General features: G+C 41.7%; 1 protein-coding gene and 1 non-coding gene across 5 annotated transcripts; both read left to right on the top strand.

Moving 5' to 3' along the window:
* The first annotated feature begins 20,638 nt into the window (after nt 1-20,638).
* On the top strand, nt 20,639-88,697 carry LOC113933958 (serine/threonine-protein kinase MRCK alpha-like). 4 transcript variants are annotated; one of them, XM_027614329.2, is made up of 16 exons: nt 20,639-20,821; nt 23,549-23,678; nt 25,129-25,193; nt 27,586-27,662; nt 42,695-42,805; nt 56,035-56,118; nt 58,413-58,518; nt 60,082-60,218; nt 60,869-61,008; nt 71,559-71,640; nt 73,493-73,709; nt 74,753-74,815; nt 77,468-78,064; nt 83,293-83,390; nt 84,477-84,561; nt 86,249-88,697. In XM_027614329.2, the coding sequence occupies exons 1-16, from the start codon at nt 20,809-20,811 to the stop codon at nt 86,377-86,379; spliced, it is 2,136 nt and encodes a 711-aa protein (XP_027470130.1). In that variant the 5' UTR covers nt 20,639-20,808; the 3' UTR covers nt 86,380-88,697. The 4 variants fall into 4 exon arrangements, with proteins under 4 accessions (XP_027470130.1, XP_027470129.1, XP_027470132.1 ...); XM_027614328.2 differs by having other exon boundaries at nt 23,451-23,678; XM_027614331.2 differs by lacking the exon at nt 74,753-74,815 and having other exon boundaries at nt 23,451-23,678.
* LOC113935212 lies at nt 50,745-50,952 on the top strand. The gene has a single exon (XR_003523962.1). It is a non-coding gene; the product is annotated as a small nucleolar RNA U3 (small nucleolar RNA).
* Nucleotides 88,698-103,299: the final 14,602 nt, after the last annotated feature.

Below are 103,299 nucleotides of genomic sequence, written 5' to 3'. Positions count from 1 at the left end.
CACACTTAACTTGGATCGGAGGTCTTAAATCCAACAGGGACCCTAGGGACAGTATTGATCTACAGCTTGATTTTTTTCTTGTAGTGTTTTTCCCATTTGTCCATAAATCTTGTGTTTGTAATCTTAATGAAGACTGTGTCTTGGAATAATGTGTTATATATACATATTTCTTGTTCCATTTTACTTAAATATTTTCCTGACGGTGAACACTGAGGTTGTTTTCCACTTCTTCCTCTGTTACCAACAATGCTGCAGCAAACGTTTATGTGCATATATCTTCTTGTTCATGTGGGAATATTCCTGAAGAGCTTTCTCAAAGTGGAACTTTAGTCACAGAGTAGGCACAGCATTAACTTTGGTAAATACCGCCAGCGTGTTCTCCAGAATGGCCCAACCACTTTAAAATGTTTGAAAGTGTGGCCACACTCTAGCTCATTGATGGATATAATCAATCTTTTTAAAACTTTTGCCATTTTAATAGAGATTAAGTAACAAAGTTAACACCTCACTGAATTTTCTTTTTTATGCCTCTGGTTATTCGTGAGGTTGAGCAACTTTTCTTGGCATTTTCTTAGCACTTCTGTGAATCACCAATTCATATTCTTTGCCCATTTTTCTTTTGGTGATTTTTCATTTTCTTATGGATTCACAGGAGCTCTTTCTGTGAATTCTGAGTATCTTATATCTTTCCTCTTTTATAGGTGACATTTTTGCCCAGTTTCTTTCTAGCCGTTTATGTTGTCTTCTGTCACACCTACAATTTAGATTTTTATTTTATTTTGTTTTATTTTTTTAAGATTTTATTTATTTATTTGACAGAGAGAGACACAGCGAGAGAGGGAACACAAGCAGGGGGAGTGGGGGAGGGAGAGGCAGGCTTCCCAAGGAGCGGGGAGCCCGATGTGGGGCTCGATCCCAGGACCCTGGGATCATGACCTGAGCCGAAGGCAGACGCTTAACGACTGAGCCACCCAGGCGCCCTACAATTTAGATTTTATGTAGTGTGTCAGACTGTTCCCAGATTGCCTCTGGATTCAGATCTTGCTCAGAAAGGGCATCTCTTCCAGACCTAGGCTATCTTCCCATGCTTGCACCAGTTTGTTTTTGTTTACACCTGGTTCTTTAATTACATTGGAAACTATATTTTTATAGGATGAGACGTATGGGCTATGACAAATGATCACAAACTGGGTGGCTTAAAACAGAAATTTATTATCTAACAATTCTGGAGGCCAGAAGTCCGAAATCAAGGTGTTGGTAGGGCTGCATTCCCTCCAAAGGCTCCGGGGAAGAATCCTTCCTTGTCTCGTCCAGCTTCTGTGTCTCTTCTTTAGCTGCGGCTGCATAACCACCATCTCTGCCTCTGCCCTTGCACGGCCTTCCCTTCTCTGCTGCGCTCCATGTGCCTTTTAACAGACATTTGTCATTGGATTAAGGGCCCACCATAATAATCCAGGATGATCTCATCTCAAGGGCCTTAACTTAGTTACATCTACAAAGAAACTTTTTCTAAATAAGGCCATATTCACAGGTCCCAGGGTTTAGGATGTAGACATGTAGACATGGAAGGAATAAAGGGGTCATCCGTCCCACCACTCAACCCACTAGAGTCCAACCTCTGGCCACCCAGTTCCCATCTGTCCCACATGCAAAATACATTCACCCCATCCAACCAAAATCTTAACCCACATTTACACATCAGTAGCTCAAAAAGTCCCAAATCGCATCATCGAAGTCATCAGAATCAGATTAGGGATGTGGGTGAGTCCCGGTATCATCCACCCGGGGACAAAGTTCTTCTCCGTCTATTGACCTGTGACACTGGAAGATCACATACAAAATGCAATGGTGAGACAGGTACAGGATAGACATTCCCAGTCCAAAAGGGAGAAAACGGACGGAATAAAGGGGTCATCCGTCCCAAACAAGTTAAGAAGGCAGGAGAACAGGTTTCATTTGGTTTGAAGGTCTGAGAATTATCCTCTATGGCTTGGAGCTGCATTTTCTGTGCCCACAGCTCCACAGGCCCCTGTACCCACAGCTCCAGCTTCTACCTCTGTGTTCGTGCCTCTGCCCCCAGAATCATTCTTCCTTTTTCTTGAAAGGCAGCATATTCTTAAAACTGAGTAGCTCTATCAGCCCATTTTCTGGCTATAGAATTCTGGAAATCTCACAGCCCTCTTTTACTTTGTCTTGTCTCTGTCCCTCAGGCCAACCTGGCAGCGTCCTGCTGATACAACATTCTCAAAAACTCTGTGGGTCTCCCATGTCTGTCATGAGGTTTCATGCAAATGCAGGAAGGATGTGTGAGGGACCCTCTTGTCTGATGGCATGAAACCTCATGACAGACAGACAGTCCATATTTTTACCAATAGTCTCTTCAGGAAGTCCAGGCTTTATCTCTCACGCAGCTCAAAATTCTTCTAACTTCTATCCAATCACCCAGTTCCAAAGCCACGTCCACAGTGTGAGGCATTTTGTATGGCAGCACCTTGGCTTCCCAGGACCAAAATCTGTAGGAGTTTCCTAGGGTGGCCGTAACAAATTATCATAAACTGGGTTGCTTAAAACAAGAGAGATTTATTCTCTTAGAGTTCTAGAAGTCAGAAGTTCAAAATCCAGGCGTCCGCAGGGCTGCATTCCCTCTGCAGGCTCTAGGGGAGACTCTTCCTTTGCTCCATCTAGTTCTGGGGGCTGCGTGTGTCCCTTGGCTTGTGGCCACACTGCTCCCATCTCTGCCTCCCCCTTCACGGGGCCTTCTCCTCTTGCTCTATGTGTCTCTCCTCCATGTTTCTTATGAGGACACTTGTCATCGGATTTAGGGCCCATGCGGATAGTCCAGGATGATCTCATCTTGGGATCCTTAATTACACAACAACCTCCTTCTCTTCCTGATTTGACCACTCAACCAATATTGTGTAATGTTATATCATTATTGTAGAATATTATATAGAATGTTGTATATCATATAACCAACATTATATAACTATATATATATATATATAATATAGGATGTACCTATGTACATACTATCACATGAGTGCCTAACATTCAGCTTTTGATTGCGGAGGCATCCATTTCAAAAGACATCCGTCCTGAATAAACATACTTGCAGCTGCATCACACAGCTATCAGCCAAATAGCCAGAGAAGGAATTAGGCTGTCCCCACTGATTAGGGTTAGGGTTTCTCTCTCCCAAAGCCCTGGGTTTCACTTGAGTGACCCCGCTTCTCCCTTCCCACACCCTGATTCCCTAATATTTGCAAACTATATATCTGATGAGAGCTTAATATCCGGAATACATGAAGAACTGCGATTCAATAACAAAAACCCAAACAACCCAAGTAAAAAATGGGCAAAGGATTTGAACATTTTTTCCAAAGCAAATATACAAATAATCACTAAGCACATGAATGGGTGATTAATGCCACTGAATCATACACTTAAAAGTGGTTAAAATCGATTTTGTTATGTATGTGTTTTACTACAGTAAAGAAAAAAACAACCCTACTTTTTCTTTATATGTATATATTTATCTTTTATATAAAGTAACTTTTTTTTTCCCAAAATTTCCAACTTCGTCCTTTCATGCTTCATCGTGGTAAAATTTCTGATGTCAGTATTCCAGTCCATTAAGTTTATCTTGTGCCTATGCAGCCTGTCAGATCAGTGGTTTCAGCTTGAGTTTCAGTGATCATTTCTAGGAATGTTAATTCAAATTCGCTTCGTTCATTCCTCAGCAGGTATTTCCTGCGCACTCCCTCTAGCACTGGAGTCACAGGACCACAGACAGGTGACGTCCCGACGCTCCTGGAGCGCGCACTGTCATGGGAAGACAGACCATAAACGTACACAACTAAAGATGTGGTTTAAGGTCATGACATGCTATGTAGAAAAGGAAAAGTATGAATGGAGATAAAGAATTACAGAGAGTGGACAGGGCAGGGCTCTCTGAAGACACATCATTTGGACAGAACTCAATAAATCGAGGGAAGGAGACCCACGAGTGTTTTGCGAGGGAGTGATGCAGGCAGAGGGAAATGATAGGGAAATGCTCAGGGGATTCACGAAGCCCTGGAGTGTGGCTGGTGTGGGATGAGTGCGGCTCCTGCTCGGGCGCCGGAGGCAGGGGTGGCCGACGTGGGAGGTCCTCATGCCTGACACGCTGTTTGAAGGTGGAGCTGATAGGATTCCCTGCTGTGGGTGGGACAGCAAGGGGATCAGGGATGCCCCAAGATCTTCCGCCTGAACCACACTGTGTGAATGGTGTCACCGTTTCTAAGATGGGGAAGATGGAAGGAGAGCAAGTCTGGGAATAGGCATCGGACCTCCGGGTGGAGACGTGCCAGGGGCAGGTGGGTGTTCGAGTCTGCAGCTAGACGAGCGGTCAGGAATAGAAGTGTACAGCTGAGAGTCTAGTGGCTGGAAGGGATTCTGAAGCCCTGGGGAATGAGTGTAGACACAGGAGAGAGGAGGTGAGGGCCTCTGCCTTGGAGCACCCCTGATCTACTGAGGTAGGCTTTCTCAAGAAGCCCCTGGGTGATATGCAGCTCCCAAATGAGGGAGCAGACAAGAAAGAAGCCGGCATGAGCTAGCTCATTCAGAAAAGAAAGGGAGGCGATCCCGGATGGCAGCCAGGGGGCAGGCCTCCCTACCGTGTGACCAGGTCATGCTGGATGAGGGGGAATGGACCTGGGTGGGTCACCACCCAGCAAATTAAGAAAAAGAGGCAATTACGCCCAGAAGAAAAACGTTACAGAAATAAATCTTTGTTTGGTTTAGCAGTGAACCACATTTAAAGTCATACAGTCATGAAAACATGCAGAATGAACTTTAAATAATAGGTCCAAACGACGCTGAAAAGATGGGAGCTGGTGGAATGTGTGTGAGGGGGGAGGTGAGACCCTGGGATCCTCGCTGTCTGCAGTAAGCGGTCGGTGAATGGTAGCAAAATGAAAGCATCGGAGATGGTGGGTAGCGTGCCATTTAAACACAGGAGGTTTTCACAAGAAGTAGCTAAAAGAAATGGTTGTCTTTTGGAAGTGGGAATCTGGGGGCGGGGAAGGGGGGCAGGACTGATGTTTTTTGTTATAAACCTTGTGCTTTTATTTGAGTTCTTAAGCTGTAACGTGTGTACTACTTGGGGAAAATCAAAATTAAACCAAAGTGTATCTTTATAATTCTTTACCTTTACAATTCTTTACCTAACATAGTTAGTGCTATGTGTGGGTCCCTGTCATTAGTGATTTATGTGTAGGAACCAGTGAAGTAATGTGGAGAGATTTCTGTTTAGATCTAAAATTGAAAAGATTTGTTGGTATAGTAAAATTAACTGAAAATCCCTTAATTCTCCCAAAACCCAACAGCAGGTCAGACATGTAGTTTTGTATACAGTCTTTTTTTTTTAAAGTTTTTATTTATTTATTTGAGAGAGAGTGAAAGTGAGAGAGATAACAGGGGCAGAGGGAGACACAGACTCGCCGCTGAGCAGGGAGCCCGACGCGGGACTCGATCCCAGGACCCTGGGATCATGACCTGAGCTGAAGGCAGACGCTTAACCAACTGAGCCACCCAGGTGCCCCTGTATACACACTCTTGAATCCATTCCTGCAACTCTTCCTTAGTTTCCTAAGGGCTTTCAACTCATTACTGTTGTATCGTGGTATATAAGTCGCGTCATCCAGATGGCGAAGTTTATAGAGCACTTGTAATCCATCCCTCTGTTAATTTCTCCCTTTTTGTCCCAGGTCCCCGCTTCCACTCCCATCCCTTGTCCTTCTGGACACCTGCTCTCACATCTTCAAGTATACTTGTAGCCTTGCAGATTTTATGCAGTGACATTCTCCACTCAAATCATTTGTGAAAAATGTAAAAAGTGAGATTCAGGTCGTCCCTGGAGAGCTCTAGTTCTGTGGACCAACAAAACCACTGGAGATTGGTTCTTCTGAGATCTTTGCTCCACTGCCCAGAGTATTAACTTCTTTTTAAGACCAATAGCAAGATCATTTGAAGACCAATACTCTATTCCTTACTGGCCATAAGACCTCAGTCGATGGTAATCAGTTCTGAATGATCCCATGTTCATGTCCAGGTGAAGAGAGAGATGGGTTTCCTGACATTTCTTCTTAAGAGCAAGGAACCAACTTTCTTGGGGACCCTGAGAGCTCGGCCCAAGCCTCCCTGGCTCAGTGGCTTGGGTCTGCCCATTCCTGATTCAGTCAGTGTAGAGGAGAGAAGCGATGACTCGTGGCTACACAACAGAGGGACAGAATGGATATTGGGAGCTAATCACAATCTTCTAAGGCCAGCTTGCTGGTCTCTCCATTTTACCTGTATCTGGTGTTTCCTCCAATCCATTCAATACAGCAATCATCTGACTATGCCACCCATCACTTAAAATGCTTTGATGGTTGGTAGCTCATCTTCAAAGAGGGCCATTGCACTGAATTACACCTCCTGGTAGTCTCACCTTGAATTTGGCTTTGCTCTGTGATTTGCTTTTGACCAATGATGCTGTGTGACTTCTGAAAGTGGCTCATAAAAAACTGTTTATGCCTGGGCCTCTAGGAATGCTCTTTTTTGGAATACTCACTCTAGGAAACCAGCCACAATACTGTGAGATACTGAAGCCACATAAGAGGCCAAGTGTGGGCACGATGGTTGACAGCCGCAGCTCAGATCCCAGCCAGCAGCCATGTCAGTGAGCCACCTTAGGCATCCAGCCCAGGTGAGCCTCCAGGGGACTGCAGCCCCAGCTTCCCTATGACTGCAACATCCTGCAAGACCCCAACTGGGCAGTAACCCACAGAACCATGAGAGATAACAGCACACGGGTGTTAATGTCATTCACCTCTGGGGTGCGTTGTGACTTAACAGCACATCACTGAGATGAATGCCTTCCCGTGTAAATCAGTTTAAGGTGCATTCGGTTGTGAGTAAGAGGGTACCTGGCCGGCAATGACTTCCACAAAGGCACTCAATGACCCCACAATCCCAGGAAGCCTGGGGGAGGCAGTTCCAGGATTTGATCAGTGGCTCAGCCATGTCAAAGACTCAGACCCTTTATAGTTTCCATTGCGTCATCCTCAGCAAGGTGGCTTTGTTTCATTAGGATCGTCACCAATTCCAGATAACCACGGTGCCACGCAATCACAAGTAGTCAGGACGAGACAGTCAGGGCAAAAGTCCTTTTCACTCGAGTGCTGAGGTTTTATCTGGAAACCTGATTTTTCCCGGGAATTCTCCAGCATTCTTCCCTTTATACTTTATTGGGGTTAGAATTGGCCAACCACTTATGATTCATATTCTGGGTCTATGGTCTGTCCTCACTGTGATCAAGGGGTCTCTGCCCACTGCCTGAATTAACTGGGGTTCTGTTTTCTGGAAAGGGGAGTGGGACTGGATGTGCTGTAGTATCTGCCACACCATTAGATCCAGCCCAATCCTGAGCCATGCCTGTGTTCTGAGCCCCATCTCCACTAGCCATTCCCTTCTTCACCTCTGTGCGTCTTGGCACATGTACCTGGGAGGTATGCTCTGTCCCTAGAATGCTCTCTTCTCCTCCCAGCCAACATTTGGGATTTGCATGCTTCAGATAGCAGCTCAAACAACACTTTCTCAGGGAGCTGCCTGCTGAGTTGCATGCTGTCTTCGAATTCTGCATTCCTCGGTTTCACGTAATAAAACTGAAGTATGGAAGTGTGCATGTATTGATGAATGTCTGCCTTCTCCACCAAACATGTGAGCTGTGGCAATATCTTTGTCACTATGTTCACAAGTATCTAAATACTCAATAAATAACTAGTAAATAGCTGAACAATGGGGTTTCCTCCCTCACCTTCTCCCACATCCCCTTATGCTGGTGCCGGGTCAATACTGAAGGCATTTTTAGTTATTTTGGATCCTAAATCCTAAAAAACTTCAACAGGGTGATCTTAAATTGTCCATATGTTAAGTTCCATTTTGCTTAAACAGGAGTTTATTTTATGCTTGATGAACTTTTTAAGTTTCAGTTCAGGATACTACAAATAAGCAATTTATAAGGATACAGAATCCTATTAATCTTTCGAGTTTTGGGTAACTATGTTACCCATTAAGAAAAAGGCCAGATTGACATGATAACGTGAGTCCCCTTAAAGAAGGACAACGTGGATAGTTCTAGAAATTAATGCATTTTATTAATAACCCCACCCTGCAGTGCTCAGTGTTCATGCTTCATTATAAAGAAGGGGACACGGGGTTCTAAGTTATGGCTTGCGCTTATGGATGTCCCTCCTACACGTGCTGGCTGTGTGACCTTGGGCGAGTTGCTTAACATCTCTGTGCTCCAGTTTCCTGAGGTGTTAAAGGGGGATGCGCCGTTGTGAGAATTAGGCCAGCTGGTGCACGCAGAGCACTGACAAGAGTGGCCGGGTCCTGGCAGGTGCTGCCCCACCGTGGCTGGTACGCTCCAGCGTCTAGCACAGCCGCTGGCTCTCAGCGCAGAGTCGCCAAGAGCGTGGGCTTCAAGGCTGGAGCCACGCTCCACCACTTCCCTGGCTCTAGGCCCCTTGGTAACTTATTTAACGCCTCCATACCTCTGTATTCTCATCTGTGTAATGGGGGTATTAATATCTACCTCGGGAAATGGGGTTACATGAAATCAAGGGCGGCTGTAAGCACTCAACATACGGCACTGTCCTCGCCTGACACCTGGGCCACCGGCAGGCCAGAGTGCCTGAGACAGCAGGGCACCAAGGGCGTTTGAGTTCAAGTTCAGTCATTTTTCTGATGAAACTCCTCAGCACCAGAAGGAGAGGGATAAAGGGACTTGTTGAACGTCTCCCAGCTAGTTAGGAGAACAGGATAACCCGGGTTGTGAAAGAAGAGACTCTGGGTTTTATGAGGAGGTATTTTGTTTCGTCCTGTTTACCTTGTGCTCTGGTGCAACAGGCCTTTCTTCTAGGACTAGCAGGTCCTTCCCAGGTCCTGCTGTGACCCAGTGAGGCAGAAGAAGCAGGGAGAAATTAGTCCCATGAGCCAGGACCCCTAGCCCGTAACTGGCCTCTGGGTGCCCTGTCTTGGACGATGAGTTTTCTCTGGTCCTCTGTGGAGGAGGTGCGGATGGACAGAGCAGCTCTGGGGGCCCCGGGGCAGAGACCACCGTGGCTCTGAGGCCCCCGTGCGGCCCCAGGGCCAGAAGTCCCGGATCCTTAACAAATCTCTCTCTCTGTTCCTTATACTGGGCAGAACATAAAGGTTCCTTCAAATGGCTGCACTGGTGTTTAGTTGAGAGTCTTCTTTTAATCAGTGACCTTTGATATTGCTATTGTGCACCTATGGTGAGTTATCTACAAAGGGCTCCAGGGCCATATCAGATAAGTATCTGGAATGTGGAAAATACTCCGAGCGCCTACCGGCTCTTGAAGGCTCCCCGAGCCACATGGAGTCCAGGTGAGCCCTGCGTGGCCAAGGTCGGGGGCGGGGGTGTGTTTGTGCGCGGGTGGTAGCACAAACTGTGGGGCAGTGCTGGGCCGATGGGCGGCTCCCCGAGGCGGCAGGCCTGGATTTTCCTCCTCTCCGTGAAGTGCTGCCCAGAGAGTGGCCGAACCGGGCCAGCCACGGGCCTGGCACCCACCCCAATTTCCCTCCACCTCCTGTGGAGAGAACTGTACCTGCTTCTCTGGGGTGGACCCTGCTCTGTTCTTCCAAAGGGAAGAAAATGTAATCAAGATAGAATTTCCGAAACAAAACAATACAGAATCTGACTGCCTAAGAAAGTTAAATATGAGACGAGTTGACCTGGGGTCAGAGGAGTCAAACCGAACAATGAACTGGAACTGCTAAAAAGAGTAAACACAAGTGGTTACGTTTGCGTGTCGCCGGCGGGGCTGTGTCCTTGCACTGGGCTGTGGGGGTGAGCTGTTCTAGAGAGGAGCCCCAGGAACGCTTCGGGCACACAGACAGGACGGTGAGCTGAACATCGCCACGGGCCTTGGACCTAGAGCGGGGGCAGTGCTGTTTAGATGGGGTCCCCCCCGACCCTCCAAGATGTGTGCATCGTGTCAGGGAGAACAGGGGGTGCGGAGTGGCTAACGTGGATGGGGTCCAGCCCCATATCCCCCTTCCTGCTGTGTGAACTCGGGCTAGTTGCCAAAACCCCCGTGCCTGGTTTGGCAGGGATGATGTCAGCAGTCTCCTCCTCGTGTGACCGGGGGAATAAAGGAGCTGACACACACCAGGTGTTCAGAACTGTGCCCTGCATGAGGCCAGCGCTCACTGGACATTTTACTGTGCTCGTGTCTGGAAAAAACCTGGTGTTTTAAAATGAAAAATGTCTACCAAAAACCTTACATTTTCCCTTTTATTTTGCTTCATGTTCTATGTTATTTTCAAAACTAGTCCTGCTAGTCTTCATTTCTGAGCACCCAGCATGTTTTAGATTCGGTGCTGGGAGCTTTCAGGGAGCTTATTCTCGCAGCAACTCAGAACCACCTCAGTGATCACGGTGGAGGGTCTGTGGAAGGTCCTGCAGGACTTCAGACGAGGAGAGTAGAACTGGGAGCTTGCGCTGCTGAGAGAACTTCCTAGAAGAGGTGGGAGCTGGGCCGCTAGGGAGGCAGCGGAGGAAGCAAGAGGGGAGAGCAGGTCTGGAGTGAGGCTCTCAGGGGAGGGAACAGCGTGGGCACGGGCAGGACGACAGGGACGAGGGACGGGCGCTGTCCTTCTGGCACACGCGGTCACCTTCCCTGGTGACAGGGAAGGAGAGAAGGCAGAGCTGCTCCCATCCCGCCAGGCGGTCACCGGGTGCCCACGTGGCACCAGGCCCGAGCCGCTGGCCGAGATGGGTGCTGGGCATGTTTCCGCTCAGGAAGCAGCTTTTGAAACTGAGCACTGCCATCCATCTCAAAATGGCTCACGACCCAGGAGTGCGCCTGTTGTCAGCGGCGCGGGATGTTGTGCAGAAGTGCTGAGTCACTAGATCGTACCCTGAAACTAACATCACACTGTGTCAGCTAACTGGAATGCAAACTGGCCTGATCTGTCAGGGGTGCTCGGGGAGGAGACCAGAGAAGTGGTGGTGGAGCCCGGGAAATGCTGCAGGCAGCCTGAGGGGGCTCCGAGCTCCTGCGAGTCCCTATCACTACCCCTCCCCATGCCCCACATTTTTTTCATTTGGAAAGTCAGTCCGTTCTCCATCTGGTGCAAAGTGCCTTACAAAGGCAAGGCCCAGCCCCTCCCAGATGGAGCCTTGAAGTCAATCCTTCATCCCACATCTGGACTGAGTTAGGTTCAATTAGCTTTTTTTTTTTTTAATTTTTTTTAAAGATTTTATTTATTTAATTGAGAGAGAGAGAGAGACAGAGAGAGAGGGAACACAAGCAGGGGGAGTGGGAGAGGGAGAAGCAGGCTTCCCGCTGAGCAGGGAGCCCAATGCGGGGCTCGATCCCAGGACCCTGGGATCATGACCTGAGCCGAAGGCAGTCGCTTAACCAACTGAGCCACCCAGGCGCCCCGGTTCAATTAGCTTTTTAATGTGAAACTCGACTGTGTTTTTTTCCTGCAACCTCAAGCTCTCAGAGTTAATTTTTTTGAATGTCACAGACTGAGGGAAATTAATAACCACTCTTTCTTCATTCTGCACATGTGTGTGGCAATGGCATCTTGAACCCAGAGTGCCTCTTGTTTGGGTGGGAAAGGGTGAAGGAGCCAAGGAAGACGGGAGTGTCCTGTGTCTTCCCGGATATCTTGATGAGAATTAAGGGCGGGGTTTCTGGAGTCAGACATCCAGGACCCACAGGAGCAGAGCAAGTTTGACAGCGTCATGTTGTCCTTTGCTAGATTCCTTTGAGTTGGATTTCGCAATAGCATGTTTGCACACTAGCATTTGAGACGCCTACACAGCTATACCTGTTTTAACACTGGGTTCCCTGTTTATTCCTCTGATTAAATGTGGATTTAAATCCTGGAACTGCATTTTTAGGGAGGGTAGGAGGATTTCCCAGTCGAAACTATGGTTGTTGACGCACGAGTTCTAACACCTTTTAGAATTCCTGAGGAAACTGGAAGGTGGTTAGGAATTGACTGACTAACCTACCTGAAATACTCCCTCTTCCCTCCCTATAGGGAAAATCAGCAATGAAATCACCACAGAAATGATTGCAGAACAATGCTGCTCATGTCTTTGTTACTCATGGTTATGTTTTCTTTAAATTAATAAACTATTTTTGGGGAGCAGTTTTAGGTTCACGGCGGAAACTGAGAAGAATGTACAGATATTTCCCAGAAACCCCTGTGTTCCCCCACTATGAACATCCCCACCAGAATGGTACCTTCGTCACATTTGGCGAACCTACACTGACACATCATAATCACCCAAAGTCCATAGTTTACCTCTGGGTTTAGACAAACGGATGATGACACGTTTCTACCCCTGTAGTAGTACTATGCAGAATAGCTTCACTGCCCTAAAAATTCTCTGGGCTCTGCCTATTCATGCCCCCGTCCCCTTCTGGCAACCACTGATCTGTTTCTTGTCTCCATAGTTCTGCCTTTTCCAGAATGTCATAGAGTTGGAATCATACCGTATGTCACCTTCTCAGACTGGCTTCTTTCACTTAGTGGTACACTTGTAAGTTTCCTGCATGCCTTTTCATGGCTTGACAGCTCACTCCTTTTTAGCGCTGAATAACATTCCATCGTGTGGATGCAACATAGCTTATCTATCCATTCACCGAGGTGGTTGATTCCAAGTTTTGGTAATTATGAATAAAGCTGCTATAAACATCCATATGTAGGTTTTGGTGTGGTCATAAGTCTTCAAATCATTTGAGTAAATATCAAGGAGCATGATTCTTGGGTTGTATGGTAAGAGTATCTCTACTATATGCCCATCCGTAAACATCCATAAATATACATATCAAATACACAGTGGCTGTTATTATTTTGAACAAACTGCTATCAGAATAAGAAAAATAAAAGTTTTTATTTTACCTTCACTTATTCCTTCCTGGATGCTCTTCCTTTCTTTATGTAGATCTGAGTTTCTGACCTATTTCATGTTCCCTCTTCCTGAAACACTTCTTTAACGTTTTTTTACGAGGCAGGGCTGCTTGCAACAAATTCCCTCAATTTTTGTTTGTTTGAGAAAGTCTTTATTTCTTCCTCATTTTTATATGCATAAGTGTAGTTTTCTGTGTTTTGTTTTGTTTTGTTTTGTTTTTGGACATTTATCCTACTTGTTGCTTTCTGAGCTTCCTGGATCTGTGGTTTGGAGCCTGATGTTAATTTGGGGAGTATTTCAGTCACGATTGCCTCAAATTTTGCTGCTCTTCCTTTGTCTCTTTCTTCTCCTTCTGATGTTCCTATTACACGTATGTTACAACTTTGCAGTTGTCCCACAGTACTTGGATATTCTTTTAGATTTTTTTTCCAGTCTTTTCTATCTTTGATTTTCTGTTTTGGAATTGCCATGGTCACATCCCCAACTCGGAGAGAGATTCTTTCCTCAGCCGTGTCCAGTCTACTTAATGAGCCCATCAAAAGCGTGCCTCAGTTCTGTTAAAATGTTTTTGATCTCTGGCTTTTCTTTTTAACCTTTTTTAGAATTTCCATCTCTCTGCTTACAGTGCCCGTATGTTCTTGCACATTGTCTACTTTTTCTATTCAAGTCCTTAGCATATTAATCAGAGTTGTTTTAAATTCCCCAGTCTGATAATTCCAGCAGGCCCACCATATTTGAGTCTGGTTCTGATGCCTGCTCTCTCTTCAAACCGTGTGTTTTGCCTTTTGGTATGGCTTGTGATTTTTTCTAGATGGCCAAGCATGATGCACTGGACAGAAGGAACTCCCAGGAACAGCTTTTAGTAATGTGGTCGTGAGGTGTGGGGGGAGGGGAGGTGTTCTCTGGCCCCGTGAGGAGGTCCCCGTCTTTTGGTGAGCCTGTGTACCGGGACAATGAACTTCACCAGCTTTTATAATTGTCCATATATTTATCTTTATTGACATCTTTATTTCTCTATGTGCCTTTGAGTTACTCTTTGACCTTTCATTGCACCTTGCAGGACTCCCTTGACCTTTTTTCTTTTTTTTTTTTGCAGGGCAGGTCTAGTCACAGCTCCCCCAGCTGTTGTTTCTTTCAGAATGTCTTGATTTCTCCCTCACTTACAAAGAACACTTTAACTAGATACGGGATTTCTTAGTGACAGTTTTCCTGTTTTCACATTGAATATATCAACCCACTGTCTTCTGGCCTTCCAAGTTTCTGATGAGAAATCTGCTTGCAGCCTTACTGGGGACCCCTTGCCCTGTGTTGACTCACGTTTTGTCTTTAGCTCTTGAAAGTTTGATTATAATGTCTCATTGTGGGTCTCTCTGAATTCATCTTACTTGGAGGTCACTGAGCTTCTTTGATGTTTATGTTCATGTATTTCTTCAAATTTAGAATTTTTCAGCCCTATTTCTTCAAGTATTCTCTCTGCCCCTTTCTCTGTCTCTTCTGTTTCTGGGATTCCCACGACATGTATGTCGGTCATTTTGAAGGTGCCAAAGTTCTTCTGGGTTCTGCTTGCTTTTCTTCAATCTTTTCTCCTTTGTTTCTCAGCCTTCATAATGGGTCAAGTGTCATCTTCAAGCTCAAGGATTATTTTCCTGCCTGCCTAGCACTGTCTTCCAATGCTTCTCCCACGTTTTCCATTTCAGTTACTGTACTTTTCAGCTCTGCTGTTTCTTTTTGGTTTCTTTGTATGTTTTCTATCTCTTCATCGATGCTTCCATTTCATTCACACAGTTTCCTTGACTTCTCCAAGTCTTCTTTTAGTTCTTTGAGCAACCTTAAGAGCATTATTTTGAAGGCTTTGTCTAATAGATACTCTGTTAAATGTTTTCAGGGACAGATTCTGTTGAATTACCTTTTCCCTTAGAATGGGCCATACTTTCCTGTTTCTTTGTATGCCTGGGATTTTTTTTTTGCGGAACACTAGACATTTGAATTTAATAATGTGGTAACTCTGGAAATCACAGTTTCCTGTTTCCCCAGGGTTTGCTATTTTTAATTAAAAAAAATTTTTTTTAATTGTAGCCTCTCTGGGCCAAGGATCAGCTTGCAGGATAAACGTAACGTCTTCTTAGGTCTTTTCTAAGCCTTTCCTTGGGCATACACAGTCATTTTCTACCTTTTCCTGTATATGCAGTTGTTTTTGAATGTCCTAGTCTTTAATGTCTGGCTCCTGAAGGGGAAAAGCAAAAAAATGAAGGGGGAATAAAATGGAACTGGCCTCTGAAATCTCCTGGATGTCTCTTGAGCCCGAGAGGATGGGTTTGCAACACTGGGGGAAGAACAACAACCGTTGTCTGTCTGCACCTCTGTGATCAGAAGCAGCAATTGGTGATCACGGCACAGATCCCCAGTATCTGGAGGACAGAGTCCTTTTTGCCTGCTCTATGTCCTGCAAACTGTGTGTGAGCTGCTTCAGGAATACATGCACAGCTGCCTGCCACATGGCTGGGGGTGGGGAAGGGGTAGCTGCTACTGTGTTAAGAGCCAAAATTGCTCAAAATTGAACGCAATTTACCACCCAAGTCTTCTCCTGGAAGTTGCAACCCTTCAATAGACACCAGATTTCCAAAATAGTTACATCAGACAGATTCTGCCAGTGCAACTGTCATCTGGGTGGGGACACAGACTCCTGGTGCCTCGTACCCCCTCGTCTTCCCAGAGACCTCTCCTGCCAGGCCCTTTTCTACAGCGACTGCTGCCAGGTGCATTCCCACCAGCAGTGCAGAAGTGTCCCAGTTTCTCCACGTCCTCGCCAACACTTGTTATTCTCTCTCTCAATAAATGCTCTTTCATTGACGAACAGGTGAGTAGCAGGGACCAGAGGAACAGAAAAGAACTGTTCAGAAGAGAAAGGACTGATGGAAAACTCTGTGAAAAGGGAGCAGGGGGGATGGGGAGGAGTGGCAGGGACCAGAAGGCCAGGGTGAGGAAAGGCTGCAGAACACTAGGGTGAAGAGGGGCAAACAAAATGGAAGGGGACAGACAAAGGCACATGGGTGGGCTGGGACAAGGCTACAGGAGGAGGAAAGACTGGACGGATATGAGCATCAGGGCCTGTGGGGGTGCTGGGGACTGGAGGCCAGAGGCCAGGGCTGTAGTAGAATGCGGCAGATGCTCCAATGACATTGGTTTGGGATTCTGTTACAGAAACGCAAGCCTGCCTGGTATGTAGCAGACCCATGGAAAACACCACTTTGCAGGACAGAACTTTTGGCCATTTGTGCTGTAACAATCCTTCCTTCATCACAGAAAAGGTAGATTTGATAAGCTGTCACTTGGGGAGACCACAAGGCTGGACTATTCTCTTCCCAGGAGACAAATTATATGAATTACAAGGGAGGGAATGAAAGTCTGGTGAAGTCTGTGTGTCTGCTTTTTGATGCTTCCTACTTGGTGATGTTTCTCTTAGACGTGGCTCCCCTCTCTGAGTCCCAGATGAGAAAGAAGGAGTTAGGATCAGATGCCATTACTCTCAGTCATCTCAGACATGAATGAGGGAGGCAGGTGCTCAGCCTCCAGGTCAGGTGTGTGGACACACACTTGCCTCTTTGTCTGCTTGTCTCAGGAGGGGTGGGTGGTGGCTCTTTCCGTGAAATCATTCAGGGAAAGAAATCTCACCAGCAGAATATCTGATTATTACTCAAAGTGAGCGGAAAACTGAATGAGCGTGGCTGAAAAATTCTTCTGACAGGGCCTGTCCCTTGCTGTTCTACCTCCTTCATTCCCTGCCCGCCCAGGAGAAGCAAGCCCCCCCTTGGATAGAGTGCAATCACCTCAGACCTTCTGGCACAGGTGCAGTAGAAGGCCCTGAGGGAATGGAGCACCTTTGCCATGGGGCTGGCCCTTCTGTAGATTTGATGATAGTTGCTTAAAATATGGTGGGCTAGTGTGTTTCCCCTTTCTCCTTTCCTTTCTTGTATTTGGTGATCTCTCAGAACAGTCAAAATGGAGGATACTTGGACAAGGCTAAAGGAAACCCCCAAACAAGAATTTTTTCTCCTTTAGTGGCCAAAAAGGAGATCAGTTCATTGAGCCAGAAATGAATCAAATGGAGAATGATTCCAAGGTTACCCACAACTGCAGGGAAAAAGAAGTTTTAAGAATACAGAGAAGCACCAGAACAAGACACACATCAAATGAAGGGTCTTTGAAGAATTCTTGGGTTTCTTGGGTACAGCTTAAGTTGCAGTGTTAATTTTTATTATTTAAAAATTTTACAGACAAGGGGTGCCTGGGTGGCTCAGTCAGTTAAGTGTCCGACTCGATTTCAGCTCAGATCATGATCTCAGGTTCGTGAAATCCAGCCCTGCATCGGGCTCCATGCTTAGCAGGGAGCCTGCTTCTCCATCTCTCTCTCTTTCTCTCTCTGTCTCTCTCTGCCCCTCCCCCCTGCTTGTGCACACTCTCTCTAAAATAAATAAATATATCTTAAAAAAATAAAAATCTTACCAACAATAAGTCAATATTCTTTTGGGTATACAGTTGTGTGAGTCCTAACACATGCACAGATTACTGTCAAATGGAATCATACAGAGGTGCCTGGGTGGCTCAGTCAGTTAAGCATCCGACTCTTGGGATTTCAGCTCAGGTCATGATCTCAGGGTCATGGGATCGAGCCCTGTGTCAGTCTCCATGCTCAGCATGGAATCTGTTTGAGAGTCTCTCTCTCCCTCTCCCTCTGCCCCCCACCCCACTCTCTCTCTCTCTCTCTCTCTGTAATAAATAGCTAAAATCTAAAAAGTGGAATCATATACTATGTAACATTTTGAGAATGCACTCAGTGTAATGTCCTCAAGCTTTATCAAATATGTGATTAATGATCACAATGTGATTACAATGATTTATCAAAAGAGAGCTGCTATAAACATTTGTGTACAGGTTTTGTGTCACGGCTTTCACTGGCCCAGACTGAATACACAGAATTGGGAATCGATGGGTCAAATAGTGTGTGTATGTACTTAACTTCTTGAACGTGCCAAGCTATTTTCCAGAGCGGCTGTGTTATTTTACATTCCCACCAACAGTGTGTGAGATTTTCAGTTACCCTGTATGCTGGCCAGACATTTACAAAGATTTAAGCCGCTCTACTAGATGGGGACTTGTATCTCATTGTAATTTAATTTGCATTTCCCAAATATCTCAGAGATTTGCCCATGAGTAGTCACATTTTCTCTTTTTCTTTGCTGTTGTTTCTCATTTGAATGTATCATACTTATAAAAATGTTTCCTACTTTTGATGGATGTCCGATTGCTTCTAGTTTTTGCCTATTATGAAAGAATTTGCTGTGAACATTTGCGTCCAGGTTTTGTCTCCATACCTAGATATTTATATTGTGTTCCAAGAGACGGCACTGCTGCGTCACAAGCTATGCATATGTTTGGCTTCAGAAGATTCTGCTAAAGAGTGTGCCTAAGTAGTTTTATTTACACTCCCACTAGCAATCTGTGAAACTTCCCGTTCTTCCATATCTTTGCCAACTCTTGGCACGTTTTGTCTTTTTAATTTTAGCCATTTTGGTGGTTTTCTAGTAGTATCACACTGGTTTTAATTTGCCTTTCTCTGAGTATAAAGTTGGTGTTGTGTTGTGTTGCCTACATTTTTCCATTGACTCTACACACACACACGCATGCATAATTTGTATTATATATAAAATGCATATAACTGACATAGGTGCATATAAATCATAGAGCGTATTACACACATCAGGTATGCAAACTTCAACAGATACATCAGTTACTAATCTCTCCTACTCTGAGGCTTCCCTCTTCGCTCTCTTGCTGGTGTCTTAGGATGAACGGCAATTCTTAATTTTAACATGGCCATTTTTTCCTTTATAATTGGTACTTTTTGTGTCTTAATTCGGGAAACGCTGCCTACCTTGTTTGTCATAATAATTTCATGATTTTTCTTTTAAATGTTTCGTTGTTTTACATTTCACATTTGGATTCATAATCTGTATGAATTTTAGAATTTACTAACAGTGTGAGGACCTTGACACCCTAATTCCATTTAGCCCCTTTCTGCCTCTCCTGGACTGTCATTTATTTTACTTCCACATGTATTTTAAAGCCATATTAGTTTTCCCATTTAAATAGTCGGTGTTTACATAGATTTATCCACGTATTAACCTTTCTGCTTTTCTTCTTTCCTGCATTAAATTACCATATTCCCATCTGTAATTCTTTCCCTTATGACTCAAAACTTCCCTTTAGCATTTCTTTCAGTGTGGATCTGTGGAAATACATTCTTTGATTTTTTGTTTGTGTGTGTGAAACATTTGAACCACCTTTGATTGGTTCCCTGTTTTACTGAGAAACAACTGCCCGAGAGCACTGTCGAAACCTCAGGTATAGAGCACGAGGAGCTGACTTACAGGTGGGGTGAAATGATGAATGATGGCCACAGTCAGTCTAGTTAACACCCATCACCTCAGACGGGTGGGAGATGTTTCTTCCTTGTGATGACAGGTCTTGGGATCTGCTCTCTTCACAACTTTCACATTACCATCCAGCAGTGCTGGCCACAGTCATCACACTCTACACTGACCCCCAGTAGAACCACCTCCATATTGGAAGTCTATCCCATACTGGGTGTACAATTATCAACTGGCAGTTATTTTTCACTAAGCACTTCAAAGATACTGTTCCATTATTTATTTTCTCAATTTCATAATTTTAGTGAAAAATCTTACTGTTATTCCTTTGAAAGTAAAATGTCATTTCCCCCTCTTTGTCAGTAATTTAATCAATGGTGTGTCAATGCTGAACTCCTGGGTTTTTATCCTGGTATTGTGGTTACGCAGGAGGTATCCTGACTTTTTTTTTTTTTTAAGATTATTAATTTTAGAGACAGAGAGGGAGTACATGAGTGAGCAGAGGGGCAGAGAGAGAAGGAGAGAGAATCTTGAAGCAGACTCCCCATGAGCACAAAGCCCAGCATGGGGCTTGATCCCATGACCCTGAGATCATGACCTGAACCTAAACCAGGAGTTGGCCACTTAACTGATAGCCACCCAGGCACCCCAGAGGTGTCCTTATTCTTAAGTATTTAGTGTCTGCACCTTATTTTCAAATGGTTCAGAAAAAACATGTACATATTACATATACAGAGAGAGAGATATAAAGCAAATGGGGCAAAATGTTTAAAATGGTCAATTTGATAAAGAATTTATAGGAGCTCTTTGTCTATTCTTATACTTTTCTGGAAGTTTGAAACTATGTCAAAATTAAAGTTTACCAAAAGAAAATCTCACAGGAAAACAAAACACTTATAAGAAACTTACGATTCCTATTATCCTGTCTATACACACATATTCAAATACATACATCTTCATACATATGGACCTCTATCTGGATATACATCTTCATATACATATGTATCTGAACATTTATAATTCAAAGGCTGTGTCGAACAGTATCCGGTATCACTGTGTCATCTCCCGAGTGCCCTCCTGCTTTCTCCCACCCTACCACCCAGGGAAGGATGAGCTCCTTCCCCCCAGGCTGGACCGTAACACATGGGTGCCCCTCCAGTCTGCACGGCCGAGCCGTCACCGGTAACTGCTGCTTGGGCAGGAGGCGGCCTCGGAACCCCCAGGGAGCATCAGTTGGCCAGTAGCCAGTGCCTCCTTTGGGCTGTTGGAGGGCCAGCAATTAGGCTTTCCTGGTCCGGCAAGAGCTCCAGCAGGGAAACCCTGGGAGTGTTCACATCACTATGAGCAAAGAGAGAACTCCCTCCTCCTGCAAGATGAGAGGTTAGAGGCCCCTGCGGAATGCCTCAGAAAGGTACGTGGGCCCACGGCTGTAGTTCTTTCCCTGTTAATTCACCAACTGTAACCTAAGCACACTTTCTTATATATCTAATTAATAGTGTCTGTTCTCAGTTGAGAATCAGGGCTTCTGTTTTAAAATGTGTATTTCTCTTTTTAAGATCGTTTCTTTCTTTTTTTTTTTTAAGATTTTACTTATTTATTTGACAGAGAGAGACACAGCGAGAGAGGGAACACAAGCAGGGGGAATGGGAGAGGGAGAAGCAGGCTTCCTGCAAAGCAGGGAGCCTGATGCGGGGCTCGATCCCAGGACCCTGGAATCATGACCTGAGTCGAAGGCAGATGCTTAACGACTGAGCCACCCAGGCGCCCCTAAGATAAATTTCTATTTGTTTCTCTTACAAATTGCAACAGGAAATGGTGCTCGGCAATGCTGGTAAGCCTAGGTTTAAAATACGTCATGAAATTAATGAATTTGGAAATTTACCGAATTTATAATTCCTAAACATTCTTCAGTTCACTTTCCTGAGTCACCAAGTCTAAGGTTTTGAATGAGGATTAAAATTAATTACAATTTCTGTCTAACTGTTTTCCGGGCTGTATTTAACAATACACAGTAAAAGGTGTGTGCCCAAAATGTTCAGGCATCAGAAGATCAGAAGATATACATATATATTCTATATCTTGGATGCTTCTAATAGTAATGCCCATCATATGTGCACCAATACCCCATTTCATGGTTTCAGTTCAGAGATGTTTTGTACTACATCTAGGCTCTAACTCCTTGGAGCTAGACCCACTGGGTGCTCAGGACCACGTGGCCTAATGCCTTACGATTTTCGCTGCTATGTTTCTTCCCTGCACAGATCTTGGTTTGTGTCTGAATTGTCTAACCTCTTTTAATTGTGATTTGTTCATGGGCACTTATTTCCTTTTATTTCCCATAAGAATTTGGTCATGTGTTGTGCCTGGTTTGCTTCTCTGATTATTAACGCACAGGAAAGAAATATTTTTTTTTCCTAAAAGCCTTTCATATCATGTATCCCGTGTTAAGTATATCTGAGATGCAGCCTTGTTTTAACAAGTTCCAATATAGTTACATGTAATATAAAAGCATCGTCGTTGAGCCCAACAAAGTCTCTCTAGATCAGATTTGAAGAAATAAATTCTCCAAGCACATCAAGTTCAGTGATATGAGAATCTGTGACATTTCCTCTGTGGTAAGGATACAAGATGCTCTTGTTCTCATTAGCAATAAAAATATTCAGAATTGTGTAGCTGGTTTCTATAGGGCACATCTTCTCCAAGGGCCTCGAGGAAGGCGCCTATTTCCCGGTGGGTGTTGGCTGGGATCCAGAAGCAGTGATCTGTGGGGATTGCCAGCTTCCCGGAAATCACAGGGTGTGGGAGATGCTGAGAGCGGCCTGCACTCCGCCTGTCTGCTCCACTCCAGTCCCAGCGCTGGAATGACCCGGGGCATCAGAGGCAGATAATTACTCACTGACAGTATTTTAGACTTAACTGCAAGTGACTAGTTAGGCTGCCACTCTTCTTTGGTCCTTTGTCTCCTTTCCTGAAGTCAGATTTTGTTTTGCACCAGCAAGCATCCTGGAGGAATTTCAGAAAAGTGTGTGTGTGGTAAACCTTCTCTCTCTGCATGTGCAAACGTGTCTTTCGTTTCTTTCACACCTGGATTGTCATGTGCCAGCCTCACTACTTGCTGTGGGGGTGATGGGATGATCTTTCTGGGAACAGAGGCCTAATACTGTGATATTATTCAGTGGTGGGTGCACCGTACATACTGCTCTGTGGTCGCCTGGTCTACAGATGGGTGGACTGTAGAATTTCAATGCCTCATGCCAATATTTAAGTTAATCTCTAAGAATAAAATGTTTGGAATCATGCCCTTTCTTAATCAGGTCTGTAAAACTGTCTTTGCCTTGAAAGAAGGAATGGTTTCTCCAACCAGGTGCACGATCTGAGTCCAGGAAGTAGGCTGCTCCGGCCCAGTGTGCCTTAAGTTAATGCGGCCACTGCACTTCCTAGGAGCCTTGTCAAAACCCAGGGCTCTACATTTGCATTGGTATCATCTCTAGGTTTTTACTGTTTTTCGCTGGTAGTAAAAAAAATTCTTTAGGACTCCTTCAGTAGTCTTATGTTATGATTTACTGTCATGTGTCTTGGCTTCCACCCTTATTTACGTTGATTTTCTTTTTCCACATTAGCATTTCATATCTTTTACTTCCTACATTCTAGCATCAGGGATGAAAAGGATACTCAGGGCTTGACCTTAGAGATAACCAAAGAAGTGGAGTCTTGAAGAAATTCCCACTCGGTTACAGGAGCAAGGGTGGGTGTCATTCACAGACCAGCAAGGCTCACGGGGTGAAAAAGACAGAAGCTGGAAACCATGATGATGAAGTTGCTGAACTATGTCAATATATATAGGTCTCAACTCACAAAAAGCCTTTTCCTAAGAAATCTGCCCGGCTCTTTGTCAGCAGCAGCGGGGGGTGGGGGTGGGGGGACAGCTATCATGGTGTAAGTATGAAAATGAGACTCTTCATATGACTCTTTAATACTATGTCCAAACTTAATAAAAAGTAATGGATTTTAACAAGCAATTTTCCTGTTTACTATTCAAGAAAAATAAAAGTCCTAAGCACCTCCTAAATTTTTCTGGATGTGATTTAAAACATCGTAAATAGAAGACAAATGAAAACCTACTTAACTGATTTTGTAGAAGACGCCAGGGCGATGGAGCGATTTGATACACTGGGAGTGTCGGCCATGCTTCAGCTGGAGTCGGCTCTGGACAGAGAGCGAGCTTTTGGACAGGTGCTCCCAGAGGCTGCTGCCTGCACTGCAGACTGGTAAGCCTGACTGCGCCATTCTCAGAACGACAGAGAGTCTGGTTGCAAAGTATTCACAGTGCGGTGACATTTTCAGTCTCTTCCTATGACACGAAGTTCAGTTTTCCAAAAAAAAAAAAAAAAAAAGATTTCTTCTATGAGATGGGAAGTTATGAAACATCTGAAAACAATTAGGTACATTTAACATATGTACTTTTAACAGGCTTTCATTGATTCCAGCATCTCCATAAAATGCTATGAATGCTTCTGAAAACTGATACATTTGTGAATGAGGTTTCTGTTGTTTTTTCCTTCTTATTTGTAAAAGTTCCTGATTCACAAGCACCCAAATCCTCTTGTAAGCAATACCCTGTATGGGTAGAAGAACACCTGTTAATGAAAATAGAATGAGGGAAACTAAAAATTGTTGCCTCTTTCCCATAGATCTTTAATTTCTGAAGGGTCCACTGATGTTGGTTTCCACATATTTTAAATTATAGCTTATAATTTATCTTGTCTACTGCAATATGTGTATGTTTTAAAAGGTACCTCTCCCCTTTCTGGTTAGTGGAGAATTTTGTTCCCTTCTGCTGGTTACTAGAGAATTTTGTTCCCTTCTTAACGCAAACATAGGGCAAATAAAACCCCAACAAGGTGAATGACAATACAATAATTATACAAATAGACAATAATCGTAGCTAATGATACATCAGTGTAGATGAGATGGTGTTAACAGTGCAGAGTAAAAGGAAAAAAAAATCCCAAATTCAACCCAGGTAAAAATATAAATATGACATCTGCTTCCTACATAAACATGTTCTAAAAGAATCACTGAATGAGATGGGAAGAAAGACAAGCCTCTGAGGGCCACGTTTGTGCCTAAAGCCTTATGCACTTGACTATAGTCCTCAACGTCTGGATCAACTTCAGTGCAAGAAGGTGAATTACTGAAAGCCACAAGCTTCATATGTTACAAATGATTCAGTTATAATAAGACCAGTATCCTTTATTTAAAGGTGAAAAGGAAAAGGCATTTCTCAGTATGAGAATGAGACAGTATACAGAACTATCAATAACATCTCTTATTGGTATTTATTTATTTATTTCAGAATAAATGTGGTATTTCAACTTAGGCCCAAGGCATCTCAATTCATACCTTTGCTCAAAAGCAGGCATGTGAATCAGATGGAAAATGGTGTGTGTGTATATATAGAGAGATATTCATTTTTTTGTTCCATTGTATATATACATTCATTATTCATTATTTGCTCCATTATTTTGGTTCCCTATTAAACAACCCCGATGCAATTGTCAAATCTCTTTTATTTGTAATGTTTTTAAACACAAAATTGGACTGACTGAGGGTCCTTACTGAATTATCCCCACACTCCAGTTATATAGGCGCCAATTGTAGGTCAGTCTCCAGCACTTAGCGCTTAATGACATCTTCCCTTCTTTCTGCCTCTTTTAGTAAAATGAAAGCCAAAGAGAAGTACCAATCCGACGTGTGGTTAGAAATTGAACACCTGAATGAGGGTGAGGAGCTCAGATCTAAAAGGGTATGGGGCTAGTTGTTGCCTAGGTCAGGACCTATTGCCCTCCCCTCCCATGGGTCCCTGTGGCCATGTGAGAGCCAGCTCACTGCTCAGGTGGGAGAACGGCAGCCTGAAATACCAGGTTAGTGTGTGTGTGTGTGTGTGTGTGTCTACTCTTGATAAAATGTTGAGAGAGCCATTTTGTTTGGTCCAATTTAATACAATGTAGAGATTTTTCTATCACAGTAAAAGCTTTAAGTGGAACTACCTTTTTCAGTACCATGAAATAGTTCATAAAAATGTTTTTGTCATCGATACATTTTTGTTTTGCACCAGACACTTCCCACAACCTGAGGCGAGGCCACTCTGGCCGTCTGCCAGTCCGCTATGGGTCAGGCTGGGTAGGGCTGGGGCAACGCGTGTCCGCGTGTTCCAAGCTGTGTGAGGCCGCGTGGGGAGGCAATGTGCGTCTGGGGAGACACCAGGGAGACTCACTCAGACTCGCATCAGGATACTAGTCATCTTCCTCCACTTTTTGGTTCTTGGAGTACCTGCTTTAGGCCATTTTCAGCAATTTATTACCCCCCCCCTTTTTTTCCCCATTAAGATTTCCTGGACATTTTCCCATGAATCAGGAAGCGAAGAATTGTCACACTCTTTAATACATGAATTCGTTAAATTTTCTTCCCCTGTGACAGTATTACTGATATGAGAATTCAATAAAAGTAAGCAGTGAATGTTACCTTTAAATGAAGGGCTATTCTGTGTTCTGAACAGAGGCCATTTCTTACACAAATCAGTTAGAGGACCTTCCATGTGTCCGAGCTCTCCTTTCTGTTCTCTGCATGGTTCTGTGGCTCACTAGGGGGGCTTGCACAAGCTGACGAATATTCTGGAGGGCAGGGAGCAGGCTAAGAAGGAACCTGAGATAGACAAACTCTGGAAAGCAGTGACTGTTCAATAAATATCTGTGGCTTGGCTTTTTTGTGGACAGTAGATGAAATAGTTGAAGAGAACTCGAGGGCCCTTGTGAGGATGAGAACCAGGATAGGTTCTAATTCAAGAGCGATTTAAGGAGGCACTGAACATGGGATAAAAGATGCGGAGCATTCGGGTGGTGGTGGCCCAGGGGCGGCTGCTCCAGCGAAGTCAAGGCCACGGTCTTGCCCTCTGCAGAACACCACTGGATGGGGTATGTTGGGTGCCAAAACATCAATTGCTGGGAGTCCTGATGGGCTTGACATTTTTAAGAAGGAACCTAAAAAAGAAAGGCCATATATCATCATCATGCTTTGTGAAGTTAACATTTTAAGCTCGAGTTTTATTTTTTACCATTATTTTGTGTCTGAATGCTGCAGAGCAATAAAATCTTTGTTCAGTGTTCTGTGACACTTCTGAACACATTTCCTTACTATTGACTATTGACTATTAAGCGATCATGTTAAGGACTTATAGCTGAAAAACTTCTAGCAATGTCACTTGCTAAAGGTATGCTTCCTAGAGTCTCAATCTGTGCTTTTCCATCTCTGATATTTAAATGGAATTATAATCATACTTCAAGACTTCACTTTGAATACAGTATATTTAAAATTAGTACAACTGGTAGATGATAAAGTATAGAATTTCTTTAAAATTTCTTTGGGGAGGGGCACCTGGCTGGCTCAGTCGGTAGACCATGTGACTCTTGATCTCAGGGTTGTGAGTTCAACCCCCACGTTGGGTATAGAGCCTACTTAAAAAAAGAAGAAGAAAAAAAAAAAACCTTTGAGGAAAAAAACCCATAGTTGGATAGTGTATTCTGTCTAAATAAATCATATCTTGATACTTTGATAGAAGTTTTAAGTATAACTAATATTTGTTCTAGACCTGCCTATGTTCTTACTACAGATAATGTAGGTTAAGACATGCACACTGCGTATGGGGCGGGGGGGGAGGGTGGTGATGTGAAATGGATTCCTGGCGGGGGGAGCTGGTACTGAAAAAGCAGCCATCATTCGCCTGACCATGTTTCTGAAATCCCCTCGGGTCATCCCAAAATGTGTTAAGTTTCATTTAAATGTAATACTTTTACATTTAAAAGAAAAAGAAAGCAAAGATGTGACACACAGGAATTAAATTCGTGAAAACTTAATTTATTTCTGTACTTTCCTCATAATTTTACCATGGATTTGCTAAAAATTGTTTCATTTGAGATGCAGAGTTCTAAGATATAGTAAATTTGTTTAATTTATATGAATAAATAGAAACATTTTGATTTAAATATGTATACATGAGAACTCAGATCATCTCTGAAGAATATAGGCTGAGAAAAATTTTAAATAGATTAAGACCAAAAAAGCATGAACATTAGTTTTAGTTTTCTGGCTTAAAGCAAGTTTGCCCTTGTCTTCCAGGGATAGTGCCAGAAGACCCAAGGTCATCCTCTGTGGCTCTCTGTGACACCGCCACCGGTGCTACAGCTCAGTGTGAGGTAAGTGCGAAGCTCCTGGAGTATGTTTTGCAGGCTCCTCAGAAGTTACTGATGTTCTCAAAATCGTACTTTCCTCTTGCACTAAAACCATTGTGACACCCTTCCAGGTGAGAGGCGCAAAGGCTTGACGCAAGCACAGGGGAAAGACACGGGTGTGGTGTGAAATTAGGCTACAAGTTTACGTAAGATGTAAAGTCATTTTAGTCATTTGATTAAAATAACGGACAAAACATTTTACATGGTGAACTATGACACACAAACCGAGAAGTGCCTCAAACAGCTGTGTGACCGGCACTCAGGTGCGCACGGAAGCTTGGCTGACACTCCGGGGACGCTCGCCGCTGGGTAGCAAGTTCTCCCTCTCTGTGGGGGCTGCTGCTCAGGGTATCGGCCCCCTCACCCTTTGTTATGTGTTCACACTCCACAGAGGATTCTACTTTAAAATGCACATAGTGGAACCATGCTGTTATACAACAGTGTTGCGTTTGTGAGTGTCATTCACATGGGGCATAGTATATTCAGCTCGCTCTGTGTAGTGGTCCATTATATGAACATGGTGGAGTTTGCTTCCCCATTCTATTGTTGAGAAACTCTGGATATGTGTCTGGCTGCAGTCAGGAAAACAGGAGCTGTAGCAGTTATTTTATTGTATTTTCTTTTATTTTAAGATTTATTTATTTGAGAGAGAAAGAGAGAGGTAGAGCATACGTGCACAGGCAGTGGGGAGGGGCAGAGGCAGAGAGAGAGAGAATCTTAAGCAGACTCCACCCAGCGCGGAGCCCAACTCAGGGCTCAATCTCATGACCCTGAGATCATGACCTGAGCCGAAATCAAGAGGTGGAGGTTTAACCCACTGAGCCAGCCAGGCGCCCCATGTATCAGTTATTTTAATAGAGACATTTTATTTTATTAATTTTAAACAGCTTTATTTAGGTGCAACTGATATACAATCGATGTACATATTTCATGTATACAATCTGACACACACAACTGTGAAACCACAATCAAGGTAACAGACGTACCCATTACCTCCAGAAGCTTTCTTATGCCTCTTTTTCATTGTTGTGGTAAGAACAGTAAACACGAGATAAACCCTCTTCACAATTTTTAGGTGCACAATACAATATTGTTAGGTATAGGCACAGTGTTGGGCAGCAAATCTCTAAAACTTATTCATCTTGCATAACTGAAACTTTATGCCGTTGACTGACATCTCCCCGTTTCCCCTGGCAACCACATCCTACTCTCTGCTTCTGTGTGTGACTATTTTAGATGCCTCATGTAAGTGGAATCATTCTGTGATGGGCTTATTATATTTCACATGTCCTCCGGGTTCGTCCATGTAGTAAAGACATTTTAAAACAGGCATCAGAGGACTAACAAGGCAAAAAGCAAACACTGAGGCAGGAACTACAAGAAGCAGCTACCACCTCTGGGGCTTGTGAGACATACGGATGGGGCTGGGGTTTCAGAACCTGGAAGCCTGGAAGACAGGCAGGTTCACAGAGTATGGAAGGGAACTGCAGACTGGGCCAGTGACCTCTGGGAGGCAGGGCTCTGCAGATGATTATAGAATCGTTGTGCCCTGGGCAAGAGGAGACACCCAAAATCAGAGATTGTCGACGCTAATTCCTGAGAACCACTCTGGTTCCCCCACCAGGGTCCACCAGTCAGCACGGAGCTATGGCACACTGGGTGGCAAATGACATTTTGGCCCGGGACGGTCTCTCAGTGGGCCCAGTGGTCCATGCCTCTAACTTGGGGTGAGTTCCATAGTCATTGAGTATATGATGGGAATAAACATACTCAAGAACTGGGATGACCCATGCACGATCTCCATGGCCTGGGGCCATTCTTTGTAGGATAGTCTCGTAGGCAGGACCCTTAAGTGATCCCTAAGTTCCATGCCACCTGCTGTACAAATGCTCTAATATCCCCTCCCCTGAGTCTGGGCAGGATGAGTGACAAGATAGACTATCGACTCCCATGGTTAAGGTACGAATGAGCTGAGCTTGAATGAGAAGGGAGATTACCCTTGTTGGACCTGCCCTAATCATAATATAATTACTCGTTACAAGAAGTTTGTGTCTGAGGGACGTTCTCCCGTTGACCCTGAAGATGCAGCCCCCATGAGTTTGATAGCTGCAAGGAAAGGAATTCTACCAGCAACCTGAGAGCTACAAAGGGGACCCCAAGCCTCAGATGAGACCCCAGCCCTTTCCAACACCTTGATTTCAGCCTTAGGAGACCCTCGGGGGACTAGGAGCTACACCCAGACTCCTGACGTGCAAAACTGTGAGATGACGGACCGGTGGAGGGTGCCGACTTAGGGTAATTTGTGAGTCAGCAAGAGGAAGCTAAGACAGATAGTAACGCAAAAGCAATGCCATGTCCAGGGCCAGTTGCAGAGCGCAGTGCGAAGCCCTGAAAAACGCTGGGCTACTTGTCTTTATCGGTCCTCCTCCGCTGCCTGTTTGTTCTGTGCAGAAGCACACAGATCTTGGACAATGCAATATTTTATTGAAACTTAATCACATGGTGACTCCAACTGCAACTCCTATTCCCCATCTGCTTTCTTTACTGGAGAAAAAGTAACACCTGCTTTATAGTTATCTATCTTACAGATGCTTTTTTTCCTTTTATACCAATTTCTAACTTCAATTTTGTACGCATATTAATGATCTCTATAACTGCTTTTTGGCTGATAGTAATTATAAGTCATTAGTTTCCATACATATATCTATTTCAGAGATGTGAAAATGTTAAAAAAAAAAAGTGTGTCTTATAGTTTGTAAAATATGGCCAATGACAAACCTTGAAAATAACTGCAGGGAAAAGGCAATAAAATGTGTCATGCCATATTCAGAAAATAATCGAACAGATCTTCTGGAAATGAAAATTATATGGACATAATTGGCAGGAAAAATGAACAGAACAGAAGGAAGAATTAGTGAATTGTAAGACAAATCAGAACGGGACGGAGAGAGAAAATTCTAGAAAATACAGCAGAGAGGATAAACATAGCCCGAGCAAAGTGAGAAGTCTAACCAGCATTTGGCCCAAGCTCTGAAGGGTGAGCAGAGAGAACAGAGCAATAGTTGAAAATATAACAGTGAGACTTTTTCAGACTCAGGAGTAGATCCATAGACTCAAGAAGCTTAGCAAATCCCAGGCGTGATCAGTGAGAATAGATTCACATCTAGGTACATAGCGAAGCTGCAGACCTACATCTTACATCATCCAGAGTAAAAAAAGATAGATTGCCTAAACATGAGAGCAGATGGAATGATTTGTGACTTCTTAACGGTATCACCAGAAGCTTGAAGAAGAAAGACATATTCATGTGAGGTAAGGACATCACTGTCGACCTAGAAATACATGCACAGTAGAAGTATCTTTCAAGAATGAGGGTGAATTTCTTTCATTTACAGACGAATGAGAACTAAGAGGAGAGAATCTGTGGGCAAAACAATCTCACTGAAGGAAATTCTCAAAAAGGTACGCTAGGCAGAAAGAAACGGGTCTCAAAGGATAGGTCTAACATAAGAGAATATAGAACAAAGAAAGTGGTAAACACATAAGCTAATGTAAACTAACGCCGACTGAATAAAACAGTGGACACAATGTCTAGAGGACTGAAAAACAAAACAAGATGGACTTAAACTGGAGACAATAACATTTAATTCAGGAGAGAGGTAAGCGAATCTACAATAGTCTGAGATCTGGGTGTTGCCCAGGAAGGACGGGAAAGATTTGATCACATTCAGATTTGTGAAGTTAGCTGGGCACGCTTTAATTTCCAGGGAAACTACAAATAGAATAGAAACAGTATGAAGACATTCAAAGGCAGAAACAGCGATCACAAACAGTCAGCTACTCTAACGAGACAAGAAAGGAGAGGCAAAGAAATAGTGAGCAGACGGGACAAATGCTGAGCACAAACCAAGATGGTGGAAAGAAATCTCAGTAAACACTAACCAAACTGATTGCAAGAGATGAAAACACTCCAGGGGCAAAATAAATACTGTCAGAATAGATAAAATAAAATCTAACATATACTACATTCTGTTCATGAGGGAAACCTCTAAAACCTCCAAACTTAAACTATAGAAAGCTTTAATGTCAGTTAGACATTAACTGAAGGGAGGCTGAGATCACTAAATAAATAATCAGATAAAACCTAACACACAAAATGCTATTGGCAGTAAAGAAAGTCATGTAATTATATAATGAGAGGCTACTTTTACCTAGAAGTCATACTAGTTTTAAATATATAGGGACCAAATAGTGAGCCTTAAATATATGTAGTATGGGACAGACGTACAAGAAGAAATAGAAAAATCCTCAATGATAGGCAATTATTCAGTAATTTATAGGATGTATTTGAATAAAATGATAACAAAATTGACCTAATGGACAAATACAGAACAGGGCACACAACAAATGCTGAAAGCACTTTCTTCTTAAAAATCATAGAAACGTTTTTTAAAAAAATGAGCAGACGGACCACAAACTAAGTCTCAACAAACATCAATGGGTTGGACTCATGGAGAGTATGTTGTCTGACCATGAAAGAACTAAGTTAGAAGTATTTTAAAAATACATGTTAAATTCCTATACATGTAAATTAAGAAATACATTTTTAAGTAAACCATAAGTCAAAGGAGAAATTCTAATGGAAATTAGAGAATAGTTTGGACTGACTAATAACAAAAACACTACACATCATTATTTGTGGAATGCAGTGAAAGCAGTAATTAAAACTTATGTACATAAAATATAAAAGAAGAAAGCCTGAAAGATTAATGAGCTAAGCATCCATTTTTAGACGTTACAGTAAAATAGCAATTTAAACTTGAAGAGGGTAGAAGGCAAAAAAAATAATAACCTAGAAGCAAAAATTCATGATATAGCAAAAGTAATAAAATAGAAAGGAACAGTAAAGCCGATAGTTTCAACTTTGATAAAAACCAATAAAAGTGACAAAAGTATGTGATGGTTCATTGAGAAACAAAAATGGGAAGAAAAGGCACATAAGGCCAATATAAAAAAATGGTAAAAAGGACATCATATCTGAGGCAGATAGTTTTTTTTTAAGGATTTTATTTATTTATTTGAGAGAGCGAGAATGAGAGAGAGAGAGAGAGAGAGAGCACATGAGAGGGGGGAGGGTCAGAGGGAGAAGCCGACTCCCCACTGAGCAGCAGGGAGCCCGATGCGGGACTCGATCCCGGGACTCCAGGATCATGACCTGAGCCAAAGGCAGTCGCTTAACCAACTGAGCCACCCAGGCACCCCTGAGGCAGATAGTTAAAGATAATGTAATACATAATAACTTTGGACCATTTCAAAATATGAAAAAAATTTCACATCAGTATGCAAGAAAAATTTCGACAAATTATTAGAAAATATCAATTATTCAAATCAACTCAAGAAAAAAATGTGAAAAACCTGAATATTCCTATAATTATTAAAGATATTCAATCTGTTGTTAAATATCTTCCCCCAATAAAACTCTAGGCCCAGATAGCTTCTATCAAATCAAGAAATAATTCCAATCTTACTGAAATCTTCCAGAGAATAGAAAAGGAAGAAATACTTCCTGTGATGGTTAATTTTGTGTGGCAACTTTACAGGGCCATAGGATGCCCAGACATTTAATCAAAACCTTCTGTCCGTGAGGGTGTTTTTGGATAACATTTGAACAGACTGAGTAGAGCAGACTGCACTTCCCAGTGTGGGTGGGCCTTATCCAATCAGTTGAAGGCCTGAAAAGATCACATACGCTGACCCTCCAATGAGTAAGAGGGAACTCCTTCTGCTTGACCGAATGGGCTGGACATTTGTCTTTTCTTGGACTTGAATTGAAACATTGTCTTTTCTTTCGTCTTAAGCCTGCTGGCTTTTGGACCGGGACTTGTACCATTACAACTCTTCCAGCTTGCAGACTTCAGACCTTGGGACTTTGCAGCCTCCATAATCATGTGAGCTAATTCCTTTTAATAAACCTTTATATGTCTACAAAGTTAAAGTAACACATATAAAAAATATAAAGATATATAAACAAATAAGTAAATATATATATATATATATTTATTACAAGGAATTGGCTCACATGAATATGGTAAAGAACCAACAAGAGATAGATGGATCTAGATAGATGTACTTCTCCTGATGGATCTGTTCCTCTGGAGAGTCCTGACCAAAAAGGATTTTGGTGCCCAGAAGTAAAGTGCTGCTCCAGTAAATACCTAAAAATGCAGAAGTGGTTTTGGAACTGGGTGATGCGCAAGGCTGGGAGAGGCCTGAAGCACAGCTAGAAAAAGCCCCGATTACCATGAAGGGGATGTGGGTAGATTACAGGCGTTCTGGGTGATTCTGGTGGGAGCCGGGAGGGAAAAGTGGGGAGCTGGGGAGAAGGCCTCCATCCTCTTAGAGAACACATAAATAATCACAACAGAGCGCTGGTGGAATACAGATAGACAGTTCTCAGACGGAAATGAGGAAGAGCTTACTGGAAAGCCAAGGGCAGGGAAACTTTGTTGTAAAGGGGCAAAGAACTTGGCTGAACTGTGTTCTAGGGTTTTGTGGAGGGTAGGACTTGCTCTATTTAGTAGAGGAGATTTCTGGGCCAGGTACTGAAGGTCTGGCTTGGGTCCTTGTTACTGCAAGAGGAGAGAAGTGAGTTGAAAGAAGGAATCGTCAAGCAGGGCTGAGCTAGAGGGGAGAATACCGTGTGGAGGCGCAGGGACTCAAAAGGAGGAAGAAGCCCGGGAAGATGGACACAGATGTTGGAGCTATGCTGCGGGGAGCCCAGGCTGCTTGGGGCCACGGTAGCTGGGGTGGCAAGGAAGGATCCGCCCCAGAAAGCCTCAGAGGGAGCCGGGCCCTGCCTGTGGGCTTCTAACCTGTAGAACCTCTATCTTCATCAGCAGGTTGCTTCCACTTTCCCTGTAGGTTTGTCCGAGGCCCTGCTACACACTACAGACACGCTGAGTCTTCAACAGTGAAGGACGGGGTCAAGGCCTCGTGGAAACAAAGCCTGTATCAGCTGAGAGACAGAGGACTCACCAGAGCAGCCTGCTCTCTGCCCAGGGTCCAGCTAAACGAGAATTAATTAAGAAGTGAATGAAGCGCTGAAGGAAATCTAGTTATGGTCACTTCTTATGGAAAGTAGGATGGTGTTGTTGCTACACGTTCACTGTTCTGTTTTGATGAGTAGATAAAAAAGCCTTTTCTTCTTGATCCGTTTCTAACCCTGGATTTAATAGACTATGCTTTTGCAAGCTGAAATAGAACATTTTCTAAATTAAAAAAAAAAAGGAATCAGAAATTAGAAGTTTAGAAAATTTTGAAGCCTGTCCATATCGCAAAAAAGGAGAAAGCTCTTCCTGAGAACACCAAGGGCATGGCTGAATCACCATTTGGTAAAGACATCGTGGCTGTGACTCACGAATTTAAGCAGCCCTGTCAGCAGAGGCCAGGAACAGAGATGGCATTAAACCAGCAGAGACACGGACAGTTTGAAGGGAAGGGGACAGACAAGGCTGACGGAATGAAGGACTGGATTTTACAGGGCTGGACCACGGAGCTACTAGGCTGTGAGCGTGCACTATTCCCTGTATGGGCCGGGGCCCCTGGGTGGCTCCGTTGGTTAAGCGTCTGCCTTCGGCTCAGGTCATGATCTCCAGGTCCTGGGATCGAGCCCCGCATCGGGCTCCCTGCTCGGCGGGGAGCCTGCTTCTCCCTCTTCTCCCTTTCCTCCCCAGCTCAAGCTCTCTGTTGCTGTCTCGGCCTCTCAAATAAATTAAAAAAAACAAAAAACAAACGAACAACCAAACAGAGCCCATAAAGGCTCTCACCACAAGCTCAGGGGGGCAAAACTATGTCTGTCCTCCTTGGTTTCAGAGGGCAGAGCAGCTGCAGAGTACCACGTGGGCCACGGGAGGGGATACTGTCACCTCAGTGGGCCTGGATGGGAGGACATGGAGCCAAACTGGATTATTCTCCAGCCTCAAGATCTGCTGGAATTTGCCTGTTTGGACTTGCCTGGGACCTGCCACTCCTCACTTCTTTCCTGTTTCTCCCCTTTTGGAGTTGCAAGGTCTCTCTCCCTCCCCCGGGCCTGTATTTTAGAAGCACATAACTGGTGTAGTTGCACAGATTGACAACTGGAGAGGAATTTGCCTTGGGACGAATCTACTTCTAGTCCCTCCCAGACCTGATTTCCGTGATACCAAGAGCGGACCTTGGGCTTCTGACTTAGAGGTGGTGCTGGAATGAGTAAAGGCTTTTGGGGATGTTGGGGTGAAATGCAAGAATTCTGTATGTGAGAAGGACATGAATTTGGGGGGACAGGGACTGTAACTATAAAATGAATTGTGTCTCCCCCCCCCCCGCCATTCTTATGTCGAAACCCTGATCCTCAATGTGACTGCATTTGGAGATAGGGTTTTTTATAAGATTATTAAGGTTAAATGAGATAATAAGGTTGGGGGCTCTACTCTGATGGGATTGGAGGGCTTCTCTCCCTCCTTCCCTCCCCTCTGCTTACCCCTGCCCCCCAAGTGAGAATGCAGCCATCTGCAAACCAGGAAGAGGCTCTCACCAGAACCCCACTGTGTTGGCACCTGGTCTTGTTGGCACCTGGTCTTGAGCAATAAATTCCTGCTGCAGAAGCCCCCCACTCAACGGTACTTTGTTTTGGCAGCCCTAGTTAACTAAAACATTCCCCAGATCATTTTAAGTGGCTAATGTAACTCGATAAGGACACTATTAGAAGGAAAGATTACAGTCTAATCTTACAATGGACAAAAAGAATTCTTCTTAAAAAAAATTTGTGTTTTATTGGTTTTACATCTGCTGTGAAAAATACAAGTTTTTGTCTTAACTGAGAACATAGCCTTAAGTTTTAGCCACAGATTTAAAAGGTTGTTGAGGGTAAGCCTATAATAATGATGCTCCTATGGTTATTAAAGAAAATTGTATACAACCCAGAATTTTGGCTGAAAATACAGAAGCATCTTTGAGCTGTAGTTCTGAATTTTAACAAGGACATGCATGGTTTCACTCGTGCTGATAGCAATGGTATTCCTTGGAGCAATTCAAAGATAATATACATTGTTTTCAACATATTTCATTGTTATTGCCCAAAGGTGGAACATCTTTGTGAAACACCAAATCTGACCTTTTGAATGATCTTAGCTATACAATGGGAATTCCCATGAAATGCTGAACATGAAGAATTATTTTTAAAAAATTGCTGAACTGAATCCAGTTATATACATAAAAAAATAACACAGCCTGACTGATTTGGTACTATCCCAGTAAGGCAAAGTATGATACTAGAAAATGAATCAGCATAACATATTAACAGTTTAAAAAAACTAAACTGTATAATTTCAATAAAAATCATAAAAATATCTAATAAAATTCACAATCTTTTTAACAAAATCCCTCAACACAAGCTGGAAACAGAAAAGAACCTCTTTATCTCATAGAAGGTATCAGCAAGAGCCACACAATTTTTTTTTCAAAGATTTTATTTATTTATTTGACAGAGAGAGCACAAGCAGGGGGAGCAGGCAGAGGGAGAGGGAGAAGCAGGCTCCTTGCTGAGTAGGGAGCCAGACGTGGGATCCCAGGACCCTGGGATCATGACCTGAGCCGAAGGCAGACACTTAACCAACTGAGCCACCCAGGTGCCCCCAGCCACACAGTTTTTAGCAGCATTTTTAATGGTGAAATATTGAAACATTTCAATGTTTACATTTAAGAACAAGATAAAGATGCCTGCTAAGACTATTTCTATTTGATATAATATGGAGGGCCTTTTCAACATATTATTAGAACTAATAAAAAAAGTGTAGCAAGATGGTTGATTTGCTAATATATATACATATACAGAAATATTTACAGAAATCAATATACAAAAATCAATATATGAAACAAATTGTATGTATAGAATATATTGTGTATACAGAATATATTGAGACTAGCATGTTGATATACAGAAATCAAATGGATTTCTATATGCAGCTGAGAAATATTATGTAATTACCTTTTTTTTAAACAGACATCATTAACAATAGCATAAGAAATCGAGTTTTTAGAAAGAAATATAATAGTAGCTAAAAGACCTCCAGGAAGAAATATTATAAAATTGTAAAGAGGGACATTTGAAAAGGCCTAAGTAAAATAGAGAGTAACACTATATTCCTGGACTGGAAGACTTAATATTATAAAGATCTCAATTCCCCCTTAACTGATCATATATCAGTTCAACCAACATTCTATCAAGATTGAAGATTCAATAGACTATATCAAGATTCAATATAATCAAGATTCAATATAATCATGATAAAAATCCCAATTTCTTCTCCACGGAACTTGAAATGTATATGGAAATGCAAAAGAGCAAGAAAGTAAGAATGTTTCTGAAGATGCAATTGGATGAGCTTGCTCTACAAAATGTCAAGACATTAAAGAACTATAGTAATTAGGGGCACCTGCGTGGCTCAGTGGGTTAAGCGTCTGCCTTTGGCTCAAGTCATGATCTCGGGGTCCTGGGATCGGGTCCTGCATCGGGCTCCCTGCTCAGCGGGGAGTCTGCTTCTCCTCTCCCTCTGCCCCTTCCCACAGCTCCTTCTCTCTCTCTCTCTCAAATAAGATCTTAAAAAAAGAACGACATTAATTAAAACAGTACGGTATTGGCAAACGTATAGACACATAGACCAACGGAACAGAACAATATCCAGAAAAAAAGGTATCTGTGGATACTTATTATAAAGCTAGGACTGCAGAGCAGTGGGGCCAAGACTATGAAAACACAAGCCTCAGAGTGGAGAAAGATACTTGCTCCGTAACAACTAGCAAAGGCTTATATTCAGAGTATACGAAGAACCCTGTCTCCAGCTCAGCAGGAAAGGGGCAAAAAGCTTCACAGGCAATTCATAAAAGAGGAAATCCAAATAGACAATAAACATATTAAAAGTTCTAGACCTCGGGGACAGCACGACACAGTGACTGCAGTGCTTAAAATATAAGCACGTCCAGCAAGCACTGGGAGTATCTGGCGTAATGAGGACCGCATGTACTGGACTATACGCTGTAGCAATCTTGCACATGTATGCCAGGAAATACATCTAAGAATGTTCTTAACAGCTAAAACAGGAACAAACCCAAATGTTCATCAACTGGGGAGTGAATAAGGGAACTGTAGTGTATTCATATAATGAAATGCCGCATAGCAATAAAGATGAATAAGCCACAACTATACACAACCCCATGGATGAATCTCATCAACACAGTGTTGAGGGACGGGGTCACTGGGGGATGGGCATTAAGGAGGGCACAGGATGGAATGAGCACTGGGTGTTATATACGACTGATGAATCGCTGGACTCTACCTCGGAAACTAATGATACACTATATGTTAATTAATTGAATTTAAATAAAATAAAATTAAATTTTAAAAAAACCCCACAGCGTTGAGTGAAAAAAGCCAGGCACACAGGAGAACACACTGGGAACAAAATGAAACTCTAGCTGTGTCGGGGTCAGCCTATGAGCAGGGAGGCTTTCTGCTAGCTGGCCTGGGGCATTCAGCTGGGCCTGTATCACTAGCAGAGAGCCCCGCAGACATTTCCCACAGCCACTGCTGTGGTTGGACTGGGCTCGGGGTTCGTATTATGACTGCAGGACTCATTTCAACAACAACCTCCAGGGAACTCTGAGGAACTGAGATTTATCACGGACAGTCCTGGAGAATACACAGCATGCCCAGGGCCACTCTTTATCGGCGAATTTAAAGCATAAGCCTAGGAACCAGGGTGTGGGAAGGGAGAAGCGGGGTCACTCAAGTGAAACCCAGGGCTTTCTGAGCGAGAAACCCTAACCCTAACCGGTGGGGCCAGCCTAATTCCCTCTCTGGCTGTTTGGCTGGTAGCTGTGTGAGGCAGCGGCAAGTATGTTTATTCAGGACGGATGTCTTTTGAAATGGATGCCTCCGCAATCAAAAGCTGAATGTCAAGCATTTAAATTACCATCAGACCTTTCGTGGCAGGCGTTTACACCATAGTAGTGTTTAGGGATGCATACTTAAGGTGGTAAACTTCCAAACAAACGCGAAGAGGCGATTATTGTGCCCAAGATGGTCTCCTTTGGGGAGGAAGGAGGCTGTGACTGTGGGACACAGGAAGGGCTCCCGGGTGCCACGAGTGTCCCCGTTTCGGATGTAGGTGCTACATCCCAGGTTGTGCGCATCACAATAACTAACATTATACGGTGTAGGCCCTTTTCCCTGTATTTGCTACATCTCACGCGGAAAAACAAAGTCTACTGAACAAAGAGGGAGAGAACCACTGTCGACGGGCGAGCGGGCGAGGCAGGAGTGTGAACCCCCGAGGCTGTGATCAGAGGCCGGGAGGGCGGGGCGTAGGGACCGCAGCCAGCGAGGCGGGAGGACTTGCGCTTCCGGTGTGTGCCGAGCGCCGTGAGGACCGCTGGGGGGGCGCCAGCCGCCGGGCCCGACCCGGGAGCACGTTTATCCGCAGCAAGTGACCGGCAGGCCTTGCTGGGTTTTGAGTTCCAACCTCTAGCATTGGGTTTAAGGACTTTGTTGGGAACCTTGCTGATTTCTTCAATATTAGCCACAGAGAACATGGAATTAATGAACAGGAGTCAGTCCAAAAGCGGGCTTTTAAACTCCCCACACCAAAAAAGCACCAATCAAATATTATGTGAACAGTGTGTCCTATTTCACAAAAAGGGTCACATGAATTAATGGTCAAAGGTGCTGTCTCCAACTTGAGAGGAAAAAAAACAAAAACAGGGCATTTGGGGATTTAAGCCATGTATTGGATGCTGCCTTGAACTGATAACAAGTCCAGGAAGTAATTTACTAAGCAGAGATTTTTGCTTTGCACATCATCTATTATTTCTGCTTCTAATTATCTGGCCTGACTCTCTGAAGAGTTTGTTCTGTTGGCCCAAGAACGTGCTCAAAGCCTTAGGTTTTGTTTTTTTTTTTCCATCAGTGAAGGCTCCAAGACTAAGGGCTGCTCAGGCCGTGCAAGCCTTTCTATAATGTTTCCCAGCTCCCCCAGAACCTCTAAATCCCGAGTTACAGTTGCCATCACCACCACAACCACCACGAGCATAATTTTATATGTATTATTAAACAACAGAAATTCAACTGAGTAAATTTAAAGATCTAATTGGCTTCGTTCAACAACTTACGAATCGGGCTGCATCTGATCTAACAAACAGAAGGGAGCTCTGATGAGTAATACAAACGGAAGGCGTTCACAGGCAGAAACAGGTGGGAAAAAGATGTTATTAGCAAAAGAAAGAAAGGATGGTCTCAGGGAGGTCACCTTCCCTTAGGAGGAAGGGCATCAACAGTGTGATGAGGAAATTCCAGACTGATTGGCTCACAGTTCCAGTGCTGGGAGAGGCTGAAACAGCACTTAGATTAGGTGTGAAGTCTTGGTGGAGCTTAACGTAAGTGACTCCATTTTGAGTATATTGTTTCTTTTTAACATTAAATATTAAGTGTATGAAAATAGCAAAACACACTGTTTTTCTTCTCCAGTATCATACAAAACACCGTGTGCATGCAACCCCAAGAAGGCTCCCCCTTGTCTTTGCACCGATCCCCTCCTATATAGAAATCCTGGAGCTGCCTCTGCGTTTTAAGATATTTTATAACTTTGGAAATCACTACGTATTATGTATTATATGTATTATGTATGTATTACATGTATGTATTATGTATTATATGATCTTCCAAACTCAATTTTAAAAATTTCTTAACATGAAGGGTGTTGGCCTTGAGTGCCTGTGTTTCTGTGTTGCCAAATAAGCAGGGGTTTGTATTGCACTTAATGCGTAACGCAGTGTAGGGGAGGAACAATTCTCCCCTCCTCTCTCTGGGTCTCTGTCTGGGCCTGAGAATTAAACTGACAAGAGAGATTAACAAAACAAAAACATACAAGTTTTAACTGAATGTTCACTTGTATGCGAGAGTCTCCACAAGACAAGAAGTGACCAGAGCAGGAAGCTCTTACACCTTTTAGACAAAGAAACAAATTGTTTGTGGAGACTTGACACAATACAGGGGTTGGGGCTACGGGCAGTGAGTGCTGAAGAAGTAACTAGGAAGATATGGGCGAGTTGAGACGAGGTTTGTTTATACAGCCTTCCTGGCCCCAAATATCCCATCTCTGGTGATAAGAATGTCTTCCCTCCTCCTGGTACAGGGAGGGCACCTTTCACAGGGGAGATTTATCACCTGTTTTCAGGAAGACAAAAGAGGGTCAGAGTGTCCTTCTTGCACCGGACTGTTTCTCAAGTAACTTTAATTCAAAATAATCAATATACCAAATGGGCATACCTTCATTAAGTGCTCCCACAGACAGATTTCTCTTTAGTTTCTAGTTCATTTCTCTATTACCCACTCTGAATGGAATCCACTTTTCGTTTGACATCTTAGCACTTTCCTTCCTTCCTTCCTTCCTTCCTTCCTTCCTTCCTTCCTTCCTTCCTTCCTTCCTTCCTTCCTTCCTTCTTTCCTTCCTTCCTTCCTTCCTCCCTCCCTCCCTCCCTCCCTCCTTCCCTCCCTCCCTTCCTAGGTTTTACTCACTTATTTGAGAGAGAGAGAGAGAGAGAGAACAAGCATGAGCAGGGCAGGGGCTGAGGGAGAGGGAGAGACAAACTCCCCGCGGAGCAGGGAGCCCAACGCGGGGCTCGATCCCAGGACCCCGGGATCATGACCTGAGTGCCCCCGGCGCCCCGTGCCAGCACGTGGCCGCAGAACGGAAGGGCCATGTGTGCGTGTGGAGCAGTGCTCAGTGCTGTGGTGGAGCAGGCTGCTCACTACGGCAGCACTGCAGCGGCAGCCTCGTATGTTGAAATACTTCTAACAAAAATACTAAAATGATAGCTTGTTACTGAGAAATACTGTGATGTTCATGACTGACATTAAGAACTGTGAATTCTAAACAATGAGCTTCTGATTTTTCTTTTCCTAGACAGATCCAGTTGAGAACATATTTGAACAGAATCTCAAGATCAAGTTTTACATCAGTTCTGGGTCCACATCTCCGTCCTCACACAGCGGAGACGAAGCTGACCCAGTTAAGGTGCCTCCCTGGGGTAGCTTGGCTCCCGAACTCTCCACGTGCAACAAAACAAAGGGGGAACGAACCCCAATCAGAAAGAGAGCGGCATTTCTCTCCTAATCAAATATACTGCGTGGCTGGCACGGTCCCTTAGAGGGTATTAAGGTTAACTGGTACACTGGGAGACTTGAAACTCAGATGAGAACACTATTCCCGAAAGTCAGTAACAAATGACAAAGCTTCTACTGGGTCTTGAAGAACAGGCTTCATGACTGTGTCCACTCTGAAGTTTTCAGGAGTCAGGATAGAGCAGGGACATATCATATTGTAACACCAAGTCTGGGGTTATGTATAATTAGTAAGCTATAAAAATACATTTGTGACGATGCTTATTAAGGTTTGAGATAGTTTCTTTTTTTTTAAATTTTTTATTGTTATGTTAATCACCATATATTACATCATTAGTTTTTGGTGCAGTGTTCCATGATTCATTGTTGGTGCATAACACCCAGTGCTCCACGCAGAACGTGCCCTCCTCAATACCCATCACCAGGCTAACCCATCCCCCCACCCCCTCCCCTCTAGAACCCTCAGTGTGTTTTTCAGAGTCCATCGTCTCTCATGGTTCGTCTCCCCCTCTGACATACTCCCCTTTTTTGAGATAGTTTCTTATCTTCTGAACAATGGTACGTAAAACAATGCTTCATTGGCCTTTCCTTCATGTTACTTAGAGACTGTGAGTCGCTGCAAAAGAAAATATTTCCTCCAGAAGTCGATGGGTTTGGTGCCTCTCAGCTCACACGCTCCCTGTGCAGAAATGCCGCTCCCCTCCTGCTCTGCATCTCCTTCACCCCAATTAATCCATTAATCCAGGCAGGGATTCCTTCCTGCCCGCTTTGGAATCTGGGGGCTGGGCCACAAGTTGTGAGGGGGGTGTATAGTTGGGAAAGCTTCGGTGTGCCTTGTAGCCAGGCCAGACGTTATCTGCAAATTCTGCTCAGATTCTCTGAAATTTTGATAACAGTTTTATCTCACTGTTTTAAAAGTTTAATGATGACGTATTTCCGTCATAGAGGAATAATCTATCATAAATCCATACACCTATTGATATACCTACTGCTCACAAATTTAGCAAAACAGGGCTAAATTTCTGTTGTACACAATTTTTGTGTCAGATAAGAGAAATTAGATGAACTGGAAAGCACTGGATGCATGACCTGCACTCTCCTCCCTCCTGGGAGGTTAGCGGACATCACCAGCAGATGTGTGCATTCTTCCGGCCACCTTCTTGTACATGGGCACGTGTCCTTCAAGTGTGGGGACTGCTTTGCTGGCTTAAAACACTCACACACAGAGTCTCCCTATTGTTGTACAACTAGCCGTGCTGAGACACTTCATTCATCCTGACTGCTGGGTGGTATTCCAGTGTATCAGAACACTTAGACTTACAGGACAGTGCTCCTTTTGATGCACATTTGGGTTGATTCCATTTCTCACTACCGCAATTTCTCCGTTATAACGAGCCTGTTGGTACCTGCTGCTTCAGTGGTAGTTCCCTCCCCCCAATCCATGATTTCAGTCATCTGCAGTCAACCAGGGTCCAGAAGCAGATGACCCTCCACCTGATACCCGCTCAGAAGGTCAACAGTCCCCTAACACCAGGTTCCAGTGTCCACAGCATTCAGCTCGCTTCATCTCATCACGGAGGCATTTTATCATCTCGCATCATCACAAGAAGAAGGGTGAGGACAGGTCAAGATGTTTTGGGGGAAGAGAGAGAGAGAGAGAGAGAGAGAGAGAGATCGACCACATTCACATAACTTTTATTACAGTATATTGTTAAAATTGTTCAATTTTATTATTATCGTTGTAATCGCTTACTGTTCCTAATTTATAAAGTAAACTTTTTCATAGGTATGTATGAATAGGAAAAATACAGTTTATATATACAGGATTTGTTACTATCTGTGGTTTCAGGCATTCACTGGGGGTCTATATACATATGGGAGAGTTTGTTATTATCACATATATGCATATTTTCAATATAAAATTTTGGCAACAGAGTGCCTTAATTTCTGGGGAATAGTTATAGATTTTATGGGAACTTTGCAGGTACAGTATGAATTTATTTTTCCTAGACTACTGAAGGCAGCCATCTGATTTTCTATCACCTCGAATACGTCAGCGTGTATTTCTTACAATTAAGAATATTCTCCTACACGTACCGTAATAGACTCTTAATCATAGGAAACAAACTGCGGGTTGCCGGAGGGGAGGGGGGTGGGGGGATGGGGTCACTGGGGGATGGGCATGAAGGAGGGCACAGGATGGAATGAGCCCTGGGTGTTATATAAGACTGATGAATCACTGAACTCTACCTCTAAAAATAATAATACACTATATGTTGATTAATTGAATTCAAATTAAAAAAATAAAGAAGGTAAAAAAAAGAATGTTCTCCTCCATATATATATATATACCCCCACAGTGCAACCATTGTGCCTGACGGTGGCGCATTCCTACCGTCTGACCCTAAGGCCCCATTCAGGTGTCACCAGTTGGCCCCGTGGCGCCCCTCACAACAAAAGGATCCTGGTCAAAATCCTGCTGTGCGTGTGCTTGTCATCTCTCTTCGGTCTCTTCCCAACTGCAACAATTTCTTAGTCTTTGTTTGATTTTGTGACCTTGAGACTCTCAAAAGCCACAGGCCAGTGTCGAGTAGAATGCTCCTCATTTAAAAAAAAAAAAAAAAAAAGTTTCGTCACGGCTTTACGCAGGTTACGCATTGCCGGCCAGAATACCCCAGAAGCGGTGTGGTTTTCTCATCTTTCTATCCCACCAGGAGGGATGTTTGCTTTGACCACTGCACTAAGGTGGGATTTTCCAGGCCTCTCTTTTCCTTGGTAAACGATAAGTATTATGTAGAGAGGTACTTTGAAACCATTTAAGTACCCTATTGCTCACCAAACTTTCCATTTATTTATACCTCTATGGACTCATGGTTTCTTATTTTATTCAATGGCTTACAATCCATTCGTGTCATTATTTATTCTGATGTCCATACAGTCGCAGATGTGGTCTGTGTAAGCCCTTTGGTATTGTGTCCTTCTGACGTGCCTTCATCATTCACTGAGCACCTTCTTTGTATCTGGCAGAACAAGACGCATCAACTCATCCATACGGTATTGCCCCAGCCCTGCATTCTGCCGTTTCTCCAAGGAACACTGATTGCTTTTAGTGGAGAATGGTATTCAGAAGTCTCGTTCTGAGCGTTAGGTGTGCCCACTGCTACTAGAGTATCACTATTCCAGGCCCTTTTACTACAGAAAACTTGTACATCAGTCTAAATGTAGAAAAAAATTTTTTAAGATTTATTTATTTTAAAGAGAGAGACAGTGTGCACGTGCCTGAGTGAGCATGAGCGCGGGGAGGGGCAGAGGGAGAGAAAGAATCCCACGCAGACTCCCCGCAGAGCACAGAGCCCTACGAGGGGCTCAGTCTCATTACCCTGAGATCATGACCGGAGCTGAAATCAAGAGTTGGCCGTTTAACTGGCTGAGTCACCCAGGTGCCCCCAAATCCATCAATCCATCAATCTATCTATCTTATCTATCTATCTATGTATCTATCTATCTACCTATCTATCTATGAAAACTGAGTTCGTGCACACATAAATGACTAATTCCAATCCAACATTATAGGGTTCATTCTAGTTCTGTCTCTTTCCACATTTCTAAGTCACTCCTGTGACCAGTCTCCCATCTCTGCAGATAGCCCATCCTCACCCCACGTGGGCTCTGCATCCACACTCCAGGGTACCCTGCATGTGCACACTCCTCTGCCTGGAGCAGAGAGTTTTTGAGAATCAACTTCTACTCTTAACTTAGCTGCATGTAAAAATGCTCCTTTCCTTATGTCCATGTCAACACTGCCACCAGACACTTGAAATTTTGTAATTCTGATGGGTATAAAGTGGTATCTAATCATGGCTCTCATTCTGTCACACAGAGGTTTTTAAGTTATGGTTTTAACACTGTAAAATTCATCAGTCCTTTCTTTTATTGCTTGCACTTTTTCAGCGTTTTCTGAGAAATCCATTTCTATCCTATATCCTTCTATCCCAAAAGTTCCAAAAAGATTTTGAGGTTTTGCTTTTCACATTTGGGAAATTAGATCTTCGCTTGCTAGGAGATACAAATCAACTATTGCCAGCATGATAGCTGTCCAAGCCCCTGGACTGACTTGTCTATTATTTCCCTGATAATTTGTACAGGCAAATTCCACTTCACTGTGCTTTGCTGTATTGCACTTCACAGACACTGTGTTTTTTACAAACTGAAGGTTTTTGTGGCAACCCCGTGTCAAACAGGCTCTTGGTGCCATTTTTCCAAGAGCATTTGCTCACTTCTTGTCTCCGTGTCACATGCTGATAATTCTTGCAATATTTCAACTTTTTCACTATTACTGTATTTGTTATGTGATCTGTGATCAGTGACCATGACTCGCTGAAAGCTCAGATGATGGCACTTTTTAGAGATAAAGTATTTTCAAATTAAGATATGTACATTGTTTTTTCTTTTTTTATTATTGTAGTACAGTTGGCATATAATGTTATATTAGTTTCAGGTGTACAACATAGTGATTCAACAATTCGATACATTACTCAACACTCACCACCATAAATGTAGTCGCCATACATTATGACATAATTACTGACTATATTCCCTATGCCGTACTTTTTCCTCTCCATGAGTTATTTATAAGTGGAAGTTTTATTTTTTATTATTTTTTTTAAATTTAAATTCAATTAGCCAACACACAGTACATCATTAATTTTTGATGTAGTGTTCAATTAGTGGCGTATAACTGGAAGTTTGTATTTCTTGATCCCCTCTGGTGACCACCAGTTTGTTCTCTGTATTTATTAGTCCATATCTGATTTTTTGTTTGTTCGTTTTGTTTTTTGGATTCCATATATAAGTGAAGTCATATGGTATTTATCCTTCTCTGTCTTACTTCATTTAACATAAAACTCTCTAGGTCTAACCATGTTGCTGCAAGTGACAAGATCACATATTCACATCTTCTTTATCCATTCATTTATTGATGGATACTTGTGTTGCTTCCATATTTTGGCTGTCATAAATAATGCTGCAATAAACATAGGAGTGCATATGCCTTTTCAAATCAGTGTTTTCATTTTCTTTGGGTGAATACCCAGCAGTGGTATTACTGGATCATATGGTATTTCTATTTTTAAATTTTGGAGAAAACTCCATATTGTTGTCCGCAGTGGCTGCACCAGTGTGCATTCCCACCAACAGTGGATCAGGGTTCACTTCTCTCCACATCCTTGTCCACACTTATTTCTTGTATTTTTGATAATAGCCATTCTGACAGGTGTGAGGTGGTATCTCCTTGTGTTTTTGACTTGCATTTCCCTGACAATGCGTGATGCTGAGCATCTTTTCATGTGTCTGTTGGCCATCTGTATGCCTTCTTTGGAAAAAAAAATGTCTATTCAGGTCCTCTGCCCATTTTAAAATCAGATTATTTGGCTTTTTGGTGTTGAGTTGCATGAGTTGTTTATATATTTTGGATATTAAAATATCCTTACTGGATATAGCATTTGCAAAAATCTTCTCCCATTCAGGAGGCTGCCTTTTCATTTTGTTGATAGTTACCTCTGTTGTGCAAGTTTTCTAAAATTTTGGTGTAGTCCCAATAGTTTATGCTTGCTTTGTTTCTCTTCCCTGAGGAGACATGTCCATAAATATGTTGCAAAGGGTGATGTCCAAGAGATTACTGCCTACATTTTCTTTTAGGATTTTTATGGTTTCAGGTGTCCCATTTAGGTCTTTAATCCATCTTGAATTTATTTTTGCGTATGGCGTAAGAAAGTCGTCCTCATTCTTTTGCATGCAGCTGTCCTGTTTTCCCAACCCCATCTGTACCTTCCTTTTCCTCCTGAGTGGTCTTGGCACCCTTGTTGAAAATCAGCTGATCATATAAGTGAGGGTTCATTTCTGGGCATTCCATTGGTGTATATGACTGTCTCATGTCAGAACCACACTTAGCTTTCTAAGTGTGAGACCCCCAACTCTGTTCGTCTTTTCAATACTGTTTGGGCTCTTTGGATCCCTTGAGAGTCTATATGCATTTTGGGATAAATTTTCCTTTTTCTGCAAAAAAACGTCTCTGAGATTTTGATAAGAATTGCACTGACTCTGTGGATCATTTTGGGTAATATGGACATCTTAACAATATTAATTCTTCTAATACGTGAATATGGGATGTTATTCCATTTATTAGTGTCCTCTGGATTTCCTTCACCAATGTCTTGTAGTTTACAGTGAACAAGTTGTTTGCCTCCATGGTTAAGTTTATTCCTAAGCATTTTTTTTTTCTTTTCCATGCTATTACAAATGGAGCTTTTCTTTCTTCAGATATGATCATGTCATCTGTGAATAAATATCCATATATCCTCTTCCCACATAAATTTTAGAATAATATTGTTTATATCTGTAACAAAGCCTTACAGTACTAGTATTTTGAGAGAAGCCGCATTAAACCTGTATTTAATCTAGAGAGAATTGGCATCTTTCCTATGCTGAGTCTTCCAATTCATGAACTCAGTATGCCTCGCCACTTATTCAGATATTCTTGGACTCTTCTCAACAGCATTTTGTGGTTTTGAGCACACAAGTCTTGGATGTGTTTTGTGAGATTTATAGCTAAGTATTTTTTTTTTTAGCAATTGTAGATGGTACTATACTTTTAGCTTCAATTTACATGTATTTGTTGCTAGTATTGTTGAAGTACAATTGATTTTTGTATGCTGATCTTGTAACTTGAGAACTTGCTAAGCTCATTAATTTCTAGGACGCTTGTGTGTGTGTGTGTGTGTGTGTGTGTGCACGCGCGCACGCAGATTCCTTGGAATATTCTATGATCGTGTCATCTGAAAATAGCTTCCTTCCTAATCTGTATGACTTTTCTTTCCTTTTCTTGCCCTACTGCCCTGGCAAGAACTTCTACTGCTATCTGATAAGAATGGACATCTCTTGTACTCATATTAAGGGAAAACAATTCAATCTTTCACCATTAATTATGATGGTAGTTAGCTGTAGGATTTTTGTAGATGCTCTTTATCAATTTGAGGAAGTGTCTCCCTTCCTAGGTTGTGGAGAGTTTTTATCACAAATGGATGTTAAGTTCTGTCAAATGCTTCTTCTGCATTAATGTATTATCTCATGAGCTTTCTGTTAGCCTGTTAATATGATAGATAACACTGATTGATTTTCAAATATTGGATCATGTTTACTTTCTTGAAATAAACACAACACTCATAATGTATATGCTTTGTATATACTGTGGAATTCTATTTGCTAATATGCTCTTAGACTTTTGTATCCACATTAATCCAGAATGTTGGTCAGTAGTATTTTCATGTGTGTACTGTGCTTGTCTGATTTTGCCATCATAGTAATACTGGCTTTATAGAATGTGTTGGGAAGTATTCTCTTTTATTTTGTAAAAAAAAATTATGGAGAATTATTGATAATTATTTTTTAAACATTTGCTATAAGTTTTCAATAAAGCTATTCTGGAGATTTCTTTCTGGGAGTTTTTAAATTATAAATTTGATTTCTTTAATAGTTATCAGGCTATTCAAATTACTTATCTCATATTGTCTGAGTTGTGGTAGTTTGTACTTTTGGAGAAATTGGGCCATTTCATTTAAGAGATTTCATTATGGATACATAATTTACTACTATATCGTGTCAACAACATTTTATCTGATCAAATCAAGTGTGTCAACTTCACCTCCCTGCACATCATTTTACTCTTCCCCATTTGTAATATAATTGTGTTACATATTTCTCTCTATGCACAGAGGGATATTAGACAGTGTTATAGTGTTTGCTTCAACCATCTAACATAATTTAGAAAATTTATCAAGACTATACTTTCAGGGATCATTTCTATAGTTTCATTTCTATAGTTTGTTACTAGAGAGTTTCTCCGAATGTGTGGAGTACTCGAAACCACAAGGAGGAGACAGTGTCCCTTCCTGAGCGTGAAGCTTCTCCAGCTGCCCTTTGCCATTGATGATCGTTTTTCTCCTCCTTTGGGGGAGTAAGAGGGAGGGACACCGGTTGAATGGTTTCTAAAACACACACACACACACACACACACACTATCCTATGTACCCACATTTTCACTCTTCCCATTTGATTCCTTCATTTCCTTTCTTGTAGAGGACTTACTGTAGCTATCCTAAGTATACTGCAGACAAGTTCTCTTAGAGATTTTGTGACTGTTTTGATTTACAAATCACTTAAAAAAATTAGTGGGCTTTAGGGGCACCTGGCTGGCTCAGTCAGTAGAGCATGCAACTCTTGATCTCAGGGTTGTAGGTTTGAGCTGCACACTGGGTGTAGAGATTATTTAAAAATAAAATCTTTTTTTTTAAGATTTTATTTATTTATTTGACAGAGAGAGAGAGAGAGAGAGAGATAGCGAGAGAGAGAGAGCATAGGCAGGGGGAGGGGCAGAGGGAGAGAGAGAGAGAAGCAGGCTCCCTGCTGAGCAAGGAGCCCAGTGTGGCCAGGACCCTGGGGTCATGACCTGAGCCAAAGGCAGATGCTTAACTGACTGAGCCACCCAGGTGCCTCTTAAAAATAAAATCTTTAGAAAAAATTAATGGACTTTATTTGGGGGTAGTTTTACATTCACAGAAAAATTTAGTGGCAAATACAAAGTTCTTACTTACCTGTCTCACCACCACCCACCCCAACCCCGCCCCTGTCCCAGTGTCTTCCATTATTAACAACTTCCATTGTTAACAATTTATGTACCAACACCAAAAGTGTGGTACATTTTGTTACAGTTATGAGCCATTATTATTAACTAAAGCCTATCGTTCAGGTTCACATTTTGGATTATACATTTTACAGATGTACAACGGGATAAATGACAAATGGACAATGACATGTATCTATCACGACAGTATCATATAAGTGCACTTTCACTGTCTTAACAATTCCTGTGCTCCACCGATTCTTCCCTTCCTCCCTCCGCCTGAAATCCTGGAAACCACCGATCTTTCTCCTATCTTCGTAGCTTTGCTTTTTCCACTGTCAGATAGTTGGAATCATACAGCTTTTTTCAGATTGGCTTCTTTCATTTAGCAGCGTGCATTTAATATGTTGTTGCTCTCTGGCTGTTTTCATTATTATTTTTTTTAATTCAATTTTTTGCCTTTAGTTTCCAGAAGTTTTACTACATTGTGTCTTCCATGTATTTCTTTGGGTTTATCCTATTTGGAATTCCGTCAGCTTCTTGAATCTACTATGTCTTTAGGCAAACTCAGGAAATTTTCAGACATTATTTCTCTGAGTACTTTCTCAGCCTCATTCTTTATATTCTCCTTCTGGGATTCTGATGTTAGATCTTTGGTAATAGTCCTATTTTTCCTGTCTGTTTTCTCTCTGATGTTCATATAGGATAACTGATATTGTTCTATCAAGTTGACAAATTCTTCCCTCTGTCCTCTTCATTTTTTTATTGGGCCATCCATTGATATTTTAATAATGATTATTGTATTTTTTTAATTTCTCAAATTCCACGGGTTCTTCTTTATATCTTCCATTTCTTTTATATTTTATATATATATTTTAAATACTTAAAAAATATCTTTATATATATATTTTAATATATTTTACAAGTTTTTAAAAAATGCTTCAGTTATTCTAGTTTCTTTGAGTCCATATAAAAATTAGAATCTACTCGTCCGTATCTACAAACACTCTTTCTGGGATTTTGATTGGTATTGCATTAAATGAATAGATTAATGAGAATTAATATACTAACTACATGGCATCTTCCAACTCATGAACACGATCTGTCATTCCACGTATTTAGGGCTTCTTTAATTTCTTTCATCAGTGCTTGGTAGTTGTCAGTCAACAGACCCTGTGCATGTTTTGTTAGGCTTATTTACATATATATGTAAATATATATTTACTTATTTAGTTATATATATATATTTAAATTTTAGAGGTACTGTAAATAGTATTTAAATAGTACTTAAAAAGCACTTTCCTATAGATTCAGTGCAATCCCAGTCAAAATTCTGGCAAGTTATTTTGTGGATATTGACAAATTGATTTTATAGTTTATACAGAGAGACAAAAGACCAAGAATAACCAACATAATATTGAAGGGGAAGAACAAAGTTGGGGGACGGATGCTACCCAATGTCAATATTTACTATAAAAGCTACAGTAATCAAGACAGTGTGGTATTGGTAAAAGAATAGACAAATAGATCAATGAGACAGAAAAGAAAGCCCAGAAATAGACCCACATAAATATAATCAACTGATCCTTGACAAAAGAACAAAAGCAAAACAATGGAGCAGAGATAGTCTTTCAACAAACGGTGCTGGAACAACAGGACATCCACATGCAAAAGAATGAATCTAGACACAAACCTTACACTCTTCACAAAAGTTAACTCAAAATGGATCACAGATCTAAATGTAAAATGCAAAACTATAAAACTCACTGAAGATATCATAGGAGAAAATCTGGATGACCTTGAGTTTGGCAATGACTTTTTAGATACAATATCAAAAGATAAGCTGGACTCCATTAAAATTAAAAACTCCTGTGTAAAAGACAATGTCAAGAGAAGGCAAAGACAAGCGACAGATTGGGAGAAAATATTTGCAAAAGACAAATTTAAACTATTATCCAAAATATACAAAGAACTCTTAAAACTCAACAATAAAAAAACAACTCAATTAAAAATGAGCCAAAGACCTAAATAGGTACTTCAACAAAGAAGATAGGTGGATTACAAATATGCATATGAGAATATGCTTCCAATCATACGTCATCAGAGAAGTACATATTAAAACAACAAGATACCACTACACACCTATCAGAATGGCCAAAATCTGGAACGCTGACAACACCAAATGCCAGTGCAGCAATAGCAACTCTCATCATTGCTGCTGAGTGGTACAGCCACTTTGGAAAACAGTCTGGCAGTTTCTTACAAATCTAAACATACTCTTACCATGTACTACCCTGCACCTATACTCCTTGATATTTACTTAAAAAAAAAAACTGAAAACTGATCTCCATATCGAATTATATACATGGGTGTTTATAGCAGCTTTATTCATAAATTCCACAACTTGGAAGCAACCAAGACATCCTTCAGCAGGTGAATGGATAAATGGTACCTCCAGACAAGGGAACATTATTCACTACTAAAAAGAAATGAATTATTAAGCCATGAAAAGACATGAGGAGACCTTAAATTATTAATAAGTAAAAGAGCTAATCTGAAAAGGCTTCATACTGTACGATTCCAACCATATGACATTTGAAAAAGGCAAAACCATGGGTATAGTGAAAAGATCAGTGGTTGCCATAGTTTGAGGGAGAAGGGATGAATAGGTGAAGCACAGAGGATTTTCAAGGCTGTGAAAATACTCTGTACGATACCATAATGGTGGATACATGCCTATACATTTGTCCAAAACCACAGAATGTACAACACCAAGAGTGAACCCTAATGCAAACTATGGACTTTGAGTGATTATGATGAGTCAGTATTTCATTGATTCTAATTCTGGTGGGGGTTGTTGATAACTGGGGAGGTTATGCATGTGTGGGAGCAGGGAATACTTGGGAAATTTCTGTACTTTCCCCTCGATTTCTGTGAACCTTAAACGGTTCTGAAAAATTGTCTTAGTAAAAAAAAAAAAAAACAGTTTCCAATTATTTATTGGTGTTACAGAGAAATACACTTTGTGTCATAGGATCTTACCAAACTTAGTAGTTCAAGATTTTTTTTCCTTTGACATTCCCTGGAATTTTCTGTGCATACAATCATGTCCTCTGCAAATAGGACAGTTTGCTTTCTTCCTAACGTGTATACCTATCTTTTCTAATTCTGCCTGGCACACTGGCTAGGGTTTTCAGCTTGATGTTGAATAAGTGTGGTGGTAGTGGTCATTCTTGCCTTGTTTTCATTCTTCAGTGAAAGCATTTGATTTTTAATCCTGAGTGGTAATGCCTGCCTTTGTTTTTTTGTAGCTTTTTCATCCTGAGTGGTAATGCTTGCCTTTGTTTTTTTGTAGAGGCCTTTTATCAGACTAAGGAAGTGCTTCCTACTCCTAGTCTGTTGAGAGTTTTATCATGAATAGATGTTGAATTTGTCAAATGCTTTTGTATCAACTGGTATGATGTGGCATCTCTTCTTTAGACTGAAGATAGTCTCTTTTTAAACAAAAGAAAGCTAAAGCAAGGGTAATTCATCAATACATGTATCTAAGATTTTTAAGAGGGAATCTTTATCATATTCATTTTTATAAATTCATATGAAAAAGTCTATTTAATGGGATATATAGTAAAAGGAGTGAAACACCATCAACTTTTTAAAGTATTTTTGTAAATTTGGCAAATGTCCTGGGTCTCCTGCATTTACTACCAAACTTGTATGTTTTCTCCATGGTATCTGCCACCCTGAAAGGAGGGGCGTTCATCAAATCTGTATACTTACATCTTCTGCTCAACCACTTAACATCTTCCTTACAACTGGGCTGTACTTCCCAGTAACACCCACAAGCATCCAATTCTTCCCATTTCAAGAATTATTTTCTATGAGTTCCCAGGAAAGAAATGTTTTATATCATATAAACAGCAAAATTTTATATAGTTGTTGAAGTCTAACTACATAAAGGTGATCTAGATTACCTAAGAATATCTTTAGATAGTTAGTACTCACAAAATCTTGCTGAACCCTCTGTAATTGATTTTAATATATTTCTATATGTGTACAGCCATAAAACCCCCATTTACACTTATAAAACAGGTATTTCAAAGAGTCTTTTGAGGATTCTGATCATATATCTACTTAGTAAAAGTCCCTTTCAAATATACTTATGATTAGCATTCTTTTAATGTAGTACACATGCTATGCTATAATATTTTAAAATAGCCAACCTGCAATAAATTGTATAAAATATACATATATTTTGTTTGTAAAAAGTGAAGCATATATCTAAATTACTTAAAATATCTTTTCACCACTGTAAGAATTTTAATTTTACTATGTTTTTGTCTATTAACAAGTATAATTCTTTTGCCTCACTTGAGGAATTATTTAATTTTTATAATTTTGGAGATAGATGTAACTTGCCCTTGTTTACTTTCATTTCCTTGATTCAGATTGTAGATTCTGCTCATCTACCGGTTCACACACCAACAATAAAGAGAAAGGAATGTCATAGTAGTATCCTCTTTCCAACCAAGGTACGTGATTTAATTATAAGCTTAGCGAGTTCCTTTCAAAATGAGAATAAGTTGGTTTTGCTGTTACTGTCTTGGCATTTATCAAAATTTTTTTGCAGTCACATTCATCAAACCTCCGATCAGATTTAAAAATTTACACAACAGAAAATTCCACTGTAAAAATCTTCTTAAGGTTTGAATACAGCCAATACAAGGGTAAAACATTTAGTGACAATTTCAGGGGAACGTCTTTTCTATTAAATGGGCTTTGTTGTGTCTGTCAAGTGTCATTCAGAAATTATAGATGATGGTAAACTAATTAATCGAGTTTTGCCTTGAAATCTGCTCAAGGGATTCATATGCTGTATCTCATAACTTACTCCCAGGTAAATTCTAAATTCAGCCGTAATTCAAATGTAAAACTGAAACCACGTAAGCACTAGAAATGTACTAGAAAGTCTTATAATTTTGGAGGAGAGAAAGCCTTTGGTTTTTGAATCGATATACTGCCTATTTAACAAATAATTAAAAATGACCAAAATATTCAAAGCATTCCTCTTTATTAGCAATAAGTAACCAGAGGCTGTAACAAATAGCAATAAGAAGAAAATTCATAAATACAATAAACCTGTTTTCCCAAACCTGATGGCAGATATTATCATAAATGATGAAACACTAAATCTTTTCAATTAAAACCAGGAACGGTATAGAATTACCCCATATCACCATTAGTATTCAGTAGTTTCTAAGCAATGCAATAAAAATGAAAATAAAATGACGGGAATAAACATTGGAACATAAAAGTCTTTCATAAGAGTGATATGATTGTTTGCCCACAACACCTAAGAGACTCTGGTTTAAAAAAAACAACCAAAAACCTACTAAAATTAATAAGGTAATTTGAACATAAGGTAAATATATAAAATAATACGGGTTATCTCTGTTATATAATGAATATCTAGAAAAGAAATAGAAGATATTTATATGCCGAGATCAACAAAAATGTATATTAAAACTAAGAAAAAAATACACATGATGAGGATTTTGTCGAAATTAATGTATTATAAGGCAGTATCAATTAGAGTATCAAAAGTATTTTATTTTCTTCTCTCCTGTTTTCCTTCCCTTTTTCCCCTGGGGACTTGTGGTTAATCACAGTATATTAAAAAAGGCATACATCTCTGCTTTCTAATGAAAGCCAATAAAGGGAGAAAAAAGAACAGGCAAATAAGTCGGCACAAGGTTGGAAGATGAAAGCCTGGGTGAGGTTAGCAGAGCTGAGAAATCTGCATGCCAAGTGATGGGGAGGGCCTACCGAAGAGTCACAAGACAGTCGGTCCCCCGGTCCCCTGGAAGCCTAGAAAGACTCAGGGATTGGAGGCACCAGGTGCCCCAGGAGGGGAGGGTGACGTGCCGCTCTGCAAATGAGGGCAAGCTGAAGACCTGAAGAGGGTGCAGGGAGCCCAGTCCACACACACTGCCCACGGCAGGGCCTGCAGACGCTGCCCTTTTGTCCACTTTACGACGAGGAAAAAGATATACAAAGGAGAGCAAACTTGCAAACTAGTGTTTGGAGAAGCCAGAGTTTGTTAGGATTTACTTATTGCTAATTTATGATAACAAAGAGGCATGATCAAGAAATGGATAGTCCTCGGTGGGTGACTGATTTGTTGCTAATTCTGTGACGGCATTTGCAGGTTTCCTCGTTGGGGTTTCAGTTAGAAATTTCCAGATGCCCTCTGTCTCAGAGAGGAGGGCATAGCCTGCGTCACTGGACCTTCCAATTCATGATTATTTTTTTATTGACAGTAGAAAATGAAACACATGATTTGCTAGAGAGAGAAAATTTTGAAATTATCCTTTCCTTCCAAAGAAGGTATAAAAACCATGTTATTTTTTGCTTACCCTTCCTCATTAAAGTATATACACAAAGGCAATTCTCACTCCACCCACTGATAAGGAAACAATTGAAGAATCTGTCAGGTGAGAAAGCATCTTTGCAACGTTCAGGATATATTGGCCCAAATAAAAGCCAGGCTTGATGTATTTGTTTCCAAACAGTATTAATGAATACGTGATCACCAATGAAGTAATTCTCCTCCTCTTCTTCCTCTTCTTGGTAATGTTTTTTGGATCTCTTGCTCAACATTTCCTAATTATGAAGTAATAAGGGGACAAAAATCTTCCATTCTGGTGAGAAAGTGGGGGAGCTGCTTTTCTTTGTGCATAAAATGATATTTGGGGCAAGGATTTGTGACCAGAATCACCTCTTCCATGTTATTTCACCCTCAGTGCTTGGTTGGTCTGTCTTGTAGAGTAAGAGCCACCGGTTTTTCCTCACATCCTTCACTGCCCCCACCAAGTGTCACCAGTGCACGTCTCTGATGGTGGGTTTGATAAGACAAGGCTGTGCCTGTGACGGTAAGAGCCGGGGAAGAGAGGTGTGGGGGGCCAGGGCCGGCATCTCTATACTCACGTGCCCTCGGCCGCCGGGGCTGCCGGCAAAGCACACACCCTGGGTGGCGCGTTAACACACAAATGAATGGCTCACAGGCCAGAAGTCTGAGATGAGGGGGCCAGCATGGTCCGGTTCTGGTGAGAGCTCCCTTCAGGGGGGCAGACAGCTGGCTGCTGATTGTACCCTCACAGGGCAAAGGGGCCTGGGAACTTTCTGGGGCCTCTTTCGTGAGAGCATCCCTCCCGTTCATGAGGGTTCCACCCTCAGTTCCTGAGCGCCTCGCACAGGTCCCACCTCCGAAAACCACCACACGGGGGGATATGATGTCAACACACGAGATTTGCAATACGTTGTTAAGCGAAAATTTTGTTCTCTGAATTACAGAGGCATGGCAGTAAAGCGATCCCTTTGCTAAAAATCTCTCTGAATCTGTTTCATATTGGAAAGACTGGACCCATGGCCACTGGGAATGTCTGGGGGGACCTTGGCACTGTGTGACTCCAGGCTTTTCAGCCTGTGAACGCTGTCCTCGGAGGTCCTGTTGTGTAGCCTGCAGGCAGGGCCATATCTACTAAGAACATGCATTCCGCTATATTTTGTTCTCTGTAGCACTGGTAGAGCACGAGGACCAAATTCACTAGTTTATGTGGCAGGGAAATGGAACACTTTTATCGGTGAGTTGTAATTGCTTTATTCAACTCATTTAATTTATTGTGGTAAACATTATTGTAAGGGAGCAGTGTGCTTTTGGAGATACCGAACAGTGGATCACTGTGCCCTTGGACAAGGAATGAGGGAAACTTCTAGGGAGCAGACCCTGTGCCGTGGCTTCCCTTAGCCGGTCCTGTCCAGCGCTCAGTCCAGGACACGGCACTAAGGGGGACAACTTTCCCGCCCTCAGCACTGCCGCGGTTGGAGGCGCCCTAACCGTAATCGCAACCTAGTGCGTGAAACAAAACAGGGTTTAAAGTGGGGGATTATATATGATATATATTATAAGTAAAATATCCTTCCAGGGCTGAGAGGGCAGGCTCTGAGCTGAGTGCTCAGGAGCGTCTCCTGCCTCCAGCGTGGCTAGGTCTCTGCCTAGCCCGGGACAGCTGCTACTAGGGTCAGAAAAAGATGACAAAATCAGGAAGCAGCCACCACGGGGGCAGCTCCCAGAACCTGCTACTTCTGCCGGGATCAGGAAAGGCCCTGCAACTTGCAGTGTGCCGAATCAGGACATCACCCACAGGATAAGGCCACCACGGCAGCTGGGACCTCACACCCCTCCGGGCTGGATCCATTTAGTAAAGTGGGTGGTCTGCATCCTGCACCTCTCCCCGCCTGGCTCAGCTCAGTCTCACAGAAAGTCCTCTTACTAGTGGAACTTCAATCAGGGCCAAAACTCAGCTGCAAGGAGTCTGGAAAATGTAGTTTTTAGCATTTTGACCTCTCTAAGAGCAGACAGAACTGCAGTGGGGGGTGAGGGAGTAAAACCATTGTGTTTCCTGCTATCATGTCTCTTTATTCCCTTCAAAAAGCATGTGGATTCTCATGTCACACAACCTGTGTAGAAAAAGCTCCAAGAGCTTGTCCCGTGCCTTCTCAACAGAAGAAAGGTGCCCTCTGTCTAGATGCACAGGAAGGCATAGGAACAGCCTATGAGGGCCATGTCTGGGTAAGTGTCAATATTTGGGGTTTAGATGAACTCTAGATAACTTTATTAATCACCTTACACTCTGTGAGCACATTTGTAAAAATGAGTTATATAATATTTGTAACAGGTTACACAATACAAATCATATGCAAATCAACATATTTGTTCCACCCTGAGAAGCTAGTTTGAGAACAAAATTTAGCTGTCCCCAATAGGATATTTTTAAATGTTAAAAGCTTTCTGTTCAAACCTCACCCTGTGATGAACAAATGTTGAAAACTAATAATGGAACTTTGAATTCCAGTCAGCAATGACAAATTTTGAGACTAAAAGTAAAATAACCTTTCTGAGAAATATTTAAAATCTGAGTTGAATTTGAGGCATGGTGTTACCAAATTTGAATTTAATGTTACCAGAGACAAAGAGACAAGTGTCAATTTTATTTTCATAAGAGATATTCAGTCTTAAAGGAATTCCCTTGTTTTTAAAAATTTCAATTATGTTATAGACAGTTCTGTTCCACATCTTTAACAAGAAAAGTGACAGATTGATAACACATTTATTATTTTAATTTTATATGTAATAGTTGGATAGTATTTGATGTTTCAGCTCGGATTGTTTTTATTTGTTGTTGTTGTTGTTGTTGTTGTTTTTTAAAATCAAAACTAAAGATCCCAAAGAAAGCAGGGCTGAAGAAAGGATGGCAGAGAGCACTAGCTATAGTTTGTGACTTCAAGCTCTTCCTGTATAATATGGATGAAGAAAAAGACTCAAAACCCAACGTTGTCGTGAGTCAAGTGATTGACATGAGGTAAGCTTTGAAAGAGAGATTTTTTTTAATTAAAAAAAATGGGAATAAAAATGGTTTCTGATATTTTCTTTAAATACTGTTGTCATTAAAATTTAACTTTATGTTAAACTTCCTAATTTTCTCCATTGCCATGTAAACTTCAGAATAGAAGATTTTTGTCTAAAGTTTGCATCACCACCCTTAAGGTATGGATTATAATTCAGGGCGATATTTCTAAGAGTTTTTTACTCAAAAGTTATCTTCTTTGTGTGTGTGTGTGTGAGTGTGTGTGTGTGTGTGTGTGTGTGTCTGCGGCAAGAGAAAAAATAGCATCTCAAAACCAGACACTTCATAGTGAGATGTAATTCACACACCATAAATGTCACCATTTTAAAGTGTGCAATTCACCAGTTTTTAGTATGTTCACAAGGTTATACAACCATCACCACAATCTAATTTTAGAACATTTTCATTATGCCAAAAAGAAACCATGTATGCATTAGCAGTCATTCTACATTCTCCCTTGCCCCAAGCCCCTGGCAACCACGAATCTATTTCTGTCTCTACGGATTTGCCCACTCTGGTTATTTCACATAAATGGAATCATATGTGAAGTTTGCCTTTGGCTTCCTTCACTGAGCATACTGTTTTCAAGTTTCCTCCATGTCGCCTGTATCCATATTTCATTACTTTTTACGGCTTATGCCCTTTTTTAGGTTGAGGAAATTCCCATCTATTCTTAGTTTGTTAAGTGTTTTTATCGGGAAAGGGTGTTGGATTTTGACAAATGCTTTTGCTGTGTCTATCGAGGGAGTCATATGGTTTTTTTCCCTTTTATTATGGTGTATTACACGATTGATTTCTTAAATATAGAACCTACCTTACATTCCTGGGATAAATCCCACTTGGTTATGTTGTGAGAAAAATAGGAATATCCTTTTTACATGCTGCTGGATTGGATTAGCTGCAAATTTATTGAGGACTTTTCCATCTGTATTAATACAGAATATTGGTCTATAGTTTTCTTTTATTAGATATTTTTGCCTGGTTTTGGTGTTAGAGTAATAATGGCCTCAGAATGCATTGGAAAGTACTCTTTCCCCTCTTATTTTTTTGGAAGAATTTGTGAAGGATTTGTATTAAATATGTTTGATAGAATTCACTAATGAAACCATCTGGTCTTGAACTTTTATTTATGGGAAGTTTTCTGATGACTATCTCAATCTCTACTTGTTATAAATCCATTCAGATTTCTATAGCCTCCTGAGTTAGCTTTAATACTTTTGTTTCCTAGGAATTTTTCTATTCTTTTATATTTTCTAATTTTTTTGGCATGTCATTGTTCATAGTATTCCCTTATACTTCTTTTAATTTCTGAAAGGTCGGTTAGGTATGTTCCCTCTCTCATTTCTGATTTTAGTAATTTGAATCTTCTCTCATTTTTTTCTTGGTTTAGCTAAAAGCTTGCCAATTTTATTAATCTTTTTAAAGAACCAAATTTTGCTTTTCTTGATTTTCTCTTGTTTTTCTATGTTCTGTTTTATTAATTTCCACTCTTTCTTTGTTACTTCCTTCCTTCTGTTTATTCTGGGTTTAGTTTGCTCTTTTTTCTAGGTAACTAAGGTGGAAAGTTAGGTTATTGAGTTAAGATCCTCATCTAATTACTCCTTCTGCCCCCCTTCGTCTCGTCTCTAACTTTGGGATTCCCATGATGTGTATCTTAGTATTATTTATGATGTCCTGCAGGTCTCTGAGGCTCTGTTCGTTTTTCTTCATTCGTTTTTCTTTCTTTTTCTTAGATTGGATAATATTAACTGACCTATCTTCAGGTTCAGTGATTTTTGTCTTCTGCTTACTCAAATCTGTTTTTGACCCCCACTAGTGAATTTTTCATTTCAGTTATTTTACTCTTCAACTTCAGAATTTCTATTTGGTTCTTTTTTTTACAATTTTGGATTCCTTATTGATATTTTCTATTTGGCAAGACATCATTCTTATAATTTTCTTTAGTTCTTTAGCCGTGGCTTCCTTTAGGTCTTCAAACATATTTAAAATAGCTGATTTAAATCTTTGTCTAATAAATTCAACATATGGGTTTCCTGGGGAACAGTTTCTGCTGGCTGCATTTTTCCTGTGTATTGGTCAAACTTTTGTGTTTCTTTGCATGTCTTATAAATTTTTCTTAAAAAGTGGATATTTTAATTAATGAAATTGGCAACTCTGGTAATCAAATTCCACCTCCTCTCCAGGATTTGTTGTTGTTGTTACTTGTAATTGTTGTTTGTTTCTTTGGTGACTTTTCTGAACTAATCTGTAAAGTCTTTATTCTTTGTCATGTGTGGTCACTGAAGTCGCTACTTTGTTAGCTTCATCGTCAGCTAATGACTGTGCAGAGATTTTTTTTAAGCATCTGGATCCATTATATCTCCCAGTCTTTGCTGAAGGGCTTTGTGTGCAAATTGGGGCACTCCTTCAGTACTCAGCCAGGCAGTTGACAACATTGTCCTAGCTTTTACTTTCTACTTACTCAAGTCCTTAAGAATAATGAAAGAAATAATGGCTGAAAACTTCCCAAATTTGATGTAAAACATTAATCTACACATCCAAGTCAGCAAGAAGTGAGAACTTATGGCCTTCTCAGGTCTTTCCTGAGTATGGTACAGCCCGAGGAATGTTCATAGCCCTATACATGTGCATCGACATCTAGATTCTTAGCAACATGCCCGAGCTTTTCAAAGACCCTACGGACATCTCACGTCCTATCTTATCTTTTCAAGATTTTTGATTAATCTCTTTTTTTCCCCCCATTGTTAAACACTGCCTGGGCAGCTGTGTAGTTGAGATGCTTCCTGGTAGTTGTTTTCTATAAATGCCCCTTGGGGATAGATTTTTTAAACTTGGAGAGCTTTGAGTTAAGTCAAATACACCAGTTTCTTTCTAATACCTCCTCCTCTTTTTTGCTCCCCCCAGTATCCATGGGCTTCTAGGATGCACTGTAAATAGGCTGCCATTTTTCAAGGCTACTGAGGAGCTGGAAAACGGAGCATGCAACTAGGGCAAGTTAAATCACCACAAAGCTCATGATTCCCACCAAGATTTAGCTGTTTTTCTTGAATAAATCCTCCTCAGATTGCCACAAACTCTGGTTATAGAGTTCTGAAAAATTTGATTTTGATTAATATTACCAGTTTTTTCCCTCTTTTTTTTTTATGAAGGAGAGAATCTTCAGAGATCTTTACTCTGCCATTTTTGCAGATGTTTAAGTGTTTATTATTAAGTAATTATGGAATTATTGAATCATTGAATCAGTGAACTTGTAGCAAGTGTATCTTATTGAAAGAGATGAAATAATATGTTCTCCTCCCCCCCCATTCTGAATCTCTTAAGTCCCTTTGCACATTCCTCTTAGTGTATCAGGGTATCTCTCCTTGGCCTTTTACTCTTCCCCCTCTGCACACATCCAAGGTGATCCCATCATTTCCTGTGGCTCCAGGCATCACCTGCACCATGATGATATGCTCTGCCTGAATGTTCTATCACAGATTATTTGGGTCTCCATATTTGTCCTGTCTTATTTTGATTCCTTACTCAAAAACTCTGTTCTATATTCTTCACACTAGTTAATGTCACCCTTGTCAGAAATTTGATAGTACCTTGAATAACTGGCACAGGAAACCAGATTATCTTGAAGGTGACTTTGAAAGATTAGTCTGGCAGTAGATTTATTTTTTATGTGAGAGAGAGAGAGTGTTTGGTGTTGGGGATGGGAAATGAAAGCAATGCTGGAGTCAAGTCCAGCTTGCAATCGTCCTTTCTTCAGATTGAATGAGTGTCTGCGCTAATGTGATGGCTCCAGGAATTACAAAAGAAGAGATGGGTACAAGAAATACTACTAAAGTGATCTCACAGAGAAAGGAAAATGAAGAAAAGAGTAACAATAATAGATGGTACCGAGGTTTTAAGTCATGAAGAATAAGAAAGGGTAACAGCAGTAAAGTTATAATGGAGAATGATCATATTGGGGGAAAGATATAAGTTAGTTTTAGGTGTTGAAGCAGCAGAAAATCATCAAGTGAGCCAGATCAAACAGACTTCTACTTTCAACCAAAGTGGAGTAACAGGGGCTCAGGGTGCGGGACTGGCCCAGTCAGAAAAGCATGTGACTCGATCTCGGGGTTGTGAGTTTGAGCCCCATATTGGGTGCAGAGATTACTAAAAAGAATTTTTTTTTTTTTTTTAAATGGAGTCCCCTGTTACAGGGACCATATTTAACCTTCCCTCTGAAACAACCAAGAAACTGATTTAAGGTGCTGGACATCAGATAATAAAAGGCAGTGACTCCTAAAAAGTGTAAACATATGACGTGATCTCTATATTTGCCTCAAGTTACTGCCCTGTGAGAGTTTTTAGGACATAACACAGGAAGTGGAATTCCAGGCAGAGCCAGGTAGACTCCTAGAGTTGAAGACATGGAGCTGACAGGGAGAGACAGAGAAATCTCCAGGGATCTACAGAAGATCTCATTCAAGGAGTCAGCAAATTACTGATCAGCACATGCATGTGAGGAAACTACCAGATGCCAGTGAAAGAACCACCTGAAAGATTAGAGAGAAGAGTGCCTGTTCCAACCAGCCAGACTGGAAACCTCGAGATAACTGAGTAACTCTGTATCTATTAAGTAATTCAATTTTAATTAAACATTATAGAAAATTCCAAGTCCAAATAGTTTCACTGAGGTATTTTTTTTTTAAGTGAATGTCTAAGGAACACACAATACCAATTCTACATAAAATTTTCCAGGAAATTGAGGAGCAGGTTCCTAACTCATTTTATGGAACTGCATTACCTTGATACCAAACCCAGACAAAGACATTACAAGAAAACTACAAACCTTTCTTCTCAAACTATTCCAAAAAATACAAGAGGAAGGAAAACTTCCAAATGCCTTCTATGAGGCCAGTATCACTGTGATAACAAAACCAGATAAAGATACCACAAAAAAAGAGAATTACAGGCCAGTATCTCTCATGAATATAGATGCAAATTTCTTCAACAAAATATTAGCAAATCTAATCCAATAATACATTAAAAAAGTCATACAGTACACGTCAAGTAGGATTTATTTTGGGGACACAATGGTGGTTCACTATTCACAAAACAATCAACATGATACGTCATATCACTAACAGAAAGGGTGAAACTCATGTGATCATTTCAATAGATACAGAAAAAGCATTTGACGAAGTACAATTTCCATTCATGATAAAAAACGCTCTGCAAAATAGGTCTAGAGGGAATATAGCTCAACATAATAAAGGCCTTATTTGGAAAAACCACAACCAACATCAGACTCAATGGTGAAAAACTGAGAGCTTCTGCCCTAAGGTCAGGAAGCAATCAGGCAACATAGAGAAATAAAACCCAAATTGGTAAAGAAGAAGTAAAACTCTCGCTATTTGCGTAAGACATGATGTTATGTATAGAAAGCCCTAAAGACTCCACCAAAAAACTGGTAGAGTTGATAAATGAATTTGGTAAAGTCACAGGATACAAAATCAATGTACAGAAATCTGTTGCATTCCTATATACTAATAATGAAGCAGTAGAAAGTGAAATTAAAAAAAATAATCCCATTAACAACTGCACCAAAGACAAGATAATATCTGGGAATGAACTTATCCAAAGAAGTAAAAGACCTGTACCCTTAGAAAATGCTGATGAAAGAAATTCAAGACAATGCAAAGAAATGGAAGGATATTCCATGCTTTTGGATTGAAGAACAAATATTGTTAAAATGCCTATACTACCCGAAAGCAATCTACGGACTTAATGCAATCCCTATCAAAATGTCAATAGCATTTTTCACAGAACTAGAACAAACAGTCCTACAATTTGTATGGAACCACAAAAGACCTCGAACAGCCAAAGCAATCTTGAAAAAGAAAAAATTGGAAATATCACAATTCTAGATTTCAAGTTCTATTAGAAAACAGTACTAATTAAAACAGTATGGTACTGGCATACAAATAGGCACATAGATCAACTGAATAGAACAGAAAACCCAGAAATAAACCCATAATTATATGGCCAATTAAACTTTGACAAGGGAGGAAGGAATATACAACAGGAAAAAGACCGTGTCTTCAACAAACGGTGTTGGGAAAACTGGACAGCCGCGTGCAAAAGAATGAAACTGGGCCACTATCTTTCACTATCTGCAAAAATAGACTCAAAAGGGATTAAAGACCTCAGTGTGAGACCTGAAGCCATAAAACTCCTTGAAGAGAGCTTAGGCAATACTTTCTCTGACATTAGCTGAAGTAACTCTTTTTTAGGTATGTCTCCTGAGGCAAGGTAAAGAAAAGCAAAAATAAACTGTTGGGACTACATAAAAAAAAAAAAAAAGTTTCTGCATGGCAAAAGCAACTATCAACAAAACTAAAAGGCAATCTACTGAATAGAAGATATTTGCAAATGGCACATCTGATAAAGGGTTAGTATCCAAAATATATAAAAAACTGATACAATTCAATACCCCAAAATCAAATAATCCAATTTAGAAATGGGCAGAAGACATGAATAGACATTTCTCCAAAGAGGACATCCAGGTGGCCAACAGACACATGAAAAGATGCTCAACATCACTCATCATCAGGGAAATGCAAATCAAAACTACAATGATATACCACCTCACACCTGTCAGAATGGCTAAAATAAAAAACACAAGAAACCACAAGTGTTGGCAAGGATGTGGAGAAAAATGTATTTTTCTCCACAAAAAATGTATTTTCTCCACAAAAAAATGTGGAGAAAAATGAATACAATGTATTCATCATCCATTGGTGGTAGGAATGCAAACTGGTACAGTCACTGTGGAAAAGAGTAGGAAGGTTTCTCAAAAAGTTAAAAATAGAACTACCTTACAATCCAGTAATTGCACTACTGGGTATTTACCCAAAAACACTTATTCAAAGGGATATATGCACCCCTATGTTTATTGCCACATTATTTACAATAGCCCAACTATGAAAGCGGCCCAAGGATCTATCGACAGATGAATGGATAAAGAAGATGTGGAACACACACACACACACACACACACACACACACACACACACACACACAGGAATATTATTCAGCTATAAAAAAGAATGAAATCTTGCCATTTGCAACCACGTGGATAGAGCTAGAGAGTATAATGTGAAGTAAAATAAGTCAGTCAGAGAAAGACAAATCCATATGATCTCACTTATATGTGGAATTTAAGAAATAAAACAAATGAGCAAAGGAAAAGAGAGAGGGAGAGAAATCAAGAAAAAGACACTAACTATAGAGAACAAACTGATGGTTACCAGAGGGGAGGTGGGTGGGAGAATGGGGGAAATAGGGGATGGGGAACCAAGAGTACACTTACCATGATAAAACAAGATAAAATAAGATATTTTAAAAAGCACAAACCAATATTCTTTGTGAACTTAGTTGCAAAAAGTCTTTACAAAATGTTAGTAACTTGAATCCAATATTATATAAAAATTATATTGCATCATGAACAAGTATGATATATCTGAGGAAGGTTGGATTAACATTCCAAAATCAATTTACTACATTAACATATGAAAAAAGATCATGTCAAAAGATACAGTAAATGCATTTGACGAAATCACATTTATTCTTGATGAACTCTTAGAAGGGAGCTCCCTCATCCTGATAAGGGCATCTATGAAAATCTTGTTAACACCATAAATTAGTGGCAAAAGACTCAATGTTTTCTAAGATCAAAAGCAAGACAAGGATGTTTACTCTTTCCACCCTGATTTATTTAACATTGTACTGGAATCCTAGCCGGGAAGAAAAAGAAATAAAATACATCCAGGTTGGAAAAAAGGAAGCAAAGTTATTCATAGACAAAATGAACATCCATGAAGAAAATCCAAAGCCGTCTATAAAAAAGCTATTAGAACTAATACATGAATTTAGCCAGTTTGCAAGATACATGATCAACATATAAAAATGGACTGCACTTCTTTATACTAACAAGTAATCAGAAATTGAAATTAAATAAGCAATACCATTTGCAATGGCATCAAAACATATTAGAAGTTAGGAATCAATCTGACAAAAGATGTGCAAGACTTGTACACTGAAACTATAAAATATTGATTAAAAAACTAAGACCTAAATAAATGGAGAGTGACTGTTCATGCTTTGGAAAAGTCAGTATTTTAAAAATATGAGTGTTCCCAAAATTGATCTATACTTTCAACACAATCTTAATCAAAATCCCAGCAGCCTTTTTCACTTTTTGTAGAAATTGACAAATTAATTTTAAAATTCATAGGGAAATGCAAAGAGGTAGAAGAGACAAAACAGCTTTGAAAAAAAGAACAAATCCAGAAATACATAAACAAATACATACATATATAAAACATTTATAATATACATACAAAACATATTTGCAAATATACAAAATATATTTATATACATAACAGATTTGTGTATATATTTCTGGATTTTCTATTCTACTAGTTAGACAGTTGGCCTGGAACAACACAGGTTTGAACTGCACAGTCCAGTTACATGCAAATGTTTTTTTGATAAACACAGGGCATACTGTAGTGTAAATGTATTTGCTTTTCCTTATGATTTTAAGAACATTTTCTTTTCTCTAGCTTATTTTAAGAATATAGTATATAACATACATAAAATACAGAATGTGTGTTAATCTACTTGTTTATGTCATCAGTAAGACTTCCAATCAACAGCAGGCAACTAGCAATAAAGTTTTTGGGGAGTTAAAAGTCATACATGGATTTCTAACTGCACGGGGATGGTCAATGCCCCTAACCCCCACATTGTTCAAGGGTCAACTGTATACAATATTTTCTACAAGTTGTAAAGGTTACCAACAAATGATACTGGAATTTTAGATATTTGTATGCAAAAAAAAATAAACTCTGATCAATACTTTTTACCATATACAAAAATTAACTCAAAATAGATCATAGAACCAAATGTAAAACCTAAAACTATAAAGTATCGAGAAGTAGACAAAGGAGAAAACCTTTCTGACCATGGATAAGACAAAGAATTTTTAGATATAACACCAAAGCACAACACGTACAAGAAAAAAAAATTGATAAATTGGACTGCAGAGTGGGGGAAATTGAACTCCTGACAAGGACTTATATCCAAAATGTAGAAAGAATTGTTAAAACTCAATAATAAGAGAATAAATAGCCCAATTTTCAAAAAATGGGCAAAAATTTGAAAAGATACTTCAACAAAGAAGATACGCATATGGGCAGTAAGCACATGAACAGATGCTCAACATCATTAATTATTAGGTAACTTCAAATAGAACTACCATGTGATGGCACTACACGTCCATAATAAAGGCTAAAATTGAAAAGACTGACCATTTCCAGTGTTGGGAGGATGTGAGGACCTAGAACATTCTTACGCTGCTTTGTAAATCGAGGAACCACTTTGGAAAAGAGTTTGGAAGTTCCTTGAAAAGTTAAATGCACATCTACTATATCATCCCAACTCTCTGGAGAGACTGGAATACCTGGAAATACTCCCAGGTATTTCCTCAAGAGAAATCATATGTCCATGAAAGGTACACATGAATAGTCATAGCAGCTTTATTTAAAATAGCTCCAAACTTGAAATAACCCAAATATCCATTGTTGGGTGAAGGGATACGTTGTGGCATATCCATACAATGGAATATTGCAAACCTATAAGAAGAAATTAAATATTCGTCTGTGCAACAACATGAATGAATCTCAAGATAATTATGCTGCAAAAAAAGCAGCCAGACAGAAAAAATACATATTGTATGTCGTCATTTATATAAGATGCTAGAAAATTCAAACTAAAGTGGCAGGAAGCAGATCAGTGGTTGATTGGGGAAGGGGAGGGATTACAAAGCAGTCCCAGGAAACTTTTTTGGGTGAAGGACATGTTCATCATGTACATTTTGTGGTGATGGCTTCACGGGTGTATACATAAATCAGAACTTTTCTAATCGTCCACTTTATAAATATGTGCAGTTGTATGTCAGGTATACCTTGGTAATATTTAAAAAATCTATCAAAGCAGCTGATCTGAGGGCACAAGGCAGTGGCTTTGGAGTCAGTCAGGTGCTCCTGTTCCAGTCCATGAGGACTGTCTGAATTGGGGTCAGCCTAGAGTTTACTGGGGTTTCTTTCTTTCTTTTTTTTTTTTTTAAGATTTATTTATTTGAGAGAGAGAGAGAGTGCGTGAGTGGGAGAAAGAGGGAGAAAGTGGGAGCCTGCTGTGGGGCTTGATCCCACAACCCTGAGATCACAAGCTAAACCAAACCAAAAGTCGGCACTCAACCATCTGAGCCACCCAGGTGCCCATACTTGGGTTTTCTAATATGCTGCTGGCCAAGCACGGCTGATACAATATTTGGATTAATATCAGTTACTACAGAAAAGAATGTAAAAAAATCAATGAAATTAAAATTGATGATTATGTTTATATATTGTTTTACTCACTTTCAGGTGATTCTACTCACTTTCAGTGTCTTGCTTTTCCTCCAGGGATGGAGCATTTTCTGTCAGTTCTGTCTGGCCCTCCGATTTTATTCCTGCAAGGAGAAAGGAAATGCCCCGTATGTTTAAAGTAAGCATGCATGCTGCCACTGGATCTCTGGATGGTACATTTTGTTTCATCCCCTTCTTGGCTGTCTTTAGAGGGTCAAAGCACTTTGTGCTGCTGAAGGTCATTGAAGGTTGAGATTTCAGAAGTGCTGGGGGATCATGTCCCCCCTTCCTACCTCCCACTTGTGACAATAAATCTATACCCCTATTTCTAGTTGGGGATAATGTAAAGAGCTTTTTACATGAGCCACAGTCTTTTCATCCTACAGTTAAATCTAAGCCTTTAAAATGCAGATGTTCCTGAGGAGGTCCATTCATTCTACACTATAAGTTAACAGGACAGATGTCAGTCTATAGCTGAAAACAGAAGCTTACAAAGCAGAGTGGTATTGGTAGTATGAACGAAGAAGGGAAAAACAGTGATGGAGAAAGAGAGATGACCTCCTTCAAGGTCATCATGACCAATGGTTCATCGTGGACCTGTGGTAGCATGAGTGTGTGGCTTCTGAAACTAGAAGCACTTTGTAAAATTGTTTCCTTTGAGGCAAACTTTTGAAGTCAATTCAAATTCAAACCAAGATTACGAAATAAAAAATCAAGGAAGAATGTACTTTTGCAATCTTTTTTTAAAAAGATTTATTTATTTTAGAGGGAGAGAGAGAAAGTGCACGTGGCGGGGGTTGGGGGGCAGAGGGAGACGCAGAGAGAAACACAAACAGACTCTGTGCTGAGCATGGAGCCTGACCTGGGGCTTGATCTCACAACCCTGAGATCATGACCTGAGCCGAAACCAAGTCAGATGCTCAACCAATTGTGCCACCCAGGCATCTCTGCATTCTCTTAAAGAATAAACACTCCGCTCTTTAAAATTCATATAAAAAATTAAAGTGATTTTGGAAGTGATTCTCTATCTATAAAGTGACAGAGAAAGCAAAGGACTGCAGTCCCCTTGTGACCCAGGTGGTTACAGTCAACCCATGACTCTTGTGTTTAATACAGGCTGCACAAAGGTACTTCTAGTTCCTTAGTCCAGGGATAGAAATCTATGTAGACCCTGCCCAACCAGCAAGAAACCCTACAAAGTCCTGGCCATTGACACTGACTTAGGAAGCAGGAATTTATTATGCTACTGCTGCTTAATTGATGTTTACAAAAAAAGTTTTACATAAAATTTAGGGTGCTGCTAGGCTAAGAATCTATTTTTAAATTTAAATTTTATTTGCCATTCACTAGTAATGATGTAAGTTATAGGCACGTAGCAGCCAGGAAAGCATAATTACTTCTAAGTATTTGTGACTTAATAACAAAGGACCCCTGAATGTTGCATAATATCAAAATTGATTATGATGACTGCAATTAAGACACATTGCCTGATTGCAATTAAGACACTTATCAAAAGGTATAAAGCTGTGTCTAGAATTGAAGACACAGAGAGGCTCAGAGTGGGGGTTCTGGCATCATACTGCTAGCAATTTTCCCCACTGTGCCTGTCTTCTCACCTGTAAAATGGACAGAATAGTGGTATCTACCTGCTGAGTTTTCCAGGGGATTAAATCAATTCACATATGTACATTTCTTAGAGCAGTTCCTGGTACAGAGTCCTCAATAAATGGTAACTATTTTCATCAATGAAGTTCAATATGCTTTAGACAGAGTACCCAGTATTTTTATAAGGATCAAAATAGAAGTGATTCTGACATTTTGCTTTTGGCCTGGCTTCTGACGCTCTCACATCATTTATTCTACTAACCAAGGAGAGGGTAATAGTATTAGAAGTGTCATCTACCAATGGTGATTTTGATGAAAAATGCTAAATAGGTTGGCATAAAGAGTTCTGCTTTCTTATAACCGAGATATTCCTTAAATCATTGCAGGTCACGGCTTCTCAGCTCTCGGCGCCTAGCAATCAGTACTCAGTGCCAATCCTAGCAGACAGTGAGAATGACAAGTGTGAGTGGGTGGGGGTGCTGAGTGACTTGCACAAGATGCTGAGAAAAAGTCACTCCAGAGACCGCTCAGTCTATGTGCTGAAAGAGGCTTATGATAGCAGTCTGCCCCTGATCAAAACCACCCAGACAGCTGCAATCATAGGTATGGATTTACAACATTTATGCCCTCGGTTCGAATGCCTCACCCCAATCTCCAGATTAAGATCTGAAAACCATAACTTTATTCACAACTCATGTGTCAGCCAAACCTGACTGACTGAGGGGTCTTCCCCACAGCCCACCTGCCCATTACTACTCAGCAAAAATATTAATATACTTGATTCTATGATGGTTCCCTAGGCCCTGTGCAAAATGATGTCTCTTTAATATACAGTAATACCTTTGTTGAGTCTGAGTAATTCTAAGTTCCCAAACGCATCTGGCGCCAACGCACCAGTGCTGTGACCCTGTGTAGTAATTGTGAACTACCTACCTTGGCAGCAGAGACTACCTTTCGTATCTTTATTCCCAATGCCCCGAGCTCAATAAATAATTGAAAAATAATGAGCAAATGAATGATTGCCGAGATCAATATTCAATAAACAAGAATATTTTTATTTCCTAAACATCATTTCTTTTGCCTTAGAGCCACTTTGCTATTTACTGCTGTGTAATGTGGAACCCGTTAAGTGCTTATGCATTGAGTGCAGATTCCAGTTATGAAGAGGGTTAAGTGAGCTCATATAGGGAAGGTTCTGTGCTTTGTATTCAAGGCATTCACTCAATAAATGCTCTCCTTGCACTCTGAGTTTTAGTTCGGTGTTCTTACACACACCCAATGCTGTTACAGTTCAGGCCAGGAGCACTGACAAATTAAATGATACAATTTTTTTCAGTCACGAGACAGTTACTTACTGATAGCAAATTAAAAAGTATACCATTACTTAAATGTTATCTTCTTTTCAAGTATTCATAAAGATAATGACCTTTTTGTTGAGAAAAGTCATGTTTTATTTTTATTTCTATAATCTGAAAGAAAAATAATGCTAATTGTTTTATTTTTATATATGCTAAATATGTATCTAATTTGACTTTTAAACTTTTTCCATATTGATAAATTTGTCCAGTTTCCAGTTTAATAGCTCTACTTAATGTTCACCCCCCCAAAAAAAATCCTTGACGTTTACATTTATGTGTCAAATATAGATCACAAAAGAATTGCTCTGGGAAATGAAGAAGGGTTATTTGTTGTGCACGTTACCATAGATGGTAAGGAGAGTCTACTGTTCTGCTATAACGCTAAAAATAACAATAACAGATTTGTTCTCTTTTATTCTGTAAATCTTCCAGATCTGGTTTGATATGTTTTCAAGTCAAATGATGACTTTTCTAATATCTGGAGATCCATAATCCCCCAGAGTCTAAATATCTTCACAGGTGATTTTATATAAGTCTACTGTAAGAACTCAGTTTACTATCTTCAAATTGGCACCTGAAAAAAAAAACACAGTTCTGCTTGTTACCCCCTACCCTGCCATTACATCAGTACCACAGTGAGTAATAACATATAATTGGGTATTTCTTGGAGAAGATAGCGGAGTTCTTTGTTTTTGTCTGGGTGCTCATGGTTGTTTGAAGGAGAAGTGGAGGACTAGATGAAGTCAAACAGAGCCATTCTACACCGCTGTCCTCTTGAATGTCTGGCACCTGTACGATGGGTTAGGTAAAGGAGAACCCACATTTGAAGGACATTAACTATGTTCTGCATCGAAGGACTCCTTGTGTTGTGTGGGTGACTCAGTCCTGCTGAGGAGGCCCATGAAAGGTCCAGCAGGTGTCCAGCAGGAGAACAGGAAGTGGTCTCTTTTTGTTTGCACTGCACTCCATGCACTTAAACAGTGCCTGGCACATAGGGGCCACTCAACACATACTTGTGTAATAAAGGATTCAATGTAGTGCCAGAAAAAAAGGACAGTTTTTTTTCCCCTAATAAAGTAGTATGTGGGCACCTGGGTGGCTCAGTCCATTAAGCGTCTGCCTTCAGCTCAGGTCATGATCTCAGGGTCCTGGGATCGAGCCCCGCATCAGGTTCCCTGCTCCGCGGGGAGTCTGCTTCTCCCTCTGCCCCTCCCCCTGCTTGTGTTCCCTCTCTCGCTGTGTCTCTCTCTGTCAAATAAATAAATAAAGTCTTAAAAAAGTGGTATGTTTCCATTTGTTGGACACTGAATGGTGTTTGGTCTGCTGCCCAGAATCTCGGGGCTTAAGTTTATTAAGCTAATTTATTGACTAAGATAAGTAAATAAATAACCATTTTTTATTATGCTTTATTATGTTAATGTTAAGGCAATTATATTATTTCTGGAATAATTACTTTTTTTGAACCTATGTGATTTTTGATCTCTTATCCTTTCCTTCCTCTCCTTTTCTATCCCTCTCAAATCTACCCTGAGATTATGTCTGTGATTTTATTAGAACCTGACTTAGAGTCACTGGAGTAATAACTGGGAGAGAATTTAAAAATAAGAAAACATTCTTCTTACAGTAAAGGAAACCATTTTTCAAATGGCTTCATTTTCAAGAAAATGAAAAGGCAATTTACTGAATGTGAGAAAATATTTGCAAAATTGTATCTGATAAGGGTATATATCTAAAATATATAAAGAAATCATACAACTCACTAGCAAAAAATTCTCCAATCTGATTTAAAAATGGTCAGAGGATTTGAATAGACATTTCCTCCCCCCCCAAAAAAGACATACAGATGGCCAACAGGGGCATGAAAATGTGCTTAACATCCCGAATCTTGAGGAAAATGCAAATCAAAACTACAATCAGAAAGATAAGGAATAACAAGTGTTGGCAAGGATGTGGAAAAAAGAGAACTCATATACAATTGCTGGGGATGTAATTTGGTTCAGCTGCTGTGGAAAACAGTATGGAAGTTCCTCAAATAATTAAAAATAGAATTACTGTATGACTTAGCAATTCTAGTTCTGGTGATTTGTCCAAAGAAAACAAAAACACTCACTAGAAAAGTTATCTGCAACCCCATGTTCACTGCAGAATTATTTGTAATAATCAAGATGTGAAACCTATGTGTCCATCAATGGATGGATGGATAAAAAACTATGGTATTCTATACAATGGAATATTATTCAGCCATAAAAAGAACATCTTTCCATCTGTGACAACATGAATGGACCTTAGGGTATTATGCTAAGTGAATAAATAAATCAGACAAAGACAAATATTGTATGATGGCTCTTTTATGTGGAATCTAAACAAACAAGCAAAACACACACACACACACACACACACACACACACACACACACACACACACACACACACCCACCAACGGGCTTATAGATAACAACACATTGGTGGTTGCTAGAGGTGGGGAAGGGAGGGTGCAAAATGGATGAATGGAGTCAAAAGGTACAAGTTGCCAGTTATAAAATAAATAAGTTGTGGAGGTATGATGTATAACATGGTGACTATAGTTAATATTGTATTGTATATTTGAAAATTGCTCAGAGAGTAGATCTTAGAAATTATCATCATAAGAACAAAAATTTTGTTAACTATGTATGGTGCTGGATGTTAATTAGCTTATTGTGGTGATCATTTCGCAGTATATACAAATATTGAATCATTCTGCTGTATACCTGAAATTAATATAATGGTATACCTCAATTATACCTCATTAAAATTTTTTAAAAAAAATAAGAAGACATTGCTAATTTGAATGTGACTTGCCATTTTATTTGCAAAGAATTTATTCACATTAAAAACATTAAGATTTATGAGATCATTTTTACTGACCCTTTTCAATTGCTTTTGCATAAAATTGAAGAGAACATTCAAGATAAATAGAGATTTTGAATTTGAAAATGACTTATAACTATGTTTATTTGTGTAGAAATTATTCGGGTTGGTGACATGAAGAAGATTCATCAGATTGAGCTCATTCCCCATGGCCAGATGGTTGCAGTGATCTCTGGGAGAAGTCACCATGTGCAACTGTTCCCCATGTCAGCTTTGGATGGACGGAAGACTGATATTCACAAGCTGGCAGAAACAAAAGGGTGTCAGACAATGACTTCTGGAACAGTGTGCCAAGGGGCCCATACATGCCTCTGTGTAGCTAGGAAAAGCCAAGTCTTTTGTTATGAGCTGTTTCAGAGCAAGAAAATTTCTCACAGAAAATTTAAAAAGCTCCAAATCCCAACCAATGTCCAGTGCATGGCTATCTTCAGTGAAGAGCTTTGTGTAGGATTCCAGTCAGGATTCCTGAGATATCCCTTGAGAAGAGAAGGAATTCCATACAGGATGCTCCACTCACATGATCCTACACTATCGTTTATTGCACATCAACCAATGGATGCTCTCTGTGCAATTGAGATCTCCAGTATTGAATATCTGTTATGTTTTAAGAGCATTGGAATTTACACTGACAGCAGGGGCCTCCGATCTAGGCCAATTGAACTGATGTGGCTTGCAACTCCAACTTATTGCTGTAAGGCTGTCTTAAAATTTGTTCCCTTGTCTTTCTGTATCTTTCTTGCCTTTTTTATTGTATTTCTATTTCTGCTATTGTTAGTGATAGGTTTTATTTCTGAAAACATCACTGAAGACATTTCCTGATTTTTCTAAGGCTTTTTAAGTAGAACAGCTCCAGTGAAGTTATATCTAAGTCATGCATGTGATAACTTAGCCTTTATCTTTTACTATATTCACAGGAAAATTTACCTTGAATATATCCTTAATCCAAATTGTTGCTTTTTGTAAGCTCCTAAATAGGTTATCTTCATGGTCACTGAAAATCACATACACATTAAGAAACCATAAGAAATAGTTACTATTTTTTACCTTTTGGTTTAGTTTATGTGAAGTACACATGTAATATTCCTAAATAATTTTAGCTTATTTCATATTTTATTGGTGCAGGCCATCATTTTATAAATTAAATACAGCCTTTTTTATTCACTTAGAGAATAGTATTGAACACTTAAGATGAGCAACTTACTCTGCCAAGGGTTAAGGGCACAATATTAAAGATAAGATAAATTAGTCTGTGTCCGTATGTAGATTATAATCATGAGATGAGACCAATAATTAAGAAAGTGCTGTGATAGGGGAGCAGAGTATTCTACAAGAGCACACAGGAGGGATGCTTAATCTAAACCAGTCGGTCAGGGAAGGCCAGTTAAAGAAATGTGAAGTGTTTTTGTCTTTCAACACTTCAAAAACATTCCACTGTTTTCTGACTTCCATTGTTTCTGATGAGAAATCAACCATTTTAATCATTGTTCTCTCCATGTCTTTTCTATTCAGCTGCTTTTAAGATTTTCTCACTATCTTTGGTTTTCAGCAATTTGACTATGATGGGCTTACATGTTTTTGTTTTTGTTTTTGTATATATTCTGCTTGGGGTTTTCAGAACTTTTTGGATCTGAAGATTGATATCTTTCATTAATTTTGGAAAATTTTTAGGCATTGTATTCCCACAAATTTTTCTAACCTATTTTCTCTTTTCTGGGGATCAAATTATCTGGCTGGATCCCAGAACCCCAAGATCATGACCTGAGCCAAAAACAGATGCTTAACTGACCGAGCCACTTAGGTGCCCCCAGATCTCTTGATTTTGGTCACTGAGGCTTTTTTTTTTTTTTTAATCCTTTTTTCTCTCCTTCAGTTTGGATAATTTCTATTGACCCCATTTTCAACTTCACTGTTTTTTCCCTGGTTATCCAGGAATTAAGCATTTGAGATATTGTATTCTTCTGTTTATAATTTCAATTTTTTTGAAATTTCCAGTTAGTGAAATTGTCCTATCTTCTAATATGTTTATATTTTTCACAAAGTCCTGAGACACTTACAATAATTATTTATAATTATTCCAACATATGGCTCATCTGTTGGTCTGTTTCTATTGACTTTTTTTTCTTCTTGCTCCAGGATGATATTTTCCTGCCTTTTTTCATCTTATTTTTTTTACCCTTCACTGGATGTTATGGATGCTAGGACATAGGGACTCGACTACATTATGCATTTCTCTAGAGAGTGCTGTGTTTTGTTCTGATAGGCAATCTACTGATGGACTAGTCACCTTGGTCTTGCTGAGGCTTGGCCTTATGCTTTGTTAGGATGGGCCTATTTTGGCTTTTCTTTTAGTCCTTACTCCTAAAGAATGGCCTTTTTGGGGTCTCAACTGAATGACCAGGGTTTTTGCCAATGTCTCTCCACTGTCTAGGTCAGAAATCTAATGTTTTTCCAACACTGTACTACCTATGAAATTTCTGTTCATCCCTCAATGCTTGGAGCAGTTCTCATGGAGTTTTGCTCTGCCCATGAGCAGCTTTGGATTTGGCCTAGGGACTTTGAGGGATCTGGTGTGCAGATGTCTGGGACTTTTTTGTGGCTCTTTCCTCTAGGTACTCTACCTTGCAAATTCCAGACACATTAGAATCTGTTTCCTCTGCCCAGCAAAACTTCCACTCTCTCCTTGGGCTCCATTTTTTCTGCACAGCAGTTCGGAAATTTTCCCTAGCAGAAAGCTAGGGGAATGTAGGATCTACCTCACGTCTTTCTCCTTTTTTAGGGATGGCAGTCCTGTGCTTTTATACTAATACCTAAAAAGTTACTTTATATATATTTTTTTCCAGCTTTATAATTACTGATGGTGGCAGGGTATGTCCAATATCAGCTGCTTCATCACAACTGGAATAGGCCATCCAAACTGCACTTTGTGAGGAACTATAAGTTCGGTGTTTCAGGCATCGAGTTCAAGATGACAGTCCAAGAGATGGGGCTGGAGGGGTTGTCATGAGCCAGACCACAGAAGATGTTTTGTAGGCACATGATTAGATTTACATTTCAGAAAAATCCCCAGGTTCCATTGGTTAGATTAAAGATGATGCAACGTAAGACTGGAGGCCAAGAGACCAACTTGGGAGGTCACTGTAGAAATTGTGGATTAAAATTGTGTAAAGTAGAGGCAGTTAGGGTGGAGAGGAGAGAATTTGAGGGATATTGAAGAGATATAACGGACAAAACTTTACACTTGATTGGCAGTGGAAGCTGAGGTACAAGACAATCAGTAATGATTCTCAAATGGAACTTGAGCAGATGGGTGGATGTCACTGATACTTACTAATAAAACACAAGAAAGGGCAGACTCAGACAGGGGATGAAGGTTGTGATAATTCAACTTCTTTTTTGTTGTACTGAAATATTTTAAATCAAATCCCAGAAGTCCTTATCATTCCACCTCTATACACTATATTACACCTCTAAAAATACGGACATTTTCTCATAAAACCACATTGCTCTTATCACCCCTGAAGAAGTTACAAATGGTTCTTATTTTCATCAAACATAGTCCATATTCAAATATTCCTGATTATCACAAAGATGTCTCTTTTGACAATGTATTTCTTGGAATCAAAGTTTGAAGAAGGTCCACATATTCCTTATTATTATTATATCTTAAATATTGTCTAATCTTGAGTGGTCTTCCATGCTGCTGATTTTTTTTGTCCTGCAGGATGTTCCACAATCTGGATCTGTTTCCTCATGGTGCTTTCTTTCTTCCTTTATATTCTAAATTTCCTGTAACTGAAAATGAGCTCTAAAGACAATTATTAAGAATACATCATTAATAGTGTTGTGTATGTCACACTGAAGCACACTGGGGCACACGATATCTGCTCATCTACTCGTGGCAATGCTAAAATGGATTACTAGTTTCTGATGTTGTCAGTCTGATTCCTTGGACATGCTGAGTTTGTACTGCCAATGGGAGAGTAAACAGAGAAAAGGGCACAGGTTAGAGAACCAAGAAACACAAATGTTAGAGGGATGGTTAGGGGGCAAGAAGCCCACAAAGGATAATTCCTGAAGGCGAGTATCACTGAGTAGTCAAGTAAGACAGACTAAAAAGTTTCCGTTGGTTTCAGCAACAATTGGTGGTTGACGACTTGCTGTGAGAGCAGTTTTAATGGAGGAGTTAGGGCACAAGTCAGACTGCTTGGACTGAGGTGTGAAAGTGGGCTCAGAAAGGTAGATGGCACTCTTAAGAGCTTGGCTATAAGAAAAGGGAGAAGGATGGCACAACCGGAGCATAGGAGGAGTTGTTATACTGCTATTGCTTTAATGGGGAGACATTCATGTGAGACTTTCATAATAAATTATTTTTTTCTTTAAATTTTTTATTGTTATGTTAATCACCATACATCATTAGTTTTTGATGTAGTGTTCCATGATCCATTGTTTGTGTATAACACCCAGTGCTCCACGCAGAACGTGCCCTCTTTAATACCCATCACCAGGCTAACCCATCCCCCACCCCCTCCCCTCTAGAACCCTCAGTTTGTTTCTCAGAGTCCGTAGTCTCTCATGGTTCGTCTCCCCCTCCGACGTACTCCCCTTCATTCTTCCCCTCCTGCTATCCTTTTTTTTTCCTTAACATATATTGCATTATTTGTTTCAGAGGTACAGATCTGTGATTCAACAGTCTTGCACAATTCACAGCGCTCACCATAGCACATACCCTCCCCAATGTCTATCACCCAGCCACCCCATCCCTCCCACCCCCACCACTCCAGCAACCCTCAGTTTGTTTCCTGAGATTAAGAATTCCTCATATCAGTGAGGTCATATGATACATGTCTTTCTCTGATTGACTTATTTCACTCAGCGTAACACCCTCCAGCTCCATCCACGTCGTTGCAAATGGCAAGATCTCGTTCCTTTTGATGGCTGCATGATATTCATTGTATATATCTACCAAATCTTCTTTATCCATTCATCTGTCGATGGACATCTTGGCTCTTTCCACAGTTTGGCTATTGTGCATAAATTATTATTAGTAACATAGAAAGTTCCAAAAATGTTAGTGGCTGCAAGTTTTCACTGCTTTGTTCATTCACTTCACTCTCCACATATACTTTTCTAATCTTGCACTATATTCTTGCCATGAGCTGAATTAGTTTAGGAGCCACAGATTTTGAAATGTTATGCAATTACTTAATAAAGCTGCCATTAGATGAAAATGTTAGAAAGCTTTTTGTCAGACTTTCACTGTGTCATATTTTAAAATGTAAACCATGTGCATCATTTATTTTATTTATTTTAACCATATTAAAAATATTTGAGGCAGCAGCTATATAATTAGAATATTATAATGGGATTCTCTTAGGTTCCCAATCTGAAAGTTGTTTTTTTTAATGTATTATGGCTTAGCAGATATAATTTATCATGAATGCTGTGTGATTCCACTCATTCATTTTTGAAATGACAAAATTTTAGAAATGGAGGACAGATTATTGATTCCCAGGAGTTAGGGAAGGAGGGGATGTGGGTGGGGTTATAAAAGGGAACGCTGAGGGATCCTTGTGGTGTTGTAAACATTCTGTATCTTGACTGTAGTGGGGATACATGAACCTACACAGGTGATAACATTGTAGAGACCTACAGACACACACACACACACACACACACACACACACACACACACACACACGTAAATTGGGGAAATCTGCCTAGGATGGGTAGGTTGACTCTGTCAATGTCAGTATCCTAGTTTTACGAAATGTTACATTGGGCTGAACTAGTCAGGGCGTGCAAAAGATCTTTCTGTATTCTTAAAATTGCATGCGAATTTATAATTATTTTAATAAAAAATCCAGTTAAAAAATGAATCCTGAAGCCCACACTTGCTGTCACCTCCTCCCCATCTCCCAGGTTACAATGCCCCATATCTCTCCGTGTACAGTGAAAATGCAGTGGACATCTTTAACGTGAACTCCATGGATTGGATCCAGACTGTCCCTCTCAAGAAGGTGATTTGACATTGAGATCATGTGACTAATGAATTACTGGCTGAAAATGGAAACAGGAATATTCATTTGTGCATTTACTAATTTGAAGGCTGAGTTGAGAGTAGAAAGTCCGCATCAAAACCCCAATTGGTTAATTTTATTACTAGTACAAAAGCTATTTTGTGATTCATACTTGCATTAAAGCAGGATTGTTATGATCAAATAGTACATTTATATGTATTTATTTTTGTCATACACTATAGATGCTACATACCACATTCAGTTTAGTTTCTTTTACTTGTTACTAATTTTCACTTAGTATACTTTTGCATCCTGAAAAAGAAAATTTTACAAGCTAAGGAAAAAAAAATATATGTATATATAACCAAACCTGTGTTTAAGATTCTCAATTAGGATTTTATAAATTCATAATAAAAAATGTATACCTCTACTACAAATAATCTCAAACATAAATAAAAATTTAAGCAATAAAGACTGCCATTCTGTAAGAAAAGATCAGTGAAGATTTAAGAATAATTAAATTTTGGGATATTTATACATAAGATGAGCTATGTATCAAAAAAAGTTTATATAGGAATAGGATGAAGAATGTAGTCACAATTATGTGAGATTTTGTCCTACTTTAAACAGTATCAGCTTGGAAAAAGCTTTTGCAAGGACTGCCCAACTACATAAAACATGAAAGTTTTCCAGCATTCTAAATGTGAATCAGTCACATTAACTGTTTGATAAAATGAATTTATGAGGCAGATGAATCTTCTGAAGATAACCTTTTATTACTAGTAACTTTTAAAAAGTTAACTTAAAAATGGAATGTATTTCTATTTGTTACCAATTTTCGGATTTCTTTAACCTATTGATATTCATGTTTCTGAAATTTTATCCATGATTTTGTAACAACAGCCATTCTCTTTGACTGGTATTCTTCTGTTTTTTTGTTTGTTTGTTTTGTTTTTGAGAATAAAGTATTTTGAGGCAGGTGCTTAGAATATTTTATTAACTAATGCTTTATATATAAGCAAACAGACTTATAACTTAATTTTAAAAAATTATTTGAGATGGTAATCTTGCTTTTTATTATTTTAGGTTCGACCCCTGAATAGTGAAGGATCCCTAAATATTTTGCCTTCGGAGACAATTAGATTAATATATTTCAAAAATAAGATGACATGTAAGAAACAACTTCTCTTCTTAGTAGAACTACTTCTAAGAGACCATGTCTCTAGCTGACTTCCCAAGGTCACAGAGCAAGCAAGTGGAGAAGATGTGACATTGATTCAATGTGCTGGTGGCAAAGAGTGATTCTCCTTCATCATTGCATATCTGTATACATACAACATTTACTTTTGGCACAGTTGTTATTTTCCAGTGGGACTGATCTAGGCATGGTTGGACATAAGCACCTGTAAACAATGTAATCACCATTTACAATGTTCACTGTGCAGACTCATTCACTTTCTAACAAGCTGAGGGTCTAGAAGTGCACCAAGCTGCAGTTCATGTACTGAAAGCAGATGTAGCATCTCCCTCTCCAAGCCCTACTTCAGCCTCCCCTACCTATATTTTTAGACTCTAGATTTGTGGTATGAAAAAAACACATGGATTCATTTCTTTTTTTATTTTACTGACAGAATGGAATGCAGAGTGTAGCTAAGTATTAGTTTGCTAGGATTGCCATGACAAAGTACCACAGACTAGGTGGCTTAAACCACAGAAATTTATTGCCTATCAGTCCTGGAGGCTACAAGTTTAAGATCAGGGTGACTGCAGGGTTTGTACCCTTTGAAGACTGTGAGAGACAACCTGCTCCAGGTTGGTCACTGCAATGACCTCATCTTAACTTGATCACCTGCAAATATCCTATTTCCAAATAAGGTCACATTCACAGGTACCGGAGGTTAGGACATTAATATCTTTTGGGAGGAGACTCAATTTAACCTGTAACAAGCTTTCTCGTTTTCTTTTTGAAGTCTAAGACAGTTTTGATAGTTTCTGGGTGACAGTTCTATTTACTTCTAGATATTAAGAACTAAAATAGAGTGGGCCCTGGACTCCCAGGGGTCTACAGAAGAGTTGCATCCTCCCCAAAGTTTAGAAGAGGCAGAGAGTAGAGGCTGATTCTTACCTCCAGTAGGTAGGTATTGACACTATCTACCTGGAGATAGAGTAGCACCGGTTAAGAGCTCAGTCCCAAAAGACTGCCGCCTTCCCTCTACTTCAGACATAAGTCTCAAACCCAGGTGGCCACCTGTGGTTCTGACATACAGGGTAAAAAGCAGAGGCTCCAACAACTCCTTCCTAGGGTTTCCTTTCACATCTGACCTCCAGTAGGTAGGTATACCTCCACTTTACCCCACCTCTGTACCTCTTCCTCCTGTTGTGGGCCTCAGAAATGCTTTGCTTTGTTACAGTAATTGTTTTTATTTATAGAAAGATTCACCCTTTACATTTTACCCTGCAGCACAACAGAATATTTTAATGCCCTTACACCACAAAAATCTGGTAGGAGGAAAACAGCATAGACATGTGAAGGCCAATCAAAGTGGAAAGACACCATTGCAAATGCTCTCTCCTAAAGAAATGATGCTGCTTTATAGATATATAAGTCTATATATCAGCACAGATTTATTTTTCAAGTACTGTTTAAACTGAACATTAAATTCTGTTCATTAATGTTCCCTTCATATTCTTGATAATGGATAATGGATGCCATAAGCATCCAGTTTTAACTTTTAAAAATTAGACTCGTATATTTGTACAGTTCCTTAATTGTGAGATTAATGTGCAATTAATGGACGGGGAGGCCTTTTAACAGTTTAAAGGATGCTGTTGTTTTATTTGTTTAAAAATATGTACAGATGGAGACGAGCTGGTATTTCCTGAAACATCAGATAATCGTCAGAAGCAAATGGTCCGCCACCTCCACAGCAAGCGGCGATATTCCTTCAGAGTTCCCAGAGGGAAGGGGGGGCCTCCCGCGGGGCTGTGATCACCACCCTTCACGTGGCGGCCAGAAGGACCACTCCACAACCACATGTTATTCGATGTTATTTAGAAGAAAAAGAAATCTCTGAAACTTGGGCAGAAATCTCTGTTCACACCAGTTTAATGTTTATTTCTCTGTGAAACTTCAAAGAAAATCTTTATGTAGTAAGTATAAATGGAAGCGCAATGTCGATTCATTTCTCTGTGAACGTGCAATAACCGAAATTCAGTATGTAAGCGTCCATATAACATAAATACAGAACAAATGTGTATACACATCATAATGTATGTCCCATAATCATTTTGTGAACGAACAAATAGTACTGTGTATGCATGTAGATTGGTTACTCTCTGACTCTGGATGTGTTTTGCTTTGATTTTAGGATAACCTTTGGTAATGAGCCATTACTTGGCAATAATCTCTGTAACTGAACAGGCAGAAAAAATAGGCTGATCTTCTTTGGATTACAAATAAAAACATTTCTAAAGTGATGCAAATTCTTTTAAAAGAACCATAAGCATATGAAAAATATATAATATGGCAGAGCTTCTTTGATGTCTGTGGCTGTTTAAGGCAGTATTTCTACCAAAAACTTTGAAGTTTTTCAAGTTTCAAGTTTTCAAGTCTTCTTGAAAGAAGAGAGAACTGTTAAAATCTTCAATCTTAACTGTGGATTTCTCTATTTTTTTCCTTTCACATCAACAATTTTGGCTTCATATATTTTTGAAGTTGTTTTTTTTTTGGATTCACATGAATTTAGATTATGTTAGATAATTATTATGAAAATTTCATCTTTCTCTTTAGTAGTATTCCTTATCAAGGAGTCTCCTTGGTATATTCAGTTAGCCACTCTAGGTTGTCTTACTTTGGAATCTGCACGGTCTATCTTTTTTTCCATCCTTCACTCTTAACCAACATGTATCAAATGATTTATGCGTTTCTTATATACAGCTTATGGTTAGGTCTTGATTTTCGTTAAGTTTTATAATGTCCATGTTTTAACTGGGAGTATTCAGAACCCTTACATTTAATATAAATACACTGCCATGTTTGGTTTTAAATATATCATCTTTCTTATTTGTCCTAGCCTTTTTCTTTCTTCTTTGTTTCTGTATTCTTTTGAATTGTGTATTTTACTATCCGATTTTTGTTATAATTATTACTTGTACCACTTTTTTTGGGGGGGGTGGTTGCTCTCTAATTTAGATTATTACAATTCTGATACCAATTAAGGTGTGTGAGTTTTCCACCACCACCATCAAATTCTGACACCAGCTGGGTGTCCTACAATTCAACTCAATTTTGACACTATCTACCTGGAGATAGTGTAGCACCTGTTAAGAGCTCAGTCCCAAAAGACTGCCCCCTCCCCTCCACTTCAGACATAAGTCTCAAACCCAGGTTGCCACCTGTGGTTCTGACATAAAGGGTATAGATCAGAGGCTCCAACAACTCCTTCCTAGGGTTCACTTAACTCGCTAGAGTGGCTCACAGAACTCAGAGAAACATCTTACTTGTTACTGGTTTATTATAAAAGGAACTCAGGAGCAGTCAACGGGAGAAACTGGACAAGTCATATGGAAAGAGCACAGAGTTTTCATGCCCTCTCCAAGCCCAGCATCTCCCTGAACCTCCATGTACTCACCGGTTCAGCTCTCCGAACCTTGTCCTGAGTTTCCATGGAGGCTTCATGACATAGACATGACTGATTCTATCAACTGGCCATTGGTAAAGGACTTAACCTGCATGCAGCCCTTCTCCCTTCCCCAGAGGTTGAAGAGCGTGGAACTGTAAATTCCAACCTCCTACTCACAGTCTAATCACATGGATGAGTTCCTAGGAAACCAGCCCCCATTCTTAGGTGCTTTCTGAAAGTCACCTGATTTAACATAACAAAAGACACCTTTATCACTCTCATCACTTAGGAAATTCCAAGGGTTTTAGAAGTTCTGTGGCAGAAATGGGACAGAGACCAAATAGAAATTTATTATAAATCACAGTATCACAAGTATGCATCTTTAACGTACCACTATCTACCCTGAAATAATACCAATTCACCTATATTGTAAAAACCTGTAACCTATTTCCATCTCCCTCTCCAACCTTTTGTGCTATTGTAATACATTTTGTTTCTATATGTGTTGTATTTTTTTATTATACCATCACACTTGGGTATTGTTTTTGCTTAAATAGTAAACTATAAAGAACTTACTTTAAAAAGGTAAAACAATTTATATTTACCCACATATTTATCATTTTTGGCAGTCTTCATTTTTAATGATTTTTAATGATTTGTTTTGTCTGGTAACTAACATTATTTTTGTTTTTTTGGTTTTTTTTTTTAAGATTTTATTTATTTATTAGAGAGAGAGAGAATGAGAGATAGAGAGCAGGAAAGGGAAGAGGGTCAGAGGGAGAAGCAGACTTCCTGCTGAGCAGGGAGCCCGATGTGGGACTCGATCCCGGGACTCCAGGATCATGACCTGAGCCGAAGGCAGTCGCTTAACCGACCGAGCCACCCAGGCGCCCCCTAACATTATTTTTGAAGAGATAAGATCTGTTGTTTGCAAAATGACCCACTTTGTGAATCTGTTTTTTTTTTAATTGTTGTCATTCCTTCACTGAATATTCTCAAATTGGGATTATCTATTAGGCATCTATTATACATAGGCAAAACGAACAGCATTTGAAAATGGGAATACCAGGTGTTCTCACCTGGAGACCATTTTTCAGGGAACATTTGGTAAAATCTGAAGGTTTTTTTTGGTCGTTAAAACTAGGTGGGATGGGTGTGCTACTGGCATCTGGTGGGCAGAGGCCAAGTATGCTGCTAGACACCCTCCAATGCGCAGGTCAGTCCCCTACAACAAAGACCTATCTGGCCCAGCGCGTAGATAGTGTGGAGGCTGAGAAATGCTGATGGCGATGCATGAAGCAGCGCGGCTAGTTCTGAAAACTCCAGGTATTTTTGTGTGGCTGGAACGAAGCGTACCGTGTTGTTGAGAGAGTCCCACCCCGTGGAAGATGGAGGACAAGACGTCAAACAGACCAGGGTCCTAAGTACACTGCAACAAGGTCTGGGTTTCATCCTGCAGGACAGAAAACATTCGATGATTAACTGAAAACGTAACATTAATAGCAGCTTGAAAAGACTGCCCCGGTGGTGGTATGGCTGGACTGCAGAGCGCTGGGGCAGTTGCAGTACTTGAGGCAGGAAATGCGCAGGGCTTCGAGGAGCATAAAGGACTTGCTAACTTTCTGCACGTGAGGAAGACGAACTGAAGCGTGGCCGCTGGGTTTCAGCCTCGGCAGTTACTCTGCGAGGTCGGGAACACAGGACAAAGGAGCAACCCTGCGGTGGAAGGTGCGGAGTCTGAGATCACTGGAGGGTCTGCAAGGGGACGATGCCCAGGCGCAGCCGGCTAGTGCTCGGGCGGGAGCCGTGTCCTCGGAGACCTGAAGCGTTTAGACGATGGCCGGAGAAACCGCTGAAGCAGTCGGGACTACGGGGGCACCAGGGAAGGCCCGATCAGAGGAGGAGGAGGACCCAGACACAGGCGAGGAGCCACGACAACGTCTCGGAAGCGGATTCCAAGACGTGTCAGCAGACGGGCTCTCAGACGCGGCCTCAGAAGGTCCGTAACCTAAGTTACGGCCCGAAACGTGCCCCCTCGGGGGCTGAGGAGTCTCGGAAGGCCCGCAGGGCAGGAGCGGGGGGCTGTGGGGTGCGGAGCGAGCGCCCGCTGGGAACGCGGCCAAACCAAGCCGTCCTGTCTGACGGGCCCTGGCTCCGACCCTCCTGTTCACTAGCCGGGCTTTACTTACTATCCACCCAAATACCTCGTGTCACCCTTGCACAGACGGCGCTGCACCAGGAAGCACACCCCCACTGTTTTCTCACTCCCCCCCCCCCCAATCAAAGCCGCCGGTAGCTCAGCTGCTCAGCAGGTTTGGAAGGATCCCGGCTCTTGGCCCCGGTCCGCCGCTGGAGGGTCTCCCGGAAAGCAGCCTGGGGTGCGGGGGGCGCCACATGCGGGGCAGGGCCAAGCGCACTGCCCCACAACCCCGCGGGAACCCGCGGCGACACACACATTGACTCCCGCGCGTCTCTTCCGCCGCGTCGAGGGAGCCCACGCGGAGCCTCACGGGAGCTCACCGCACAGCACCCTGGGGACGGCCCCCCGCAGAGTCCTGGGCGCAGGCGCAGGCGCAGCCCCGCCCCCGGCCGCAGCGAGCCGCCTCCGCCCCGCCCCCGGCCGCAGCGAGCCGCCTCCGCCCCGCCCCCGGCCGCAGCGAGCCGCCTCCGCCCCGCCCCCGGCCGCAGCGAGCCGCCTCCGCCCCGCCCCCGGCCGCAGCGAGCCGCCTCCGCCCCGCAAGCTCAGTCCTGCCGAAGGGGGCTGGATGGAGGGCCTGGGATTGGCCAGGTCGGGTGGAGCCGGTTCCTGCTCGGCCCCAGGGTCGGGTTCCTGCAGGGGTGGGTCTGCAGGGAAGGGTGCGGGGAGCCAGAGGGCCCAGGACAAATTCCAGCTGCTCCTGAGGAACCAGGGCCGAGGTGGGAGGTTGCAGACACTCCGTGTCCGCATCTGTCCGCGGGCACTGCCCACGACGGCCACTTGGTCTGACCATCAGGTAAGATGCTACCTGCGAAGGGTGAGCCAGATGCCAAGTGATAAGCACTGGTTAAGTGTAAGCTTCTGTATTTCGAAGACAATTTGTTCTTATTGTCGTAATTCTCTTTTTTTAAAGAATATAAAACAGGTGCAGAGAGGTGGTGGGATGTCCTCGGCGTCACAAGTTTTTGGGTGAGGGAGTTCAGGTTCAAAGGCTGCTCTGCTTGTGACTTCTCACCAGAGCCTCAGAGCAGAGTTGGAGGAACAGGGAGAGAAGGTTCTAGATTTGAATGGTCAAAAGCAGTTCTTGATCCTCCTGACCAGATCCTGCTGGCCAGACACTGGGGGTGTTGCCATATCAAAAAGCCATCTCAGACTGTAACAAGAGCTCCTACAACTGGACAACAAAACCACCTACTTAACGATGGGCAGAAGATCTGAATAGACTTTTCTCCAAAGAAGGCACACAGCTGCCCAACAGGTCCATGAGAAAATGCTCAACATCACTCATCATCAGGGAAGTGCAATCAAAGCCACAATAGGATGATGTAACCACACATCTGTCAGACTGGCTAGACTCAAAAAGATAAGAAATAACAAGCGTTGGCGAGGACGTTGGAGCAAAGGGAACCCTTGTGCACTGTTGGTGGGAATGCAAACTGGTGCAGCCACTGTGTTCCTCTGTGGACCACATGGAAAAGCCACTATGGAGATTCCTCAAAATATAAAAAAAAGTGTGATACGTATGGTCCAGCAATGTTGCCTCTGGATATTTATGTGAAGAAAACAAGAGCACTAACTTGAAAAGGTATCTGCACTCCTATGTTCATTGCATCATTATTTATAATAGCCAAGGTGTGGAAACAACCTAAGTGTCTGTCAACAGATGAATGAATAAGGGAATGTGAGATACATACAGACACAGACACAATGAAATATTCAAATATTACTCAGCCATAAAAAAGAAGGAACGCTTGCCATTTGTGACAATATGGATGGAGCTAGAAGGTATGATGCTGAGTGAAATCAGTCAGACAGAGAAAGACAAATACTTCTGTGTGGAATGTAACCCCTCCCTGAACTCCCCCCCAAAACCCACCAGTGCAACAAAGAACAGCTCTTTGTAGCAGAGAACAGATTGGGTGGGTGGTGGCCTCTGAGGCAAGAGTCGGGGAATGAGAGAAACGGGTGAACTGCCTTTTTTGTTTGTTTTGTTGAGTTATGTTTAAATAAATTCAGGGGGCAAAGCTAATCTCCTTCCTGGGATCTAGGAGGTCAAACATGACCTAGACCCCCCTGCCTCTCGAATCAATGCCCTCCCTCCGGCCCCACTCAGCCCTCAGCCTCCAGGCCAGCTTCCTGCTCCTGGGAATCCTCCTCTGAGTGTTCGTCCCTGGCCCGACCTCTCTCTGGCACATCCTTTCCCCAGACAGCCACTTCACTCTTCCCTTCCTTGCTTAGGATTTTTGCCCAAGTGTCTGCTTTTCAGCAACCTTTGCTGACCCTTCTGACTCCCAGTGCTCACTCCATATCCAATGGCACTGCCCCCACCCCAGCTTTGTTTTCTCCATAGAACATACTACCAACATGCTATGCGCTTTACTAACTCATTTGCTTCCCGGTCTCTGTGCTGGAAAGAATTTTGTGCTCAGCAAAGCTTTGTGTGGTCGCATTCTAATGTCCCTGTGCTGTCTGGGCAGGAAGTCTCCCTATGCTCTCTTTCCAGCTCAGCTGTGCGTTCAAAAGATTGCTATTTGGGGCGCCTGGGTGGCTCAGTTGGTTAAGCATCTGCCTTCGGCTTAGATCATGATCTCGGGGTCCTGGGATCAAGCCCTGCGTTGGGAATCCCTGCTTAGCGGGGGGCCAGCTTCTCCCTCTCCCTTCGCCTCCCCCCACCCCTGGCTTGTGTGCTCTCTCTCTCTCTCTCTCTTTCAAATAAGTAAATAAAATCTTAATTAAAAAAAAAAAAGATTGCTATTCATGTGCTATCCAGCATGATGATGTGTTTGCCTGGTCGGCTCTGTGGCCAGACCCTGAGATTCCCAAACCTGAAATCATTTCTGCAACCAGTGTGGACTTGTGGGGGACCTCAAGCACCATCTCTGAGGGTTGGTCTCCAGTTGACCAGGTCATAATTGTAAACATGGCTTTTTGAAATGCTAAGGCACATGAAGAGTGCTGGCAGCCCCTGACTGCCAAGGCACATGAGGCAGTGACCATTGTAGGTCTAATAACATCGTCTTGGACATAATATTTTAGTGTTTTAAGATCTACTTGTAGCTTTTATTTTCTTGACTGTTACTCCAATGTGTTTTAATTTCTTGTACTTGAGGGGATAGCAGTGGTGGCTACTCTGGCTCTCTTTAAATTTGTGGGACACAACCACATCACATGAATATGAAGCAGTAAAGCCTGAGCCGGCATGAATTCACTGTGTATTCAGCACAGTTAAATTTGGGATGCCTAAAGATGTGCAGAGTAATCGCTATGCTTCATGGCAGGTTAGACACACAAATGGTAAGAAGATCATAAATCACTGAGTAATAGTACTTTGCACAGATAATCAGGAGTTTACACTTCTTTTCCTTTTTGCTTTGTTATATGTTAGTGTTGCTTTTAGCTCTGATAGATTGAGGTCAATGATCACAGAGTCACCTTAGCAAAGACAACGGTAGACGCCAAGCTCCTGAGGGCAGGGCTTGTCCCATTCCTGTGTACCTGGGACACGGTGCCCGGCGTCTGGCTGGAACTCAGCAAGTATTTGTTGAATGAGTGAATTATGAGTGAAGCTAGCAAGAGCTAGCTTCTTGCTAGGTCTGGTTTGGGTAGTTAAGAGCTCTTGCATACTTTCCTGTGTAATTTAGTTAATGTTCTTTTATTTATTTATTTGACAGAGACAGAGACAGCGAGAGCAGGAACACAAGCAGGGGGAGTGGGCGAGGGAGAAGCAGGCTTCCCGCCGAGCAGGGAGCCCGATGCGGGCCTCGATCCCAGGACCCCGGGAGCATGACCTGAGCCGAAGGCAGACGCTTAACGACTGAGCCACCCAGGCACCCTAGTTAATGTTCTTTTAAACACCTTTCAGAATTTAACCTCAGGAAAGGAACATTTTCGATTGTTCAGGAATGTAAAGATTCTCACATCACAAAATGTTAAAATGTATTTGATGTGTGCTACACATGCAAATATCCTGGTTCTGTGCCTTTGCTTATGGGTTTTGTATATATTGCCTTAATGGTTGTTACAATTTATAACATTTTTCTAAAGTAGGCTCCACAGAGCTTGAACTCATGACCCTGAGCTGAGATCAAGAGTCAGACACTTAACCGCCTGAGCCACCCAGGCGCTGCAATGGTTGTTAGGATTTTTAAAAAAACTTTATCTTTAAGGCGGTGAATTTTGGGCTGCTGTGTAATGAAGCCAGGTGGCCACTAGGTGGAGGTGTTGTACAGTGTAGAGCACACCACCCTTCTGCGGAGACTTTTCATTATTCTTTTTTAAAGATTTTTTTTTTTTTTTTGTAATCTCTACATACAACGTGGGACTTGAACTCACAACCCTGAGATCAAGAGTCGCAGGCTCTTCCGACTCAGCCAGCCAGCACAGCCCCGAGACCTTTACTGTTTAATACGGAAAGTCAAATGGGAGTTCTCTGGAGGGGCACTTTTGAATATATGTCTGTATTAAAGTTTCAAAGCAGTAAATACGACCAGAACATTAAATTGTAAAGATAAATTATCCTGGTAGTGTTATTCTTCATTTCCGTCTTTATAGAGGGCTTATTCATTGTTCTTTTACATATCAACGCTTAATATTTTCAGTTTCAAACTCCATGTACAGCATATAAAAAGAAAACGCAGCGCTGTCTAAAAATCAAAGGGCACACACACATGTGCATCGACACATAAATACATAATTTTTACTGTAGTATTTATAGGGGAAAACAATGACCTCTTTTGTCCTGAAAGAACGCTTGATCTTTCCATATATACCACTCTCTTTTTCCCAGCAATTAGAAAAGTAGCAACAAAGTTTATTTGAATTTTTTTCTTATGTTTAGACAATGGCTACTCACAAATTTGATCACTTAGACTGTCAGGAAAGATAACAGTACATGTCAGAATGGCTTTTGAAGGTTCTGGCGTGTTTATATTGCTCTACCGTCATACAAAACTCGAAAGGCCTTTGCTCTGAATGGATTTCATTTGTCACCATTTACTCGTACTTTTGTTTTCAAACAACCCCAAAAAGTCAAACACATTTTTTTGTGTGTTTATTTTTTAAAGAAAGCATTGTCGTCTGTGATATGTCTGTGGGAATTCAGTGCCGTTGTTTTACTTATCACATAATAAAGTAGTCAACTAACATCAGGTTCTCAGGTGCTCTTTCCCTGAACAGGGAATGAACTTTGAGTGCCGTGCTTCCCTGGCTATGGGGACCACTAGTGTCATTGTTATGACGCGTGTCTGGGGCCAGCTCAGAAAGCTGTGATAATAAATAAAAATCTGCACACAGACCCATAGAGGGAAGACAATGTAAAGACACACAGAGAGAAGACAGCCGTCTTACAAGCCAAAGAGAAAAGACTGGGAGCAGATCCTTCCCTCATGGCCCCCGGAAGGAATCAAATCTGTCTCACCTGGATTTTGGACGTCTGGCCTCCAGAACTGGGAGACAGCAAACTTTGCTATTTAAACCTCCCGGTCTGTGTTGCTTTGTTACGGCAGCTGGAGCAGACCCAGACAGGTCCTCCTGTAATAGGACCGTGGAACCGGGCTGTAGAGCTTCGAGGGTCCTCGGGTTCCATTTAGACCAGAACTATGCAAGAATAGCACAGCGCCAGTCTCGAAGGTGGGCACTTATGTAATTTAAAATTTCCTAGAAGTTGTATTAAAAAAAGAGAGAAAATAAACTAGTGAAATTAATTGTAATAATATATTTTATTTAATCCAATATATCCAAATATCATTTCAGTGAGGCATTTTGAATATAAACGATATATTTTATCTTCTCTTTGTGGTCCTAATCTTTAAAATCTGGTGTGTGTATTTCACGCTGACAGAGCATCTAAATGGTCAATAAAAGGTAAGGATATTTTGACCAACGAAAATTCTTTGGGGAGGGCGCTTGAGGAAGACACAATTTCTCATTGTACTATTCTTGCTCCTTTTCTGTGATTTCAACATTGGTTGTGGAATCATCTGGTCCTTTTGGTTTGTTTGTTCTGATATCTCATCTTGGTGAGTATAATCCTTCCCGACAGAGATGTGATAGTGTGTGGGGGGGAACCTGTCACTAGATATCCCAAAGCACACGGCAGGCTACCGTGTTTTGATTTTCTGCATGTGATGATGCCAGGAAGTTGATCAGACCTCAGTGTTTGCCACAGCGAAGTCCCCAGCCCCGCACTGCACACCCCCTACCTCCTGCCCCTCTCTTTCTTGTTCAGATGGATTCTTGGCATGCCACCCTCGAGAGGCATGGTGGGGCTGCAGGGTGAGCTGCAGAAGAACCAGGGCTGGAGAAGGCTCTGTTTTCTGCTCTTTGTCTCTGAGTCTTAAGAAAAGGGGTGAATCAAGCAGCATCCTTGCTTTTCTGATACTTCACCCTGATCTGAGGATCTGAACTTGTTCCCTGAGTATCACAGCAGTGGTTGGGTCTTAAGGGCTCTCGGCAGTGAGGAAACATTCCTTTTTCCTCATTACCATATTCAAACGAAGGCACAGATCTGTTGGTAGTTCTGCCACGATTTTGCTCATCTTTGAGCAAAACTGTAGTGAGTGTTTGCTAAAGGTCATACTAGAAAATTATAATTAATTTCTTTCCTCTGGGAATCTTTACCTATGGTTTTATTCCTTTTAAATTTCTATGTTTTTTAAGAGAAGTATGTTCTGGCAAAATGAGTTTTGGTAATAGGTGAGTGGCTTGGAAAATGCTCATTTCCTCATGTGGGACGGATCTGAATTTCCTCTCTGCTTCCTTTAAAAGGAGATCTACCGTGACGGTTTTTGAAATCGCATTTTCTGTCATTAAGGAGGGAAGCAGGAAGACTGATTGCCACAGTCTCACAACTGAAACCATTTGGATGGTTCTCTTCAAAAAACTCCAACACCTTGTGATTAACGCCTAAGTTTATCTTCATGAGGTGAGTGAGGCAAAAACGAGATACATAATTTTACCTTCATAAGAATTCATTAATAACTCCTTTGATTGAGTTCTTTCGTCAGTCAGCAAGCATTTATTAAAATTCAGGGTGAGCCGGGAATTGGGCCAGTGTGGAGGGGTCAGAGGTGGACGCCCTGCCCCAGTGTTTCTGGATTTCCCTCCTCCAGTGGGCGGGCTGGCTTGACTCATGCATAAAGACCCTGCAGATCCACCTTAAACTGCCTCTATGTGCTGTTCTCTGGGAAGCTGTGCTCACGCTAGGTATTTCATCTTAGAAAATTCAAAATGAAAAACGCAAATTTGTTTGGACTGCGATGGTCCCACCAGTGAAGAGGTGTACTTTCACAAAATGGGATTAAAGACTCTCCACATGTTAATTCAAGTAATATGAGCTGATACTAGACAAGTGAGGTTGGATTTTATTGTCATTATTCTATGGCTTTCTACCTGCTTCCGATGCTGCGAGAATTGCCCCTGAGAATCTTGCATTGTGGAAAGGGTTTTAAAAAAAGCCTCTTCTTGGGGCGCCTGGGTGGCTCAGTCGTCAAGCGTCTGCCTTCGGTCCTGGTCATGATTCCAGGGTCCTGGGATCGAGCCCCGCATCGGGCTCCCTGCTCCGCGGGGAGCCTGCTTCTCCCTCTCCCACTCCCCCTGCTTGTGTTCCCTCTCTCGCTGTGTCTCTCTCTGTCAAATAAACAAATAAAATCTTTAAACAAAAAATGCCTCTTCTTTTATCTTCTTTGTGTGAGTCTTGGGTTCATGTTCAGGGATGGGTGGGTTGAAAGGGCACAATGAAGAGATAAACACGCATCCGGGTGAGAAACGTTTTCACGGAGGCTTCTGTCCTTCCCTTAAGTTGAACGAGGTAAATACAGAATATCTTAGCACTGAGGTATGCTTCAGTCACAGCCCCTGGGCTGTTAGAAAAATGAACATGGGCTGGAAACGTTCCGTTGGGTTCCCTCTCCGGCGGATCGCCTCGAGCCTGGCGCCTAGCCAGTTATCTCCAATAGGCAACAGAAACTCTCTCTCCCTCCTCTTAGTAAACAAAGCTGTCATTGTTTTACCTTTACAAGCATGTATTAGTGCCTGATTGCTGCAGTGACAAATCACCACAAACCCAGGGACTTGAAACAACACCAGTTTCTTCTCTTAGAGTCTGGAGGGCAGGATTTCTCAACTCCTCGGAGGGCGTCAGGATAATCTGTTTCTTGGCGGTTTGCAGCTTCCAGAGCCCACCCGTACTGTGGGCCCCTTCCACATCTCCCCAGCCAGCAGCGCAGCATCTTCAAACCTTTCCCTCTGTCACATCGCTGCCTCTGTCTGTGGTCAGATCCCCCTCTGTCTCCCTCTTACAAGGACCCCGATGATTACACCAGGCCCACCCAGCTACAGCAGGATAACTTCCCCCATGATCCCTAACTGATTCACCTCTGCAGCGTCTTTTCGGCTGCCTCGGGCAGCATATTCCCAGGTTCCAGGGATTAGGGCATCTTTGGCCCTACAAAATCCCAGAGCCTGTGTGCTCTGATGGACTTGGATTTCACCGTGGCCCAATGGGGCATCACCGCAACCTCCCTGCTCCCTGCAGAGCCAGCAGTTTGGGCTGTGTGACCACGTGTGAGGACAGGCCCTTTGCTGTCTGTCTGTCTGTCTGCTTGGCTTCTACAGAGAGGGAAAACGTGGGTATGGGGGTTTCAAGTTTTGGGCTGAAGCTTAATAGCACACTTGAAATTAGAAACATCGGTTTAAAATGTTTTTATTATCTTGTTGGGAGAGTGTAACGGAAAACTCTCTGAACCTCCGTGGAGAGAAGGATGCAGGTGGAGAAACCAGTCTGCACCCCAGACGCGGAGGTTCCTGCTTCATGGAGTTTGCCCCTTCGAGAAGTAAGCAGTCATTTCCAAGCGTATCAGAGCGAGGATTGCCGCAAACGTTTAACGCTTACACATGTTGAATTTCTGTGTCTGCGTGACAGACTCGTCCGCATGTTCAGCTCTCACAGAGGGAAGTGGCAGTTGGACAGTAGATTGTCCAGAAGAGGGGGCCCAAGACTTTAAAAAAATGCCAGGAGCCCTGTAATGATTCGAGGCCACAACAGGAAGAGGCCTGCCCCAGCGAATCAAGCCTGTGACCCCCTAGTTCTCCTGGGTGCTTGCTACTGTCTTGCTGGGTGCTAAGCTGAGCTCCTTGTGCCTCCCTGGGAATCGATCATGCAGGACCTGGGGGTCCCGGGACCTTACAGCTCCCCATTTAAGGTCCCTCAGGCCCACCAGGATAGAATAAATTATGAATCCCTCCTTTTTTTTTTTTTTTCTGTTTTGGTTTTGGTTTTGGTTAATCGTAAAAGGAATACTATACTCTTGGAAAATTCACAACAGAAATTAGCAGTGTCCAAAGCTAAAACTCTCCTTCTCTCCCCATGGACAGAAATACCAGTACCAGTTTGCTTAATAAACTTTAAAACATGGCATATTTATATTCTTTGCTTGAATGGCTCCCATTCTCCACTTGTTTGGAACACGTGCCCCGTACTGATGCACACTCGACCTCACGTAGACTTTCTAGCTTTAAACGGGGCTGTGAGCTGTGACACCGGGTAACAAGAACCCGATTGGTGAGTTGCATGTGAGGGCATCTCCGTGGCGGCTGGGTTGTAACAATAACCAAAGTACCACCACAGCTTGTGCACCTGTTAGGGGCTGAATTGTTTCCACTCCCCCAAAATTCATTATGTTCAAGTCCCAACCCCTAGTACCTCGGGATGTTACCGCATTTGGAGAGGAGGTCATTAGAGAGATGAAGTTATAATGAGGTCACAGAGGTGGCCCTAATCCGATCTGACTGGTGTCCATATAAGAGTGAGAGATCAGGAGACAGAGGCCCATAGAGAGGACCCCGTGAGGACACAGGGAAAAGACCGCCACCTAAACCCCGAGGAGAGAGGCCTCTGGAAACCAGCCCTGCCGACACGTTGATCTCGGTCCTCCAGCCTCCAGACTGGGATGAAACGAATGTATGGTGTTGAAGCTGCCCGTCTGTGGTGTTCTGTGCTGGCCGCCCTAGCCGACTAAAACGGCACCTGTTTCCAGGAGCCCCGTCCCTGTTCTGAAAGGCGTTGTGTCTGTATAATTTTGTGCAGTGCCCGGCGTGCCCCAGCAGAGAATGCCAGGGGCTTCTGCTGACAGGTGAGCCTGTGCAGCTCCCGGATCTCACCTCCTCTGGGGGGTCGGTGAGGAGCGTGGCGTTGGGATGGCCCAGGCCCTGGTCCAGCATCTCTGCCTCCAGCTCAGGGCGAGGGAAGTGTCTGGTTTCTGGATCCCAAAGCGTTGGGGGCCAGGAGTGTCAGTGGTCCCCTCCTTCCAGCCAAAGAGCAGAAGGACCTTGCATCTGTGACCAGAGAAGCGGACCACTTCTCGGTTTCTGTGGGAGTTAATCGCCTCCCGTCACATGTCACATGTCGGCTCTCAGATTCCCGGATGACAGGACGTGTCTCCCGCAGTGACAACGAGGCTCGGTGCGTCTTGGCCGCCCTTTCCTCCCTCTGCAGCTTCCAGCAGCTGGGGCTCTGGCAGCTCCATGCGTGGCCGCAGCAGGGCCTCGACCGCTGGCTGAGCAGGTCTCCATGGCGGGCGGACCGCGCTTCCGGCAGACAGGTGCAGAGAAGTCAATCTCCTGCCGACTTTGCCTACAAGCGGGGTGTCGTTTGGTCCTGAGCTGACGCTCAGGCTGTGATCTGAGCTCTGTCCATATTCAGCACGGTGGCCATAATCGAAGGGTTTGTAGCCGAGAAGCTTGACAGGCAGGGCTTGTGCTGAAGCACCAGCAACGAGAGCAGAGAGACCCTGGGGGCGGGGGGTGCCTGCCGCCCTCCCTCCCCTTCTGCCTCCCTGGGAGTCAGCTTCCGTGTAACAAGGGTCTGTTGTTAACTTTTCATGCTTCTCATTGGATCTCAGCTTGCTTCCCTGGCACTCCCTTGCTTTTAGGTTAATATAAACAACACATTTTGAATCATTTTAATTAAAAAATGGGTATTGACTCTGTCTCTGTCATGAAACAACCATGAGAGTCTTCTGTCCTGGAAATTGCTTATAGAAACTCAAACCAGTCTCAAAACACTGTTCTTTGCACATTGCAGCGGGTCCTTTTTAGCAACCCTGTCCTTCTGGCAAACTCCTGCTCATGCTTTGTGTCTCTGCACAAATGCCACCTCCCCTGGGAAGCCCTCCCTGCTTCCACCCAGGCTCGATTTTATGGCACATCCTTGACATCATTTCTGTAATACTTTCCTCATCTCTGCAAGATTTTCTTCACATTCTTCATAAACTTTATGAAAAGAGTTTGCTAATTTCTTTAAAAAGTAAACACAGCTATGATATGATCCGGCATTCACTCTTAGGTATTTACCTAAGACACACGAAAGCATGTGTCCACACAGAGATTTGTGCATGATGTTCATAGCAGCTTTAATTGTCCTCGTCAAAACCAAGAGGCAGTGCAACTGTCCATCAGCAGATGAGTGGGTGCAGAGGGTGGTCTGTCCACACAGTGAAAGGCTACTCAGCAACAAAAGCGACGAACTGATGTGTGTAGAAGCATGGAGATTTCTCAGACACGTTTTGGTGAGCGAAAGAAGCCAGACATAAAAGAATATATACTCTGTGATCCCATTTATAGGAAATTCTAGAAAAGATAAGTATGAATTACAGCAGAGAAAGCAGAGCAGTGGTTGGCTAGGACTGGGGGGCAGGTAAGGTTAGCTGCTGGGAGGGGGGTGGGGGGGCAGTAATGGAACATCCTGGCCTCCGAGGTGGCTCCCAAGAGGGCAATCGAGTGTCCAAATCCATGTCCATGGGAGAGTGGGGGAGGCAGGACTGGATGTGGGTTGGTTTTGCAATCCAAGGTGGCTGCTTTGCAGGGAATAGGACCTCTCAGCAGTGGAAAGACTGATGGAAGATGGGGGGAGGGGTCAGGGACAGGGTCCCCTGAGATGGTGGCTGGGGTTAAAGGCACAGGAGAGAAAGCCGGCTAGTCAGTTACTGAGACAGGAGCCAAGTGAATCCCGGAGCGTGAAGGGAATGGATTCCCCGAACAGAAGTTGTAGAAAGACCAGGGATCTGAGACATGAGCCCTCTCCTACAGCTGAAATCGGCGTGGCCCCAGTGGAAGGCAGGCTCTGTAGCATGGGGCACAGAAAGGCTGCCCCAGATGGGGGGCTCGCGGGCAGGGCCCTAGTGGGGTACACAGATACGTCCCGGCTCAGTCGCACCCGGCTCAGGGCTTGGGTGGGGCACGTCCTCCTGGCCTCCAGGGCTCACCCAGGAGGTTGGTGGGGCAGGAAGTCACCTGCACGTTAGTGCCCCCCTGTGGATATCCTCTGTCCATACCAGGAGGCAGGAAAATGGGCTTCTATTTTCCATTCTCTTTTTCCTTTTCATTATGTAGGCGGCGATGTTAATTCTCTGAGAAATGACTCAGAGGCAGAAAAGCAGGATCAAAGTGGAAAGCGAAGCAGAGGGGAGAGGGACCCCAGTGTGAACGAGCCCTTAAGTTTGCACGTCACCGAAGCGTGAAAAGCCACACCAGTGTGGGAACAGTTCAGTCACCGGGACACTGTGGGTCTTCAAGAGTAAGTTGAAAAACTTACTATACGTAGTAAGACTGTATGCAGTGACCGAAGTGGGAAACGTCCGTTGAAAATAGGACAAGCCGATGCATCCGAGCTATCATGAGTGTCATGTCTCATGAGTCCTCCCTGTAACGACACAATTTTGGGGACTGCAGCCAGCCGCCTTCGAAGCCTCCCTGCCTTTCGTGTGTACCGTGGTGACACCGGCTCAGACACGTGAAGAAGGTTTAAACTAAGCGAGTGCTGATTCGTTTTTTACATCTACCCTATTACTTACTACTCACTGTGTTTTAAAAACCAAACAAATCAGAGCACAATGTGAACAGAACCGTTTATTACAAATGGCTACTTACTTGATCAGAGTCAAGCGTTTGGTTTGTTTTGCCCAAGACACTGCTGTTTTAAATTTGTTGAACAATCAAGCCTTATGTCCTATTTCTTCTAGTCTTTTCCCAGGTAGCCTTTCCCCTCTCTGGTGTGAAAGAAGTCCTGCCCAAATTTGTTTATGAGACAGACTTG

This window comes from Zalophus californianus, chromosome 13 (assembly GCF_009762305.2).
Source record: "Zalophus californianus isolate mZalCal1 chromosome 13, mZalCal1.pri.v2, whole genome shotgun sequence".
In the NCBI taxonomy this organism is placed as follows: Eukaryota; Metazoa; Chordata; class Mammalia; order Carnivora; family Otariidae; genus Zalophus; species Zalophus californianus.
The sequence above is the reverse complement of the archived record's forward strand: the minus strand, read 5'-3'. Positions and strand labels throughout refer to the sequence as shown.

What these genes read in the sequence shown, in the direction of transcription:
- LOC113933958 (XM_027614328.2), top strand. Translation starts at nt 23,521, where the DNA reads ATGAAAACCTACTTAACTGATTTTGTAGAAGACGCCAGGGCGATGGAG. An exon ending in AGTCAAGTGATTGACATGAG is followed by an intron (nt 61,009 to 71,558) that starts GTAAGCTTTGAA and finishes CTTTTCCTCCAG; the next exon opens with GGATGGAGCATTTTCTGTCA. An exon ending in TGTGCACGTTACCATAGATG is followed by an intron (nt 74,816 to 77,467) that starts GTAAGGAGAGTC and finishes TTATTTGTGTAG; the next exon opens with AAATTATTCGGGTTGGTGAC.